This window comes from Xenopus laevis, chromosome 1L (assembly GCF_017654675.1).
Source record: "Xenopus laevis strain J_2021 chromosome 1L, Xenopus_laevis_v10.1, whole genome shotgun sequence".
Taxonomy (NCBI): domain Eukaryota; kingdom Metazoa; phylum Chordata; class Amphibia; order Anura; family Pipidae; genus Xenopus; species Xenopus laevis.
The window spans coordinates 75895399-76013231 of NC_054371.1; the positions used below are offsets into that span (position 1 = coordinate 75895399).

The 117833-nt window shown below is 39.1% G+C and overlaps 1 protein-coding gene across 2 annotated transcripts; it reads right to left on the bottom strand.

Annotated features, from left to right (window-relative positions):
* Window positions 1–20666: 20666 nt before the first annotated feature.
* Window positions 20667–61587, bottom strand: sgms2.L (sphingomyelin synthase 2 L homeolog). 2 transcript variants are annotated; one of them, XM_018251731.2, is made up of 6 exons: window positions 61304–61587; window positions 38039–38724; window positions 37362–37479; window positions 36449–36602; window positions 31032–31198; window positions 20667–23722 (listed from the first exon to the last, which is right to left on the bottom strand). In XM_018251731.2, exons 2-6 carry the CDS (start codon window positions 38491–38493, stop codon window positions 23519–23521), a joined length of 1098 nt encoding a protein of 365 aa, XP_018107220.1. In that variant the 5' UTR covers window positions 38494–38724; window positions 61304–61587; the 3' UTR covers window positions 20667–23518. The 2 variants fall into 2 exon arrangements, with proteins under 2 accessions (XP_018107220.1, XP_041446460.1); XM_041590526.1 differs by lacking the exon at window positions 61304–61587 and adding an exon at window positions 61009–61291.
* Window positions 61588–117833: the final 56246 nt, after the last annotated feature.

Here is a 117833-nt window from a genome sequence, read left to right on the forward strand (position 1 = left end):
ATGTTTCTACAATAAGGGGTAATCACCCAAGCTCAGAAATAACTTACAAACTCCTTTTCAGATAGTGCCCTGGCTGCAGTCGAAAGTAAATAAAGGATTATACAATATGGCCAGAGGCCTATTTATTTATAGGCACCCAAGGGCATGTGCGTAAACGGCAGCTTTTGGGAGGTGGCTCTTAGGTGCCTATATAGTTTAATAATTGTTGGCTTATTGGCTAAATCTGCTGGCAGAGCTAGGGGAGGGTGAGGGGTACAGGCCTCAACTCATTGTTGGCCAGAAGTAAAGTAGCCTAGAAGTGACATCATGCTCATACATTTGGCGTCTCTGTAAGGTCCGGTGCCTAGAGTAGCCCCAGAACTAAATACAGCCCTTCGGTATGGGACCTGTTATCCAGAATGCTTGGGACCTGAGGTTTTTCCAAATAAGTTAGACTACCCCAGTGAAAACTTCCCCAGCCCAGGGTTCTTCCAGCGAGCACTATGGAGCAATTCTCTTCCTCACTGCGATTGTGACTTTCCTTCTCCTTTAGAGCAGTGCTTTTAATAACTGTATTTTATAACGTTATTATTTGATATAATATTGTCATAGTTCAGAGTATGAATTAAATTGTAGGAGATTTTAAACAACAGATTTTGGGAAGAGACCAAATCCTCTGATGACAGTCAGACCTATTGGAAAGAGAGTGTTTCTCTGATGTTTCTAATATGCATTGTCCAGTTATTGGTCTCTGTAGCAAGGACGGCAGTAAGGAAAGGTGGGTGAAGTTGAGTGAGTGGGTATTTAGAGAGTTATATGAAGCATGTGACAAGGTCAGTATTTATTGATCTTTCAATAAAATGTAAAGGAATGCTTCATGCTCAACTCTACAGGAGGCCATTCTTCTTCTAAGATGAAAATGTAAAAAAGAAATGCACATCAAATGTAAAAGCACTTGAAGTCAGCTGGAAAATGTATTTACCCTTTTAAACATATTCTCGGATATCATCAGTGTGTCACCAAAAGCTCCTACCCATAATGCAGCTTTCCTATGGACATGACATTATAAGCACAAGCAATTGTTTAAACATGCAGAAGCCACTAATGTCAGTCAACAATCCAGCGCCAAGCCCAGTCTGTAATAAGTGCCATTGGGTAAATATATTGGAGAAAGTAGCTGACATTTCCAGATCCACTGTGTACCCTGTTTACATTACTGACACCATCACATTTACTAGATAAGAACGACCTCTCTGTGGTACAGTTATGGAAATGTTTGTTCTTGAATTTCAAAAGATTTTATGTTTCCTGATTTAATGTTTGAAATGCGTCATACAATAAATGTCACTTTTTTTGTATGGCTTACCATTATTTAAAGGAGAAGAAAATGTAATTTTAAGAAATAATATACAATACAAATATACAATATTTAAACACGTTGAAATGCTTTTGAGTCTGCATGTCCCGGACTATTCCCTCTTCTGACATTGTATTGGTAGTCAGTTCTCCTCTAGCCAAGACTCCAGTTCCCACAATGCCCTGCATGTTCTATGATTAGCAGAGAAGAAGAAGGCTATGGGGCCTATTTATAAACACTTAAATTTCTTCACGAATCTCTATATATTTATTTTTTCTATATTTCTTTAAAATTTAAAAATTTCAAGACTTATTAAGGGACAGATTTACTAAGGTTCGAATGGTGAATTCGGATAAAAAATTTCTGATTTTTTTTGTGGTTCAAAACTCACAATTTCGAATTTAAAACCACCAAGTCTAATTTGAATGGGAGATTTATCACACCTCAACCCTGGAAACCGTTCTAATTCGATACTTTGACGCTTAAAACCTGTCGAGGTCATGTAGAAGTTAATGGCAGAGGTCCCTTGAACCATTTGAAGATTAACCTTCCTGACATTCGAGTTTTTTTTTTTGGAGGAAAACTCGATTCAAATCTGATTCGATTTCGATTCGAATTTTCGGGTCTTTCCTAATTGATCGAATGTTAGACGTTCAAGTTTTTTCATAAATAACGTTCCATTTAAATTTTGAGTACATTCCAATTTATTAGAGTTACAAAAAATTCACGTAACATTGAAGTTCAACCTTTTGTAAATAACCCCCTTGGTGTAAAAACCATGAAAAGCTCTAATACAAAAATTTCCCAGGTAAAAGTATTTGAGGTCCTATAGAAGTCAGTGAGAGTTGCACTATTTGACCTTTTTAATCAATTCAGGCTTTTAAAGAGTTTTCTGATTTTTTTTTTTCCGCTTGGAATTGTCCTCAAAACATTTTAGATGTTGTAGAGGTATTCAGATTTTTTTTCAGATTATTCAACACTTTTTTTCATTTATGCTTTTTGTAATTCATGGAAACTGAGTTTATCCATGATTTTAAAAACCTCCAAATCCACTAAGATGCGACTTTTGATTAATAGGCCTCCACGGAAATATAGGAACTGGAGTTTTGGTTGATGGATCTGTCTCCTAATACATTGGGGAATATTTATTTAAGAGTGAAGTTCAAGATCGCCACAGTCAGCTAGATTGAAATCCCACCACTCTCAATTCATTTCTATGGGATTTAGGAAGGCGTAATTTATCAAAGGATGAACTTTCACTTTCACCCATTATGCAAAAAAAAATTATAAAAATATAATTAAAACAACCAAGCATTGGATCTGGATGCAAGCAAGGTAAGGGTCTGATTCCAGTGTAGGGGCCTGATCCCTGAGCAAGTTTCAGCCCTATTTGATAGTGATGGGTGAATTTATTAGCCAGGCATGGATTTGTGGTGTATTTCCACGGCGAAAATTCACTGCAACAGAAAAAATTGTTACACGTCAACATTGGCTTGAGCATAAAAAATTGTCGCCCATCAAAATTATTCAGACGCCAATTTACTTACAAAATAGTCGTGCATATAATAATTCTATTAACCTCAATGCATTTCGCAAATTTTTCGCTGTTTTGCAATTTTTTCAGCGAAACGGGACAGATTCGCCCATCACTACCATTTGACATTAGCCTAGGGATCTTTGGTGTTATCTGATCATGCGTTAGTACCACTCTATGTTTTACAGTACATACCATACAAATCTACATCATATTTTGAAAAGATATAATAACTCTGTTCCCACACAAAAAAGTAATTAGGTTAGAACAGATATTAATATTCACCATAACCATTATTGTAAAAATACTTTCATTTGATTTAGTCATAATGAAAAATAAAATACAATTTAAATTAAAATAATTTCAAGTGAAAAATGTAACTTTAATTGGGTCTGTATTTGTAATACTTCATGGTATTGATCTTTTTCTCATCATAATAGACAGAGGTGTACCAGGTGCAGTAATTGCCTTTTGTAGAACAGACAATATATGAAAGTCAATAATGTTACAATTGCGCATTTCTGAAATCCATGTTATTCAATGGTAATACCACTTGAGGTGTCTGCATAATTCACTTTGCACATGAATGTAAAATACAAAACATTTTATTTTCATATGATTATCATGAGCTGACATTCAGCTGGGAATTGTTTGTTGGTATTAAGATTTTCTGGTGTGGTGCACTAGTTCTCTGTTAGGTACTTTGGAGATAGTCATGCCTTTTAGCTCATATGGGTCCAATTTATTTAAGAATGAATAAAGAGAGATATTTCCATTAGTCCTGGTTACTACTTAAGGCTAGTGTTTACAAATGTAATGACTTACCTGTCAGTGAACTAACAAGGTGGAGTTTGGAGTGAAAATGCACACTTTTGTGATATCCACAGAAAACAGGAGACTGCATATTTACACTGGTAGAGAATCTGCACCCTGTGACACTAGCCTAAAGGTGGCCATAGACGTAACAATCATGATCTTTCTTGGAAAAGTTCTTTCCAAGAAAGATTGTTTGTTTCAATACACACGTGTAGAGCTGAATCGACAATTTACAGGTAGAAACAATATGATTCAGCAATGGCCGATGTTTGGGTGCCTTCAAAGGCACCCAATCTAAATTTTCCGTCCAGCCCGATCGTCGAGCCGACCGATATCCAAGTCTTCTGCCGATATTGGTTGGCTCATTTCCCATCATACGCCCACGTGTATCGTACGAAAATTTGTTTCGTATGATATTATCTTTGCATCGATACACATAAATGTCTAGCACCCTTTACAGGTTTCTGTTTTCTTTGTATACCGGGCTCCCCCAATGTAACTATTTACTCGGCCTCTGGGTCTCACCGTTTGATCCGCGTGGCCCTGGTGCATACGGCCCCGAGCCCTGCACAAATAATCCAAGGTTAATCCACACACACACTGGCCTTCTCATTATTTATTCTCTGATAGCATAAAATCTGATGGTTTACCCGGTATGTAGTTTGACCCGGATGCTGCTGCCCCGAGTCTGTCACTAAGGGAGTCAGTCAATCACAAAATCCACACACAAAAGTGTTGCAGTGCACTCCAAAAGTCAAGGATCGCTCAGTTCAACTTCAGTTTAAAAATATTCACTTTTATAACTACATTTTGATTAAAAACAACAGCATCCAAGGTCTAACCCGTTTTATAACAACCTACTTCCTAAGAGACCTCTCCCTCCTGGTGCAGGTGTCCTAGCATTGGCAAGGCCAATTTTTTTACCCCCAATTGGAGTGCCATTTAAGGACTGGAGCCCAAAACACAACTGCATAGTGAATATTAATATTAGCATGTGTCTCCTTTGTGTGTAATGTTGGGTTACCTTATCATTATTATTTATCTTTTTTATAAAGACTACTGCAAGACTACAAACTCTGCTCCAGTTCTAGTAACCCATTACAATCAACCAGCATGTAGCACTTGGATGTGAAAGCAATTATTTCATTGGTTGCTATCAGTCACTAATAATTACATAATGATTACTGCTGATTCTGTGCAGGGAAATCTGTATGAACATTTAGAAAGAAGTAATGTTTCAGGACTCATGTAACCCTTATTTTGTAGACTGGTGTTTCAAATGAGTGGGGCCAGGCTATGTTTAACCTGTGACAACTAGGTTAAAAACAAATAACTTTCGTTTTTAACTTTCTTCCCCTAAGACTATTTCTCACTTGGCATTTTTAATTGATTGCGATTCTTATACTCAGTCTGGTACCTTGCCTGAAAACAATATTTAGAAGTGTTGATTGAACAAACGCAGCAGCAAAAATGTGTAATTTCACACATAGTAAGAAGAGAAATACGAATCTCTGGGTACACAGGCCAGGAAAAATCAATATCACTATGCGGATAGAAGATGTTGGTTAATAAGCATGTAGTCGCTAACAGCAGAGTTATAAAAGTAATTGGAAAGCTGATTAAAGCCAGTCATGTTTACCACAACAGCACATAAATATATTGGATTGCATTTGGTTGACAATATTTAGTGTGTCGCCAAGTTTAACGTGCGGTATCCCAAATCCAGAACTAACACCAAGGTCCCAGTTACGGCTCACTCTTCTGCCTATAACAACCATCTTTTGCTTTGGAAAGAGCCCCCGATATTGAGAACAGTTCAGTGTAAAAATAAAAACTGGGTAAATAGATAGGCTGTGCAAAATAAAAAATGTTTCTAATATAGATAGTTAGCCATAAATGTAATGTATAAAGACTTGAGTGACTGGATGTCTAATATAATAGCCAGAACACTCCTTCCTGCTTTGCAGCTCTCTAACTCTGAGTTAGTCAGTGACTTTAAGGGGGGCCACATGGGACATAAATGTTCAGTGAGTTTGTAATTGATCCTCAGCATTCAGCTCAGATTCAAAAGCAACAGTTATGACCCATGTGCCCCCCCTCAAGTCTCTGGTTACTGCCTGGTAACCAATCAGTGGAAACGAAGAGAGCTGCAAAGTAGTGTTCTGGCAATTATGTTAAGACCTCCAGTCTTTATACATTACATTTTTGGCTAACTATATTGAAAAGATTTTCTATTTTGCCCTATCTATTTACCCAGTTTTTATCTTTACACTGAACAATTCCTTTAAGGTGAGAGAATCAAGGAGAGAGTTCCAGGCAGGCAAAGGAACTGAACATGTACAGAAGGGACAGAGAACAGGTTGTGTAGTTGTGGAACAAGCCGGGTCAATACCAAATCAGGAAGCAGAAGGGTTATCAAGGTCACAGGCCGTAGTCAACACCAAACAGTAGCATGGTACAAAATCAGGATCCAAAGAATGGTCAGAAAAAGGCAGGGGTCAGTACAGGCAGCACAACAGCAAGGTCAGGGACAGGCAGGGGTCAAGGACAAAGATAAGACACTATAAACACACCCAGGAATTATGGAAATAGACCTACGTTGGGCAAAGAACAATTGGCCACGAGCCCTTTAAATATTTGAATTTCTCGCAACAAAACCCAGAAGCTGCAAGATTGCATGTCTATTGCACATCAGCGTATGAAAGAAGAATCAGTGGGCCTCCCCACCGCCCCACTAGACCACCAGGTATTCTCACACCAAGTCTCATATTGTCTTAAACAGAGAACATAGAAAAAGAGGAAAGATCATGCCTTATCATCTAACGAGCAGCGGTTTGAGGAGCTGGAGAGATGCCATATTGTATGTGTTGGCAAATTTTTCAAACTGATTTCTTTTTTCTGTGTAATAATAAGGAAAACTGTGACAAATAAAACAAGGTACAGGTCGCATTCTTTATAACTTGTCTAAAGGAAACAGCCTTTTCCATAACGGATCCCATATGATGTAGCGACAATCCGATGTTTTCATTTTTTATTGTATCTGTTTTTTATTTTTTTTTATTTTGCTTCAACAGCTTCCCATTGTGTAATATCTGTAGCTACCTGATTGCTAGGGTGCAGTTTACACTAGCAACCAGTCAATGGTTTGAATTAGAGACTGGAATATGAATAGGAGCAGGTTCCATAGAAAGATACGTAATAAAAGGAACAATTATTCCTGCAAGAACATTACTGGAAGCTTTAGAAAAAGAAAATGTTAAAGTAGAATGGGAATGTGACATGCACCTAATTGTTAATGTAGCATACTGAAAGGTCAGTGTTAAAAATAAAATCTAAGATTGATTGCTACTTTCTTTCACGGAATTATTCTATTTAAAAATGAGAAACAGTGACAAATAAAAGATATTATTGATATTACTATATTTTAAACCACAGGCGACCGTCAATTTTACACCTGACATCCTTAATAGAGTGGCCTTCTGTTATCCATCTAAAGATGATTGTAAAATGATAAGCAAATGAACTGTACTACCATCAAAATGAATGACAGTATTATGGCCAAGGACTTGCTCCTATTAACAAAGTAAAGTCAAACGGATTAGTATCCTGAGCAAATACCATCTACTCACGAAATAAAAAAGATTCATTGTTATACTATAATCTTCCAATAAAGATGGAAATGCAGTTTGCAAATTGCCGGAGCAGGGTCAGCACGCCTGCTATCTTAAGACTTCCATTTTCTTCCTGTTGAAATAGTTTGTAATTGCAACATTTGATTACTCAGGGTGAATTTCCTACAGAAAATTTGTTATATCTTCCTTGTTTTTTTTTGGTTTTGTTTTTTACCTTTGTCCAGGGTCATATATGTTTCCGGCAAAAATGTAGCAGCAAATAAATAGTTTACCAGATCTGTTGGTTTTCATGAGCAAAAGCTCAGCATAGGCTGAGCCTGTTTTTAACTACTCTGAATACAGGTATGAGATACGTTATCAAGAAACCCCCGAATTATGGGAAAGTTGTCTCTTTATCCAAATTTTTAAAAATGATTTCCTTTTTCTCTGCAATAATAAAACAGTACATTGTACTTGATCCAAACTAAGCTATAATTAATCCTTATTGGAGACAAAACCAGTCTGTTTACATGATTTTCTAGTAGACTTAAGGTATGAAGATCCAAATTACTGATAGATTTGTTAGCCAGAAAACCCCAGGTACCGAGCATTCTGGATAACAGGTCCCATACTTGTATAGTATTGTACACAAAGAACATTTTGTCCTAACTAATTACATTTATTTTTATTTATAAATTTGCCTAATGTCAGGTTAGTTTTTGTGTTTTAAGTGAGCAGTACACTGTCCAGCACTGTCTTTGAGACTGCCAATATCATGATTGTGTTGCAGGAGTGACCTCTACTGTTCTATCTGAGAAGGGCTTGACAGAACAGCAAAAGCTTATTTTACAGAAGTTTCTGCTTAGGGCCAGAACTAGGGGTAGGAAGAGTAGGCATGTGCCTAGAGCGCAAAAAGAGTCCGGTCCTCTCTCTCTCTGACTGACGGTTCTAGTTGGCCATGTATCTGTGATACTGCGATTGCGTGCGTCGATTTAGATTTTAATTTTAGCAAATGAAATCAGTCCTCCAAAGGTATGTCAGCCCCCTAACATGGCCCTGTCAGATCACATATACTGTACCTCTTCTGATCAAGCTCCCACATAGTAAAGCTCATATGAGGGGCTTGAATTTGAACATTTGAATTTTTACCACATTTAGGGCAGAGACAGACGCAAAGATTCAGGGAGATTTAATCACCTCTTCTTCGGGAGACTAATCTCCCCGAAAAGCCTTCCCGCCGGCTAGAATCTAAATCGCCGTCGGGATGGCACTCGGAGTGCTTCATTTTTCGAGGTCGTCTTAAGTTGCCTCAAAAATTCTACTTTCTGGAAGCAATATTTCCTTAAAGGGATAGTGACCCGTCTCAGGTTTTAGCATACTTGAATTCTTCATCAAAATTTGCCCATATGTCCTTTAGACCATATTCCTCAATGTGACCTCTTTCTATGTAAATTTGACAGAGGTCACTTCTCTTTTAAGAGGGTGTCGGACACGTTCTTATGGTCCCTTGGGGCTTGACAATCAGAGCTGCAAGGCCGGAAGTTAAATGCTTGACTAACAGGAAGAATCTAGCAGCACAGTTAACGGCTTATAACCGCACCTACACTACACTACAAAACTCCTCTTCTGCACCGCTCTGTGCTGCTCATTTTTTTTAATGGTGCTTTTAACTTATTCTGCCTTACTTGATCTGTGCCAGTCCTGCTTGCAAGATCAACCTTTTAACCCCCAGAGCTGGAGTAGATCGTTAGTGCAGGAAAAGTCAAGCAGGCAGGAAAGGGACACGTGTATATACTGTAACCTAGTAAGGGGGAATGAGTCAAAAACACCATCTCAATCAGAAAGAGGAGGCATTTATTTTTTGCAGGAGTGGGTTGAGATAAAAGAGGCTGAAAGCAGTAGTACTCGCCCCCTACAGGAAGTAGTATCATTCTCCATACAAGGAAGTGGTGTTTTTTTTTAAACAATATATTTTACTAATTTGTGGGTTTACATCAATAATTTTGTGATTAATAGTTATTATTACCATCCAAGTAGAGATCGAAGCACAAAACTAGAGGTGTCACTATCACTTTAATTTTCCTGTCTTTCTATCAGATTTTGCAGGTAACGGAAACCCTCAAAAGAAAAGTTCATGTAGAGTGCTAGGGATGCTCTTCTGAACACTTTTTTCAATTGATATTCAGTTCTTTTCTAGTTTTCCAAGATATTATCAGTTTTTACACAGCTCGTATAATAAGTTTAATAGCATTGCGCCACCTGGGTTCATTTCAGCTGACACAGTACTAGGGATGCCTCAAATCCAGTTTTTGTGCATTTGGCAGAATCCTAACCTTTTGTGAATCAAAACCCTCATTTGCATATGTAAATAAGTGCAAGGAAGGGAGAAAAATGGTGCCATTTCCCTGCCCGTGTGACCTAAAGTCAATTGAGTTTTTGGGTTCTGATCTGGTTCAGCCAGCCACTTGGATACCTACTGAAAAAGGCTCGGATTCTGCAAAATCCAATACAGTTGACATGTTCACGATAATTGGGCTCTGTTAATGAATGATTTCAGAGATCAGGATGCACTGCATAAAATCACAAGCTTTATAAATATTCCGTTTATTGTACATCGCTTTCATAGAAAGAAAACACTTGGCTAATCTGTGTGGTTGTGGCTAGTAATACATAGGCGGTCAGATTTCCATAAAAATGAATACCATGGTTGTGTACAATTGTAGCTTCCCAGGATAAGCTATATGTGTATAAGTGTTATTTTACATAGAATCAGGTGAGTCGGCTCAAAACAAAATTATATTTATGTTAGGAAGTTCCAAAGTTTTCATGCAGCTTTTTTATATAACCCTAACTTAATGAGCTCATGTCAAATAGGGGGGTATAATTTTCCATAATTTGCCTCAGTAGGATAGGTAAAATAGACTCCTTATTGGGGGGGGGGGGTTCTAAATTACTACACAGTCAGGGTTAAAGACATCTTGGGACATAGCCAGTAGAGGAAAAACACCCTCTCCCAATAGACAGAGACAAGACCTTCTTTTCAGAGCGGGGCCCTAGTATTAGAGACCAAGGCAATAATATGAGGCCCAGAGCCCTGCCTGCACCAAGTCCATTGCTCAATACTGACCCTCCTGCTTCCCACTGCTGCTGCTCGCTCCAATCCTTGATTGTGGCCTTCGTTATAGACATTGTGTGATTATGTTTCTCTAACTTGCCCAATATCAAACTGGAATTGTTGCTGGGGATCTTGCACTCCCTGTGCCACGTAGTGGATGAGACAAAAGGCAGATCATTCAGCTTTCCATTCTGACACCTGGATACTGATAGAAATGATGGTCTTAAAATGCCCCCGGTCTGACACATGCATCTGCTGCCCAGGAGGCCATGTCAACTCCCCTTTACTTGAGGCTCAGTTAAATCATCCAACAATAAATTGTATGCGCTCCAGCTCTTCTTCCCCCCTTATGTGAACTAATTGAATTAAGCTTATTAACAATGCTGCTCACCCTGTAACTGAGTGGGTCCAGGTGCAGATTCCCCAGACCAGTCGCTTAGTTAATCACATTCACAAGCGTTCCAATATTTGCAGGTCACTCACCGCTTGAAATCTCTGGTCCAGGTGCAGCGCCCCGAACCCGCAAGCAACTACTTAACAAGCATTACAAGCCATATAATGGCTTGGATGTCGATAATGATACCTATAGGGGGCTCATGATACAGTGCACCACCAAAAGTAAAAAAAAGAATAATCACGCTCAGGTGTTAATGATTCCTAAACAGGGAAAAGATGTACCAACCCTACTACCAACATCTATCAAATAAAACCAGAGATCTGAGATCTCAGTTGATTTTTCACTCTAACAGACAAGGCAGCATACACCATGAATATGCCCCAAACAGTGCTTGTTAGAAAACGTTTTACTATGCCTCACTAATAAATACATGGCATGAGAGAATTCTCTGAAACCGAAAAAATGAATTAATGATAATTGATTTTGGACCAATTCAGTTTATCATGCGCTATTGTACACTGAAACCATTTTACACATTAAAGCATCATAACCTATGGTAGTATGGTAATAGTTTGCCAGCATTCTATAAAAATGGGACTGATTTATCAACACCGGCATAATTGCCTGCTGGCAGTAACCCATAGCAACCAATCAGTGGTTGGCTTATTTTCAGGCAGCTGCAGGTAGAACAATGAATGATTTGATTGGTTACCATGGGTTACTGCCCACAGGTACATTTCCACAGTGTTGATAAACAAGCCCCATTTACAAAAAAAAAAGCGCGAAATTATTTATGCTCCTGAATGAACGCAACCATTTAGGATTTGAAAAGTGATATTTAGAATCCAAAAAGAATGTCATAAAAATCATATGAAAAATACATAGTATACTGTATTAAAAACAATTTCATCCCTGCATATGCATACCCCCCAACTGTCCCGTTTTTAGAGGGTCAGTTCCTCTTTTGACAGCTCAACCGGCAGTCCCTCGTTTGTACTGGAAGGTCACGGTTTTCTCTGCACTGAACAGCCAGAAAAAGAAACAAAGTTTCTAACTTAATTGGCTTTTGGCAAAGAGCCCAGAACAGCCACAACAGAAGATAAGATACTTTTGTAACAATTTTGAGTTAAGCAAATGAGTAACAATAACTATATAAGATAACAGGTCCCTTGGGAAAAGTTAGGCTCACAGCTTTTAAAGGGCAATTCACCTTCATTAGAAAAACTGTAGTAACTGAAAAAAACCATAGAAATATGTTCAAACTTTCATAACCCTCCAAATTTTTTACAATTAACATGGTAATTAGGGGGTGTGGCCACAAAAATGGATGTGGCCAAAATTTTTAGAAAATGATCCGCACTCACAGGTCTTAAAAATTCAACACTGTTTATTTTTTAAAAATTATATGCATATATATAATGTTACAGCATTCCATCTCATGTGTCAACCCAGGTGCACGGAAAGAAAATCCATATGCAAAAAAGACCAGCAACACCGGGAATTTTCGTGACCAAATAATTATTATTATATGTATAACCGACGTGACATTTCGGTCCCCATTGGGACAAAAGAAAAAGGCAAAAGAAAGGTGCCTTGAGAAAGGTCCCAATGGGGACCTAAAAGTCGGTTATACATATAATAATAATTTCGTCACGAAAATTCCCATTGGTGCTGGTTAGTGATGGGTGAATTTGGGGCGTTTCACTTCGCCGAAAAATTCGCAAATTTCCCGCGAAATTCACAAAACAGCTACAAAATCGAAGCGGCGCCGGCATCTAATTTTTGACGCCGGCGCGAATTCGCTGGCAAAAATGCACCGGCATCCAAAAAAAAGGTACGCCGGCGTACATTTTGTTTTGACGCGAATTTGCACCTGGCGAATAAATTCGCCCATAAATCTTGCTGGTCTTTTAAATATAAATAAATATATATTCAGCTGTGTGGCACTCCACTCCTTACGTGATACCCAGGTGCACAGTAAAATTTCCAAATGACCAGCAACTCCAGGATTGTAGTACAAATCATTGGGGCCATGAGTTACTACTGCCCATGGGCAAATTTGCCCACTGCCCAGTGTTGATAAATGACCTCCATTGTGTTTAATAAATGCAGTTACAGCCTATGTATATCATGATTAGCTAGATAATTGAAGCTGCAGAAACAGTGGCAGGTTTTGAAAGTGATTAGAATTAGCTTTGTATGAGCTAAAATTCTTGAAAGTATGTAGACTGTATTAAGCTTGAGATTTTTAAAACATGCACAAGATGGCGGTATAGATCAACGCTGCTAATCCAGAGTCAAAGCAAAGAACTTAGATATGTTGCAATAAGATGCACACCATTCAGGGCAGCTGTCACGAGCCATGCAACCTAGTCAATTGATTTAATGAGCTTTATTACTAATTCTGACATGTTGATTTCTCCACTGATATTGTGTCTGCATGTGAGCTTACTGTGTCCTTTTTTTAATATTTTAGGGGATTTATAAATAATCAGCACTAGTGGGACTAGTAATACAGAATTCCAGATAAAAAATATGTAGAAGGGTTAGTACACCTTTACATTAAACAGTCCCTAGAAGAGTTACCCCAGCCTAGGATTGGACTTGCTCACAGTTAGGGTAGGACTCAACGAGAGATTTTGTCGTGATCCGACGCGCTGCGACAAACCGCATACGACAAAAATAAGGCTGCGTCTGCATCCGACAGTCGGATTGCGTTGTATCAGCGCTGCGACACCATGCGACAATTCTATCTCTTGCCTTATTTTTGTCGCATCGCGTCTGATCGCGACAAAATCGCTGGTGGAGTCCTACCCCTAGGAGGGAGAGCTGCTTCCCTTTCCAGGGTAAAGTTTTCATAATTGCTCTGTTGCCTGGGTTGCCAGGTGTTCCTAGTTTTTAAAAAAAGAGAGTCACCATGTGTTCTGTTTTATTAGGGTAGGACTCCACAGGCGACTTCCACGCAATCCGACGCGCTGCGCAAAAGCGCAGGCATCACGTTGGATGCAACAGAAATAAGGTAATAGCATTGTCGGATGGTGTCGCATCATTGATCCGACACAACGCGACTTTCGGATGCAGACACAGCATGTAACGTTTGCATCCGTCAGTCATGTCGCATCAGATCAACGCTTTGACACCATCCGACAATGCTATTACTTACCTTATTTCTGTCACATCCGATGTGACGCCTGCATTTTTGCGCAGCACGTCGGAACGCGTTGTATCGCCCGTGGAGTCCTACTCTACAACTTCCATTTTAGGAGGAAGTAGATGCTGACGGAGAGCAGGAAACACATGGCTCCGGAAGGAAGATCTGTGCCATAAGGGAAAGGAGGTCCCTTAGAGGAGTTGAGTCTGTGCTCCAACAAGTAGACCAAGGAGGTTATTTATTAAAGGTCAAGTTGTTTTCAGTTGAAACTCACATTTTTTCTGAATTTGAATTTATGTATTAATACCCCAACCCTAGATATAGCTTGAATCCTAAAATACACCATCTAAAACCTGTCAAGGTCATGTAGAAGTCAATGGTCCCTTGTAGAGAGGTCCCTTGAACCATTTGAGAATTTTGTGGCCTTTATGATGTTTGAGTTTTTTCGATGGGTTTTGCTCATAAAAAACAATGCATTCAATTCGAGTATTCGAGTTTTTTCTCCATGACTACACTGAGTTGTTTACATTCAAGTTTTTTCTTAAATTAAAAACCATTTGAGTTATGAGTTCATTTGAGGTCTAAAAAGCCCTTGACCCTTGATAAATAACCTTCCAAATATTGGGTAGTTCCTCAGGTGGTACTCACCAAGTAAAGGAACTCAAGTGTGTAGGGACTCCAGGAATTCTGTGTGTAATCTCTTGGAGCACCTTGAGTCAGTCTGGGACAGTGGGAGAAATACCTGAGGTGTGTGAGTAAACTGAACCTGATTTAGGGGTAAATTTACTAAGTGGTGAAAATTTGACAAGCGAAGGCTTCGCAGCCTTCGCAACAATTCGCCAGGCGAAAATTTGCTCAGACAATACTAATCTACTAGAATGCAAAGTTGCGTCCAGTGCGCCAAATGATGGCGAATTTTTGCTAGCGTTACTTTGGCAATCAAAGCGAAGATGATAGCATTCAATTATGCCTAGCGCAACTTCGTTAGAGGTCTTTGCTCAGGCTAATTTGCATACGGCGGGAAATTTAAAGTTGAATGGACGTATATGTTGCAGCAAATACATTACATTACACAGGTTCAGGGAACCTTAATAAAGAAAATAGAGTTGTTATAATGCCCTACACATGACCCCACTGTACAGTTTATGTTCCATATGCTAGAAAATGTATGGGAGGACCCGGTTATCCAAAAAAAAAATTTAAGGACTTTTGCAGGCTATCACTTTCAAAAAAGGAAAAGACGCCAGCGTTTTTTGGAACTTGGAAACTTTTTCCACTAAAAATGTGATGTAACAGAAGATTGAGGAAGATCCAATGCACTTCGCCTGGTCTGAGCTGGCGAAGGCAAGTCTGGTGAAAGACGTAACCAGGGTCAATCCACCAATGAGGCGAGTTGAGCAACTCGCTTCAGGCGGCAGAGCCAGGGGGAAGCAAAAAGCCGCTCCTGGTGCCTTTAAGAGCCGAATTTCCGGGAATTCGGCTTTACTAGTGCGAGAGAGCACAATTGCACTCTCCACACTAGCGTTGCTGCCTCCCCCCTGGAAAGGTAAGCGGGCAGGGGGTTTGGCATTACTGGAGCCTCAGGCGGCTCTTTCCTGAGAAACGTTGCTGGACGTAACGATGAGAAAAATCTGCACCTTAGTGAATTTGCAGAGCAACCTCCATTCTCCAGAGCGAAAATTCACCTGGAAATAGAGTGCAAATGACCGATGGCATCTGTCTCTTTCGCTAGCGAAACTACGTCTGCGCCTATTAGTAAATCGGTGAAGTGTCTGAAAGTGGTAAAGCTGGCAAAACATCCCCAGCATTAGTCACTTTGCCCTTTAGTAAATGTGCCCCATAGTGATCATACAGTACTGACAAGTATTTGCTGTTACCTGTTTATTAATTGGTTGTTTGGTTATACTTACCTTATTCTTCCTAGTGAGAGATGATATTGTTGCCAGAGGGTTTTAACAAAGCTCAGTCCATTGTGCCTACATTTTTATTCCTGTACCAATGGATAATGTTTAAAAGCTGGGGACCACATACTTGATGTGAGCATTCCATGTGGGAGCAACTGCAATAGAATATAATATACCACATATTTTTAGCAGCTTGGCAGATCTTGCAGGGTCTCCCTCTAAAGAGTTTAATAATGCTTGTTAGACTAACCTCTGAATAAATTATTGTTTCAATGGCTCATTTCTCATTCATGTTGTCTATGACAAGTTCGGTGGGAGGACAGCTGAAATTCTGTGTTAACTTTGTTACCTTGTTGCGTATTATACATTGAACCAGGTTTAAATGATTTTGTCTTTTCTCAGTATAATAACTACAAACAACCCAGAAGAAAGTACAAAGACAAAAGATACATCCTTCTGTATTTACACAACTGGATTGTTTGTACAATTTGTGCAATATATGGAATTGTATTTCTTCTAAGACGTCACCATTTTGCCATGCCTATTAAAGACTGAATATGAGCTTATTATATTGTAAATATTGTATGAAATGGGTTTGGAACATATTCTATATCTATGCCAAACCCGCAGTGGACAATTCAGGGTGTGTGTGTGTCTGTTGTATCATTGCTTCCTAACAACACAGCAGTATCAGCACAATACAACACATACCCAAGAAAATCAAACAACACTCAAAAAGACAGTTCCAGGTGCACCATAGCACCGTTTGCAATTTATTTGCTTTGGATATTTAAAAAAAAAAAGGAAACAGACAAGTATCCAGATCTGTACAGTTACCAAAATACAAGTCTTCAGATCAGGTACAAAAATAAATCTCATAGACTTTTAGCCCTTAGAGTTACAGGCTCAGTTTTATCGAATGAAAAAAAACTACAAGCCATGAATAGAAGGAAATACAGACGTCAGTTTATTGTTCCAATGTCTGCTTGGGGTCCCACAGAATGTATTAATATCGGAAGGGTGTTATCTGGAGATCTACCTTGTGCAAGAAGTTGCTCCATTTACAATACAAACTTGGTGCAAAGCTACATTTGTATAAGAAATTCTCAATATTAACATTTTCCATGGAGAAATAGATTATTTCAACCTTATTGCTTTGCAGCATTTGAAACACCAACAGGCTACATAATGCAAGTAGCAAATACACAAGAATGTCTAAAAGGTTGTGATCAAAACCAGATTTGATTTAACATGGAACAGGTTGCATGTTTGTGTGCTTTAAATCACAGCAATGATTTTGTGAGTGAAGGGAGACTGTTAGGGGCCGATTCACTAACTTCGAGTGAAGGATTCGAAGGTAAAAAACTTCGAATTTCGACGTTTTTTTTGGGCTACTTCGACCATCGAATGGGCTACTTCGACCTTCGACTACAACTACGACTTCGAATTGAACTATTCGAAGTAAAAATCGTTCGACTATTCGACCTTTCGATAGTCGAAGTACTGTCTCTTTAAAAAAAACTTCGACCCCCTAGTTCGCCATCTAAAAGCTACCGAAGTCAATGTTAGCCTATGGGGAAGGTCCCCATAGGCTTGGCTAACTTTTTTTGATCGAAGGATATTCCTTCGATCATTGGATTAAAATCCTTTGAATCGTTTGATTGGAAGGATTTTATTGTTCGATCGAAGGAATTATCTTTCGATCGTTCGATCGAACTATCTGCGCCAATTCCTTCGACTTCGATATTCGAAGTCGAAGGATTTTAATTCCTAGTCGAATATCGAGGGTTAATTAAACCTCGATATTCGACCCATAGTGAATCGGCCCCTTACAGTTCTAGAAAAACATTGCCTGGCCCTCACAAAGGGGCAGATGAGTTTAGAGCTTAATAAGTAAAACCTCACCCTCATTCTGTTCATTTCTATGAATTGTATTAATCAATGGATGAAAGTTAGAACTCAGCGTTTGATAAATACGGTTCTAAAAATCCCATAGGAATGAAAAGAACTTGGGTGAGCTTTTATTTATTAAGTTCTAAACTCATAGGTTAATAATTCTACCCCAAAATGAAAGGAATAGTGAAAAGGGATCCATTGTCAGAATAAGGCCTCATTTACAGAGGCTGAGGGTTGCTCTGACTGCTCTCTCACTTATCACTTAGCAGCATGACACAATTGTAGTGCAAGGACATGACTGCAATAGGAATCTGCTTCAAGACTAAAATGGACGTCTTTGGCCGATAAGCATCCAATCCCATATATGAACAGTTCTAATGCTATTGCAAAGAAAATGCATTAGAGATGATAAAGTGCATTTCACACACAAGCTCATCTTTGAGTGAAAGGATAGATTGAAGCCTCATTGCTTGCATTGCCGTTTCATATCTCTTCCCACAACTGACAGTTTGTCTTGAATACAAGCGCTGCTAAATGCCTCAAGGTGCTATGAGGCAAGGTTTTGTTTGTGGCTGCCAGGTAGCGGTACTTTTTTATGTTTACACAAGTTATGTGGCTAGGTATTTATTTTCAAAAAAATCCCATCAGTAGAGTTATGTTTTAGGACAGTAACTTGCTTTGTACTCCTGCTATTGTCTGATGAATGGCTTTTCTATGATGATTAATTGTCATAGCCAAGGTTTGTCAACAATACGAACAGGCAAACAAACCAATTCTAAATGAAAAACTAGACTGGGAACTTAGCTGCTTGCAAAATGCCAATCACCAGTCAGATCATGAACCTAATGTGGAAATCAGCAGGGATTTTCCAACTGGTATCAACAAAACAAGGGATGTGGGCTAAAAACACAATTACACAACAATTAAACACAAGCGGTTCAAAATGCCTGATTGTAACATGTACCAAAAAAGAGGCTCCAGATAAATGAATTTACCTTGCTCTGCACTATATCAGTCCTCAAGGGGAAAAAGTTGCAATAAGGCTAATGGGTACATCCATTAAATCTATAGAAGCCAGTTCAAATGGCAAATGTTTTTTTTTCAAGAACAATCTCTACATGAAGGGGCCAATTCATTAACTTCGAGTGAAGGATTCGAAGTTAAAAAACTTCGAATTTCGAAGTGTCTTTTTGGCTACTTCGACCATCGAATGGGCTACTTCGACCTTCGACTACGACTTCGAATCGAAGGATTCGAACTAAAAATCGTTTGACTATTCGACCATTCGATTGTCGAAGTACGGTCTCTTTAAGAAAAAACTTCGACCCCCTAGTTCGCCACCTAAAAGCTACCGAACCCAATGTTAGCCTATGGGGAAGGTCCCCATAGGCTTGCCTAACTTTTTTTGGTCGAAGGATAATCCTTCGATCGTTGGATTAAAATCCTTTGAATCGTTCGATTCGAAGGATTTAATCGTTCGATCGAACGATTATTCCTTTTTTTCGCAAAATCCTTCGACTTCGATATTCAAAGTCAAAGGATTTTCATTCCCCAGTCGAATATCGAGGGTTAATTAACCCTTGATGAATTTGCCCCGAAGTGTCTACAAAATGTGTATTTAATAGATACAAAAGCATTCTAATAAAAACTGGATTTTTAAAATTTCATTGTTTGCAAAATATACATTTGGCATAATTGATGGTGTCGTTACATACGTGGGAAGAAAGGGCTTAGAACAATGGTCCTACAACACTTAACCAAGGGGGAGCCTTCCTACTGCCCACCCACCTTTCATGACTAAAGGTTAAACTTAAATTTGACCCATTTTGGAGTATGACTGGAAGGCCTGAGCAGCGACTTAATGTTTTAATCATAAAGAAGCAAAGTTCAACTTTATCTATCTCCATTGCCAGAACTTATAATGAAGTAAGTCAGATATTTAGGGGGTTATTTACTTAAACTCAAATTTATCTCATATTTTTATTAAACAAAGCTCAACCAAAGTCACATCCACGATTTTATCGTATTTATCGATAAAATAACTCAAAAAAGTCGGGTCAGAAAAAATTAGATAAAAGTCGAGTGAAAACCCCTGATTTGATGTCCAAATTGCTCTATTTTTTAGGGTTATCGCCGTAAACCCCGACTTTTTTGGATTATCTGATGAAACCCATCACAGATCGCGATTATCTTCAAATTGTAAAAGGGACATTTGACTCCCATTGACTTCATGACTTCACTACATGACCTCAACAGACCTGAGATGCCCGATTTTTGGATTCTGACTTTTTTCAGATTCGGGGTATAATTAATCCGAGCTTTTGCCCAAAAAACCTTGACCAGAAAAAAAATTGAGTTTAGTAAATAACCCCCTTAATTCTTGGGGGTCAAGAGTTGCAGACCATATTCAACTTGTTTAGAGAGAAGATTTAACATATAAACCAGTTTCCCTTACAAACGTAGCAATGATGTAATGGTTTAACAGTATATACTGCTATGGGAATGTGCAGAATTATCTTTTAATTAAGCTTATCTATAGATGGTTATTTTCATTTTTTAAAAGGTAAAACAAAATAATAGACCTCCATTAAAAATATTTTAGCCCACACTGAAATCATCTCTTTGATCTCTATTTATCATTCATATTTTCTGCAGTAAATCTTGCAATTTACAGTGGCTATAGGAATTCCGATTTAGGAAATTCAAAGTATTATGAGTTGGTCAAGTGGAGGACAGTATACCAACTGAAAGAAACATCTGACAACCAGTGCTTTTATAATATTATACAACATATAATATTACAATAAGGAACATAATAACCAAAAATCTAAAGTTGCCAATGTTTACAGAGAAACACGCATTTTTTTGGGGGGGGGGGTTTGATTATCACTTGATTTTTTTTTTAGTTTGTCACTTGAAATTTCACAAACTTAAAAACACGCAGAAAAATTTCCTGCACTCAAACTTTAGGGTTAAATTGGAATTGACACTAAAACCAATTGAGTTTGACAACTCTGATGTTATAAAATGATTTGCATACAAAAATATGCCCCTTGGTGTGCATGGATCACAGCAGGTTTGTGCTCCTGAACATTTTAGTTGAGAAACTTGGAATATAAAATTTGCATGTCAACCTTTGATGAACTGGATGCTTAATCTGCAGAATTCTCAATTATTTTCATAAAGCACGGTAACCATTTAAAATTGCCTTTAATTTAATTTTGCAGGTGTTGGGTCCAAGACCTGATTATGAATTATCTACAGCTAAGGGCATCTTGGGCTGATGTGAATAAATGGTGTTAATTTACATTAACTAAACATGCCTCCAGATACCAGAAGAGGCAAGCAAACATATTACAACAAAAATTATATCTATTTTAAAGAAATTAGTGTTACATATAATGGAAATAATAGTTAGCATGCCAGAACAAGTGAATATATTTTGATTTCATGTGTTATTGGTACTTGAACACTGAAATACAAATGCCTGTGCATATAAATAGCAAAAGTGTAAAGAAATACTTCTGAAAATGTAAAACATACTGTACTTTAACTGCAGTGATATAATGAGAATTTGAATCTTGAATATAATTAATGAATTTTAGATCATATGACATTGGTACCTCGGCAGCTTTCAAGAGGTAAACATGTCAGTTGGAAAGAAATGAAAGTTACAATTTTCATGTTAATATAATTGTATTCAAGAACAGAAAATATATACAACATATGATGATCCCATATATGTATGCAAAAAAAATCTACATTTATTTCAAGAGGGTACCATTAAAATGACTGGAATATCCACAACAGTGTAGTAATTCAATGTTCCCATATTGCACTACCTTCTCAGGAAGGACAGATGTTGTCTGCAGTGTTTTATTCTCTTTCGTGTTATGTGACTTGTTCCATATGACACTTCATCTTAAAGGTAACCTCTACTCAAATGGCCTTTGGTACAATGAAATAAAATATAATGGTAAGCATCTTCCAATAAACATTAAACCTACTGAAATGTTTTAGATGGTATAGAGGGAAAGTTGCTTTCAAACCAGTCTGTGGGCAGAGTTCCTTTTTCAAAGAAGCCACAGTAGCATTTCTGAAAATACAGTATGTCAATTCATCAGCACAGCAATTGATGTAGCATAACAATGTAGGTGAGGTAGTCCACCACACGAAGACTACTGCAACAGAAGCAACCACTTTCAGTTCTGAATGTTTAGACCTGTCATTAGATGTTACCCCTGAAAAGTATTGTTGCAAGTATTGCCTGAATAGAAGCTGTTTTTACATACCAATTTTGGTATGTAGATAGGGTTGCCACCTGTCTGGTTTTGACCTGGACAGCCTGGTATTTTTCTATAACCGTGATTAATTTACAGCATTACCATTACCTTAGTGATGTATTTTCTCCCACTGAGCTTTAATAGAAAAGACACTTATTTTTTTGGTCATAATCTTTCCATGTGAGCCAATCCAAGGAATGTTATTTCTCCAAATGTGATCAGAAACCTAAGATGGCATAGATGAATATTAGGTCTGTCTTACCATACTACAGAATAACCAATATCACAGTTGGAGCTGCCTATAAAACATACATATATTGTCAGCAGACATATTTAAAATCCTGTGCTTAAGTTAAAAGTGTACCACAAACTGGGGCGACAGTCTGCTGCACAATATGCTTTTACATCATAGATCCAGGGTGGCATTTGGAGGGGCAACTTCTATGTACATTTTTGCTGTTCCTTATCTTGGCAATAAGTCGGTGACACACTAACCCTCTGTCATTCACACACTAATCTTCTCTGGCAAGTAGCAAATCTCCTTTTTTGTAACATTTGCAAACACAAATATTATCATAAATTATAAGAGCTTTAAATATATACAGTATAACTGCACTAAAGATAAAGCAAGTTTAACTTTATATCTTGTCTTCCAGAACATGAAGAAGCTCAAAGACTCAAGTTAAGGCAACTGTAATGCAGAACATTGCTCTGAGTGATCAGTATGAAATTAGTGCAATGAATCAGATAAAAGAGTTCAGGGATTCCAACTTCAGGTTCTGCAAAGACAAGGAAGCTTTTGAATAAAAGTTTTATAAAATAATCATTTACAAACTGTGCTTAAGCTATAGTCGTACATTAATGGACACATCACACGAGTTATTAAAACTGATATTAATATTGTAAAGAGCACTCCAAGGTGCTCTACTAAATGTCAAAGATGGCACTGGGATGTTCATTAGTGAGGCCAAGATTGAATAAAAGCTTTGGTTTACCATTCTGAGCAAAAGTATGATTAAAAGAGGCCACAGAAACTCCTATCTCCAACCTCCCAAATGTTTTTTTTTCAATAATGGATCAAATTTTCAATGCAGGGAAGTTATCATGAATTTCACGGTACCCTGTAAGAGATTTTGTGAGCTACAGGCTAATTCATTAGCAAAATATGCACCCGCAAACACAGAGTTAGGAATACTACTACCTTCTAAACAAATTGTTTTTACTATTCTTTTAAAATGCATTCATGGGGATGCAGTCTGGCCATAAGTTAATTTAGTGTTTGTTAAGATAAAGTTAGCAGGGATAAATGTTGTATTCCATTTCTAACTACCTTTGCAATTAAAAGAAATACAATGTTTGGTCCACTTCATTAAGTTATATTCTTTTGAACAAGAAAATATTTCTTTGGTTATAGCATTGAAAAAGTCTTCCATCTACTGCATGTTTGTTTTAAATGTGAAGTCTACTGACAGAATTCAGGTGGCCTTTTCAACATCCTCCGCTGTCTTCTGTACTCTTGAATAGGTTTTGCATGATGCTTTGAAGCAGCTGGGCGGCCAAGAGATGGGCCACGAATAACTGCATGGAATACAGGCCTGAACATTCTTCTCAAAGAATAAAAACACTGGAAACCACCAGGTTCTGGTAAGTAAATTTGTTGGAGAAGAGGTCTTTAAACACTGAAAAAAATCATAAAGTAACATTTTAATTTCATTGACTCTCAGTTTTAGTATAGTACAGGATTAAGCACCAAACAGATAAACAGTGAACCTAACATTTTCACACTTTAAGGGATTCTCTTTGGGATTAGTGATGAGTGGGTTGACCCAAAAACTATGAGTTTGAGGTTAAAATCTAGATGGCCATGGAGGGCGAGTGTTCAGTGTGGGTCAGGTTGGGGACGTGCACTCCTCTTCTGGTCCCAAAGATTCATTCTCTTGAAACCACAGGCACATGTAGAAGAAGTGTACAGAACAGCTAAGATTTGAGGTGGGTCCTTCAATGGCAACAGTTTGCATGTTTGGGTCGAGCACAGGTTTAGGTTTTGTGGGTAAGGCTTTGGTGTGTGGGTTGAGTTTTTCCTTACCAGCACATCACAATTACGGATTTAATTCTGAAAGCAAAAAATCATATTGTATAAAGTACTCTAATGAGGCAGAAAAGGTGTTACTTTATTGCTGGAAAGGTTATTGGCACTCTTTATGGTTGTAAGCAGCAATTCTTTTACTGTTTTTTGTTATTTCTTTTACAACAAAAAACTCAAAGCCCTTTCTTCTTTATGGCATTGATTCTAGATACAAACCCCAAATCAGAGCCACTTGTCCCTCAGGACAATGCAGGATCATATGCCTCTCAAAGGCTCATTAATAGTTACTACACTGCTGTTTGAAATGGCTCATTTAGCAATGACACTGAAAAAGATAAGGAGACAAAGAAAATGATTGCACTACAGTTTATGAAATCTGAACCTCACATGTGACAAAAAAAAACAACAGAACAGTATTAAAATATTTGGATTCTGTAGGACGCAATAGCTTTATAGCTTGTTCCCTCTGCCAAGGCACTGCAGCAATGATGTAATGGCATGAGATGTGCACATCAATCTGTCATTCTTTAATGATAGTTTGTGCTGTGAAATGTGCCTATGAATGTCATTTCTCTGAGATAACAATTACTGTAGGATGGCTACAAAAAATGTTTTCTGTCGCAGCGCATTAGAAGCCTATCTGAGGATGTGGGCCCCCAGGATATCAGAGTGTTCCTGCGCTCTCTCTTTTCAAGCAATAGCCCTGACCTTCCGGCTGAAGCTTGGCACTTTGACAGAGCGCATAGAGCTCTTGCACCTAGATTGCCAGGAGTGGCCAGGCCTAGAGATGTGGTGGTCTGTCTTCACTATTTTGAAAGCAAAGAGGCCATAACTAGCAAGATTGGCAACACTCCTCATATTGAGCATCAGGGGCATAAGCTTAAAATATTCAATGACATTTCCCCAATCACATTACGAAAGAGAAGGGAACTGCGCTCGGTCACTCAGGCACTGCGCGCCCACAAGATTATCTACAGATTGGGATTCCCCTTTAAGATGATCGTCACAAAAGGCAACAGACAATATCTACTTCAAGATCCAGAAGATAGCGCCCGGTTCCTTAAAGATCTCGGCATCTCCCTCAAAGACCATCTACCAGAGACCCCGACAAAAGATAGTAGACGCCAGGACAGACTTACTCCGGTTTGGACCAAGGTGGGGAGGTCACCACCAAAGACTATCCCATCTACATCGGCTTCTGTATAAACTCATGGATAAAGGAACACTCCCATTATGGATCCTACTCCACCACCACAGCAGCAATAGATCTCGGAGACCCCCTTCTTACATTTGAGTGCTCCGAAGGCCTCCAGGACGCAACCCCTCAAGGCTGTGATCTGCCTAATTTAACCCCACTGCCTATATTTGTAGGTTTTTTTGCTCTTGCAGAACTTTAGGGTTTGCTATATTTCTAAATTTTCTTGTCTTTTTTTTATGCAGATCTGTTTTGATGTTATGCATTTAATGTTGTACTGGTTATACTATATGAGACTATTTTCATGATGGAAGACCACTTATTTTTTTAAGTTATGCAGACAGCTCCCCAGTAAGTTCGGTAGAATTAGCTCTGGGTTACAGACCTGGGAAATAGTAACCTGCCAAAGTGATACCACTCTATACCTCAACATTGGTTAAGATTCTTACAATCAATGTAAACGGTAACTAACTATATGGGAAATCCATAGTCTTAAACCTAATATAGCATTGATCCAAGAGACGCACATTAAGCGGTCTGATACCCCCAGTCCAGCTTTGAAATTCAATCTCTATCCCAGAGTGTATCAAGCCTCGGCGGATACTAAAAAGGCAGGGCTAATAACCATGATACATAGAGATTGTCCCAATCAAATTACTAATACTAAGATTGACCCGGCAGGGAGGTATCTGATTCTCATGGGAACACTGGGAGGTAAGCCTCTAAATGTAAGGAATATCTATGCCCCAAAGAAACAGCAGTTGAAATTTCTCTGCTCCAGACTGACTAAAGTGAGGAGATTTTTCAACTCCCACTTTAATTGGCGGGGACTTTGACTTGGTGTGCTCAGAGTTGAGAGACCGCTCTTTTCCACCTACCAACAAGGATACTGCTGAGCATTCTAAAAGGTTCCGCCAATTAATACGCAGGTTGGATTTCAGGGATATCTGGAGGATACATCACCCCAACGAGAGAGAATACAATTTTATCTCAGCCAGGCATAGTCTTTCCATTGGAATAGACTATTTTCTAGTCTCTAGGGATATCCTAAGGTTCCCAGCTACCTCTACTATTCTGCCCATTTCATGGACAGATCACTCAGCAGTAATACTGGAAGTAGATATACTACATCCACCTAGATGGTCCACTCATTGGCGCTTGAATGAAACGCTTTTGAATGATCCTGCTATTAGGGAGAAGATCCTAGAAACTATGACTGATTATTTTGAAGTAAACAGTGGTTCGGTGGACAATGTGGCGGCATTGTGGGAAGCACATAAGGCAGTTCTTAGAGGCCACTTTATTTCCATCTCATCTAGATATAAGAAAACGAGACAGCTTCAAATTTCCAAGCTAGACAACCAATTGACACATTAGAACGGGTTATATGGTCGCACCCCATCTAGACTGATAAAGCAGAGAATCTCCCAAACTTGCAAGGAGCTTAAATCTCTACTCTTAGCCAACACTGAGAAAGATCTCCAATGGCTTAAGCAGAAATATTATAAAAGTGGAGATAAAGCTCACACTTTGTTGGCTAAGAAATTAAGAGAACAGATAGCTCAAACGGCTATTACATCTATAGATATGGGAAATGCCCAGATGGTGTATTCACCTGAGGAAATTGCCGAGGCCTTCAGTAACTATTATTCTACACTATACAATTTGAGCTCCCACAAGGTCCACAAGACAACAAAGGGAAACATTCCTTCGAGAAAATATCAAAACTCAGCTCACCCAGCCCGAACTAGAAGCCCTTAATGCTCCCATAACTGAAGGGGAAGTCGCAGCAACAATAAAATCCTTTCCTTCACTGAAAGCCCCAGGCCCTGATGGCTTATCATAGGCGTATTATAAGACATTTAATGCCACCCTTATACCTTACTTAACGCAGTTATTTAACTCTTTCTTAACTGGTTCCCCCATCCCGTCAACAATGTTAACATCATATATTACCTTGTTACATAAAGAGGGTAAAGACCCCAACCAATGTGGGAGTTACCGCCCCATTGCGTTGTTAAACTCAGACCTTAAATTATTTACAAAAATCTTAGCCAATAGATTAGCCCCCATAATGCCTAGACTTATTCACCCAGATCAGGTAGGGTTTATACATGGCAGGCAGGCGGGGAACAATACCCGGCGGGCCATAGATATAATAGATCTCATCAATAAAACACAGACCCCCAGCAGTCATACTCAGTCTAGATGCTGGAAAAGCATTTGACCGCTTGGACTGGAGTTTTATGTTCGATCTTTTACAGACTATGGGGTTTGACGGCCCATTTATGACAGGGATAAAAACATTATATTCTGCACCTAAAGCCACTCTTAAACTACCAGGAGCCTCCAGTACGCCCATATCAATTTCGAATGGGACCAGGCAAGGTTGCCCGTTGTCTCCCCTTCTATATGCTCTCAGTATAGAGCCCTTAGCTACTGCTATTAGAGAACATAAAGATATCATAGGACCAGGTTTGGGGAAGGAAGAATTTCGGATGGCTTTGTTTGAGGATGATGTCATATTGTCCATCACCAATCCTATGGTTTCGCTACCAAACCTACATAGACTACTTACGCAGTATGGCAGCCATTCGGGATATAAATTGAATCTTCAAAAGTCAGAGGCCTTAGCTTTAACTATTCCTTCCCATACACGAGATCTATTGAAGGCAAATTCTAACTGTAAGTGGAGAGACCACTCCATATGATATCTTGCCATACATCTGACAAAATCCTATTTCCAGCTATATAAATATAACTATATCCCACTGTTAAGGGCTATTGCTTCGCTTTTGGGGAAATGTGGAACCTATACCATATCCTGGTTAGGCAGGATAACAGCAGTGAAGATGTTGATTCTCCCTAAACTGCTCTACTTTTTTGAAACACTGCCTGTAACAGTACCGAATGCCACTTTACAGTCTTTCCAGAAAATGTTCTTTAAATTTATTTGGGCAAAGTCGAGACATCTATAAAGATAATGACTATGAGCAAATCCCAAGGAGGTTTAACGGTCCAAAACATTCACAGATATTACGAGGCAGCACAACTAAGCCAGGTGTTGTCATTTCCCGACAACCCAGTGGGCACTGATTGAATCGACTATTTTGGCCCCAATACATCTCAATGCCCTTCTTTGGCAAATGCCCAAACTAGTCAAACTACCATCCAATGCCTTACAGGCCACTAAATTTGCTTTTAAGGTTTGGGAACAATGCCGTAGTAAAGCACCGCTAATGTCCTCTCCATCCCCTATGCAATCAATCCTAACCAACCCGCAGTTTCCACCAGGCTTGGCTACCCCTTTCCAGGGTCATTGGAGCTCCAAAAACTGTTTTTGAGTATACGACTTTATCAATCCCCTAGAAAACAGAATTCGTATGTTTGCAGAACTGCAGGAGAAACATCAATTCCACAAAGTTGGTACTATGAATACATCCAAATTGTACATTTTATCAAGGGGATATTATAGGGACGCCTCCCATCTGGTTCGCTGACCTTCTTTGAGAAGAGGTGTATAGGAGGTTTACCCCAAAAAGCGTTGATATCGACCTCTATCTACTCTATTTTAAATACTCTAATGGAAGAACCCTTCCCTAAGCACACGTACATGTTGCAATGGGAGAGAGAGCTTTAACTTGCCCTCACGATAGAACAATGGGAAGATATCTAGGATAATGCCTGGAAAAGGGTTACCTGTGTAAGGCAGAAGGAAAGTATTGATAAGGCAATGTTCTACTGGTACTACACCCCACTAAAACTTAGCATACTTCAGCGCTATGCTGGAGGGGCTGTGGGCATGAGGGCTCTCTCTCCCATATATTGTGGTATTGTCCAAAATTGTCAATCTTTTGGAGAGACATTGGGTTTATGATCACTCAGATTTTTTTTTGTGAAATTCCTGTACAGGCTTCCAATGCTCTCCTGGGTTTGGCCCATGTAGATATTTTCCGTACCGAACAAAAACTCCTCAATTTCATCTACACGGCAGCTAGGCTGTCTATCACCTCTCAATGGAAAGCACCTAACGCTCCAACTTTAGGGGAAGTTATCTCTCGCATTCGGGGAATTAATGGAGGAGATGACAGCTAAACTCAAAGGGACGATTCCCTGTCAAGAGGCAGTATGGTCTAAATTGGACTATTACATCTCTCAAACTACCAGGTCCAGATAGGTGATACATTCTCTAGCTGAGGTACAGGCTCTTACAACATGCTTTTTGGTTGTTAATTTTAATTTTATCCTCTATACTTATGTATGCCATGTGTTTGACAAACGTTGTTTATAAATGTCTGCAACAGTAAGCTTGTTTTCATATACATGTATTTTGAGAAATACTGTGAATCTTGGAAACTTTAAATGCTGAAACTGAATAAAAATTTTAAGTTGGAAAAAAAAAAAAACTGTTTTTCTGCAACATTTACAGATCAACACAAACTAGACAGATCGATATACACACGAGGAAAAGGAAGCAGAGAAACAAAGAAGAGAAGTACACTTAAAAGGGGGGGGAGGTTAACTAGGGTAATTGAGTTGGTAGGATAGTTCTTTATTGTCAGAAGGCTGCTGCTCCTCCTGTTACATAAAGTGACTACATAACGCAACTTTGAAACAAGTTTATTCAGATAACGTAGCAACAAAGCTACCTGTGAGGTGCAAGCTGGCCCAACCTGTTCAAGGCATAACGATGATACCATGCATTATCACACTGAAGTTACAACAGTGATAAGCTTTATTTAAGAGGATGTGAAGCTTGTCTCAATCTAATCCAAGCCACAACTTTCTGATTTTCACAATAGCAAAATAAAAATGTGTAAAATATAAAGAATAGGCAGATCACATTCTCAGTGCAAGCCCAACTCAAACCCAACACGGATATATACTGCCCCTTTAATTTGTTAGTCAGTATTAAACATATTCTGCTATGTGATTTAAATAACTGAATAACTCATGGTAATACAGTATGTCAGCGCTTCACAAAATCAAATAATTGCAAATAAAACAAAATTAAAATAATTATTTTTGCTTGGAAATTGGCAAGTTAATGAAAGTGGCTGAGCAGCTGTTTTCCATCTCATTGTTTCACCTGCTGCAAGCAACTGATGCCAAAAATCTTTCTACTGGGAACAGCAGAAGCATAAACCTAATTTTTGTGAAAAACCTGGAGTCTTAGGGCTCTTACTGACGAGCGGTTGTAGCTGCGCTCCCCTGCGTTCCATTTTTCTGCGTTCAGCCACAGGGGAGCGCAGGAATAGACGCATTACGTTTTTTCCAATAGTGCGTGTAGAAAACGCAACATGCTACATTTTTCTTGCGTACAGCCCCATTGGAAAAAACGTAATGCGTCTATTCCCCTGCGGCTGAACGCAGAAAAACGGAACGCAGGGGAGCATAGCTACAACCGCTCCTCAGTAAGAGCCCTTAGGATCAATTTCTGAACTTCCAGAAATAGCACTCACCTAGTTAATACCTAATGGCAGCCAGGTGTAATTTTCTTAAAGGCGGATTTAGATTATAAAAATTGTTAGGTCTGACTAAATAATACATTTCATAATGCATGAGAAATATACAGTAAATAATGGTTGACATTTATGTATATGAAGCTATACAGTAGAATGCAAATGATACAGGCACCTTCACTTATGTAATTTATGATACACTAGCTCTGAGAGTTGAAATAGGTTAAAAAGATCCCATGACCTACCTTTTCATTAGCCATAGTATGATACCACCAAAAGAGTCTGGTAGTTACATAGTAGGCAACAACCACATCCACTGTATAGTGTTCGTGTGCCACTAGTATGCAGATGATGCCTGCAGCACTTAGTAGCCAGCAGATTAAATGATACCACCAAAAGTGTCGGGGAGAATCTAAAAAAAAAAGAAAGGGGGGGAGATACATTTTAATTTTTCAATGACAACAACATATTATATAAAGTAAAATCCAGAAGTCACCAGAATCTACACATGTACTTAAAGGAGAACTAAAGCTTAACTAAAGAAGTAGGCTAGAAAGGCAACCACTGCCCTTTAGCAGGGAAGATCTGTGTCTCCAAAGATGCCCCAGTAGCTCCCCAACTTCTTTTCTGCTGATTCACTGCACATGCTCTGTGCTGCTGTCACTTAATGAGCTTAGGGACCCACTCACAATATACAGTACACATAGAATATAAATGTCACAATATAAGACTGATTAGTAATTCATACAGATAATTACTACATGGCAGCACAGAAACCAGTGCAAATAGCATCAGAATGTAATTATCAGTCCTGTAACATCAGTTTATATTGCAACCTCGTTTTCTGCTGGATAATTTGTGACAACCCCTACGCTTAGCTTCTCAACAGCTGCTCAGAGTCCACTGAGCATGTGAGTGTCACAGACACTTTCCAAGATGGTGACCCCTGTGACAAGTTTGGAGTCCTGGATCATTGCTGCTATTGAAATGCTGAAACTTTAGGCTGGTGCAATAAGTTCAGTATATAAAATATGGCATTTCTAGCCATATTCAATTTTAGGGCGTTATAACACAATAAGGTTTATTACAGTTTACTTTATACGTTTACTACAGTTCTTATCACCAATAGCAAACAGGCAGAATTTACTGGTCTCACTGCTTGATATGGGTTAATGCACCTGGGCAAACTTACGGAGCCCACATCACATCCCTTCTTTGTATATTTATATTGAGACACTGAGCATGTGATTGATGCCCCAAATTGAAATGCCACTTTTAGGGGCAGATTTATCAAGGGTCGAATTTCGAAGTGGAAAATACTTCGAAATTCGACCATCGAATAGAATCCTCCAACATTCAAAGTCGGAGGATTTTATTCATCGTACGATCGTATTCCGAACGTAGTACGATCATACTCCGATTCGATACGAACGATTTTATCGTACGATTATCCTTCGAAACCCAAAAACGTAGAAATATGCTCTGGCAGGTCCCAAAATGTCTGTATAGAGGCATACACTATATCAGCTAATGTTGTTGGTGCCTTTCCAGATATTTTAAGTATGGGTCCCCTGTATCGGCTCCTCAAGTGCAAAGCTATGCAGTAGATTTGACACCTGGAAAATACGCACTGGTCTAAGTTCATTGGCTGCTCCTTGTTCCTGATCAGCAACATGCAACCTGTAACCAGAAGTGATGGACTGTGCTCTGGCTTTAATAGCTAAAGTTTGGATGGGGGGAGGGGTACGTTCTCCAAATGCACGTTGCATTTAGATATATTCATATTTATGTAAGCCACTATATCAATCAATGAAATAATAAAGACCTGTAAATGATAGGCATTTGTTACAACAATGGCCACACCAATATTTTGAATTCTGATCAAAATGTATGATCCTCTATTTGTATGGAAGTGGATGATGAAATATCTGGCCAAATGATCTATGTGTGTGGTCAAAGTGCACTAATATGGGACATGGGATGATCAGTTAGATGTCTTGTTAATTCACCAGCATGTGGCAGGAAAGCCTCTACAAGTTGCAGTGCAGAAATGTATAAATTCAGAAACTAGTAGAATTTACCAATGAATAGATGGATATGGTTGAGGCATTTTACACTGTTAGTATGTATGCAGAGTAGCAGAATAGAAGTCACATTTGTATAGATTCGGTCTGGTAAGTACAGTCGCTCGTTGGGACTCACCAAAGAGCCTTACGATACTTCACTATATGCGCCCTTAAATCCACAGCTACTACATCTCAAGTAAGAAACGTTGATGGAGCCTGCTACCTATATCGCATGCAGAAAATGCTCCCATACACCATACCACAAGCGATACACATCAAAGGAGCCGCTGCCTACACTATATGCCTGCAAAAGTGCTCCCTATGTGAGTAGTCTTTGATTTGAACTCAGCTGCAATTTAAAAGGTTAATACACCACATAGAGATCGGTGAATACGGCACTTACAAAGTCTATTTTTTAGCGCACTGAAACTTGAACATTTTTACACATTTGTATAAGGTTCTACTTCAAAGGGCAGCTACATACAAAGACAGACTTGTTCTCTAAGCTACCAACCTATTCCCAAACCTAATTACATTCTGTTTAGAAGATAAGCCACCCCCCAATCCATCATCTATTTCAGGTACATAATGACATAATGCGTGACAATGTTTAGGACAAGAGAATATCTCTCTGAGAAGAAAGTAGCTATAAAAAGAAACCATTACAGCCTTCTGCATCCTGAGCTTGTAGCAACGATAAGTGTCTTGGCTTACAAAGCTGTATAACCCAAATGATACAGGATGCTCACAATAAATGGAATTCTGGTTTTCAGAAAGAGCTTATGACAATATGGAGAAAATCAAGCACAGCTCTGCTGAGATAAATTCATAAAGTCATTATCATTAGCAGATGATGAAAGGAGTTAGGTTTCCTGCATATCCCCATGTTCTCAAAAACATGATAACATTGGATATTACAAAGTGCAATGAATCTGATACCACTGCAATCACACTCCAAGTCGTGATTATAAACACAGGCCAGGAGTAGCTATTTAGGTAATGTGTATATATATATATATATATATGTGTGTGTGTGTGTTGCGTTGCATAAACTGTATCAAAACCATAACATAAAATAGAAGATAATGTATAATTTAGTATTATTTATAAGGCGCTTAGATGTTACAGTGGAGTTCTGTACATAAAAAATTAGCTGTTTTCCTGCCAGTTTGTAGATATAAGGCATATCCATGGTTTATTTGATACTTTGAGAAAGGCCTTAGGGAGGCCGAAACATCAGTCTGTAGCTTTTATTAATAAAATATTTTTTTCTTTTAAGACCTGAGAGTTTGGACTCCTTTCGAAGTTTATGTAGCATTTGTTGTTTCTGCACCCAGGCACATTATTTAGTTTTTTCGAGAGTGCTGGCATCTTCTTGGATTATATATATATATATATATATATATATATATATATATATATATATATATATATATATATATATATATATAGTCAATATGTAGAAACCGCACTCAAATCCGGATACTTTCAGCTGAATTCGGGTGCAGGGTCCAAAGTATTGTGTACAGGATTATTGAGAAGACCCACACTCCATTTTGTGAAAAAATTCAAATGCCTTTTATTGTGTACATAAATCCGACATTTCTGGGGGGTATAAAGCACATTCTGTTTGTACACCATTATCCTTGAAAAAGGCCCCAATGGGGGCCGAAACGTCGGATTTATGTACACAATAAAAGGCATTTGAATTTTTTCACAAAATGGAGTGCGGGTCTTCTCAATAATCCTATATATATATATATATATATATATATATATATATATATATATATATATATATATATATATATATATATATATATATATTTATTTATTTATTTATTTAATGTGTTGCGGTGCATAAACTGTGTCAAAACCATAACATAAAATAGAAGATAATGTATAATTTTGTATTATTTATAAGGTGCTTAGATGTAAAAGTGGAGTTCTGTACAATATATAAGCACAGGGCTTTATAAAAGAGTCATGGATCTCTCTCTTCCACCAATGATGAGTTATTGTGTACCAGCTAAGCAGTATGAATATCACCACTACTATTTGCCTATTTCTAGTCAGCAAGCTCATAGTTACCTAGCCAACAGGGGCCCCTAGCTGCCCATCTAAGCCAGTTTCACTTAGTCTTTGAAATTAAGTAACTGTGTGCTGGCCTCCTACAGAACAGTCATTGCCTATTACCTCTGTTAGTGATGCTGGGCATTGGTATACATTTCAGGACATTAAACAGGAATATAAAATCTGGGCTCTATATATTTTAAACTTCAACCATCAGCAGAGAGCCAATAGTGGAATGAACTAAATACTTTTAGTAACAACATGCAATTGTGTTAGACCCACAAAGACCAATGCCAGATTTGGTTTAAAGCAAGGGTATTTACTAGATGTTTAGAGTAAGTTTCCATCAGGGCAAAAACTATTGGTAGAAAGGGCAGCTGCCTACAGTGCAGCTGTTTGGAGGGTGGCAGAATTTGAAAAACCCCAAAAAATATATATAATTTCTGGTAAAAGTGAGTGGGAGTGGTCGGGTGGTTTGCTGCCTCCACAGCTGGTAGGAAGGTTGTAGCTGCCGCCATGGTGAATACCTGGGTTGAGGGGTGTCGAGTGGAAGCTGGGACAAGATGTACTTGACTCGGGCATAAATCACCTCTTGACCAGGAACGGGTTTGCATGATCTCCTCTTGACATTTTGGTATACATCAGCGAAAAGACAATAACTCATTTCATACTAATTTTTGGGTTCCATAACTGAATTCTAAAGTTAACCTGGGCCTAAGTAGTCAATTAACTCGCCCCGTGTGTGTGAGAATAAGAGAATCAGCTATTAGGGCTTTATGACAAAAAGATTTCGTTTTTCCATAGTGCTATATTAAACTGCTGATTTAAGAGCACAATTAGAAATAGTCAGAAGCAGACCATTTTCACTTCTGTGATACAATATTACATTCAATAATGTTGTGGCTATAAATGATTATAGTATTGTCTGTGTAACCAGTATAAACATTTACAGAAGTAGGATCATCACATGCCTATAAATAAAAGTTTAAGTTCACTAGTGAGCTATCAGATGATAAAGGAGTGGGTGATGCCCATGATAAGCATGTGGCCTATGACACACATTGCTTTTTATCTACTGGCTTAAATACAGTGGAGAAGAAAACACAAATTTGGTCCCCTCCTTATTTTTCAGTGAGCCAATAGAGCTGGCCAGAAAATACTCACATGTGAGATTCTCTTCTGTTGATGCACACAGATACAGAGTGAACCAGTGTTTCTTTGCCAGCGCTTTTACTTTGGGCAGTAAAAGCACATTTATAAACACTGGGCATATTTGCACCTGGGCAGTAACCAATCAGTGATTGGAAAACAATAAAAGCAAACATCTGATTGGTTGCTGTGGGTAACTACTCAGGTGCAAATTTGCCCAGTGTTTATAAATGACCCCCAATGTGTGCCATAGGCCTTAGATTAGAGCACTGGTTTAAGGATATCTCTAATTACAGATTTTGCAACCTTCTTCCTGCAAAGGTTAACAAAAATTGATTTTAGAAGCACACAGAATAAGGTTGCTTTGAGCTTACATTCTTTAATAAACAGGTAGGTCAGCGTGAGAATAACTGTATGGCCACTGTACAGAAAATCTCCACACAATATGTGAGAGCCTGTAATGGATAAACCACCGCCAGATATTAATCGGAGGATCCTTTGCAATTGTGCGTAAGAATCGCCATGCAGCTGAAAACAAAAGAAAAACAAGGTTAAAGAACTGCTAAACTTTACATGGCTATCAACACACTTTATAACCTGAAATGAAAATACATATTCTACATTATGCCAAAAGATTTTATTTCCAGGCCATAGTACAAGGTTCTCTCCTGAGTAACAAATTTAAAGGTAAATAATTCCCCCCTTCCCTTTTGACGAGTCAATTCAGTTGGGCTTATGTAAAAAAAAGGTGCGAAAAATAAATATTTATAGACATATTTTTATATACAGACATAGGTTTTTGCTCAGACTGAGAGGAGACCATGACTCACACGATCCATTTCACCACACATTCTTTAGGCTTGCAGAGTCATTCAACCCCTTCCTCACCTTGTTCTTTGTGTAAGTGAGAGAGTCTGGTAAGTCCCACTGTTTATTAGAGAATATGTGAACTGCCCCCCCCCCCAAAAAAAGGGGCAAACAGACTGTGATCTTGTATTCATTTACGTCAATGTATATGCAATGCCATAATTGCTTTTTATTCAGCACAATAGCGTGATCACAGGAGTAAATGAAAAATATGCAAGCGTGGCCTATGATCATTTGCTCTGTTGTATAGCTGTAGCTTTACTACTGCCTAGCATGAATATGATATAATTTACAACCACAAACACTCATACATATCATTGCCCCTAACAGTGGTTATTTCTAATATTTCTGGCTGTATTGATTCTGGCTATTATTGGTCCGGGTAGGCAATGCAGAAAATGACGGTGTAAAAATGTTTACCTTTGGGGCACACTGAAAATGGACTCCAGGCACTGGCAGTGTAGTAACATACATAGTAAGACATCGATACAAGTATAATGTTCCAATTATAAAGAAAAATCGCCGTCCTATAATTGATCTGCAAAAAAAAAAGAAAGAAAAAAAAGGGGTTAAAATGTTCAGATTAGTTATTTATACTAGTCTTGCTCTCTGACCACCAAAAGTTGCCAGTGAAATTTGCATTTCAAGCAGTGTAATTAAAGAAGGAAAGGCTTGCTTACTTGGGGGTCCAAATTAATTAGGCACTCCCCTGTGATTATATTGTGAACAGGCCTTGGGCTGGTATAATAAAAGGGGATATATATTTATCTACATAAACCACTAAAAAATATACGGCATTGACTGCTAATAAACAGAACAAGCCACATATATAGATAGTAATGGCTATCTATAGATAGTAATATATAGATAGTAATGGCTATTGCTATTGTGTATTTCAGTGAAATTAAAATGGCTGTGTTCAAAATTAAAGTTGGGCACAGCTCGTTCTAGTCAATTCCGGATATACACATCCTCTCCATCAGGTGAAAGAAAAGTTCTCAGTATTGTTGTAGCAAATTTAACCCGCCCCACCCTGTACAATGGTGATGGTGTCATAATAGTGACATTACTGTTGTTTTATACTTATTTATACTTACTTGTATCTCAAGAAGACCCACTGGACTGTCCAAAGGGCAACTAAAATCATCCCAGTTATCTCTGAAACAGAAAAGGCCCAAGACACCCGGCTGATGTAGTCAAAAAACTTGTCTGGAAGCGGAGGGCTGACTTCCTTTGGAGGCACTCTCTCGTGTACCACTGTGATCATAACGGTGGTGAGAACCATGTTAAAGAAAGCATAAATAAAGGCAATGCCAGTTTTCCACCACTCCATTGGAAATTTGTTCCTAGAGTCCGCTGGCATAGTAATTTGGATATAGTCTGGATAATGCTTCAGTCCTTTTCGCAAGCCATTAGCCATGCTTTTAGGTTTGCTTTTAACATTTTTCTCATCATCACTGTTTGATGAAACGGATCTTGGAAAACCATTTAGTGCTTTGTTATGATGATTTAAGGAATGTTCGTCTGTTTTTGTGCTCTCAATATTATCCATTTGTGCAACAAATATTAGAAAAATAAGAATTCCTCTTGAAGAATTATGGATTGAACTACCACAGCATTAGTTTCTTCTACAAAATGTATCTGAAGTAATCCAGATCTCGAAAATAAATATATATATATATATATATATATATATAAATATGTATATATATAATAACCCTTGTGAGTGCTTCAGGTCCTGAGGTAAGCCATAAAAGAATAGTTTATCTTATTAAGCAGCCATCTGTGAAATAAAATAGATATAATTATATTAAAATACATTTTGAGAAATCTAAAGATGTAACTAGAATAATAAAATTCAAAGTAGCAATGGGCAGAAAACTATGACACAGGAACATTGAATATCCTGAAACTGATATCCTTATAAACATTGCTTAGCTATGTCACCAGATATAATCGGTGCTTAGTTATGTAATTTGTGGGACATGACCTGAAACTTGAGTATTATAAAAAATAATGTACCGCACTGTTGTAAATATGAGCCTATAAGAAGTCACCTCGAACATCCATGACCTATATAAAATCACTCAGTTTGTGGCCTTATGCCTTCACATGGTGTTCTAAGCTACTCATATTTTACAAGAAGAAAACACTATTGTGTATGTGTGTATATATATATATATATATATATATATATATATATATATATATATATATATATATATATATATAAATATATTTTTACAAGTTATTTCCTTTGTAATAATAAAACCGTACCTTGTACTCACTCTTATCTTCACTGCACATATTAGTGGTAAAACAATCTTATTAGCTTTAATTTAATATTTCAATTATTTTTAGCAGAAAAAGTATATACAAATTATGGAAAGACTCCTTATCTGACCCCTGGTCTAAAGCACTCTGAATAATAAGTCCTATAATTGCATTTTCTATTTTTATTTAGAACTCTAGTTCCAACAACACAGTAGAAATTAATATCCCCCCATTTTGCAAGAACTGTGCACTGAAAGGGTGTTAAGATTACCGTAAAGCGGGCCAGATATGATTCATATAGGGTGTGACTAGACATGCCCTGGGCTATCAGGGATATGGAATAACATATTCAGATTTCAAGACCAGGGAATTTTGGGCGGTATGCAAGTGTCAGCATTCAGATTATCTGTCAGTGGAGTCATATTAGTAATGAATAGTAATAAAATAGTTGATCTATGTCTGCAGTAGACCTACAGAAACCAATCAAATTTTTGCATATCAGTCAATTCCAACTGCTCATTGGTTGCTATTGGGAACTAGAACTGGAGCTAATTCCGCTCCTGTTATTACCTGTAGCATGTTTTCCCATGCAAGCCTAGTCTTACTGTTTAAAGGAATAAAAAAATGAAATGCTTGACAATACATTACAGAAAAGATTCATTTCTTAAATAATTTTGGCAAATAAAATGTCAGCTGATTCCTTATTAGGGATGCACCGAATCCACTATTTCAGAATAGGTCAAACCCCCGAATCCTTTGCGAAAGATTTGGCTGAATACCGAACCGAATCCTAATTTGCATATGCAAATTAGGAGTGGGAAGGGGTAAACATTTTTTACTTCCTTGTTTTGTGACAAAAAGTCACGCAATTTCCCTCCCCTAATTTGCATATGCAGATTAGGATTCGGTTCGGCCAGGCAGAAGGATTCGGCCGAATCTGAATACTGCTGAAAGTGGTCGAATCCTGGCCGAATCCCGACCGAATCCTGGATTCGGTGCATCCCTATTCCTTATCCATCTGAAAGTAATACTATCACTATATGGTCAAAGTATGTGGACACCTGTCTGTCCAAACTCTCATTCCAAAACCAAAGGTATTAATATATCAAGATGGTCTTCTCTTCGCTGCTATAAACAGCTTCTGCTCTTTTGGGAAGGCTTCCCTGAAACATTGTTAGTAAGATTTGCTCAATTTGGGTACTAATGTTGTGCATTAGGTTTGGCTTGCAGTTAACATTCAAATTAATTTCACTGGTATTTATTTGGATTGAGGTCAATGGGCTCTGCACAGGTTAGTCACATTCTCATCTTTGCAAAAATATTCTGCATGGACCTTACTTTATGCTTCTTATCCCTTTTTAAAATGCCTTTCTCAAGATTCAGAAGAAGAATGCAAATAATGCAAAAACTGTAAAAAATTAAAAAAATTAAATGAAGACAAATTGCTTAGAATTACCATAGCCATTCTCTAACATACTAAAATTAATTTAAAGTGGACCTGTCATCCAGACACAAAAATCTGTATAATAAAAGTCCTTTTCAAATTAAACATGAAATCCAATTTCTATTTTTTATTAAAGCATTTATAGCTGTTGTAAGCTCATTTAAAAATCTCAGCTGTCAATCAAATATTGTCTGCCCCTCCTCTATGCCAATGGCATAGAGGCGGGGCAGACAATTACTTTCACTTTCCATTCAGCACTTCCTAGATGTCACTGCTCTCCACACATTCCTCCGTTCTCTTTACTGTTTAATTGTGTAGCCAGGGCATGGGGATGGACATCAGGTCCCCCATTCTGCTGCACAAAAAAGATTCTGAGATGATGCAAGACTTGCCTTAATAAAACTGTCCACAAAATGGCTGCTTCCTGCTTGCTATAATTATGAATTCCCAGACTGAAGGAAACAAGATTCAAATAATTTTTATAGTGTAATTAAAGTTCATTTTGCTTGACTAATGTGATAAAATAGGATTTGGAATGCTTTTATTTGGGTGACGGGTCCCCTTTAAAGGTGAATCAGCCCCCTTTTTTTATACTAGTGCTCCTTTAAATTATATGTATCGGCACATTAGTCCTCTTAAGTAGACACATTAAAGTTTTTTGCCCAGGCAGTAGTGAAAATTATTAGCAAACGCATATTACGCATTAAATAAAAAAATTTGAAAAGCTTTCAAATTGTCAGTATTTTTTTTCTTGCATAGGGACAGGTAGTACATATTGCATATTGTCTGTTTCGTTACTGCACTTTTATGCCTCAAAAAGGATGAAATATTATGAAAATAGAATACAAACTAAAAAAAAAAAAAAAAGGGCTAAAGGTTATAGGGTCAGTTCAAGTGACGTTTCAATATGGCAATCTTAACTCATTCACCAGACTTACTGGTCCAACTGCTCAGATGCCTTCCAGTAACAAACCATTCACAAATTTGCCTGAGGTGTGACCACAGGGTCTGAAGATGTCACTACTGACAATATATCATTAAAATGCCAGTAAAGAGCAGGTATTTCAGAAAATCCAATACCTTCTGCCCTCTATCTGAACATAGGGAGGTAGGGGCATCAACTGGCCTGAAGTACGAAGGGCCTTCTTTAGTGATCTAGAGCAGTGCTTTCTAGCTTTTTTGTGTGGGTATATTATTTGAAACACAACATATATGAGTGAATTAAATTGATGATCCAAAACAAAAAAGTTAAGCAGGCTGGAGATCAAAAAATCGCCTTGGAAGCACCCAATGCAGGCAATTGTCCTTTCAGTGTTGCCAGGGCTGGATTTACATAGAAGGCGCCCCTAGGCCCACTGCCGTTTGTTGCCCCTGCCCCTCCCCTTTATTCATGCAAATTTTCATCATTGGGACCGGAGCAATGGGGATTAGTATTACTGATACTGATTTGTCAGGAAGTTCACAATAACTTTCTCTGTGGAATCGAAATGTGTACAGTGCTTGCTGAGCATTCCTGCCCATTGTTTAATGGCCAACGCCTGAGATCACAGTTCATAATAACAATCTGAGCAGCCTCAACTGTTGCCATGCCTACAATTCTTCAGATACATATCTAAAGGAAATACTACTGTTGCATCAAATGTATCACTTCAACTAAAGGCATACTATTCACCAAGCTCAGCAGAGTAATATAAAATGTTATTAAAGGTTGTCTTACATGGGCAGATTTTGTTGGTGCTCTGTGAGCAATCTTATAGTTTTAAGTATCGTTTTTACATACGATTCACACGTCCACGGTAAAGGATGAGGAGACGTTGGTTGTATCTTTGACATGTGGACAAAATTTTTTTGGATAAGCAGATAGTGAGAGTCTGTCTAACAGAACAGAAAATAACTTCCTGATTTTCAGCTCTCTAACTCAACGACTTTAAGGGGGCCACATGAGACGTAACTATTCAGTGAGATTGCAATTGATACTCAGTATACAGGTCAGATTAAAAAGCAAACAGGTATGACATATGTGTCCCCCCTTAAAGTCACTGATTGGTTATTGCCAGATAACCAATCAGTGGAAACCAAGAGAGCTGAAAAGCAGGAAGTAGTGTTCTGGCTATTACGTTACACATCCAGTCACTCCAGCCTTTATACATTACATTTTTTTTAACTATATTGAAAACATTTTTTATTTAGCACAGCCTATTTACCCAGTTTTAATTTTTATACTGAACAATTCCTTTAAGGCTTACACCATAATTACAAATGGAGTTTGTCTTATCGAAGAGAAATTTGTTGTTTCCAGCAGGAGCCTATGACTAAGGGATTGACTCCCGGTACGTGTTAGACATTGTCTTCTACAATAACCTTTTGTCCGGAAGTGCCATCCATCTGTGGAGTTTGTTACCTTTAACATATCTTTGTGACTGGGGGTAGGTGGAACCAGGGTCGGACTGGAAAAAACCTGGTGGCCCCCCCGGGCCAGACCCAACCCCATTGGCACTCCACCAGGCCGCTGATCTCCCTGGGGGGGAGGAGGCAGCACCTGTAGGGGGTTGCGGTGGGGCCCGTATGGCAGCAGCCGCGGTTGGCCCTGCACCCACCAGTCTGACCTTGGGTGGAACTACAAAATGCACATAGGGTGGAGCTACAGTGTTCCTAGGAGGCCAAGTAAATTCCTCAGATAGCTGCTCTTTACTAATGAATGCCAAATCATGCATACATTAGTGGGGAGATTTATTAAGGGTGGATCTGAAAATTCGAATTTTCAAATTATTTTTATGGTCAAAACTGTCAAATTTGACTAGGGAATTATCCAAACTCAATTTGAGTTTTTTTCAAAAATTCAAATTCATTTTTGAGAATTATCTTGCTCAGGCCCTGTAAGAAATCGAATTTGACTATTCGCCACCAAAAACCTGCCGAATTGCTGAATAAGTCAATGGGAGAGGTACAATTTGGAGATGTTTGCAGCTTTCCTGACATTTGAGTTTTTTTCAGAGAAAAAACTTGAATCGAATTCAATTCTAATTAAATTTGAGTTTTTGACTTGTCCAAGTTTAAGATATTCGATTTTTATAATAAATAATCGAATATACGAATTTGGCGTAAAATCAATTCATGTGAGTTAAAAAAAAACTCACATGAATTCGAATATTGATAAATGTGCATCTAGATGTCACATGATTAGGCGGAAAGGAACACAACGTACCAGATTTCTGTGTATAAATAAACAGAAAACCAGCCTAATCTAAATGACAACATACGTGCACCTAAAATTCCCTTTCATAAAAACTCAGTCTGGCTCAGACTTTTCCCACTAGAGTTTTAAGTGCATCAGCAAATGTTGTTAATGGAACATTATGCTAATGTAATGTTCACACGTAAACCACTGTTTTTATTCTGTTTCCGAGCATTTAATCCATGCATTTGGAGCTTGGGACTGTTAATGTTTTTTGTTGGAGTTGGCTGGATCATTCAACAGCATTTAGCAATGCTGAATTCACTTGTGAGACATTAAACCCAACGGTGTAGGAGAAATAGATGAGAAGGGTAAATGGAATTAGAGCTGAAAAAAAAAAGGGCTGGCCACTAAAGCAAAATCACTACACCATGTTGCCTGTACATATGAGCCAAAAGCAGAAATGGTTCCATTTAACTCCCTGCCTGCTTGTTTGCAGAGGTAAAATCAGTTCAGCAAGAGCAAATTTTTTCCTTAAATATAGCCATGTTTTGGTGTTCTGTTAGCTAACTGAAACAAGTATTACCTGGAGATGCAGAACTGCACAGGAGCCAGAGGAGATTGTGTTAGTTTTTGGATCAACAGATTGCATGCTACATGCCAGATGCAGTTAAAATAATGGAATGGACATAACAATCTGATGGGTTAACTACCAGTAAGTGCCACGGTCTGAAGTGAACACTGCATGCTACTTCTTTATTTGACAAGCTTAAGGGTAAGGCCAGACGAGGAGATTCGGGGAGATTTTGTCACCTGGCGACTTATCGCCACGTCTTTTTCGCGACTAACTCCCCGAACTGCCTAAGCGTTTTTTCCCCATAGGCTACAGCGCAAAATCGCCTGTAGCCTATGGGGGAAAAACGCTTTTTCATACACCATATCTCCCAACATATTGGAAATAGAAAAAAAAAAGAGTTGGCGCGAGGCGAAATTTTTTTTGTCATGCTCCTTTTTGTGGCCACACCCCCTAATTACCATGTTCATTTTAAAAAATTCAAAAATCTGAGTAACTAAAATCCAGAACATGCCACCTATTTATATCGTTTTGCACTCACTATCCACATTTCAGTTATAATATAGAGAAACGTGGGATAGGCAATGTCAAGGTAAACAAGGTCAATGTTCTGAAAACACAGCTTACACTTTGGTAGATATGGAAGGTGAAATGCGTATCTGTAAAACCTCCACAAAGACAAAGGGAATGCTTAGTTCATCATCTATTTGAATGTGGCGTCTTGTTCTATAAGAAGAGTATTAATTATTATAATGGAAGATAAACACGTTAGTAGTCTGAAGGAGAGATACAGGGCTATATTTAAGAACGTATTGCAGTGATACTATAATTAAAAGAGGCTTCCAAAGTATGAATTTAATAGGGTGGGTCTGTGCTTGACATGTGCCAGACCAGTGAAACCCCCCCCCACCCGGTGGCTTGAGAGCACTATGTTATTCACCAACCACTTGTATGTTGCTCTCAGTAACTTCTTTTGAATTCCTGACTTGGAGGCATTTTTGGGTTGCATAAAAACCAAGTGTACTGCCAAACAGAGCCTCCTGTAGACTGTCAGTCCACAGAAGAGCTACCGATAGTCAATCACAGCTCCTTTTTAAAGGGGTTGTTCACCTTTAAATTAGCTCTTAGTATGATCTAGAGAGTGGTATTCTGAGACAATTTGCAATTGGTTTTCATTTTTATAATTTGTGGTTTTATTTGTGGAGTTATTTAGCTTTAAATTCAGCAGCTCTCCAGCTTGCAATTTCAGAAATCTGATTGCTAGGGTCCAAATTAGCCTAGCAACCATCAATTTGAACAAGAGACTGGAATATGAATATGAGAAGGCCGGAATAAAAAGATAAATAACTAAAAGTAAAAATAACAATACACTGGTATACTTACAGAGCATTTGTTTTTTAGATGGGGTCAGTGACCCACATTTGAAAGCAGGAAAGAATCAGAAGAAAAGGGAAAATCATTGAAAAACTATAGAAAAATATATAATGAAAGATTGCTTAGAACTGTCCACGCTCTGACATACTAAAAGCCAACCACTAAAATCACCAACCCTTTAAAAAGTTAGAATTTTTCAAGTGTATAGCTAGGCTAAATGCACATTCCTACATAAAATAAAAATCGTTTTCAGTCCCCATGGGTTAAACTTAATGACAGAAAGGAGTCATGTACATTTAAGACCTGTATGGCTAAATTACGGGCTAGCCACAAGCCATAATGTAGTCTGAAAAAGAAGAAATAACAGCTAAAAAGCACTGAGTCACAATTACAACTGCTAAGGAAGATCCCTTCTTTACTGTTCTCCACACTTCCCAATCCATTTACTAATTGATTCTGGGAAATACACTTTTTCAAATAAAAAACTGTTTTTAGATTTTTTTTCATAACATCATAAAAAGTAAAATATGCTACATATGGGGAATGGCAAAACTTACATCATTGAGCAACTACTGTAACTGATGACATCACTAAGCACCATTTAGGATATCATTGGCAGGATATACAGTAGTGTATTATATACATTTTTACACATATACTATATTGTATTGTATTCTCTCTCTATGTTTAATGAAAAACAGTCACCTCCAAATAATTTCTTGCAGAGGGTCCCACAATTTATTTTACAACATTGATGAAAACATTAAAATTCATGTTTTTCAGTTGCCAATTTCCCCAAGCTTTTAAAAATGTGTAAATGAATTAGTGTGTCTGATATTCACAATTTTATTTTTCCTTATATTCTGTCATAACAAAAATAATAATATGGGGTATGGTCAACCAACACAAGGGCAACATGGCAAGTCATGAATTACCCTAGTGAGCTAAACTGGCTATATCTAGAGAAGCCATAGAAACCAGACAGGAGTTTAAAACATCTGTCTGAGATTTTTACAGAACAATAATTTTAAATGTATCACAAATAATTTAATTGCAAATTGCCTTAAAAATCCAATGTCAACAACGTACTAAAATTGAATTCTTTAATTAGTCCTTTAGCAAATAATCTGAGAATAATGCACAGTGGTCTTTGGCCCCACTGTAAACTGCAGCTTTGAAAACTACCAGTACTACTGAGAATTGAATGGCATGGTACTGGCAGTAAACATCATCATGATAAAGTAATTAAGAACAAGAGCAGTCATCTAAAACAAAAACTGTTTTGCTATACAACCATCTCCAGGATTCTTATCCTGCTCTATTCATGGACTTCAGTTTCAATGCCAAATGACTGCTTACAGCTGGCTAGTACATGAAAGAAGCCATTCTACAAGTGGTGAAACTCTCTTTCCAAGTTTAGTAATGATGCCATGCTAATCTATATTCAGAAAGACTGTACCTTGTCTTGTGATCATTTTTAACAACACAGACTGTTAGCTAGTACTGTCACCCAGAGCCACTAAAAGACCACCAAAACTAAGAAAATCAGAGGGTTTTATATGTATTTAAATGTACTATTACTCAGAACTGCTAAATATGGGGTGTTTGTTTCACAAACATTGCTTCTACAGTTTGTATTAATATGCTGCTTTGTAGCCACGGCTGAATTGAAGGCAAAAAAGCATATGTTACACACATTCTGTACACAGCACATAACAGATGAAAAACTTTGGGATGAAGGTGGCCAGACATGGGCAGATTTAAGTTCCTGATTTGGCCCTAGGGTTGCCATCTTTCCCCCTGACGAACTCCGGGGGGAGGCAAGGCCATGCTGCAGTGGGGGGGGGGGCATGATGTAGTGGGGCGGGATGGTGCTGTCGGGGCTGGGCTATGATGTGGTGATCGGCGATTGGCCAATCACCGCGTCAATCTCAGGAGAACCTTAGTTTTCCTAATTTGGAAAACCAGGCAGCCAGTTTTGACCCGAACAACCCTTCAAAAAACTGGGCTATCCAGTTCAAAAAAGTTGTCTGCAGGGATTCCACATCTGGTGCAGGTATCAACCTCTCTTTTGCCCATTGCTTTACATTTTAGAGGAGTTATATAGAGCTGTTGGAAGACTTTATACTGGATTAGTCTCAAACAGATATTAGACTACTATACAAGATCTCCATAGCCTCATCCTCGTAGTCTTGGGTAAAGTCAGGGATATTAAGTTGCCATCGAGCCGGCGGTAGCCAGTAGATTGTGACAGAGCCTGGACACCAATTTTGTAGGCTGTCCACAAGCAGAGTCTCTTCTACTGCCAGTGTGGTTAAGGTGGGAAAGAACATTGGGACCTGAATATGTGGCGGATCTGAAAATATCTAAATAGTGGTAGACTCTGGGAAGTACACTGAGATTGGAGATATGAGAGAAAAGTATTGTTTTGCAAGAGGTCCCCTAGGTGTTTAATTCCTTGCTTCGGCCAGTAGTGAAAGTTCTCTAAGTTAGAAATAGCTTTTTTCTAGTTCTGAATTAACCAAACCAAACAGAAAATAATCACTTTAGACAGGTTGGTTGTATGTGTATGTTACTATATCCTTTATACTTTATTAATCTCCAAATCCCATCACCCTCAGGTTCAATTACAATGGAACAAATATGTTGGTCCTGCAACTGCTGAATGGCAGCCACTTATTTAGTCTAAAGGAAAACATGGTATCCAGCTTTATAAATAATAGATCTCATACCTGCACATGTTTTTCTTTTGGACCAGCACTAAAATGCAATAAAAGCAAGTTACTGTTGCACCTAACATCATAAATGTACACAACATATCACATTACAATACACTGACACATATCAAATAGCACTGAAGTGCTCAGCTCACTAGAAAAGACAGTGATGTACATTTATTGAAGTTAGGTTAAAGAATAACTCACCTTATCTTCCATATTGTATGCAGATAATGTCATTTTTTTTCTCGATTATCTATTACCATGCATTAAGATACCACTCTCTTTTCACCATGGCATTGCATACCTTTCTTTATTGACTGTTTATAATTGCCATCATAACGATCATTCCCAGAGTCATAATTTAATGCATACCAGACGCCAATTCAGCTGATGCGTCAGGGAATCTATGGGCTTTTCCTGCTTCATAGCTGACGTGTTCATAAGGAAAAAAGCGAGCTGTGTTTTAAGGCATTGAACTTCAATAGCATTCGGGCATGCCAACCCTATACTGCTCCAAGGCTTTTAATATCCCACAGGCATGAATCGCAAAGAAAAATGATGACTGCAAAAATATAAAGTAGTTAAAAGCACAGGTATGGGGGATGATTCAGCTACCAACTCTGCTATAGCAACAGAATCAGATAATATCTATAGCATTAAACTACAAGTCATTGCAGAGAATTTGGTATGTATATAAGGAATATGGATATCTCTGTTCCCTATGGCATCCCCATAGCGGTTTTCAAAAAATACTTAATAAGCACCATCCCTCATATACACATTATGAAAGTAGTTTTCTGGTTGGTGGGGGTCACTGCTAGAGTAATCAAACCATACAACCTGATACTAGTTTATATTCCGATGCACAGAGCCGCTGAAATATTTTTTTAAAAATGAAGACCAAATGCAATTTGTCTCACAATACAGCTCTCCACATCATAATTAAAATAGACCTGTCATCCATACATAAAAAGTTGCATAATCAGAGTCCTTTACAAATTAAACATGAACCCAAATTCTTTTTTTCATTAAAACATCCCTACCTGTTATAAAGATGTTTAAATATCTGAGCAGGCAATTACTTTCACTTTCCATTCTGCGCTTCCTAGATGTCACTGTTCTCCTCACATTACCTGTTCCCTACTCACACTTTATAACTGTGTAGCGCATGGGTCTAAGGTCCCACATTCTGGCACATAAAGGAGATTTTGTGGTGATACACAACTTGCCTAAATTTGTCTTTTTACGTACAGTTTGGTCCAAAATCTAAGACTATGGGACCCTAACCCACTTTTAGTTTTCCCTTGCAAAATAATCAGGAAATAGCAGATCAACAAATGAGTTATTTAGGTATATTTATACATTTTCTTCAAACTGAAAAGCTGCATTTTTGTACATTCAGAAGGAAACACACACACTGAAGCAAAACAGTCTGCCTGGCAGCATGGACATTGCAAGGAAGATACAATGGTTATGCCAAAACCAAAATTTCTTCAGGCCACTTCCCTTAAAAAAAGAAGTTTATAGTAAAATACGATTCTGTTCAAAAGAATCAATTTGCAGGTGAAATGTATTGGTCGTCTTTGGATCTTCTTAGATCTCTTTAGTGCACAATATGGAGGCACAGTGATAAAGTATAATCAGAGACAGTGCAGTTGTTGCCATTTATAGCATTGTTCTGGCTCAACTTTAACTACAGCTCCACCACAAAAGGCAATACAAACACTGCATCCATTCTCTCTAACGAACCATGTATCCTTAGAAAATATCTCACTTCTATTTTTATTCTTCACAATATGAGAGCAACCACAAACAAAAACAATGATGGGCCAGATTCCATTCAATCAAAATGTAAAAAATAAAAAGAAGAGTTACACAGCAAGATCCAGTTTCTGGTTCTGGAACTACAACAATGGTTTCATTAGATATACAGGTATGGGATCCATTATTCAGAAACCCATTATCCAGAAAGCTCATAATTATGGAAAGGCCATCTCCCATAGACTCCATTTTATCCAATAATTCTGATTTGTAAAAATGATTCCATTTTTCTCTGTAATAATAAAACAGTACCTTGTACTTTATCCCAACTAAGATATAATTAATCCTTATTGGAAGCAAAACCAGCCTATTGGGTTTATGTTATGTTTACATGATTTTCTAGTAGACTTAATTTTATGATTCAAATTACTGAAAGATCCATTTTCCGAAAACCCCCAGGTTCCGAACATTCTGGATAATAGGTCCCATACCTGTATTTGTAAATGTAGCTATATGTGTAATATCTACAGGGCATTTTTGCTCATATGACTCCAGTTTTGAAATGTAATGCATTGGTACATGTTTATGTATAAAGTATCATAACAACTGGCAGAAAGAATAAGCACAGTATTTAGAAATATGAAGAATAGTAGATAAAAGGGCAACTTCGTAAGAGACATTTTCGACAAACTATTTTTTTCATCCTAAAACGTGGCATAAAACCACCTTTTAACAGCAGCGGTATGAAAAATACATGAAAACCCCAATATTGGCGATTCTTGACTAAAAACCAGACCTTGTGTGTTTTCAGTTGAGAACTGGGTGCCAACGCTGCTACTGCTATTTTCATGCCAGAGGGAGTTAATCAAGGACAACTTCAGGCATTTGGACAACACATCTGTATCGAGAACAAATTCAGCAAACAAAAGCTTTAAATTGCCCAGTGTTTCACAGCTCCAACAAAAAAAATTATGAAAAATGTAATTAAAGTGGCTGTTTACCTTTAAATTAACTTTTAGTATGCTGTAGAGCGTGATATTTGGAGACAATTTGCAATTGGTTTTCATTTTTTATTATTTGTAGTTTTTGAGTTATTTGGGTTTTCATTCAGCAGCTCTCCAGTTAGCACATCCAAGTGTACAAAACAAAAGCCTCATAGGAAACTACAAATATAAAACCATGCTTCAGACTTACCCACCAAAAGAGCCAATTATATGTGTCCTGGGTACAAATTACAAGGAACCTACTGGTATTTTTTTCTGATTGGGGGTGTGCAAGTGTATCATTCATTCTGATTAAAGCATACAGAGACCCATAGCTCAGAACATATTTAAAGTAGAGGAATTTAACCACATCAGGGCATTCCACAACCACAGGAAAATGGCAAGGGAATGTGTACTATACCACTTAAAAGCATCAGTACAGTTTATATTTATAGACCAACACAAAAAATAAATAGAGGGTGGACAACGACATGGTCAGAAATAGCCACCAAAGGTCTTTCATTTAAGAGACAAATAGACCATTTATATGGTTTGGGTAAAGACAAAACTCCCATGTAATTAATTGAAGGACTGAATAAATATATAAGTATTTGTATTTCCAGTCTATGTCATAAGGCTATTGCCATTCTCAGCTCCACAAAAAGGAAATAATGTGCTTTTATGTGACATTCTTGGCCAGCACAGAAAGAAAAAGGATTTCCTAGTTGCTGAAAAACAGCATGTCTGTTATTACTAATGTTAACTCCTTTCTATCTACAGGTCTAAACAGTAAATGCAGGCTAACACTTCTTTTAAAGGAGAAGCAAAGCTTAACGAAAGAAGTAGCTAGAAATGTTGTACATTATGTTTTGTGCTTCTGTACCTGCCCAAGGCAAACACAGCCCTTTAGCAGTGAACATCTGTGTCTTAAAAGATGCCCCAGTAGCTCCCCATCTTCTTTTCTGCTGATTCACTGCACATTCCATGTGCTGCTGTCACTTACTGAGCTTAGCAGCCCACTCAAAATACTGTATATAAATGTTACAGTAAAAGGCTGGTTTGTTTCACTGACACTCCTAATGGTGGCCTTAGACACACACACATATGTTTCGTACTATATTCAGGGTTTGTATGGCGGGAGACGAGCCGAATTTAAAGAATGAATTTAAAGGTGAACCACACCTTAAAAGAGCAGTTCCCCTTTAAGTTAACTTTATGTGGAGTAGCAAATGGTCTTAAATTATTACTGTGTTTATCATTTAAAAGTAACCTGCCCCTTTAAACACATGAAAATATAGAAGAAACTTACTACTTAAAAAAACAAAAAAAACCCCCAGTTCTTTAAAGGGAAAGATCACCACATCACAAAGTTTTATAACGATGCATGCAAGGTGCAATTGATGCTTATCCCTTGCGTTTCTTCGTTCATTTGTGTTCGAGTCATCCAGCTTTGCATTTGGCAATATGGATGTAACAGGCTACTAACTCTTGCAACGTGGAAGTGGTTTGGGTGACAGACTGGAAGATTAATACACCGAAAGATGAATAGAAGTCCCAGAACTGAACTAAAGATGATAATGAAAACCTGGTTTTAAACCATCCTTTTTTATGTTTCCTAGAATCACTGATACTAGCAACCAGGTGGAGTTTTAGATTGTAGGTTGGAGACAGCATACAAAGACAAATAATTAAAACAAGTAAAATACAGAGGTGTTAAGACAACCACAATTTTAAGGGGAATTTCCCATTTTTACAAAACATATATGCCATTTATAAAAAGGTCTTTTAAGCATTGAAGGTGCTCTGGTAAATGCAAAGGGTGAGAATACCCCATCTACAAACACCCCAAACACAGTGGCATAACTATCAGGGAGCAGGGGGTGCTATTGGGCAAGGGCCGGCACCCCCTCAGGGCCTCCGGCAGCTCGCGTGCCACGAATTCTGGCCGCCCCCTCTAGTTACTTTGCTGCCCAAACATCCCCCCCTGGGGGGGGGGGGAAGAATGAAGATTTCAGACCTGACCTCAATCAGAGGAGACTCTCAGTGGAAAATACACACTCTACAGCTTAAGCTCATGCGGAGAAAAGCCGATGCACTTCTATCTGCTTCTACACCGATGGGCATGAAGTTAGCATGTGAGCACACACACACACAAGCAGATTTTGGCATGAAAATACACACTATTGTTTTCACTCCGAAATCTGACACCAAACACTGTGCCTTAAGGTGGCCATACCACCCTAGGGCCCAACGATCGGATCCTAACGAACGAGAACGGGCTGTCGGATCATGGGACCGCATCAACGAATAGACGCGGCCGAGATCCGACGGGATTTTTAGTCGGGGGCCCCCATACACGGGCCAATAAGCTGTCGACTCGGTCTGTCGGCAGCTTTTATCGGCCCGTGTATGGCCACCTTTAGATGAAGGCAGAGAAAAGTCAATAAATTGCTCTGTGTGGCACTAAACTAACCCCTAAAAATGAATACGGCTAGAAATGCTTAATTTTGTGACAATTTAGCAGTAACACTGGCCAATGTTCGGGAGCCTTCAAAGTTGCCCAATCATAGAGACCAATATTGGTCAGCTTGTCTCCCACCATATACGCACGGAGTATTGTATGAAACTTATCTGTCCGTCTATAGCCACCTTTAGGATTGTCAATGAAGCTAACCAGCCTTTTACCATAACATTTATATTCTACATACACAGTATATTGTGAGTTGGTCTCAAAGCTCAGGTAACGGACAGCAGCACAGAGCATTTGTAGGGAATTAGCAGTAAAGAAGATGGGAAAGCTACTGTGGCATAAGCCATATCTTTACTGCTTAAAGGAACAGTTTAGTGTAAAACTAAAAACTGGGTAAATAGGCTGTGCAAAATAACAAATGTTTCTAATATAGTTAGTTAGCTAAAAATGCAATCTATAAAGAATGGAATGGCTGGATGTCCAACATAACAGAATACAACAGTGGCGAAACTACCGGGGGAGCAGGGGGTGCGAGCGGGTCAGGGCCTGCACCCCCTCAGGGCCCCCTGGCAGCCCGTGAGCCACTGAAAATGCGGCCGTACGGAGGGGGCGGGGCCCGGCTGCGCGTCACGCACCAGGGCCCGCCCCCCTCTAGTGACGCTACTGGAATATAACTTCCTGCTTTTCAGTTCTCTAACCCCGAGTTAGTCAGTGACTTTAAGGGGGGGCACGTGGAAAAAAAACTGTTTAGTGAGTTTGCAATTGATCCTCAGCATGCAGCTCAGATTCAAGAAAACAATTATGACCCATGTGCCCCCCTCAAGTCACTGATTGGATACTGCCTGGCAACCAATCAGTGGAAACCAAGACAGCGGAAAAGCAGGAAGTAGTGTTCTGGCTATAATGTTAGACATCCAGTCACTCCAGCCTTTATACATTACATTTTGGCTAACTAACTGTATTAGAAACATTTTTTATTTTGCACAGCCTATCTATTTATCCAGTTTTTATTTTTATACTGAACAATTCAGTGGTCACATTGGGCTGGTACAGAACCCCAAAACATAACAGGCAGCATTTCTATCCTACTTTTTTGTTAAGCTTTAGTTCTCCTTCAGTGTAAATAAATCACACTTCAACCCTAAAAGAACACCCCTGTTTCAATTGAATTTCCCAAGCTGTTTGTTCATAACTATTGGAAGAATATTTAACAAGGTCAAAACCAAAGCTTATTCTTTGCTGAACTATAAAATCCTTCACAAGTAAATATATGACTAGGTTCCTCTCTGGCGAAATGTGGCAAACTCTATTTTCATCCTTTGTTATATGCCCTTATATATGAAAGTTATCCACATGATCAGGCACCAGAAACACAGTGGAGAGTGTGGTATTGCGAGCCCTGCCCTGAACTACATGAGATACACTGTTACTGTGACGCATTCTGTTGATACAATATCATCCTACAAAATCTTCTGAGTAGTTTAGAACTTAGAACTTACATGTTACGCAACGTTGTGAAATTGGATGGATCATTTTTCCTATACTGACATTTTGCACCTGCACAAGAAGTAACATTTATTCTTCCATCAGCAAAGCTACAAAAGCTTGCACTATGCCCATAGCTTTATATACTTGATTTAAAGGGGATCTTCACCCAAAAATAATTTTGCAATATATGTTGATTGCATTTTTTGTTTTAAAGTTATATGTAAATGTAACTGCGATTGAAAGTAGTGTATGAGAAGGATCTAGGGGTTTTTGTAGATAACAAGTTGTCTAATTCTGGGCAGTGTCATTCTGTGGCTACTAAAGAAAATATTGAAATTCGATTGTCTTGCGTAAAAAAGGGCATCAGCTCAATTATGCCTCTTTATAGGTCTCTGGTAAGGCCTCATCTGGAGTATGCAGTGCAGTTTTGGGCTCCAGTCCTTAAGAGGGATATAAATGAGCTGGAGAGAGTACAGAGACATGCAATTAAACTGGTTAGAGGGATGGAAGACTTAAATAATGAGGGTAGACTGTCAAGGTTGGGTTGTTTTCTCTGGAAAAAAAGGCACTTGTGAGGGGACATGATTACACTTTACAAGTACATTAGAGGACATTATAGACAAATAGCAGGGGACCTTTTTACCCATAAAGTGGATCACCGTACCAGAGGCCACCCCTTTAGACGAAGAAAAGAACTTTCATTTGAAGCAACCTGGTGCATGTTGTGATGGCTGATTCAGTTAATGCCTTTAAGAATGGCTTGGATGATTTTTTGGACAGACATAATATAAAAGGCTATTGTGATACTAAACTCTATAGTTAGTATAGATATGGGTATATAGAATTTATGTGAAAGTAGGGAGGGGTGTGTGTATGGATGCTGGGTTTTCATTTGGAGGGGTTGAACTTGATGGACTTGATGGATCGATTTAACTATCCTTTTCTGTCTAAGATTCCGACTCTCCAAACAATTAAGCAGGTAAATTCACCTGCAGGTCTATTAATGAGCTGGCTTGCAACACTGTTTCAGGAGTAAGAACCTGTAGTTCAGAGAATGTAAAGAGCCAGATACTGCTTTCTACCTCAATTATATTCACCAATAACTTTTTAACCACTGTAGTTAATATTTTCAGTTAAAAGAAAAACCTTATTATGTCAGTCTGCAGTTCTTTTACATTACAAAATGGCAAGTTAAAGTTAAAGTTCCGGTACCTAACAGTGCTGTCTTTGGGCAGCCCTAGACCATGCACACAGGCTTTTTAGGCTTTTACTGCTTTGCTCCCCAGCTAACACAACTGGCATCAAAATACATTTTTTAAGGGTTGGTAGCCTTGTCAATAGGACCGGTCTCCCTTGCCAGGCCCAGCTGGTTGCTATGGGTTATTAGACCTGGTGCAACTCTTGCAACTTATATGATGCATGTAAAAAAAAAAGTACAAAATTTGCCCGTTTGTAGTAACCTATAGCAACCAATAAGGTATCATAATCAATATACGATATATCATAAACAAATATCCAGTGTATGCTTCCTGCCAAGTGGTGATAAGTGATAAAACTTGTAGCAAACTTGCATCTTTTATTACATAACCCCATTACAAATGAATCCCTTTACCACACTAACCTATGTGGGGAGAAGGAAGAAGCCAGTCAGTACAGGAAGACTAAACTTAGTGGGGCTCATTTATAAACAGTGGGCAAATTTGCACCGAGGCAGTAACCCACAGCAACCAATCAGTGATTAGCTTTTTTTTGCCAGCTGCAAGTTGGACACTCAAACAATCGTCTCATTGGTTGGATTGGTTACAGGGTTACTAATTCACTTTCCACTGTTATCAGTGGACAGCAACCCACATTGTTTACTACTACTTGTACAAGGTACAGGGTGAGATTAGTGGTGAATGCATCTCTGTTGCCCTATTGTGCATATGAATTCCACAATAAATGACAAATTCAAACCATATACCCACAGAAGGGTTGTCATAACCCAGTTCTCTAGACTGTTTCTAGGTCAGGACGTGTGAGGCAATAAGGATGCAATCATTTTGACTAACCTGTCCTTATATGAAGGCACACCCAACACCTGGGGGGTTTATTCACAAAACAGTTGCAGTTTTACTCTGGAGTAGGAATTTGTCCCTGCTCCCCAAGATGTTAATGCTTAGTAATGATATTGCCCAAAGACAGCATATGAAATGCAGCCATAGCATGCAGTTATATGGGGTTCTCTTTAACGACGCTTCATTTTCCAAAGTCGCCCGAAGTTTCCTCATGAGGCAACTTTGGACGAATTCGGAAAACGAAGCGCTGTGAGTGCTATGCCGCAGGCGGTTTTTCATTATAGCAGGCGGAAGCCGTTCGGGGAGATAAGTCGTCCCAAAGAAGATGCGATTAGTCACCGGGCGACTAAATCTCCCTGAATCTCCCTGAATCTCCAGGTGTGACCTTACCCTAAGAGCAAACAGGCCGACAGGTCAGGGGTTTAAAGGAGCGGTTTACCTTTAAGTTAACATTAAGTATGTTATGAATTGGCCAGTTCTAAGCAACTTTTCAGCTGGTCTTCATTATTTTATTTTTTTTATATAGTTTTTGAATTATTTGCCTTTTTCTTCTTAATCTCTTTGCTTTCAAATGGGGGTCACTGGCCCCATCTAAAAACTCTATAAAGCTAGAAATGTATTGTTATTTCTATTGTTTTATTACTCATATTTCTATTTAGGCCCTCTCCTATTCATATTCCAGTCTCTTATTCACATCAATACATGGTTGCTAGGGTAATTTGGATCCTTGCAACCAGATTGCTGAAATTTCATTTTGGAGAGCTGCTGAATAAAAAGCGAAATAACTCAACAACCACAAATAATAAAAAATTAAAACCAATTGCAAGATTATCACCCTCTACGTCATACTAAAAGTTAACTCAAAGGCGAGATCAGATATACCCCTTTCACATATCAAACAATAATATTTTCACAAAACCCACAAAATAGTATCCCAAAACAGTGACTTACATTTGGCTAGTAATTCCAACACAAGTGTTCCTTAGGAAGCTTGATTTTAAGGGGATGTTAACCCAAAAATAAAATTTTTCCTAATTAAATACATTTTAGTTTTAGGTAACTTTCAATAAACATTCATTAAAATGTTACGATATTTGTAAATGTAATTTGAAGTGAAAGCAGTGTTTTTCTGCCCAGCACTACTTTCTGCACAAGTCTCTTAATCAGTTGGCTTCTTCTACATTGTTTTAAAAGTCGGAACCTCCTGGGCAGAGAATAAACAGACTTTGAAAAACACCAAAAATGTGTAATTAATGTACAGGTATGGGACCTATTATTCAGAATTCTTGGGACCTGGAGTTTTCCAGATAACGGATCTTTCTGTAATTTGGATCTTCATGCCTTAAGTCTAATAAAAAAAATAATTTAAACGTTCCAACAAATAAACTCAAAAATGAACCCAACAGGCTTGTTTTGCATCTAATACGGATTAAAGGGGTTGTTCAACCTTTATTGAACTGTACTGTATGTTGTAGTAGAGAATGGTATTCAGAGACAATAAATTGGTTTTCATAATTTATTATTGGTGGTTTTTGAGTTATTTAGCTTTTTATTCAGCAGTTCTCCAGTTTGCAATTGCAGCAATACAGTTGCTAGGGTCCAAATGACCTTAGCAAACATTCATTGATTTGGATTAGAGATTGGAATATGAATAGGAGAGGCCTGATTAGTAAAATGAGTAATAAAAAGTAGCAATAACAATACATTTGTAGCTTACAGAGCATTTGTTTTTTTTGGACGGGGTCAGTGATTCCCATGTTAAAGCTGTAAAGAGTCAGAAGAAGAAATTCAAAAACTATAAAAAAAAAAAAAATTAAGGCCAATTGACAACTTGCTTAGAAGTCGACATTCTATAACACACTAAAAATAAAGTTAAAGATGAACCACCCCTTTAATTATATCATAGTTGGGATAATGCACATGGTATTGTTTTATTATTACAGAGAAAAAGGGAATAACATTTAAAAAATTCTGAAAAAAATGGAGTCTATGAGAGATGGCTTTTCTGGAATTTGGAGCTTTCAGGATAATTGGATTTTTGGTAATGGATCTCATAGCTGTATATCTGAATTACATCCCCTTTAAATACAAGAAAAAAAGAATGATCTGTTTCATATCCTTTAAAGTGACACAAAAAGGGCAATTGGTTCCCTGTGCTCTTTAGCACGTATAGTGTTAATTCAGTTGATAAATCCAACTCTAAAGCTTCTTCACTCCAGAGATCCTTTCATCTACATGTCGGTACTAAAAGCACAATCATTCCCACACACCACACATCTCAGCATTGATTATTGCACTCCTACAAGGCTGCTATAAAACCTATTTTAAGGTACACTGCGAAATGGAGGTAGTCTTGTTCTGCCACAATCCCAAACAGCACAAAACATTTCCGCACACACAGTCATTTTCCACCATGAAAGAGTTAACAATAATCCAGTGTGCTCCCTCTTTCCTGATAATGGGGAAACCGGTACATCCCTATTATATAATCACCCTCTTTACATTAACCAGGACAAGAAATTCACATTGACAGGAGTGGCAGCAGAAACACGTTGGGGTTGCACTGGTGATACCACTCCCAAGCTCCGCTCCGACACTCAGCCCTTATTTAAACACGAGGAGAACTGCTGCAGGGAAGATCCTGAAATTCACTCTTTGATAAATAGCGTCAGGACAACCATGCACATAATCAAGACCAGGTTAATTGTAATATCTCTGAACTACATTGCCAAACAAGGTGCAGTATTAAAGTGTTAAAGAAATATAAACGCTTGCAGCAGTTTGTTCACAGACCTACAAGAGCTGGATAGAAATAGCAGATAGATGAAGCAATATAGAAATATCTCACAAATGCCCCACCAGTGTCTGTCAGAGGAATGGGAGTTGTTGTTTAACGCCTGCTGCAGGGCCTCCAGCTAAACACACACCTCTCTCTCAGGATGTCCTGCATGGCTGCAAGGTGCAATATACTCCTTTATATCCTTTACTGCAGTAACCATAATTCAATGTGAGGAGTTTAGCTACAAAGCTATTGTCTGGTAAAACAAGTCATTTTTGGTTACCTGCTATTGGCTGAGCTGTTGGGCTTATTTTGAAAAGTATCAGGGGTGTAACTAGAGAGGAAGAAAAGCATGTGACTGTTGGGAAGGAAAGCAGTGTGGTAGTTTTATTTTAGCATAATATATTTATAAACAATGTCTAGTTAGACCCAAAGTTTAAAGGACCCAAAATTGGGGACCAATAAGTTCTAACAAAGTCACCGGTTATGTAAGAGCGAACGATATGGCAGCTCCCACTCACATGACTTGGCCATAGACTCAAAGATCCGATCGTACGAAATCATCATACGATCGGACTTTCCCATCTCCCTACCTGCCACTAACCATTCTGATCAAATAAAGTATTAAAAGAACAGATCAGCAATGTTCTGCCCCTGACAGCAATCGTACCAAAGTTATGTCCGACAAAAGCTGGTGACAGTCTCCCTCTGAAAATCGTACGATCGGCAATACATGCAGAGATATTATCGGCAGCCGACAGAAATCGTCCGATCGACCAAACGACCGATGTCCGCGGGATGAAAAATGCCGGGACTCTCCACACATGGTCCGATAATCAGACAAATCCTCGATTCGTACGATCAGATCTTTGCGTCTATGGCCAGCTTTATATTACAGAAATAAGCAGCTTAAAAGATCCTTTTGCAAATAACGTAAGCATCATCATGTAGTCATATAGGGAAACTACCTGTAGGTAATGGTTCCTTTTTTTCCTTGTGACAGACTTCTTGGATTTACAGACTTCTCTTATAATAAGTTAGTTCCAGGCAGTGTGTCAGTGACAAGGCAGACCATCTATACCATTTGGCGTTGGTTTTGTAAAAATTCAGATGAAAATAGCACTTTACACGCCACACCTGCCTGCTCACGCCCCCCCTCAAGTCCATCGCCGAATCCCACAAACTTTCTTGCCAAAGAGTTCCTGTCACTGCCGGGGAATCCCATTCATCGTCCCCCCCTCAGAATCACTTTAATGGACTCACCTGACAGAACTCGTGCTATGGATTCAAGGCGCTGGGATCCGGGCATTACTAAGCAGAAGGTGTGCCGCCGCTTGTTCTAACTGTGTTGCGCTGTCTCTGTGTTTACAGTTGTCTTCGTGGTCTCTGGCCGACCCCTTTTTCCCGTTCACTCTCCAGTCTCAGCGATCTCCTCCTACCACTGTCTGACATCACTGATCTCCCTTAGGCTCATAACATGCTCGCTACTTTCACCGCCCACACCATTGCCAAACACTGACTCACTACTTTGCCTTGCTGTCAGTCTGTAAAACCAGTCAAGCCTCCTGGAATGTAATGTCCCTAACTGAAAGCCACGGGGAGAGGGAGAGGCATATCAGTAAGAGGAGGGGTATATTCTGAATATATTTACTAATAATGTGGCCAAAAACTGGCCATGAAAGGCCGAGTGTTTTTATACAGGTCATGGAACTCCGAGATACGGTAACTTCTAATATCCTCATATTTTGCAACTGTTGGTACTCTCTTTATTATAATACACAAATTTCAGTGAGTCATGTCTGTGACAGAAATTACATCAGAACTCACCGTTTGTAACTGATGACATCAGAACTCACCGTTTATAAGGATATAATTTACAGGATATTCATGGCTTTTTTGTATTATATATATATATATATATATATATATATATATATATATATATATATATATATATATATATATATCTCCAGAAACAGGTCCGGACTGAGAATTAAAATTGGCCCTGGCATTACAGGCAGGCCCAATCAGCCCACACAGAGGCCCAAACAGCTCCCACCAACCCACTAAATACTGACTTTCTATGGCACCTTATAGCATTTGCCAGAACCCACAGATTGCCAGTCAGGGCCTGTCCAGAAAGCTCTGAACTATATATATATATATATATATATATATATATATATATATATATATATATATATATATATATATATATATATATATATTTATATATATATATATATACACACACACACACACACACACACACAGGTATGGGACCTGTTATCAGATAACTGTTATTTTTAGCTTCTCTGTACACCTGACTTACAATAAATAGGCTCTAGTTTTCTTTAGCCAAGTTTTCATTTTAACAATAATAATGAATCTATTAAGGGGAATGCGAGTAACGAGTGTTTTCATTTGATTGTCACCAGCCAACAAGGCTGCAAGCAAATCTGCTAGTAGATACTATAACATACACATATTTGTTTGATTAGTAATTCGTTCCCATGAATAGAAAGCAATACAACATGAAACCTGAACTTATAAGTCAGCCAGAGGTTTGGGATAGTGTAGCACTCCCTGTCCTTATGTAATTGTAAGAATGCTTTTTATTTAAAACTGTCAGCAAGCAGCCATTGTTTAAAGGGGTGGTTCACCTTTAAGTTAACTTTTAGTATGTTATAGAACTTTTAATTCTAAGCTACTTTTCAGTTGGCATTCATTTTTTTTATAGTTTTTGAATGAATTGGCTTCTTCTTTCCAGCTTTCAAATGGGGGTCATTGACCCCCATCTAAAAACACATGCTCTGTAAGGCTACACATTTATTGTTATTGCTACGTTTTATTACTCGTTGCAGATTGTCTCAGAATATCACTCTCAACATCATACTAAAAGTTAATTTAAAAGTGAACAACCCCTTTGAGTACAGACACTTGCCCTGCAAGACTGCTAGCATCCACATTTCACTTTTCCAGCGCATTTTTTGTTAATTTTCTCAATTTATTCCCTTAAGAAGTAAGTGAAGAAGCACCAAGATGGTTTAATATGGAAGTAAAGAAGTTAATAAGCCATTTAAACACTACAAATCTGTGGGGACAGAAGCTGCATTAAATGAATATAAACACTATATAAATACTATAATAAATGTTGCAAAACAGCAATCCGGAAGGCAAATATAGAAAATGAGGAGCATATTGTGGCAGTGGCTAAGACTAACCCCCAGATGTTTTTTAGTATATTTATAGTAAAAAGATGCGGGTTGAGAGTGTTGCTTCTTTAAATAATGATACCAGTATGGTTGTAACAGATACAGAAAGGGCAAATGTGCTAAATCGGTTCTTTTTTTCACATAGACAAATGTGAATATTGGAGGAGTCAGAGTTACCAAATTCACTTAGTTGCTGCACTGATGGCTCAGCTCAATCTAGTCAGTGGCTGACTCAGGATATGGTTCATAAAGCTTTAATATAAAATAAAAGTAAACAAGGCAGCAGGACCAGATGGAATACACCCCTGGGTACTAAGAGAGCTTAGTTCAGTTTTAGACTGGCCTCTATTTCTGATTTTCTCAGATTCGCTTTCATCTGGTATGGTGCCTATGGATTGGAGAAAAGCTGATGTCATTTCAATATTTAAAAAGGGATTACGTTCTCAGTCTGGCAATTATAGGCCAGTAAGATTGATATCCATGGTGCACAAATTATTTGAAGGCTTGCTAAGGGAACACATTCAAAAATTTGTCCTAGTGAATGGCAGTATGAGCAGCAATCAGCATGGCTTTATGAAGGATAGATCACACAGACAAATTTGATTGCTTTTTATGATGAGGTAAGTAAGATGCTGGACAGCAGGGGAGCAAAAATGTGATATATTTGGATTTTGCCAAAGCGTCACAAACAACTGCCTTCTAAACTAAGGGGTGTTTGCCTTAATGAAGTTGTTTGCACATGAATAGATAACTGTCTACAGGATCGGGTACAGAAGGTTGTTAACGATACATTCTCTACTTGGCTCGGTATTGGGTCCACTTTTATTTAATTTGTTCTTTAATGACTATGGGGAGGGTATTGTAAGTAATGTATCAGTGTTTGCAGATAAGAAGAAGTGACAGATGAGATTCAATGTTGATAAATGTAAAGCCATGCACCTGGGATGTAAAAATATGCAAGCCACTTATTGTCCTTGTGGATAATAATCTTGGCTGTAGCAAGTAATGCCAGTCAGCAGCTTCAATGGCAAATTAGGTCTTGAGCTGCATTAAAAGGTGCATAGATTTGCAGGAGGAGGGGGTTATTCTTACACTGTACAGAGTGTTGGTAAGGCTAGAATATGCTGTGCAGTTTTGGTCTCCAGCACTCAAACAGGACATTATTGAATTAGAGAGGGTCCAGAGAAGGGCAACTAAGCTGGTAAAAGGTATGGAAAATCTTAGCTATGAGGAAAGACCGGTGTCTTTCTAAAACTGGAGAAGAGGTGCTTAAGGGTTGATATAATAACTATGTATAAATGTATAAGGGGATCATATAATAATCTCTCTAATGCTTTATTTACCAGTAGGTCCTTCCAGCTAACAAAAGGCCACCCATTCCATTTAAATATTTATCTAAATAGTTTTTTTACATTGAGAGCTGTGAAGATGTGGAATTCTCTCCCTGAATCAAAGGTACAGGCTGGAACATTAGATAGCTTTAAAGGAGAACTAAACCCTAAAAATGAATATGGCTAAAAATGCCATATTTTATATAATGACCTTATTGCACCATCCTAAAGTTTCAGCTTCTCAATAGAAGCAATGATCCAGGACTTCAAACTTGTCACAGGGGGTCACCACCTTGGAAAGTGGGCTCATCATGCTCAGTGGGCTCTGAGCAGCTGTTGAGAAGCTAAGTTTAGGGGTCATCACAAATATTCAAGCAGAAAATGAGGTTAGCCTGTAATTTACACTGATGCTACAAAGTTGATTATTAAATTCTGATGCTAGTTGCACTGATGTCTGTGCTGCTATGTAGTAATTATCTGTATTAAGTGACAGCACCACAGAGCATGTGCAGTGAATCAGCAGAAAAGAATATGGGGAGCTACTAGGACATCTTTAGAGACACAGATCTTTACTGCTTAAAGGATGTGGTTGTCTTGGGCTCTTTGTGAATTCACCCACACAGGCTCATAGAAGTGAGTTTCTGAGACATCTCTACCTGACTGCACCTACTATAGCCCTTGTGTTTCCAATTCCAAAGGAAAGAGCTACAGGCAGGCAGGGAGTTATTCAGTTGTGGTTTACACACACAAGTAATGTTAACACACATCACCCCCTTCAATATCAGATGTACATTTTCAACACTGCAAAGTGGATTACCATTTAATTTAAATGTATTGTGCATTGCTGGCATTATTTTTTATTGTAGTATGTAGCTTGCATCTTAAATTACTGCTAATTAGCCCAAATTATAGGCAGGCCCACAAAGGCCCAGACCTGGGGGTTGAGCTGACAAAGTCAGGACTGTCCCACAAAAAAACGGGACAGTTTGGAGGTATGCAGTTTTGAAACAGAACTCCTATTGTCTTGAGCTTATGTGGTGGTAGCTAGAGCAAAAGATAGTAAATCTGAAGATAGAGACAAAAGGTTTGTTCAACTGTTATAGTCAGACACAGACACTGTTATGGTCACTGAATTTTATCAGTAATCATAGCACCAGTAATCATAGCAATACTAGTTAGTTATTAGTCCACTGCCTGCCTCCCCCCAGGCATAGGGCACAGCCAACTAAAAATGGGACATTACATATAAAGACAAAAACTGAACCTATATTCAGTATATATAGCCCATGGCACTACAGGAGTAAAAGAGGGCTTGAAGTTGATGAAAATGTAACTTTTATAGACCAAAATTTGACCAAATTTAACATATTGGATTACTCAAAATGAGGCCAATACACAGGCTTGTGTGCTTATTGGCTGACATGTTTTTAACCTTAATAAAACTGTTTAGATGAACAGATATTATTTTTGAAAACAGCTTTGGCACAACTAGACTAGTTAGTGGTCTGACAATTCATCAAACATTAATAAACTGGTAGATCATTTATGTATGACCAGATTTTGTAGACAGTAGTTTTATAGCAGACTCTGACAAGCAGGTGCCTGGATATAGTTTCCAAGTATAGATTCCATTCAGCACTGCTGGAACAGAGAGGGCTGCAATATGTCTTTGTCTGTCTGACAGCCTGTATACCTGTAAATGTAAGCAATAACTATGACTTAGATCTTGAAGATAGGGCTGGCTTCCTAATTGTCATGAAATCTGCATAAATTACACCCACACTTCAAGGCAACTGTATTTTATGAAGCATTAACATGCCAGAAAATGAATTACTCAACTTGTTGTCCTCTGAGAAAATAGCTCTCTTACTGTTGTTCTATGAATGGTAATGTTTTTAATCACACATAGTGGAGCTACAGATCAGCATGCTTTCCCAAGCTATTTATATTAGAGTTGCACAGAATCCACTATTTTGAATTTGGCTGAACCCCTGATTCCTTTGTGGAAGATTCTGCCAAATACTGAACCGAATCCTATTTTGCATATGCAAATCAGGAACGAGGAGGGGAAAAGAGAACCACATGCTACGTGTGCGGTTAAACATTTTTTTACATCATCCTTGTTTTGTGACAAGATTTAAGGATTTGTATTCAGTTCGGCCAGGCACAAGGATTCAGCCAAATCTGAATCCTGCTGAAAAACGTGCCCATGCTATATGAATAGGAGGCAAATAAACTGAGAGTGGCCAAACACCCCCAATGTGTTTCCACTGGTAGAGGAAAACTAAAACAAATATAAAGCTTTATATTAAGCAAATAGCAATTTATGTCAATCTGGCTGTGTATATGCGGATATAAACCTTACCCTAGGTAGGAGTACCCCTGAAGGTAAATGTAGTGAATAAATTCAAACAGTGTAGTGGATTGAGTGTATTGGGCAAAGTTCTGAGAAAGGAAAGCTATTTAGAAAGAGAAGCAGAGGTTATTCATGTGAAATGCGTGTGTAGAGCACTAGTGCTCTCTTATACATTAAGTCATTCACACCCTCTTGATTTTAAATTACCTTTAGTTAGTTTTATAATTTATATTAAATTATAATTATATTATAAAGCATACATTAACCAGCATTGGTGGATGTGTCTATCTACGCACTACTTATCAAAGGGATTTAAGCTGGCCATACAAAGAAAAATATCTGGCAAGTTTTCCAAACAAGCATATCTTTTCTTGATTTGGCCAGGCTAAATTAGGTCTCCAGTTTTCTTTGGCCCCTCTGACTGGGTTTGTTCACAATAAGTCCCTATGAAGACCTGTTCACATCCATTAATGGCCTAATGGTTTCCTCACCCTACGGGGATTTGAACCTACCTGATTTCTAAACAGATATTAGTCTGGCAGGCCTTTGTTTTTGCTCCATACATTATCAATGTCAGCTGGTGTATGACTAATTTTGGTCTACACTGTCCTTCCATGGGTCTGGGAACCTGCATTCCTGTACCTGTCCTCAGTCCAGATTCTACAGTAGGGAAGATTAGAGTAAATTCACAAAACAGGCAGAATTTTTTTTTTAGGTTGAATTTAGATTGAATTGACCATGGGTCCCCAGAATCATAAGGGATCTTTAAGAAACAAGCACAAAGGTCGTATTGTGTTGTTTAACGACAGTTAGATGGTTTTAGTACAGCAATGCCTGTTGACTAACTTACTGTCTTTCAGTTGTTGTTCATCTGTAAGTACCAGCGTCTAACTGCAGTCCTGATGTATTTATTGAGTATAACCTACAACAACCAATCAGAAGTTTCCTTTTAATATTATTGATACAGTTTGCATCCTCATCACTGGCTCCACATTAATACTGTTTTTAAATGTGTTGGGGAGATGAAACCTGGTAGCATTAATTGTAAGGATGTGGGTCATTCATAAAATAAATGTGTTCAACATTGGGTGCAAAGAGAGGTAGCAAGTCAATAATAGATAGAATTAAAAATCTCCATAGCACTCAGCTACCTGCCAGATCCTAAGTGATTTACATTTGTAAAAAGCAGCTGTAATGGTTGTCTGCACATTAAAATAAAAACCCACATTTAATAAATGCTGGTACCTTAAATGTCTATTTAGATTTAAAGGGACAAACATTGTCCTGATTTGACCACACTCTCGTCACACTGCTGAATTTATTATTACCCTTCAGCATCAATTGTATACCTATAATGACCCCTTATTAATGCAGAATATTATAAATATTATTCAGCTACATTATAACCTGTCAATAATAAACCAGCTGTAATCAAGCTATAACCTGTCTTATTATTATTATTATTATTAGCAATAATAATAATAATAATAACCTGTCTTTTGGTGCTGGGACATGTCATAGGCGCTGTATCACGAGTTGCATTGTATAGACAGGAACTGAAGAGGTATAATCTAGAGCAGTGCTGTCCAACTTCTATGGTACCAAGGGCTGGAATTTTTCTAATCAACATGGTGGAGGGCCGATAACAGAAGCCAGTGTTAGCCACTCCCTGTTTTAGACCACACCCACTTTAAACCACACCCATGTTACCGCAAGACCATGTCCACATTAATAGCACACCAAAAAACCAAATGGTTGGTGCTCACTGCAGGGATCAGGGCCGGAACTAGGGGTAGGCAGAGTAGGCGGCTGTCTAGGATGCCATCATTGAGGGGTGCACTTTTAAAGGGATTTATTTTCAAGCATTTATTTAATCATTTGTTTCAGTTATCATGGTCATCCAGTTGGGTGGAATCCATCTCCTTCACATTCTTCCTCTTGCCGGCAAGTAATAGCTCCTTCTGTGCAGTGCAGCGCAATATGCGTCAATGACATCACTGATGCGGTTGGGTGGCAGAGAAAGGCAGAGAGCTGGCTCGCTCTCGCTTCTCTCAGCCTTGCACAGTTGCACTGAACTCAAGACATTTTTTATATTACTGTAATGTGTGAAGCTTCCTGCTGGCACAGCCAGGTACATATTTGGGGGCCATATGTTTGCTGTTGCTGCTGGGCTGGGCGTTGGCACAGGTACATAAATACTTGGGGGCAATATGATGAGATTAGATTTATTTTTGTCTGCGGCTGGCACAGGTAGAGATTGAGGGCAATATGATGGCTGCTGGAGGGCTGTATGATGAATGGCTGCTGAGCTTGCTTGCACAGGTACGGGCTTACTGGTACAGGTACAGGGAGCAGTAATATAAATGAAAAAGTGTTGTACTTTTTCTTGCTTTCTTTATTTAAAAACCATCATGGTAAGGAGGGAAATGGTAATGCAGGACAGGGGGCACTGAGTGAAGCTCTTGCTTAGGGTGCCAAACTACCTTGTGCCTGCCCTGGCAAGGATGTCACTCATATGTGAAAAAAGCTAAGTCAAATAAGACATACCCATGAATACATATGCCTCCTCCTGCCCTGTGTATAATACAGTACCCCAGCATATGATTAAACACCTTAGGGGCCATAAACAATAATTTTCAAATGCTAACAAACCCCCAGAACAAATACCAAAGTATGACACACACAGGGAGAATAGGACAGACAGAGTATGGCACACACAGGGAGCATATGGAAGGCAGAACAGAGCAGGAGACAGGAAAGTCAGGACCAGTCCAATATGTACTACATACAGTGACACAGTGCTGGTGCCCCATTAGCATTTTGAATAAAGTGTGAACAGGTGAACAATGTGGGCAGTTTCAGTCTGGGTCTCAGGTATGAACAGTACAGGGCTTTAGTGGTGTGAACAATAGAGGTGTCACAGGTGCGAACAATACAGGGGGATCACAGGTGTGAACAATACAGGGGATTAAAGTGTGAATTTGAAGTTTAAACAATTCAGGGGCCAGTCAATCTCTGTATTGATACCTTTTAAAATTTACATATGGTAAACAAACACAGCAGGCAGAATTTGATGTGGAGGGCCACATAAAGGGGGTCGCGGGCCGCCAGTTGGACAGCCCTGATCTAGAGTATGAGTGCGTGTTTGGCTGTATAAAACTCACTTGCTTTGTTATATTGTAAAAGTCTGGATTGTTGATATGTTAATGTTTAATAGATATTTATGAGATACCATAATCATTGTATCAATCAAAGGTAAACATTAATAAGGTTTGTGTAAAGGTAACTCCATGCACCTTTTTTTTCTGTATACTAGGAGCGCAGTTCTCTGTGCTTCCCGACCCCTCTTCAACTGATCGCCCTTGCTCGTTATTCTGGGGGGGCTGTAGAGGATTCCTGCCTGAGTGTCACTGTATGCACGCGATCCTGAGGGGGGCGGGGTCACGGGTGTGGGTGTGTGGCGGTAAGTCAGTGGTGGCAGTTGATGATGCTGACCTCTGGGCACCCACACATGAAATTCGGCCCTGCAGAGACTTTGTTTTTTAAATGGGGTCAGTGACCCCCATCTGAAAGCTGGAAAGAATCAGGAGAAGAAGGAAAATCATTACAAAACAGATAACAATATGGAAAATCATTACAAAACATTACAAAATAGATAATGAAGGCCAATTTAAAAGTTGCTTAGAATTGGCCATTCTATAACATGCTAAAAGTTAATTTAAATGTGAACCACCCCTTTAATGGTGAATTGAGGACTAGAAGTGCATCCAGACCAATAAGCATAGCAATCATCAGCCTACCAGCTTGGGTGAAGGAATTGGAAAAGCAGAAGTTATGGGCACACGGAGCATTAGCTCTGCTGCTCTAAGTCTGCATTTTTTTAACAGGCTGAGAAGCGGATTTGCTCCCTTCCCCAGCTCCGTTGATATGCACTGAAAAATGTAGCTTCTACTTGCATGCAAGAACACACAGCCAGAAAACATGACAGTGGCTTGCATGCAAGTGGGAAACTGAGTTGGACAACAGAGCAAATGCACGTCTCAGCCTGCAAAAAAACTCGCAGCAGCGGAACCAACTCTCTGTGTGCCCTCAGCAAACCATAGAGATAGCAGGGGAGGCATAACAGATAGGTCACTTGTTGATCCAGAAAAGAAGACAGTCAGTCCATAATGAAGACAGATTGTAGAACAAGTAAATAACTGAACAGATCGCTGGTGTGAACAAACAGGCTAAATTATAGCCCAATTTGATATGGGGTCACTGGCTACCCTAGAAATTTACAGGATCTAGCTTCCATGTAGATAAGTTGGTTTAGTGCAATATAAACTAGGGATGCACCGAATCCACTATGTTGGATTTGGCCGAACTCCCGATTCCTTTGTGAAACATTCGGCCGAATACTGAACTGAATCCGAACCCTAATTTGTATATGCAAATTAGGGGTGGGAAGGGGAAAAACATTTTACTTCCTTGTGTCCAAAAATCACGCAATTTCTCTCCCCACCCCTAATTTGCATATGCAAATTAGGATTCAGATTCGGTTCGGCCAGGCAGAAGGATTTAGCCGAATCCGAATCCTGCTGAAAAAGGCCGAATCTTGGCCGAATCCCGAATCGAATCCTATATTCGGTGCATCCCTAATATAAACATCCATGCGTTATGACAAAAACAGTAGCACATCCATGTAACTGGTAACCACACAATAATTGGCTGGTCCCCATATATGGCCAGGAGTCAGTAGTATGACCACTACTGATAGCCTGATATCCAAAGGTATTGCTTGGATGGGCAGAATATTAGGAACAGTATTAAAAAACCTACAATGGTTTTAACTGGTACTGACTTGATTCCTGTCTTTGGCTATGTGTCATAAGCACCATAATACTATAATACATTCTTTTAAAATGGTACGTCCAGATAAGGTTTGCATGGTATATAAGGGATGGGAAAGTATCGGCGTATAAATAATTCATGGAAATCTGTATTACTAATGGACATATATATGTGTAAATAAGGCATTGCTGATGAATGAAGATGTGTTATTGCTGTATGTGTTGAGGAATTTATGATAATAAAACATTATATATCCATCACATGTCATTGTTTTGTGATGTGAAGTTTGCTCACTGGATAATGTAACCCTTGCTATCCTGCTCACTTACCTTTCCTCCTGTATCCTGGCACAGAGGTCCGACATTTCTATTACTTACTTTATTTTTGTTGCATCCGTCTCATCGCATCCGTTTCCTCTCATTGCGTCGGATCTCAAGAAGACGCATTGTGTACTTCCAGCCTTGAACTCGAAATTCAACCAATTGCAATATATTAAAAAATTTAAATTTTTGAAACTTGGAGTGAATGGGATCAACCCGCAAACTCGAATCAAATTTGATTCGAGTTTTTTCTCCGAAAAAAACTTGAATGCCAGGAAGGCAGCAAACAACTCCAAATTGATGCCAGGATGTTCCCCATAGGCGAAAACAGCAATTTGGCAGGTTTAAGTTGGCGAATAGTCAAATCTGAGTTCTTAAAGGGCCAGTGTATGATAAATTTCGAAAATCAAATTCGAATCTTTAAAAAAACTTGAATGTAATTTTAACAATTCCCTAGTCGAATTTCACAGTTTTGTTTTGCCATAAAAAAAATCGAAAATTCGAATTTGAAATTCACTTTTCACTTTGACCCTTGATAAATTTGCCCCTAATCATTTTCATGATAATATTATCATTATTATAATTTGCTGTGTATAATGGCATTCATCTAAAAAAGGCACATGCTGCGAAGTGCATTATTTCGGTTAGGCTGATAATGTCTATATAAACTTTCATAAGTGCAGTATATACAGTCATATGTATGTTTGCACAAGATACAGGTAATACAAATTCTTTCTTATAAGATAGATAACTTATCATTTTATAGCAAAGGCATGTATATGTGTCCCTTTTGAATTATACTGAAGGGTAAATGTGTGGTATTTTAGGTTTCTACTTTTCAATGATATTTAAACATTAACTACATAACTATAATAGATCAGGTGACCTTTGTATATTTAAGAAAACACTAAGTAAAAAAGTTACGTTTCTGCTGTTGAACAAATGCAGTTATGCAGTGATCCCAAGTAATGGAACCCCCAGTTGGCAGCTAAACTTGGCTAGTTTAATTATGTGACATTAACAAATGATGTTAAATATACATTTTCTGGTTCTCAAAAAGTCAGTTTTGATTGACTCTATATATTTAATGACATGACTACGATGAAATGATGAGTACCTCCCAAGCCCAATAATACCTGCTGTTGATATAGCTCAGCTAAATCACACCCAGGAGTGTTTGAAGCAAGGCAGTGCAGAAAGAAATCGGTTAAATTGATGTGGCATTAAAATAGAATGCTGATGGAGCAGTTTTTTATTTTAAGCTTTGTACATGTGAGGCTAAATTTAGCTTTCTCTCCCAGTATCTAATAATGACTGAAATGTGCTACAGATTTGGTTCCCACGACAATTATAGGACATTAGGCTTTTATTTGTTTGTAGTTGCAAGATATTCATAACTCAATATTTTGTATAGCGCAAGGGTAAACTAAATATAAGCTTCTATATATCTGCTGATCTATGAATGCCTCAGGCATCTTAAAGGGGATATCAACCTGTCATAAACTTCCCATATTGTGCATTAAATCAGTAATCTAACTGCTATATTCTGCTATATTGTCTTGTCAATATTAATTAATCATCAGAAGGGCAGTTTTTATGGTGTTTAGTTGTTTTGCTGTTAAAAAAATTGTCTTTAGAACCTTTAGCAATGATGTTTACATGAACTCTGGAGTACATACAGCAGGCAGAAATTAAATCAGAGAATTATATTGCATGTATTGGGTCACTTTCCCTGATGTTTCATCTTCTAGCATAAATTAACCTTTGAAAATATAGTGGTCCAGTAGTATTAGGGTATGACAGACAATCTAGTATGTTGTTCTACCCTGCGCATTATAAATTAAAACAGCAATCCCTGATGCTGGGAGTTGTAGGTCCATATTACCTGTCATATAGCACTACAAACATTTGCAATCCTCCAATGTAATGAATAATTCTCTTCAGTTTGCTTTCCATAATGGTACATAGCATAGCTTGGATTAATCTAGAAAATATCTTTCACCTTTGCATGTGAAACGGCCTGACATGAAAAGATGGCATTTTGGTCAACCTCATGATATTCTGGCTCCTCAGTAGAAGGAATAAATATCAGTAGTGCAGACATAGAAGGGAATGTGGCTCTGTGAATTGGGAGGGTCCAATGATGCAGTCAACTGAGAGAACGGGCGCCGGCGTCAAAAACGGGCGCCGGCGTCAAAAACGAGACGCCGGCGCCGTTTCGCGAGTTTTTCGCCGTTTCGCGAATTTCGCACGAAATTCGCGAATTTTTCGGCGAAGCGAAACGACGCAAATTCGCCCATCACTATTCTCCTATTAAAGCAGTATGATATCATCCTACTAAAGGTAACTCCTTTGAGTTAAACAATTAAAGTTTTGAACAAAATTTAACAAATAGTAGACCCCAATCTGGAAAAACACAAAAGTTACAGTTAGCCACACACAATCTCAACAGAGAGCTTGGACAGTCGCAAAAAGCACTGTACATATGTTTACCTTTGAAAGGTGGTTAGTACATGGCTCCTTTGCAACTAGTTTCGAGGAACTCCTGCCTTGCAAGTGCTGAATGCCATACAGGGTATGTGCATGCCAGGGGATGCCCTTGCCCATGTAAAATAATTCCCATATATTATGTAGTAGTGGCAAGCACAGGCGCAAATCACTCTGCTCCACTTTGAACACAATGCAAATAGTGGAGGACCTTGCCTTGGGCCGTAATGTTTTATTTGGCATCATATAATTGTGTAAAGTGGTACTGCAGGCAATACTTTAGATAGCAATGTTTCTTCTTTTTCACCAGAAAGAATGCTATATCTTATATACTGAGTAAAATTTCTGAACGCGCTTCATAGTTTGTGAGAAATACCATATAAGGCTTGTATTTTATACAGTATATTGCTTCACTTTACTAAGTCTAGCCGCCTTCTAAAATGTTGACCCATGCAATACTGCTTCATTTCTTAGATGCTTGCAAGACAAGGATTATTCTGACTCTCTCACAATAATGTACTTTCATCAACTAGTCACCTGAACAGGCCGGCCTTCTATTGCTAATTCCCTGTCCAGGAATCAACACCAGCCCTACTTCCTGCTGCTTTCTTAGCTATACCATTACTATGCAAGCTATAATTTCCAGACAAGCAACCTGACTAGCCACAACTGCTATTTTTAATTCCTGTCTCATGTAGCAATCTACATCAAATTCACCTCTTCTACTTCTTTTCCTAATCATTTACATCCTTAATATCATGTTGACTATTGCCTGCTATGCCACTTTCTCAGGTCCTTCACAACACTTTATACCTTCAGACAGCAAAGCATGATAGAGAACTCTGTCTCCTACTCTGAACCCCCCCCCCCCCCCAGGCATCTTAAAAGTGTATCAACAGCCCATTACTTTTTCTGCCAGTTTTTGGTGCCTTTTAAGAGGAGGGTCTATTAAATACACAAAACACTTCTGCTATGGCAATAACAGTTTGCCTATACCAGTGCAATACTATTCCAGCAATGTCTTTGAAATGTATGTTATACTCTATAAGGTGCCAGAAAACATGAAAGGATGCTGACACACTTTCAGGACTGGACTTGGATTTAAAATAGGCCCTGGCATTCCTAGTACACAGAGGCCCAAACAGCTCCCACCAGCACACTTAGTAGTCACTTTCTATGGCATCTTACAGCAGCCCCTCTGGCATTTGCCAGGAACAATAGATTGCCAGTCCTAGCCTGCACACTTTTATAGTGAAGCTTAGGACCATTTTAAGGTGCCAGTGGGCTCAGGGCAAATATTTAATTGGTGGGACCCCTGCACTTCCCGAAGAAATTTGGGGAATGTGTACTGTATATAATAATGGAGGAGATAAAGAAATAGTCTGTGTTTCCCAAAGTAGAAATAGCGATTAGCAAGCCATAATTACAAAATAAAAAGATCTTTAAAGGGATCCTGTCATCGGAAAACATGTTTTTTCAAAATGTATCAGTTAATAGTGCTACTCCAGCAGAATTCTGCACTGAAATCCATTTCTCAAAAGAGCGAGCATATTTTTTTATATTCAATTTTGAAATCTGACATGGGGCTAGACATTTTGTCAATTTCCCAGCTGCTCCAGGTCATGTGACTTGTGCCTGCACTCTAGGAGAGAAATGCTTTCTGGCAGGCTGCTGTTTTTCCTTCTCAATGTAACTGAATGTGTCTCAGTGAGACATGGGTTTTTACTATTGAGTGTTGTTCTTAGATCTACCAGGCAGCTCTTATCTTGTGTTAGGGAGCTGTTATCTGGTTACCTACCCATTGTTCTTTTGTTTGGCTACTGGGGGGGGGGGAGGGGGTGATATCACTCCAACTTGCAGGACAGCAGTAAAGAGTGATGGAAGTTTATCAGAGCACAAGTCACATGACTTGGGGCAGCTGGGAAATTGACAATATGTCTAGCCCCATGTCAGATTTCAAAATTTAATATAAAAAAATCTGTTTGCTCTTTTGAGAAATATAAAAAAATGTTTTCCCATGACAGTATCCCTTTAAAGAGGAATTAAAATGAGGGCTCTCCAATTTCTGACAGATGATTTGATAAAAAGTTTTAGCAGATGAAACGTCTGATTGTGGGCCCCCTTTTGCCCATTTATTAAAGGGGTTGTTCACCTTTTAATTCACTTTTAGCATAGAGCCCAAATTACTCTAGCAACCATGCATTACTTTGAATAAGAAACTGGAATATGAATAGCAGAGGGCCTGAATAGAAAGATGGGTAATAAAAAGTAGCAATAACTATAACTTTGTAGCCTCACAGAGCATATGTTTTTAGATGGGGTCAGTGACCCTCATTTGCTATAACCACCCCTTTAAAACTGCCCCTTATCAGTATTCCCATAACCTCCCCAATCATTTTCTCTGTTATTCTTCCTACTTAAAGGGGAACTCCGGCTTCCAAACCAAAATTTGATTAGAGGCCCACATAACGCAGAAACTCCTAATATATCCATCACAGTTACCTGTTTCTTCAAAAAGTATGAATAAATGGCATTTTCTATGCAGCAATCCAGCTGGTTAACAGTTCTTCTTTCTGCATCATTTGAAATCCTGGCAGGGAAGGAGGGACTAAAACACTGATGTTACAAATTGTAACAACTTCTCCACAGCTTACAGACAGCATACAGGAACTACATAACCCACAATGCATTGCACTGTGATGTTCCATTCCTTATTGAAATCACGTGTGCAGGGAATTGTGGGGTTTGGAGGATGTAGGCTGAAGACAGCTGGCTGTTGATACAAAGTAACAGTAGTCAGCCAGCTCAGCAAAGTAGTCAGCCAGCTTAGCAGGAGAGCAGGGGGCTAGGCTTAGGGAACTGTCAGCCATTAAAAATCATGAAAAGTCTGCATATTTTTTAATTGATGTATATTGCAAAATTGCTTGAAATTATGTTTACATTTCAAAAAGCTTGTTTAGTGGAGTTCCCCTTTAAATATCATATGAATTGTATTAATCTCCAAATGACTGCTTTGCTGGAATCAGTGTAAATATACAGAGTGCCTGTTTATATATTTATATATAGAGAGAGAGACTGTTGGCAAGCTTCTAAATTTTCATTTTTACAGTTCCTACATGACAAAACAATTTGGTAAATATGCGACTTAAAAGTTTTGCTCAAAACACAAGAAAAAACCCCACAAAAAAGTGCTGTCTTGGTTAAAAACTATGACTCTGTTGTTCTTTATGTCATTAATTCCTTTATTTGTATTATATTTTAAAACACCAAATACAAACCAGCATATATGGGAGAGAGGTGTTTCATCATAAGGCAGGAACTGTTGCCTGGAATTGACTCTTTATGAACCTTGCAGTGCACTGCAAATGAATATGTGTAATATCCCTAACACTGCCTTCATATCCTAGTGCTCTGACTGCATTGCTGGTGCACTTGAAGCTCACTGCTTACTTAAAACGTCATCTTCAGGTCAATTTACAGAAAATTTGCAAAGAAAGCTAAAGGTGAAGGATGATTGCGTTCCTGAGACTGGCCAGTGCTCCTGTTTGGCAAAATCTGCACCAGCCGGGGGTATTTGTGTAGGAGCACCATGTTGTCATCTTCTTCTTGGATCTTCTCTATGGCCTGAGCCAGGTGTACATGTGCAGTATAGTAAAAAGATGGGGGCCGGGCCAAGGTAGTTTGGCACCCTAGGCAAGGGCTCGAATCAGTGTCCTAACCCCCCCCCCCATCCTGCGTTATCATTTCCCACCTTACCATTACTTTTTTTAATAAAGAAAACACATTAATGAATGAAAATTTTCATTTATATAAATATAAATACTTATTGTTTACAAACAAAAATAAGGTACACTAAAAAATACAAAAGTTTTATCCTATTAAACAAACAAAGTGCAAATAAGGGGTTCACTTAACACCAAAACTGGAATGTTTTTGCTTTTAACACAACTCCTATGAGAAAAGTACCTGTGCGAGCAGCCATTGCTCATTAGCCATCAATATTGCCCCCAAGGCCCAAGCCCCCCATCTGTACATGTGCCAGTAACCATTGCCCAATAGCCATCAATATTGCCTCCAAGGCCCAAGCGCCCATCTGTACCTGTGCCAGTAGTATTTGCCCAATAGCCATCAATATTGCCCTCAAGGCTCAAACCCCTATCTGTACCTGCACCAGCAGCCATTGCAAATATTAGCCATCAATACTGCCCCCAAGCGGCCCAAGCCCCCCATCTGTGCCAGCAGCTATCACCCATAAGCCATCAATATTGTCCCAAGGCCCAAGCCCCCCATCTGTACTTGTGCCAGCAGTCTTTGCCCAATAACCGTCAATTTTGCCCCCAAGGCCTAAACTCCCCATCTGTACCTGTGCCAGCAGCATCACAAATCACATCAATAGAAAAGCCCAGCAGGTATTTTGTGTTTCTTCATAATGAGCCGGGAACTCCGTGAAGTACTCCAACACACAGGTTCTCTCTGCTGGCTAGATGTCTGATGCATGGACGCGCCACAGCCTACAGCGCATGTGCGCCAGCGTATTATCACGTAGTGTCAGAGTGTTATCACATAGCGTCAGAATGGAAGACTTCAAGTAAATGCCAGGGGACGGGTGGGGAGCACCTTCAAAACTCAAACACTCAGAAACAGAAACGAGAGTCATATCATTAAAGGCCAAGCATACCAATGCGTAATTTCCCCTTTGAATTGCACCCCCCCCCCTAATGACTGCGCCCTAGGCGGGTGCCTACTCTGCCTACCCCTTGTTCCGGCCCTGCTTAGAAGCATAACATCAACTCTACTATGCCCACCCAGACAAGGACTGCAAACGATCCAAGTATGTGAAGAAGATTGCAACTTGTTGTTTCTACAGTATTGAGTTTGAAGTAGATGGAGTAGTATATGGAGCTGATAACTTAGTCACATGATTGGGTGTGGGGTGGGGGAGATGGCCTTAAAAAGCCTTTTTTCACTCTGTGTTCTGTAAACTGCACCCCTGTGGTCCAAAACATGTAGTGTTACGCATTCCTGAATAAACTCACAAAGAAATTGAATTTATGGTCTGGTACAGTTTTCAGCAAACAGGAGCACCAACCTGTGGTTTAAAGTAAAGTAATTATAATAACTTCTCCTTTAAGGGCTGGCCAGACCAGGGATGACTTTGACATAGTTGGCCAGTTTGAATATATTGCATTATATATAGTCAAATTTTCAGTAGCTGAATGTCATTCTTAATAAATTGAAGTGGGTGCCTGCAGAAGGATTTCTTATTTTTGTGCTTACACAAAAAAAAAAAGCATTCCTATATCAAAATTCCACACCTCTTTCCTGGAATTACTGCACCACCCTAAGATATCAGAAGTAACATTGTAAAAAAAGTTACACAACAGGAACCACCTAGAGTTTAAAATGTAGCAACATAGGGCATGTCTTCTAATGCGTGTGAGAAAAAATGCTGCGTTTTATGCATATTTCTTTATGTAGTGACTTTTTTTTAGATACAGGTATGGGACCTGTTATACAGAATGCTCGGGACCTGGGGTTTTCCGGATAACGGATCTTTCCGTAATTTGGGTCTTCATGCCTTAAGTCTACTAGAAATTCATTTAAACATTAAATAAACCCAATAGGTTTTACTTACAATAAGGATTAATTATATATTAGTTGGGATCAAGTACAATATACTGTTTTATTATTACAGAGAAAAAGGAAATCATTTTAACAAAATTTGTATTATTTGGATAAAATGGAGCCTATGGGAGACAGTCATTCCGTAATTCGGGGGTTTCTAGATACCGGGTTTCCGGATAAGGGATCCTATACCTGTACTAAATAAGGATTTTGCATAACTGTTACCATTGCTTTTCTCAATTTTGCTTGCAGTAAGCTGTCACAAGCTTTGTATCTAATCTCTATTTATACTTAAAATAGTTGACTGGCAACAAACTGCAGATCTGTTGTCCCGAGCTGACCTAAATGGAATGTTGTTTTACCAACTTGTTGGCAGGTTACGTTGGTATAATGGTCAAATGAAAGGGAGCTAAATTGTAAGATTCATTTTGTTTTTACTAGCAGACTCCCTGGCATTGTAAGACTTTTAATCTTTTATCTCTAACATAGTCCCTGGCACTTTCTACCTCTCCTGTTCACTATGAAGACCCACAGTATACACAGCTCTGTCTCTAATACAACAGCCCACTGATTAACGACTTTTATTAATGGGTTATTAGTAGAAGTATTTCTGTGTTCTATGGTACTATTTCCTATACCCTACTTTATTTTATGCAAAATACTGTACTAGAATTGTTGTTGTGTCTGGCAAGGAATGTACAGCCACGTATAAGCTCATTCTGAAGAGGGATACGCATTACTATGCAAATGTTAGGAATGTAGTTACATATCATTAACATGAATTCAATAGGTACATAATGTCTACAGAAGAATGAAAATTACTAAAATGACATTAACTGTTAAATATCTGTATATCTGTTAAATAGAGCAAGAGCTAGCTACTAACAGTCCCATCTGCACACTATATGCAAACTGGCTTTATGGCATTGGACATCCACAGAAGTGCACATCTTTACTTTGGTAACATATGCTTAAAGGGACACTGTTATTGGAAAACATGTTTTTTCAAAATGCCTCAGTTAATACTGTTGCTTCAGCAGATTTATGCACTGAAATCCATTTTTCAAAAGAGCAAACTGATTTTTTTGAAATTTGACATGGTACTAGACATATTGCCCCATGTTTCCCAGGTGCCCCATGTCATGTGACTTGTACTCTGATACTCTTTATTGCTGCACTGCAAGGTGGAATGATATCAACCCTCCCCCCAGCAGCGCATCTACAGAACAATGGGAAGGTAACCAGATAACAGCTCTCTGGTAGATATAAGAACAGCACTCAATAATAAAACCCAGGTCCCACTGTGACCCATTCAGTTACATTGAGTAGGAGAAACAATAGCTTATCAGAAAGCAGTTTCAGCAATGGCTCTTTCTGAAAGCACGTGACCATGCAAAATGACCTGATATGGCTGCCTACACACCAATATTACATCTAAAAAAATACCCTTGTTGGATTAGTAATTACATTTTTATGGTTGAGTATTTGCAGTATAAACAGTGTAATTTAGGAATAAAAACTGCACCATAAAAATCATGACAGCATCCTGTCATGATTTCTATTGTACTACAAACCAAAAAATAAAACAATTTTTTGTGTGACCAAAGTTTCTGAAATATCCCCTTGTTTTCTGACCCAACAGTCCTCATTTCTCCTTGAGTAAAAAAAAAAACAGCAATCCAAAGTTCAAATAGGTCAGCGCTAATCAAAGCTTAGGGGAAAGAAATATGGAGAAAAAAGGAAAAAATAGATAATATAGTGTAGTATTTAGTTAGAGAGTTATAGTTCCACAACCTCATATGGTCTCAATTGACCTTTAGTGCAACTAACGCTTTACACTTCACCACATGTGTTTGCTTAAGGTGGGTACTTACAGACGTTTAGATTATTTTGTGCATATCAAAACTTGTAGAATACAAAGCTTTTGATTGAGCCTTCTTGCTAGGGGGAGGTTAGAAAGCGCAGATAGTGTAAAAACGTCTTTATTTTACAGTGATAAAAACCAATTGGTTATACTCACATTTAAATGGATTAAAACATGCAAAACATCTCTCTCCGTATCGTCCCAGTTATTGTAGATATCCTTAGTGATTTCTATTGTGTAGTTTTTATTCCTAAATTACACTGCAAATAATTCACTCTACCAAGGAGCTTTTATCAGGTTACTTTCCCATTGTTCTGCTAATGGGTTGTTGTGGGGGGCGGGAGGAGGAGGGTGTTATCACTCCAACTTGCAGTGCAGCAGTAAAGTGACTAAAGTTTATCAGAGCGCAAGTCACATGACTGGTGGCACCTGGAAAACCAACAATATGTCTAGCCCCATGCCAAATTTCAAAATTAAATACAAAAAAATCAGGTTGTGCTTTTGAAAAATGGATCTCAGTGCAGAAGTCTGCTGGAGCAGCACTATTAACTGATGCATTTTGAAAAAAAAAAATGTTTACCCATGACAGTATCCCTTTAGAGAAAATAAAAACATAAGGATTGCACACTCTTTTAGCATTTAAAAAGTCAAAATGTTTATTTAATCAAATACTTACATATTGGCAATTGGCCAGTGAATGGCCCTACGCGTTTCGACCACAAACGTGGTCTTCCTCAGGGGCAAAAATCCATATAATACAAAAAGGAATAAAAATGCCCTTTTATTCCTTTTTATATTATATGGATTTTTGCCCCTGTGGAGGTGGAGATCATCTACCCTATGTTAGTCCAGAATTTGAAATTGACTTTCTCTTTAAAAACTTGACTTCGACCATTCACCATCTAAAACCTGCCTAATTGCTGTTTTAGCCTATGGGGTACCTCCTAGAACCTATTTGGAGTCAAAACTTCTAACCGAATTCGATCGAATGTACCATTCCTTCGATTGGAACGATTCGAATTCTGCCGAATACGGACTGCTCTTTAGTTTTAGCATTAGGTGGTTGACCTCTGAGTCCTTGTAGCGCTTAAATAGGGTTGGGGAGGGGGTATTTCTATGCTCTTGCTCAAGTTTATTTATTTGCAGGAGTGAGTTTGTCTGCTTTTATATGATTCACGGGCTGCTAGGCTCATAAGTTGGCCCCTGATCACTGCTTTATGAGCACACCCAAGAGTAGTGTTGGTTACAGAGCTGTTGTTATTGATTGAAAATAAATTCCCAATGTCTGAGGTGATTTTACCTACAGCTTTAGGGTCTTGGAAAAGCTAATTATTCAGTCTCCAAGGTGGACGGGTATTGACCTGATACTTATGTTGAAGTGTAATCTTGACTGCCAAATGGTCAGTCCAAGTAGTGGTTAAAGGAAAACTATACCCCCAAAATAAATACTTAAGCAGCATTTCGTTTATATCACATTTAGTGGCATATTAAAGAATCTTACCAAACTGCAATATATATTTAAGTACATATTGCCCTTTTACACCTCTTGCCTTGAACCCCAATTTTGTAATGGTCTGTGTGCTGCCTCAGAGATCACCTGACCAGAAATACTACAACTCTAACTGTAACAGGAAGAAGTGTTGAAGCAAAAGACAAAACTGTGTCTGTTAATTGGCTCATGTGACCTAACAAGTATGGTTTGTTGGTATGTTTGTGTGCACAGTAAATTGTACGATCCCAGGGGGCGGCCCTTATTTTTTAAAATGGCAATTTTCTATTTATGATTACCCAATGGCACATACTACTAGAAAAGTATATTATTATGAAAATGGTTGGTTTACATGAAGCAAGGTTTTACATATGAGATGTTTTATGCACTATCTTTGTATAGAGACCTGCATTGTTTGGGGGGTATAGTTTTCCTTTAATGTTGAGCTATGTGTTACAGGGTGCAGTATATTGGTTGGACGGCGCACTCCAGGGCCCTCTTAGAACAGAATCGCTCTTTTTCAATTCACACATCTTGGTACACCAAATAACACAGTCTGACGAGTTTCGTCTCATTGCACTTCATCAGAGACTTGATGTTTGGGGGGGTATAGTTTTCCTTTAATGTTGAGCTATGTGTTACAGGGGCAAATTTACTAACCTCCGAAAATTCGACAGCAATAGCTTCGCTCACAGAGCAACACTTCGCCCGTTGTAGATTCGCCAGGACAACGCTAATTCAATAAAATTCTAAGTTGCGTCCAGGGTGCTGAATGCTGGAGAAGTTTCGCTAGCGTTACTGCGCCATACAAAGCACTTTTGCAAAATGTTTGGATTTGTTCCCCACTGCCTTTTTATATCTTATAATCTTTATCAAGATCTATCTCTAGTACATTTTTGAAATCTCCTCCTATAATTACTATTCCTTGTTGGAAAGGGGTTATTCTGTCAAGTACCGGGTCAGCTAGTTTGTTTTTTAGTGCTACTATCACCGAATTGTGTGAATTCTGCCATAATACTATGGACTGTAACTAGTTCAGCCATCTTGTTCTCAAAGTGATTCGTGAATTCAGATATGGCTTACAGCTCAGCCTTGTGGTTTTTGTGTCTGAGCGGATATCTTCCCTTAGTTGTTTAATTATGGCTTCTAGATTTGATTTTGTTAACGCTTGTGTTTGCTGAGATTGCTGGTTATACTTATCTATTTCTTGATCCATGTCTGGTTCACTGTGTGCAGACGAGGATGCGTTGGAGGAGGACTGGGAGCTATCCTGATCTGTCTCCAGGAGCTGAGCTTTTGCTTGCAAGCCATAGAATGCTGTGAATTGAAGTGACTGAGATTTCCCTCTTCGCACCATCATCTTGGTGGCTTGGAAGGAGTAGCAAGGTTGTGGGATGGTGTCCCTTGGACACGTTTGTTGACTGTTTTACCAGTAGTGGAGCAGGAGCTATGAGAAAGTGCATCTGACTCCATGCACATGCATGCCCAGTCCCGGAAAATTTCAATACTCATTGAAGATCCTTGTCACACACAAACACACACACTGATTCTGGTCAGTTATCAGTTTTTATATTGCTGATCTGATTGTGGTTTTATATTTACATAGCTATTATCGAATACCCCACTAGTCACAGAGCAGGAGTAAAAGTAACATTATAGTGCAACTTTTATCAGTCACTGGTGTAATCTTTAATTGTTGTCTTTAATTGTTGTGCATGATCTAAACAACAAAATGTTTTCAAAAATTAATTTAAAGGGATTCTGTCATGATTTTTATGGAATTGTTTTTATTTCTAAATTACACTTTTTACACTGCAAATAATTCACTACCATATAAATTTTATTCCTGAACCAACAAGTGTATTTTTTAGTTGTAAAATTGTTGTGCTTTCAGAACGAGACAGCACTTCACAGTGGAAATGCTTTCAGTTAGGCTATTGTTTCTCCTTCTCAATGTAACTGGAAGAGTTGCAGTGGGACTTGGATTGAGTGCTATTCTCATATACAGTATACAACGGAGCTGTTATCTTGTGTCAGGGAGCTATCTAGTTAACTTCCCATTATTCTGCTGAACGGCTCTTTGGGGGGGGAAGGGAGGGGTGATAACTCCAAATTGCAGTGCAGCATGACTGAGGGCACCTGGGAAACTAACAACATGTCTAGCCCCATGTCAGATTTCGAAACTGAATATCATAAAATCTGGTGCTGGAGGAGCACTATAAACTAATGTGTTTTGAAAAAAAACAGTTTTTTCTATGACAAAATCCCTTTTAAACCATAAGTAAGGCTCATTTACCATTGCCCCAGGCACAACTGCAACAGAACTAAGGGGGTGTTCCGGTGGATGTCAATGTGCCTTCCACCAAACATCCCTTATGAATGCAGCGCTGCTGATGGCAGACAGCATTATATTCAGAGAGAGTGTGCTTTGTTTTAGGAGTGCAAAGAGCAGTGGCTCAGAGCACAGCTGGCAGGGCAAGGTTCAAAGAAGTGAAACTACCACATTTTCACAGATCACTATCGATTACGGTTGCCACCTGACCGGATTTTACTCGGACAGACAGGCTTTCAAATAAGGAAAACCGGGCCGGCTCTCCATTGATTGACATGACAATTAGCCAATCTCTGATCGTCATATCATAGCCCCGCCCCATGGAGGCTCTCGCTCTGCTTGCAATGTCCACCCCTATGATACTATGGATCCACCCCCTGCCTGGATCGTGGACCATAGAACCTTACTAGCAAAATGTCTTCAAGAGAAATAATACAGCAAGTCCAGTTGATTTGACTACTATAGATAGTATAAGGATAGTAAAAAGATTAGCAGAGTATGGCTAGAATAAGGACATAAGCTAATGTTGGAGGAAAGAAATGTATTAGGTAAAATAATAAAGCAGAGCCTTAATGCATATTTGGAGTCAGAATGCACAAATGCAGGGGGCAATTAGTGGGCAGCTGGTTCTTTACTTGCATTATCTTGTATGTTTCTATATGACGTTTTCCCAATGTCACTGTTTCACAATTATATTCTAACTTATTTAACAGTTATGTTTACCATAGGGTGGATCCTGAAGATGTCTTATCCACTGTAATTTTCCTAACCATAGCTTTTTGTTGGCATTTTATATCAAAAGAGGAATGTAATTATACTGTTAAGCCTTATCTTATTTTAGTCTGACTTAAATATATACAGTACAAGGCTTGCATTAACTATTGTTTATTTTCTTTGACCGGAGAAACGTGGTGTTTAGCTTCACCACATAAGTGAGAATGAGCATGGATAATATACCCCTGGAAAACATATTGCCTTGTGTGTGCAGCAGAGAAGGTTCATGAGTCATAGACCCAACACAGTGATTCTATACCGATACCTTAACATTCTAATTTAATTTTAAAATGGAACATTTATTCACCCACTTCCATGTGGCACAACCCCCCCAAAAACTAATACCCTTTTGATATACATTTTGTGCCAATGACAAAAGGAATTTAGTTAGTCTACAAAAATATTCATTCAATATATGTATCAGTTGTTGGGCAGAAGCCAATAATGCCTTAGTCTGGCATATAACCTGAACCTACTTTTGTTTTTAAAACTACAAAAATATATATTTGGAGGAAATGGGAGCTATGGCCCTATCTATCTCCCCGCCTCTAAAGTGTTATGTCCACATAAGGCCTCTTTATAAAGATGCAACTAAAACTCAACTCTGTTCACTGTATAGCACCCTGTAAATGTTTGTATATTTTTAAAATGTACTATAGGCAAATAACAACAGAACTTTTTTTTAATTTCTGGTGTAAATTTATACTGGCATACTTTCCTGGGGAAACATTCCAAGCACTAAAGGTTAGGACTGATGCCTAAACTGAAGACCACCAGGCTTGGGCAATAATCTCTTCTGCAACCAGCACATAGCTTACTGTACATTTCCTCTGAGATTTTTACTACTTGTCAATTTTTCGCATTTCTTAGAACTTTGACCTGGCTGCTTTACATTGAAAAACTTTCAGAGACAAGAAAATGATTCAGACAAAATTCCCTATGTGCAACTTCTTCGAAGACCATGGGAAGTGCAACAGGGTCGGGAGTGCTGAGGGTAGCACCACAGGCCTTATTTTAGCATATATTTCAAAAACAACATATTTTTATCACCTTTAGATCATTCAGGTACTATACATTTTGAGGATATTGTAGCATCTTCTGCTGATGCTATTATGTATCAGGATCTCAGTATTCTGAAACATCCTCAGCCATCTGCTGGCAGGGGGCTTTTATTGACCAATAAGTGGTTTAGAAGTTATGTAATAAAAACTAGAATCTCTAGTTTTGTGGCATTGCATTTTATTCAAAGTGGAAGTGCTCCTTATGTACAATATCTGTTGGTGAATTCTTGGCATTGTGTACATGCCAGAGCACAAATTGTACATAATTGCAAGATTGTGTGATAGTTCATGCTTTCCACTGAATGTTCATGAACAGTTTAGTGACCTATGTGACTGTGATGGTCAGGTGGTTTCCAGCTAGGCTATTTATTTGTACTAATGCAGTCACTCTGCATCAAGAGATGCAGCCTAGCAAATGGCAGTGTACAGGATTTTTTGGAATATCTTTAGATATTACTAGGGATACGCTAAATCCATAACTTTTAGAAGCGTTCACATAGTGATTCCTCCACAAAATGATTTGCTCAATTACCAAAACAAGTCGGGAACCCTAATTTGCATATTAAAATATTGTAAAAAATACAAATACAGTACAAACACAACTGGTATGTACACATAATTTACCTTATTTCCCAGAATGCCATAATCATTGGAAACACTAGACTGAGTGGTTTAAAGATGGATGTGATACCTGTACCTGTGCAAGATTATTTAAATCATTATGTAACTACGACTATTCCACACAAGCTCTCTCTAAAAGCAATAGTCCCCTCTGCTAGGTGTATATCTGTGGAATACAAATGGCAGGCTGTATACCTAAGACCAGGGGTCCCCAACCTTTTTTACCCATAAGCTTCATTCAAATATAAACAGGGTTAGGTAGCAACACAGAAATGAAAACAATTCCTGGGGGTGCCATATAGTCATGGGCATCCACAAATAGGGGCAAAAGGAGCACTTGCCCCTTCCTGGAGTTGTTCTTCATAATAAAGGATATTCTCTTGCCATATGTATACATATTGTTTCGTTCTTTTTTATATGAACACATTTCTTAAAATTACCATTAAGATCCTGCAATAAGCTTGTAAAAGGCTTACATCTTGTGGTCAGCACCCCTTCAAGTAATGGACCGTCCCAATTCCTATTCCACTGCTTAGAGCAGCTGTCCGGTTTAGCTCCGCCCCTTCCCTCTGTGAGAAGCTTCCTGCTCCTCAACTGTGTGAGGAATGCTAGAATCAGATTAGATAATCTTCTCCTGGTGAAGCATCATTTTTTCCCAGGGCAGATGAGTGTGAATCTGCTGTGTTAAGCTTAGAGTGTGAATGCCAGTGTGTGTCTGTGTGTAAGTTAGCGTTAATGTGTGTAAGGGCAACTGTGTTTAAAAAAAGGTCTGACAAACCCCGTGTGAGTTATAGAGACTATAAATGAACCTGTGTATAGCTGTGTAACTATATTCATTATTGAATCTTATAGGTAGAGGTTGGCTGTGGGTTTTGACTACAACCATTCTATCAGTGCATTTGCCACAAAGCACATTAACCCATACAGTTCCTTGCCCTACTGCTCCATTGTATCCCCACCTATTCATGGCCTCACTCTATTCACTGTCCTCTTTTACCCTTTCCCTTTTCATTCTGCTGAGTTACCCCCACACTCACCTCTCTTTGCCTCACTCAGTATATCTGTATAGATAGAAATATCTATAATATTATATTATATATTTTTACACAAAAAATAGTATAACATGTGGAAAAACTGAAAATTAGGGTATGTAAAATGGAGACTTCACTGTATGTATCCAGCTGTAACTAGAACTGAAATAGATTAGGAATTGGGGAGCACCATCCGTCCAAAATAAAAGATGGTGTGCAAGGTCAGATAATGGTTAATAATACAAAGGAAGAAAAAGAAATGACCCTTCACATTGCACCTTCCCATCCATGTGTTGTAACAATACTATTGAAGTGATTAGTAAAACTTAACTTTTAATATGACCAGTAAAATTATGTCTAGATAGCAATATTAAAATATTGGTTAGGCAGGAGGCTGATTGACAAAAAAGCCAGGGGTAGGAGGGATAAAGTCACCTGGGAGTGACTGTTGGTTGGAGCAAAACAATCAATCTTTTTAATTTCTTGACGATTAGTTATATTATAAAGGTATCAGTGCACCACAAGCCACCCCTTCTCCCACCACAGGATCCCTCCCTTCCGGTCTACAATCCCCATGCAGGGTGATTGAGGTATCAAGGCCTAAAGAGCAGCCTGAGTGGCAAGCGGTTATGAGTTGACCAAAATTATCAAAGTGTTGTTAGCACGTTCTTAGCCCCACGGATCGTCCAATAACCAACCCCTTCACCCTCAAGAAGTGCCCTCCCGATCCGTTCACCCCAGCTAATTGCGTTGTCCCTATCCGACGCCTGCCTAACCAGAACTAAAATTGCGCCTGACGCGCGTTTCACCCGTTCAGTCACGGGCTTTGTCAAAGGCATAAAGGGAGAGCCGACATTGCACATCTATTTATAACCGCCAGGCAGCCGGTACAGATTCAAATGGGCCAATCGGAAAGCCCAGTGACGCAATCCGCATCACGTCCCAGCAACGGGTGAATCTGAGAGGCGTCACAGTGGAATTTAGCGTCACCTGGAAACAGTTGTCAGATACTGTCAGAAGCGGTTCAGCTCCTAATGACAGATCATCAGCTCCTTCCACAGGTGCCAGGCCAAGCGCAACAGTGTGCCCCATATGAATCAGACACAGAGAACAGAGACATCATATACTGTCAGAGACGATTCTGCCCATAATGACAGATCATCAATTCCTTCCACCAGCGCCGGGCTAAGCGCAACAATGTATCACATATAGTTTAAGTGACAAGATCAGAAACCTTGTATGCATCCTGTACAAGAATAAACTAGATACATTTAAGAGTTTAAGGAAGTTTGCTCTGAGTTTGTCACCTGATAGCCTTATTATCCCAGAAAATCCTATATTGACCAGTCCATGTGGGTACAGAATAATAGGCAAATATGATATGCTATTAGTATTGCACTAAAACCAAATTGTGATAGCAAGATAGTCTAATGGCTATAATGTATAGCCTGTATCTTAATATATAAACCCTATATTGCCGGGTAATAATTCCCAGATTTATTAGATAAATATATTCATTATGATACTCTCATTAAGGCCGTTGGGACTCAGGGCATTCATCAGAAATATCCACTCGCTCTCTCTAGATAAAAGAGCTGATTCGAGATCTCCACCTCTTATGCCCAGTGTCACTCTCGAGAGGCCCATCGCTCTCAGACCAGAGCTTGAGTGATTATGAGTCTCAAGGAAATGGCGACTTACTGGTGGTAATTTTTTATGGGCTTTCATCAAATCCAATGCATTATCAATGCTAAGGATATGCTCCATCAGTCTCTTTTTGAAAGCTCTATTGGTTTTGCCAATGTATATTTTATTGCAGGGGCAGGTCAGCATATAAACGATATTGTTAGTATTACATGTAAAATTATCAGTGATCTTATGGTACTTGCCAAATCTGTCAACCACCGGATTCTGATTATGCATATATTTGCAGACCTTGCATTTGCCACATATCGATGTTCCATTCGCCATTAACTTGGATTGTCTGGAGAAATGGCTTTTTACTAAACGGTCTCTGAGATTTGGTGCTCGTCTGCAGCAAGTCAGAGGTCGTGGTCCTACTATTGTTGAAAGGACCGGATCTGTGTGTAAGATATGCCAGTGTTTTTTTAAAAACTGAATCAATGGCAGGCCATTGTTTACAGAAAGTGCCTATGAATCTGATAGGTTGACTATTGTTTTGCGAATTACGTTTATGTGACCTCAATAGGGAGTTTCTGGGTGTCTTAACTGCTCTAGTATAGGCTTTATGTATAACATTCTTTGAGTATCCTCTATCTGTCAACCGTTCCGTTAATTCCCTTGCCCTTTGCCGAAAGAGACCAAAGTCAGAGCAATTCCGGCGTAGCCTAAGGAATTCACCCACCGGGATTCCTCTTTTTGTGGACATTGGGTGATGGCTCTGGAAGTGAAGGATGGAATTTGTCGCTGTGGCTTTGCGAAATAGGTCAGTACCAATTGTCCCATCCTCCTTAATCCTAATAGTAATATCAAGGAAGTCAATACTCTCTTTACTGATGATATGAGTAAGCTTGATATTAAGATGGTTATCATTTAGACATTGAAGGAATTTGCTCAGATCATCCCTGGTACCGGTCCATAGGAACATCAGATCATCGATGTACCGAAACCAATGAGAGATGTGTTGGGTGAACTGAGCCATCTGGTCCCCAAATACATTATTAGCCTCCCACCATCCCATAAATAAATTGGCGTATGTGGGGGCAAAAGCCGCACCCATGGCGACGCCCCTTATTTGTAAATAGAATTTTTCATTGAACACAAAGAAGTTATGGTTAAGGCAGAAATCGGTCAAGTCTGCCATGAAATCAATAAATTGACCATCCCAATCCGATTCTGTTTCCATGAAATATCGTATTGCTTGTAAGCCATGTTTATGAGAGATGGATGAATATAATGATTCCACGTCACAACTCACTATATATGTGTCATTATCGGCCCTCACTTCAACTAGCTTCTGTAGCAGATCCCCAGTGTCTCTAATATAAGAGGGAAGGGTGATCACAAATTGGCGTAGTTTAATATCTATGAATTGACTCGCCTTTTCACATATGTTTCCATTACCAGACACAATTGGGCGCCCAGGGGGTTTGGTTAAGCTTTTGTGTATTTTGGGGAGCATGTAGAAAGTCGGAGTCACAGATACAACATTATGTAATGCTTTGGATTCGCTTGCGGTAATAAGACCGGTCTGTACGCCATCTGAAACCAAATTGTTATATAGAGTTCTAAATCCCACAGTCGGGTCACCTGGTAGTTTGCGGTAACATGCCGTATCATTGAGCTGTTTCAGTGCTTCTGTCAAATACATTACTCGTGGCCATAAGACCACATTGCCACCCTTATCTGAAGGTTTGATGACTATATCTTGCCATGTAGATATTTGGTGTATAGCCAATCTTTCTTCCTGATTGAGGTTATCACGGCCCTGACTGGGTATATTCATAAAATCCCTCATGACCAATTCACCAAACGTGATAACTGCTGAACTTATATTTCTGGGGGGCATGTATTTGCTCTTTGGTTTCAAAGATCTCTGAGCATTACTCTGTTCAGCCAATAAATCAGTCAGCTCTGATACAGCTTGGTCAAAGGCTATATGTTCAGTCTCAATGTTAGATGCATGAAATGTCAAATCATGTGGATTAGCTGGATCAGGCATGGCCATTAGGGGGTTAAGTAACACTTGGTCATTGTGGGTAGACTCGCTGTGAAAGTGCTTTCTAAGCAGAAGTTTTCTACAGAACAAAAAGAGATCTTTATAAAGGGTAAAGGGTTTTGAATCATGGCTGGGGGAAAAAGATAATCCTCTCTTCAAAACAGAGCTTTGACTCTCTGAGAGAATATGGTCACTGAGATTGATGACATTTAATGTCTCTGGGCTCTCTTCCCCCTGTGCCATCCCCGTTCCCATTGATTCTGCCGCCGATAGGCCCATTTGTCTCTGTTTCTTAATTCTCTCCCCCCCCCTTCTGATTCTCTTGTGTTGTCTGTCCCTAAAAAAGGTGCAGCGGAGTTGGATTTGGTAGAGTTTAGACTGGTCTCATCATCTGATCTCTCTGATCTAGAAAGATCACTCTGTGACATATTGCGATTATTGATCTTACGCCCCCATTTATAAACTGTCCCCATGGCATAGTCAGTCGTGTCTCTAAAATATTTCTGTTTTTTTCTATCAATGATTTCATGTGCAACTCGGTCTATCTCCACATTAATTCTAGACATACGTGATATATACACTTCATTATGAGTATACTCTGACAACTGTTTTTCAATATCATTGATCTTGGTTGTAAGATCTGTTACCAAGTGCTGCTCGTGTTCCCGAGTCAGGGTAAGTAATTGCATAGAGCAATTGTGTAACACCTCCTCCCATCTCTTTTTGAAATTATCATCCCGAATGTCGAAGGTTGGGAGTGTCCTAATTCGCAAACCCCTGGGAATAATATTCCCTTCTATGTATTTATCATACGTGGACACTGACCACCACGCTTTGGTCAATCTGATCTGGTATTGCTGGTATTCAGATAACAGATGTTTCCAACTACCCTCTGATTGTGAACTCTGATTTCCAGTGTCCACTTGAAAAACATCAGATAATTGTGTAGACCATTTTTCAAGACGGGATTGCATATTGACAAAAGGTGCTGCCATGGTTTTTAACACATCCAATAAGATCAAAAGGACGTGTGCTACACCCAGATTTTCCAAAGAAGTTTGAGGAAAAAATTAAATATGAAATAGATTAGGAATTGGGGAGCACCATCCGTCCAAAATAAAAGATGGTGTGCAAGGTCAGATAATGGTTAATAATACAAAGGAAGAAAAAGAAATGACCCTTCACATTGCACCTTCCCATCCATGTGTTGTAACAATACTATTGAAGTGATTAGTAAAACTTAACTTTTAATATGACCAGTAAAATTATGTCTAGATAGCAATATTAAAATATTGGTTAGGCAGGAGGCTGATTGACAAAAAAGCCAGGGGTAGGAGGGATAAAGTCACCTGGGAGTGACTGTTGGTTGGAGCAAAACAATCAATCTTTTTAATTTCTTGACGATTAGTTATATTATAAAGGTATCAGTGCACCACAAGCCACCCCTTCTCCCACCACAGGATCCCTCCCTTCCGGTCTACAATCCCCATGCAGGGTGATTGAGGTATCAAGGCCTAAAGAGCAGCCTGAGTGGCAAGCGGTTATGAGTTGACCAAAATTATCAAAGTGTTGTTAGCACGTTCTTAGCCCCACGGATCGTCCAATAACCAACCCCTTCACCCTCAAGAAGTGCCCTCCCGATCCGTTCACCCCAGCTAATTGCGTTGTCCCTATCCGACGCCTGCCTAACCAGAACTAAAATTGCGCCTGACGCGCGTTTCACCCGTTCAGTCACGGGCTTTGTCAAAGGCATAAAGGGAGAGCCGACATTGCACATCTATTTATAACCGCCAGGCAGCCGGTACAGATTCAAATGGGCCAATCGGAAAGCCCAGTGACGCAATCCGCATCACGTCCCAGCAACGGGTGAATCTGAGAGGCGTCACAGTGGAATTTAGCGTCACCTGGAAACAGTTGTCAGATACTGTCAGAAGCGGTTCAGCTCCTAATGACAGATCATCAGCTCCTTCCACAGGTGCCAGGCCAAGCGCAACAGTGTGCCCCATATGAATCAGACACAGAGAACAGAGACATCATATACTGTCAGAGACGATTCTGCCCATAATGACAGATCATCAATTCCTTCCACCAGCGCCGGGCTAAGCGCAACAATGTATCACATATAGTTTAAGTGACAAGATCAGAAACCTTGTATGCATCCTGTACAAGAATAAACTAGATACATTTAAGAGTTTAAGGAAGTTTGCTCTGAGTTTGTCACCTGATAGCCTTATTATCCCAGAAAATCCTATATTGACCAGTCCATGTGGGTACAGAATAATAGGCAAATATGATATGCTATTAGTATTGCACTAAAACCAAATTGTGATAGCAAGATAGTCTAATGGCTATAATGTATAGCCTGTATCTTAATATATAAACCCTATATTGCCGGGTAATAATTCCCAGATTTATTAGATAAATATATTCATTATGATACTCTCATTAAGGCCGTTGGGACTCAGGGCATTCATCAGAAATATCCACTCGCTCTCTCTAGATAAAAGAGCTGATTCGAGATCTCCACCTCTTATGCCCAGTGTCACTCTCGAGAGGCCCATCGCTCTCAGACCAGAGCTTGAGTGATTATGAGTCTCAAGGAAATGGCGACTTACTGGTGGTAATTTTTTATGGGCTTTCATCAAATCCAATGCATTATCAATGCTAAGGATATGCTCCATCAGTCTCTTTTTGAAAGCTCTATTGGTTTTGCCAATGTATATTTTATTGCAGGGGCAGGTCAGCATATAAACGATATTGTTAGTATTACATGTAAAATTATCAGTGATCTTATGGTACTTGCCAAATCTGTCAACCACCGGATTCTGATTATGCATATATTTGCAGACCTTGCATTTGCCACATATCGATGTTCCATTCGCCATTAACTTGGATTGTCTGGAGAAATGGCTTTTTACTAAACGGTCTCTGAGATTTGGTGCTCGTCTGCAGCAAGTCAGAGGTCGTGGTCCTACTATTGTTGAAAGGACCGGATCTGTGTGTAAGATATGCCAGTGTTTTTTTAAAACTGAATCAATGGCAGGCCATTGTTTACAGAAAGTGCCTATGAATCTGATAGGTTGACTATTGTTTTGCGAATTACGTTTATGTGACCTCAATAGGGAGTTTCTGGGTGTCTTAACTGCTCTAGTATAGGCTTTATGTATAACATTCTTTGAGTATCCTCTATCTGTCAACCGTTCCGTTAATTCCCTTGCCCTTTGCCGAAAGAGACCAAAGTCAGAGCAATTCCGGCGTAGCCTAAGGAATTCACCCACCGGGATTCCTCTTTTTGTGGACATTGGGTGATGGCTCTGGAAGTGAAGGATGGAATTTGTCGCTGTGGCTTTGCGAAATAGGTCAGTACCAATTGTCCCATCCTCCTTAATCCTAATAGTAATATCAAGGAAGTCAATACTCTCTTTACTGATGATATGAGTAAGCTTGATATTAAGATGGTTATCATTTAGACATTGAAGGAATTTGCTCAGATCATCCCTGGTACCGGTCCATAGGAACATCAGATCATCGATGTACCGAAACCAATGAGAGATGTGTTGGGTGAACTGAGCCATCTGGTCCCCAAATACATTATTAGCCTCCCACCATCCCATAAATAAATTGGCGTATGTGGGGGCAAAAGCCGCACCCATGGCGACGCCCCTTATTTGTAAATAGAATTTTTCATTGAACACAAAGAAGTTATGGTTAAGGCAGAAATCGGTCAAGTCTGCCATGAAATCAATAAATTGACCATCCCAATCCGATTCTGTTTCCATGAAATATCGTATTGCTTGTAAGCCATGTTTATGAGAGATGGATGAATATAATGATTCCACGTCACAACTCACTATATATGTGTCATTATCGGCCCTCACTTCAACTAGCTTCTGTAGCAGATCCCCAGTGTCTCTAATATAAGAGGGAAGGGTGATCACAAATTGGCGTAGTTTAATATCTATGAATTGACTCGCCTTTTCACATATGTTTCCATTACCAGACACAATTGGGCGCCCAGGGGGTTTGGTTAAGCTTTTGTGTATTTTGGGGAGCATGTAGAAAGTCGGAGTCACAGATACAACATTATGTAATGCTTTGGATTCGCTTGCGGTAATAAGACCGGTCTGTACGCCATCTGAAACCAAATTGTTATATAGAGTTCTAAATCCCACAGTCGGGTCACCTGGTAGTTTGCGGTAACATGCCGTATCATTGAGCTGTTTCAGTGCTTCTGTCAAATACATTACTCGTGGCCATAAGACCACATTGCCACCCTTATCTGAAGGTTTGATGACTATATCTTGCCATGTAGATATTTGGTGTATAGCCAATCTTTCTTCCTGATTGAGGTTATCACGGCCCTGACTGGGTATATTCATAAAATCCCTCATGACCAATTCACCAAACGTGATAACTGCTGAACTTATATTTCTGGGGGGCATGTATTTGCTCTTTGGTTTCAAAGATCTCTGAGCATTACTCTGTTCAGCCAATAAATCAGTCAGCTCTGATACAGCTTGGTCAAAGGCTATATGTTCAGTCTCAATGTTAGATGCATGAAATGTCAAATCATGTGGATTAGCTGGATCAGGCATGGCCATTAGGGGGTTAAGTAACACTTGGTCATTGTGGGTAGACTCGCTGTGAAAGTGCTTTCTAAGCAGAAGTTTTCTACAGAACAAAAAGAGATCTTTATAAAGGGTAAAGGGTTTTGAATCATGGCTGGGGGAAAAAGATAATCCTCTCTTCAAAACAGAGCTTTGACTCTCTGAGAGAATATGGTCACTGAGATTGATGACATTTAATGTCTCTGGGCTCTCTTCCCCCTGTGCCATCCCCGTTCCCATTGATTCTGCCGCCGATAGGCCCATTTGTCTCTGTTTCTTAATTCTCTCCCCCCCCCTTCTGATTCTCTTGTGTTGTCTGTCCCTAAAAAAGGTGCAGCGGAGTTGGATTTGGTAGAGTTTAGACTGGTCTCATCATCTGATCTCTCTGATCTAGAAAGATCACTCTGTGACATATTGCGATTATTGATCTTACGCCCCCATTTATAAACTGTCCCCATGGCATAGTCAGTCGTGTCTCTAAAATATTTCTGTTTTTTTCTATCAATGATTTCATGTGCAACTCGGTCTATCTCCACATTAATTCTAGACATACGTGATATATACACTTCATTATGAGTATACTCTGACAACTGTTTTTCAATATCATTGATCTTGGTTGTAAGATCTGTTACCAAGTGCTGCTCGTGTTCCCGAGTCAGGGTAAGTAATTGCATAGAGCAATTGTGTAACACCTCCTCCCATCTCTTTTTGAAATTATCATCCCGAATGTCGAAGGTTGGGAGTGTCCTAATTCGCAAACCCCTGGGAATAATATTCCCTTCTATGTATTTATCATACGTGGACACTGACCACCACGCTTTGGTCAATCTGATCTGGTATTGCTGGTATTCAGATAACAGATGTTTCCAACTACCCTCTGATTGTGAACTCTGATTTCCAGTGTCCACTTGAAAAACATCAGATAATTGTGTAGACCATTTTTTCAAGACGGGATTGCATATTGACAAAAGGTGCTGCCATGGTTTTTAACACATCCAATAAGATCAAAAGGACGTGTGCTACACCCAGATTTTCCAAAGAAGTTTGAGGAAAAAATTAAATATGAAATAGATTAGGAATTGGGGAGCACCATCCGTCCAAAATAAAAGATGGTGTGCAAGGTCAGATAATGGTTAATAATACAAAGGAAGAAAAAGAAATGACCCTTCACATTGCACCTTCCCATCCATGTGTTGTAACAATACTATTGAAGTGATTAGTAAAACTTAACTTTTAATATGACCAGTAAAATTATGTCTAGATAGCAATATTAAAATATTGGTTAGGCAGGAGGCTGATTGACAAAAAAGCCAGGGGTAGGAGGGATAAAGTCACCTGGGAGTGACTGTTGGTTGGAGCAAAACAATCAATCTTTTTAATTTCTTGACGATTAGTTATATTATAAAGGTATCAGTGCACCACAAGCCACCCCTTCTCCCACCACAGGATCCCTCCCTTCCGGTCTACAATCCCCATGCAGGGTGATTGAGGTATCAAGGCCTAAAGAGCAGCCTGAGTGGCAAGCGGTTATGAGTTGACCAAAATTATCAAAGTGTTGTTAGCACGTTCTTAGCCCCACGGATCGTCCAATAACCAACCCCTTCACCCTCATGTGGAGATAGACCGAGTTGCACATGAAATCATTGATAGAAAAAAACAGAAATATTTTAGAGACACGACTGACTATGCCATGGGGACAGTTTATAAATGGGGGCGTAAGATCAATAATCGCAATATGTCACAGAGTGATCTTTCTAGATCAGAGAGATCAGATGATGAGACCAGTCTAAACTCTACCAAATCCAACTCCGCTGCACCTTTTTTAGGGACAGACAACACAAGAGAATCAGAAGGGGGGGGGAGAGAATTAAGAAACAGAGACAAATGGGCCTATCGGCGGCAGAATCAATGGGAACGGGGATGGCACAGGGGGAAGAGAGCCCAGAGACATTAAATGTCATCAATCTCAGTGACCATATTCTCTCAGAGAGTCAAAGCTCTGTTTTGAAGAGAGGATTATCTTTTTCCCCCAGCCATGATTCAAAACCCTTTACCCTTTATAAAGATCTCTTTTTGTTCTGTAGAAAACTTCTGCTTAGAAAGCACTTTCACAGCGAGTCTACCCACAATGACCAAGTGTTACTTAACCCCCTAATGGCCATGCCTGATCCAGCTAATCCACATGATTTGACATTTCATGCATCTAACATTGAGACTGAACATATAGCCTTTGACCAAGCTGTATCAGAGCTGACTGATTTATTGGCTGAACAGAGTAATGCTCAGAGATCTTTGAAACCAAAGAGCAAATACATGCCCCCCAGAAATATAAGTTCAGCAGTTATCACGTTTGGTGAATTGGTCATGAGGGATTTTATGAATATACCCAGTCAGGGCCGTGATAACCTCAATCAGGAAGAAAGATTGGCTATACACCAAATATCTACATGGCAAGATATAGTCATCAAACCTTCAGATAAGGGTGGCAATGTGGTCTTATGGCCACGAGTAATGTATTTGACAGAAGCACTGAAACAGCTCAATGATACGGCATGTTACCGCAAACTACCAGGTGACCCGACTGTGGGATTTAGAACTCTATATAACAATTTGGTTTCAGATGGCGTACAGACCGGTCTTATTACCGCAAGCGAATCCAAAGCATTACATAATGTTGTATCTGTGACTCCGACTTTCTACATGCTCCCCAAAATACACAAAAGCTTAACCAAACCCCCTGGGCGCCCAATTGTGTCTGGTAATGGAAACATATGTGAAAAGGCGAGTCAATTCATAGATATTAAACTACGCCAATTTGTGATCACCCTTCCCTCTTATATTAGAGACACTGGGGATCTGCTACAGAAGCTAGTTGAAGTGAGGGCCGATAATGACACATATATAGTGAGTTGTGACGTGGAATCATTATATTCATCCATCTCTCATAAACATGGCTTACAAGCAATACGATATTTCATGGAAACAGAATCGGATTGGGATGGTCAATTTATTGATTTCATGGCAGACTTGACCGATTTCTGCCTTAACCATAACTTCTTTGTGTTCAATGAAAAATTCTATTTACAAATAAGGGGCGTCGCCATGGGTGCGGCTTTTGCCCCCACATACGCCAATTTATTTATGGGATGGTGGGAGGCTAATAATGTATTTGGGGACCAGATGGCTCAGTTCACCCAACACATCTCTCATTGGTTTCGGTACATCGATGATCTGATGTTCCTATGGACCGGTACCAGGGATGATCTGAGCAAATTCCTTCAATGTCTAAATGATAACCATCTTAATATCAAGCTTACTCATATCATCAGTAAAGAGAGTATTGACTTCCTTGATATTACTATTAGGATTAAGGAGGATGGGACAATTGGTACTGACCTATTTCGCAAAGCCACAGCGACAAATTCCATCCTTCACTTCCAGAGCCATCACCCAATGTCCACAAAAAGAGGAATCCCGGTGGGTGAATTCCTTAGGCTACGCCGGAATTGCTCTGACTTTGGTCTCTTTCGGCAAAGGGCAAGGGAATTAACGGAACGGTTGACAGATAGAGGATACTCAAAGAATGTTATACATAAAGCCTATACTAGAGCAGTTAAGACACCCAGAAACTCCCTATTGAGGTCACATAAACGTAATTCGCAAAACAATAGTCAACCTATCAGATTCATAGGCACTTTCTGTAAACAATGGCCTGCCATTGATTCAGTTTTAAAAAAACACTGGCATATCTTACACACAGATCCGGTCCTTTCAACAATAGTAGGACCACGACCTCTGACTTGCTGCAGACGAGCACCAAATCTCAGAGACCGTTTAGTAAAAAGCCATTTCTCCAGACAATCCAAGTTAATGGCGAATGGAACATCGATATGTGGCAAATGCAAGGTCTGCAAATATATGCATAATCAGAATCCGGTGGTTGACAGATTTGGCAAGTACCATAAGATCACTGATAATTTTACATGTAATACTAACAATATCGTTTATATGCTGACCTGCCCCTGCAATAAAATATACATTGGCAAAACCAATAGAGCTTTCAAAAAGAGACTGATGGAGCATATCCTTAGCATTGATAATGCATTGGATTTGATGAAAGCCCATAAAAAATTACCACCAGTAAGTCGCCATTTCCTTGAGACTCATAATCACTCAAGCTCTGGTCTGAGAGCGATGGGCCTCTCGAGAGTGACACTGGGCATAAGAGGTGGAGATCTCGAATCAGCTCTTTTATCTAGAGAGAGCGAGTGGATATTTCTGATGAATGCCCTGAGTCCCAACGGCCTTAATGAGAGTATCATAATGAATATATTTATCTAATAAATCTGGGAATTATTACCCGGCAATATAGGGTTTATATATTAAGATACAGGCTATACATTATAGCCATTAGACTATCTTGCTATCACAATTTGGTTTTAGTGCAATACTAATAGCATATCATATTTGCCTATTATTCTGTACCCACATGGACTGGTCAATATAGGATTTTCTGGGATAATAAGGCTATCAGGTGACAAACTCAGAGCAAACTTCCTTAAACTCTTAAATGTATCTAGTTTATTCTTGTACAGGATGCATACAAGGTTTCTGATCTTGTCACTTAAACTATATGTGATACATTGTTGCGCTTAGCCCGGCGCTGGTGGAAGGAATTGATGATCTGTCATTATGGGCAGAATCGTCTCTGACAGTATATGATGTCTCTGTTCTCTGTGTCTGATTCATATGGGGCACACTGTTGCGCTTGGCCTGGCACCTGTGGAAGGAGCTGATGATCTGTCATTAGGAGCTGAACCGCTTCTGACAGTATCTGACAACTGTTTCCAGGTGACGCTAAATTCCACTGTGACGCCTCTCAGATTCACCCGTTGCTGGGACGTGATGCGGATTGCGTCACTGGGCTTTCCGATTGGCCCATTTGAATCTGTACCGGCTGCCTGGCGGTTATAAATAGATGTGCAATGTCGGCTCTCCCTTTATGCCTTTGACAAAGCCCGTGACTGAACGGGTGAAACGCGCGTCAGGCGCAATTTTAGTTCTGGTTAGGCAGGCGTCGGATAGGGACAACGCAATTAGCTGGGGTGAACGGATCGGGAGGGCACTTCTTGAGGGTGAAGGGGTTGGTTATTGGACGATCCGTGGGGCTAAGAACGTGCTAACAACACTTTGATAATTTTGGTCAACTCATAACCGCTTGCCACTCAGGCTGCTCTTTAGGCCTTGATACCTCAATCACCCTGCATGGGGATTGTAGACCGGAAGGGAGGGATCCTGTGGTGGGAGAAGGGGTGGCTTGTGGTGCACTGATACCTTTATAATATAACTAATCGTCAAGAAATTAAAAAGATTGATTGTTTTGCTCCAACCAACAGTCACTCCCAGGTGACTTTATCCCTCCTACCCCTGGCTTTTTTGTCAATCAGCCTCCTGCCTAACCAATATTTTAATATTGCTATCTAGACATAATTTTACTGGTCATATTAAAAGTTAAGTTTTACTAATCACTTCAATAGTATTGTTACAACACATGGATGGGAAGGTGCAATGTGAAGGGTCATTTCCTTTTCTTCCTTTGTATCTGTAACTAGAACTCTAGAGGGAATAACATTCTACAAACCACTGGCTAGTAATTGTGCTAAGAAAGTAGAAAAGACCAAGTGCTGTCCTGGCAAACGAGGAGTTTGTGTCAGTAATAGAATGACAATGATATACATGTGCAACATTTTTCATATCATGGCAATCGGTCTTTCAGTCGATCGGACAGGTTGAAAGATTTATATTGTCTACTGATAACATCTCTGCATGTATTGCCTATTTGACGATATCAGTGGGAGATTGTCACTACTATTTGTCTGACATAACTTTCGTACGATTGCTGTCTGTCAGTTATTGGCCAAAGAATTGTGTAATTGTTTTTACTTTATTTTAATCATCTGAATGGTTAGTTGCAGATAGGGTTGCCACCTTTTCTGGAAAACAATACCGGCCTTCCTATATATTTACCTTTTTCCCTATTAATAACATTGGGATCAACCATCATTTTTACCAGCCAGGTCGGTAAAATACTAGCCAGATGGCAACCCTAGTTGCTGGTCGGAAAAATTGGCACGGACTATTGTTCGTCCAATATAGGGTTATAATCTGCACATCTATGGCCAGCTTTAGAGTGGCCCGGATAGGTTTCCCTGTCTCTTACCCTGCTCTGCCTGTGCTTGCTCTGTCCAACTCTGCCTGTGTGTGCCATATTATGCCTGTCCAACTCTACCTGTGTGTGCCATACTCTGTCTGCCCTACTCTGCCAGTGTGCCATACTCTGCCTGCCCTATGCAACCCTGTGTGCGCCATACTCTGCCTGCCCTATACTCCCTGTGTGTGCCATCCTTTGCCTGTCCTATGCTCCCTGTGTGGTCCATACTCTGCCTGCCCTATGCTCCCTGTGTGTGTCATACTCTGCCTGCCCTATGCTCCCTGTGTGTGCCATACTCTACCTGCCCTATGCTCCAAACGCTGCCTGTGGGAGCTGAACCTGGTGGAGGGTTGTTAGCTTTTGGAAATACATGTTAGCATGCGCTGGGGGTTGTTGTGCTATCACAGGGGAGGAGGAGGCATATGGATTTAAGTGTATGTCTTAATATGACTTAATAAACTTTGTTCACATATGAGTGATGTGTAAAATCCCTGTAGTGAGCACCAACCATTTAGTTTTTGTGTGCTACCACCATTAATGTGGACATGGTGTTAACATTTTTTGTGATAACATGGGTGTGGTTTAACGTGGATGTGGTTTTAAAAGGGGGGTGGTCAACACTGGCTTCCATTATTAGCCCTCTACCAGGTAGACCAAAAAAATCTGGCCCTCGCTACCACAGTAGTTGGACAGCACTGCCATAGACTAATAGCACATGGGCATTTTGACTGGTATAGTCCTCTCTCTTCCTGTAGCATTTAATATTGTAAATAACATTTCTACTTTTGTAGGGCAATGCTGTTTAGACTTACCAGGGCCCTTTGTTGGTTGAACAAGGCTGCATTTGTTATCAGTGCCTGAGATGTTCAATTAATGGAGACAAACATATTCTATTACAAAATCCTGCAGTGTAATCCAATTTCATATTTTGCATAGTAAGGTTGGCATACAGGTCCACTAAATGCTGTCCAAGAAAACAAAGCATTCTTTTGGCAGTAAATATGCACCTAATCATTATTTTGATATAATTACTCTCTTTAAGTCTGTGCATTGATTGGTAACAATCTCTTGTAATATCTAAATTATGCATGGAATGCAGGAAGAAAATCTAATTTTGTGTTTAGTTAACCAGCAGAACAGCATTTGTATATTTGCATTAAAGAAAGGTAATAGTTATGGGTTTTTTAATGTAAAATTCTTAGGACATGGGGTTTTCTGGATAATAGACTTCGTACTTGTATATGTATGAAGTGAACTGTACTGCATGTAGATTTGCAATAGAAAGTGTTTATTCAGGGAACATAAGGGGTTATTTACAAATGCCCTAGAAGCAAATGCTTCTAGGCGCTCAAAATCATGCTACTTACCGTATATACTCGTGTATAAGCCGACCCGCGTATAAGCCGAGGTACCTAATTTTACCTATGAAAACCAGAAAAACTTATTGACTCGCGTATAAGCCTAGACACAACTTAGAAAAGTCTCAGAAATATCAAACAGTCGGTTTAATGTTAAAAATCAAGCCATGATGTGGGGAAGAGCGAGAGTTGTAGTTGAGGAGGAGCCACAGGTTGCAGACATGAGGCATGGCCTCCCCATACAAATACATTGTTCCTACACCCAGGCACCTTCCCCCTCTCTTACTTCCACCTCGGGCCCTGGGGATTAACAGTACGAACACCGGGACATACCGTACTCACAGCTCCAGAGCCGAGCCGCGAGCACGGACACTGGCGAGGGAAACGACGGCGACCTCCTCACTGCAGCCGCTACCTGAGCCTAGCGCGTATTCACTTCCTGCTCCTCCCCTCCCACTTATTGTTATAATTGAGATAAAATGTCACGGCCGGGAAGGAATGACGTTCAGGATATTGGCTGCTGGAAAGGGGGTTTCACCTGATTGGCCAGTGACCCTCACATGTGTGCGCGTCTCCCCGCAATTAGTAGCGACTCCCACCGGGCGTTCACTTTCTATAAACGTTGATGAGTTTGTGTCATTGAACGTACCTAGTATGCCAGATTCCATACGTGACCGACGTAACAACATTAAATAGCACTCCATGGCCAGAATGTATTCACCGCGCCGTATCGCTGCGAAAAGCGCAAGTAACGATCCCACTGACCAGATAGTTGCGCGCTGCGCTTAGACAGACTGCGACGCCTCCTAGCGCTGTTCTCTCCTCGCTGCTCTTCCTACTTCATGTGGGATTCATCAGCAGCTGACCCGCGTATAAGCCGAGGTAGGATTTTCAAGCACATTTTGGGTGCTGAAAATCTCGGCTTATACGCGAGTATATACGGTACTTCATTTACTTGGCAAAAGCATGGGTTTCTTTATCTGGAAACCCCTAATGCAGAAAGCTCCGAATTACGAGAAGGCCATCTCCCATAGACTCCACTTAATCAAATAATTAAACTTTATGAAAATAATTTCCTTTATCTCTGTAATAATAAAACATTAACTTGTACTTGGCCTCAGCGAAGATATAATTAATCCTTATTGGAAACAAAACAATACTATTTTAGTTTAGTTTAGAAAAAAAGCCATGTCTGCCTGTACTCAAGTGGAGGCAATGTTTTTGGGTGCAGGCAGAGCAGCAGCATAGGAGCAGAGTAGAAGTGGATTCTTGGCCTGCAGTTCTCCTCAGGGCAAGCCAAGATCTGCATTTGTGTCACTAGCCCAAGACCATGTGGCACTTACCTTTAACTCAAGTTAGCTCGAGTGAGAAGCAGGGAGCTTTTAAGCCCCAGCCGATTAACATATACCTGTACGGAATTCTTTGTTCTAAAGGCTAAATAGCAGCTAGAAGCAATATTAGGCTACAATTTGCACATCAAAGCAGTCACCAGCTCTTGGTCTAACCCATCTTGCAGTTCTGACCAGCTGCTAGAAACACCCTTGTGCCAGCGCTTGGTCTATCCTATAATCATAGACCAATACCCAATTTTAAACGCATAAAGCTACCATTAAATTTATGGGTGTGCTGCAACCACATGGTCGTTTGAACAATCTTGCTACAGAATAACTCAGCTTAAGTACAGAAATACATAAATACATAAAAAGCCAGTTGTGGGAACATCCCAAAGGCTAAGTCCTGATGAACAGAACTGTCCCGTTTCTGTCCCAAGGGAACCCGGGAATTAGTCCAGTATCTTTTGCTTGTAGCTAACTTACTGTAGATCAGTTGCACTTCCATCGTACCTATATATATATAAATATATAATTACTTAGCACTTGAGTGCTCCTGCATCCACCCTCTTTGTGATATTAAATGCCCCATGATGTGTGAAAAAGACTCCAGCAGCAATATACTATTTTGTGACAATTGCGCAATGCATTTGTGCCATTGTCTTAAGGCAAAAAAACAGATGACTTGAAAATATATAAGGAGGATGGAAGAAGTAGGTGGGAAAGAGTAAAAGGAGGAAGTAGTAGGGGGAATCCAGTATGAGAAAGAGGTAGGGTGAAATACTGTATAAAGTAGAGCAGGAAAAATGCTGTTGAATGTATTTTATTTACAGCATAAAATACATTTGCAGTAAAACATTTGGTGAAGAAATCAGAAAGCTATTAAAAACTTTATTGCATATTTGTCGGATGGAAACTAATTTGAAACTAATAAAGCATTGCTAAAGGACAAATATTTTCGAAAAAAATACATCAGCTTTTTTCACCTCATTTTTTTGCAGAACATTATATACATTATATTTTTTTTATCTAAAGTAACAGTGCTTAAAGGGCATGTAAAGGCAAAAAAATAAAATCCCATTTTTACTTTCTTTAATGAAAAAGAAACCTATCTCCTATATACTTTAATTAAAAAATGTGTACTGTTTTTATAAGAAACCTGACTGTATGCAGTGAAATTCTCCCTTCATTTACTGCTGTGGAAAGGAATTGTCAGATGGTCCCTAACTGCTGAGCAGGGAAATAATCATACTTATGAACTGCAGGGGGAGCCCCGCCTTACTTCCCAGCCATGCAGAACTCAAGCAGCTTTGTTTATGACGATCCCTAAGCAGCCCAGACCACACTGAGCATGTGCTCAGTCTTAGTCTTGCAAAGATGTTTAACAAAGTTACAAGATGGTGACCCCCTGTAGCCAACTTTGAAAGCATACATTTTTTGTTTGATTAGGCTTGTGGGGCAGTAAGTTCATATTTATATTTAGTATACAAAATACAGCATTTCTAACCTTATCTATTTTAGACTTTACATGCCCTTTAAGCTATAATAGTGCCCATCATCATTGAGAGATCATGTCATCATATAGTTCTTTAATTTCACCACGGACTACGAAAAAGGCAAAAGAGGACTATACGAGACATAAGACACAATTGGATGGCAAATTTTTACAGGATCAAGTCAAACTTCATATGGGCACCTGGAATAGAAAAAGGAAGACAGGAATAATTTAGAATAGTAAAAGACGACTGAAACCAGTTAGGACTGTACAAGTCAGGGCTTACTAGGAGTGAACAGAAATTACAGGACTGGACTCTTCTAGCAGCTATCTTCTAGAAACTATCACAGAGATTAATTTTGCTCAATGTTTGCTTGGCTGGGATCTTGTAAAATGCAGTACTCACAGAAAACACTGTCCTATTATGCTCTTTATGGTAATATTTATGGAACAGCAGTGATTCAGTTTCTATTTAGAAATCATCAATTTATACGCTCCACAACTGAGCAAATAGACTAGAATTGATCTGGGAAAAACACACAGGGGACGACTGTGGGAATCAAAATACCAGAGGTAATGGAAAAAGGAGGCAAGTTTGCACCAGGTATAGTAACCCACAGCAACCAATATGATATTTACTTTCAAACAGGTGACTAATAAATGCTACATACTGTCTGGTTTCTGTTGGTAATGCAGGGGATGTGAAGAATTAATATTTCTTACCTATTATTTTCTGAAGTATTTCATTGCACTTTTCATTTGCTGTAAACTCCCCAACATCCTTTTTAATTTTATGAGATAAATTATGCATTGGGTTTTTAATACAAGCAAAAGTCCACTGATTTGGGTTTTCCATCTACAAGTAGTTTTGAAGGAGAGAAGTGGCATAACAACCTTCTGCACACCATTTATGAAAATCCAAGCTGTCAGTGTTTCTAGGGAACCACTATCCTCCTTGTTGGTTCACATCCTACTTACCTAGGACTTTGACATGGGCCACCAGGAGCAAAAAACGTTCTCAGCTGAATATAGTTCTGCTTGTCGTTGATATAGTTCTTTGGGCAAGGCAAGGACTTTGAGAAAGACTGTCTTTGACTGATTGTCAAGTTCTCCAGCTACACATAGACCAGCGGACTGGTGGAGGGACTTAAGTTGTCTTAAAAAATTTGTACCATCAGCGTCATATTAGCCTAAGTTTTTTTTAATTATACAGGATTTTCTTGTAACGTTATCAATAAACAAACATAACACAAACAATGTATTTCTGTCTGTCTGCATGCCTGTCCCACTTGCTTTCAATGGGACATTGTATCAGTAAACGTATGATTGCTCCAAGAATTCTTGGTTTTCTAATCTTGTTGGTAGAATTCATGCTTTGCTGGGACTTGAATTTTACAAGCATTGACAAGTTAACAGAGTAAAAATGATGTTCATTAGGCCACTGGTGCATCAAAATTCCTCATCTGTGTATAGTTCTGTTTGTTCCTTCCTTAGTTTCTTTGAGACATCCGTGGAAAGGCATAATCTCTATCAGACTGAGACTGTCTGACTGATTGTCAAGTTCTTTGTCTGGGCATCTGGCCAATGGGCTGGGGGGGGAAACCATGGCTAACTTTAAAAAATGATACCAATGGCCAAAGTGGTGGCCTAAGTTTTTCTAATTATATTTTCTTAAGAAGTATTCAATAAAAGTAATAAAATGCCTGAACAGGAGAAGTGGTGAGAAATGGGAGGGAAGCAGTGAGATATTACTCAACGCTTCAGGTCTGCCAACTCTGGCTCCAGACCGACTAGCCTAGCTTCAGCTCCAGCCTGAAATCAGATACAAGACTGGCAATCAGCTCCAGCTCCAGCATTGTCAAAGAAACTAAAGCCAAAGTTCCCAGTATCTCCTTAACAAATGTGCCATCTTCTTTTTAAGCATAAGCTGATGGCCTGTCATTTTTCTAAAATAGCACAATCCAGCCATGCCATAGCAGCAACTCAAAAATGAAAAAGAAGAAGAACCCCAGATGCCCATAAATGCTACCTGCTGTAGTGTAACAACCACAAGACAGATTGGTAAACGTTCTCAACATATTATTTGTGTGTTCTTGGATAAACTTACTATTAACACACTAAAGAATATGTATATCTTATTTCTGTAAATATGTAGGTACCAAAAAAGACACAGTGGTAAAAATAAATGCCACTCCTATATCATTGTAGTTGAGGTCTAGTGTTGCCACCTATTCTGAAGCAAAATACCAGTCTTCCAATATATATGGTGTATCCTTTTTAACTATTACTAACAAAAGCATCAGTAAATTGGTAACATAGTAGCCAGGTGACAACCTTATTGAGGTCACTGATAAATATTTCTTAAGCTTTTTTTTGTTACTTTAGCCTCAGTATTGTGCTGTATATGCTGTAAGTTCAGTTTTTCGCTCTAATTCGCATGTGCAGTCGTTAGAAGAAAGAAGAAGCTGAAAGAGGATCGCTCCATGGTGCTCACTGGAATAACTCTGGTTCAGTTTTTCTACTGATAGGAGCAATTGCCTGGGGTTTCAGGTAAATAAATAAATTCACTTGGGGTGCCTGACATTTGGCACCCCAAGTGCCAAATGACTTTCCTTCTACTTTAATGGCTATGTAGAAATAGTAGCAAATATATCAGATTTATGCCACAATTTTTTTTACCTGACTGCAAAAACAACAACTTGCCTCTTCCATTTGATCTATTGGCTAAGAGCATAACATTCTTGTGTTTGGAACTTTATATTCAGGCAGAAAACGTGGTTTACGTCTAACACTCTATTTATGTGCAAGTCTGCTGCTCCCCCTCATGGCAAAATAAAAAACTGCATACATGTCACAGGTGGCTGTGATTATTATCTTTTAACTATATATACTAGCACCAACTCCTTTACACCTTGCTTTAAAGAGATTATTATATCATTCATGTCTGCCGCTGCCTCAGACAATCTAGAATATTTATTACATTCACACACAGTAGCTGTATTAGTAGCTGTGCTTTAACATTCACATGCTGAATTTATACCATGGCTTTTTTTAAGGAAAGTGGCGAAATACAAATAAATGAACTGTGAAATAAAAGGAATATGATCAATTAGCCCAGTGTCTCCACACATTTGTATTACTGATGTGCAGACAGTTCTTAGCCTACATAATTAGCCACAAATCCAAGGCCCAGGTTCAGTCCCTTCTCCAGAGAGCTAAACGTTTTCATTAATTTGTATTCCCATACTTTTCTTTCATTTTCTGTTTTAGAATTTCCCTTAAGAATGAAGATTCTTAAATAATCTATGGAGTGATGAGGGCTGCTGAAATTCTATCCTACTGGTGTGTCCAGTTTTTTTATAAGTTATAGTGAGGTGGTGTTGTGTATTTCTCTTTCTCAGGCTTTGATCAGTTTTTCCTATATACGGTCCTCCTGTTGAGCATTTAGTGCATTGTATTATATTTCACAACATGGAAGGAAGAACAGTTGTACTGACCATGTATGCTATGCAGAATCTGTATTTTGTCTAAAATCAAGATACAGTATGTGGGCAGATTTTAGATTTTTTTTTGCCACCGGGGTATGTTTAGTTTTTGGTGGGTTGTTATAAGACACTTCTTGTTATTAGTCTCTTTAGGTTAGGAGACTGTATAAATGCTAGACGTAGTGGGAATATGCTTTGTTTATCTATCCTTATGAAGTATGCACTGTAAATCCCTGGCTAATTGTCTTTAGTTGTGGATTGTATGTGGCCACCTGGTTTATTTACATTTTTTATATTCTGGGACTCCTGTGGCTTTATGAATGTACTGATCCACAATCCTTGGGTTGTAGCCCCTGTTAATGAAGTCTGCTTTGAGTGTTTTGAGGTGGTGATCCCTTTCAGTGGTGTCAGAACATATAAGATTATATTTTAAAACCTGGTTGTAGATGATGGAGTGTTTATTGTGGTCAGGATGGAAGCTGCCAACATTAGATGAAGGAGAGAAGTGGTTTGTCCATTGGCTTTGATATATGGAGGTTTGAATAGTATTTTCCCTGATATGAATGGCTGTGTCCAGAAAGTGAATGTGAGTGGAGGAATAGTTTAGTTTCAGATTGACAGTCAGATGAAAATTGTGAAATTATTTGTAAACTGAATGAGTTCTTGTTCAGTACATGTTCAGATTATGAATATGTCATCTATATAACTAAGGTACGTCAAAGTTTTGATGTTGCAATTGTTGACACTGTCTCACTTTTGTGACATTGTATGATCTCATTACTGCCCCTTTCCCACCACTACATGTTTTATGACAAGTTTGTATCTTGTTTTTCACTTTGACAAAGGCTACTGTGTTAGCAAAAACATTAGACACCACCGATAAAGACTGTGCTGCTATTTTCATCGCAGGTCCTGTGTGGACTTCTTGCTTGACATTTTATGTATTCTGACCCAGGCCACAATGATTCATATAACATGAGTGCCTGCTGTTTGGACTGTATTATATTAAATATATATATATATATATATCTCACTTGGCGAGGTCTCCATATGTATGGCCAGTGTTAGTCTCTTAAACTGTCCTTACACAATAAGACCCACTAGTGGGCCAATATGGCCACCTATGTGCTTGGCCATATTGGGCTGATTCAATCATTTGGCCCCCAAACCAAAGATTGGATAACAATAGGCATCTATGCTGGCCCGTTGGCCCCCATCCAACAGGATTTTTAATCCCGCTCGATATATACATTATCTAGCCAATTTTTAGCTATCTAGTGGATAGGCCACCAGAGGGGGCCTATACTAGGGCAGTCAAACTTGCCTCTTGACGTACTCCTTTGGACATTCCAAACACACGCCTTACCACAGCAATCCACTGTATATCTTTAAAGGATGTTTACACACATTGAAGGGAAGAAAAAAAGAGCCACATTTAGTTACATTGTTTGTACAAAGCATGCATAAAATAAAACACCCCATCAAGGAAGTGTCACTGCATCAAGCCTGTATTATCCTGTATGTATATATACGTGTGTGTGCGTGTGAACACCGCTCCATTGTGTTGTGGTATAATCAATATAACTGTGTATTGATGGTATTAATTAACAGTTCTTTTGTCCAAACACACTCCTCGCAGTTTCATATAGTTGTAGTAAGTGCCTTGCGTGCATCCTGTCAGTTGTAATACAACATGCTTCAGTGCAGCTACTGACGCAAGGGAACTCTGAAGCCACCACCACCTGCTGTTGTCTCTTGCTTTCCTTAACAATCCACCCTGTTCATTTGTTAATCCAAATACTCTTTTAGTAATCCAACAGGAGACATATAGGGTTAGTTCCTTTTTAATCATAGAATACAGGCTGGGACATGCTGGGGGTGGGACAATCATCTAGGGCAGGGCTGTCCAACTGGCGGCCCGCAACCCGCCCTTATGTGGCCCTCCATATCAAAATCTGCCTGCTGTGTCTGTAAAATTTAAAAGGTATCACTAAGGAGACTAACTGGCCCCTGCATTGTTTGATCAGATTCACACTGTAATCCCCTCTATTGTTCACACCTGTGATCCTCCTGCTTTTGTTCACACCTGTACTGTTCACACCTGAGAACCAGACTGAAACTGCCTACATTGTTCACCTGTTCACACTTTATTCTAAATGCTAATGGGGCACCAGCACTGTGTCACTGTATGTAGTACATATTAGACTAGTCCTGATTTTCCTGTCTCCTGCTCTGGTCTGTCTTCCCTATGCTCCCTGTATGTGTCATACTTTGCCTGCTCTTTGCACCCTGTGTTTGCCATACTCTGCCTAACCTATGATCCCAATGGAACATAAGCCTGGTATTTGTTCTGGGGGTTTGTTAACATTTGAAAATTGTTGTTAGGGGCCCCTAAGGTGTTTAATCATATGCTGGGGTACTGTATTATACACAGGGGAGGAGGAGGTATATGGATTTAAGGGTATGCCTTAATATGACTTTACTTTTTTCACATATGAGTGGCATCCCTGACAGTGCCGGGCCAAGGTAGTTTGGCACCCTAGGCAAGAGCTTCAATCAGCGCCCCCTGTCCTGCATTACCATTTCCCTCCTTACCATGATGTTTTTTAAATAAAGAAAGCAAGAACATGTACAACACTTTCATTTATATTACTGCCCCCTGTACCTGTACCAGCAAGCCCAGCAGCCATCCATAATACAGCCCCATGGGTGTGGGTGTGGTCTAAAACTAGAAAAATTCTGGCCCTCTGTACCATATAAATTGGACAGCACTGATCTAAGGGGAGGAAAAGTGATGTTAAGGGTGGGGCAAATATATGAATGGACGGACTGTGGGGCAGATTCTTGGGCAATGTGACAAAGCAGGTAAAGGAGCAGAAATTGGGGACGATCAGGGGCAGAACTAGAGGGTATAACAAACTTACCAGCAAGTACATTGACAGTAAATTTGTAATACCAGCCAAAGCCTTGGCTGCTCTTTTACTGACTAAGGTGGTGAAATAACGGCTGTGTGACAACCCTAGAGATATAAGCGGTCAATTACAAAAGGCTAGCATGCTAGCAAACTTACTGTCATAGGAATCTTTCTTTATTTAGACATAAAAAACAAACTCAAAGGTAATAAACACCAAATCAGATAACTAACATAGCAAAGTAATTTGATAATTGTAGTAGTAATAGTAATTGGATTTTGAAGCTGTCCAAAAAGAAAAACCCATCCATGTCCTCCCACCAGAAGAGCAATCTTTCCTCTATCCATGATGACTTTCATTCCCAACACCTTCCACAGCAAAACCCCACAAAACGCAATCCAGGTCTATGCATGTTCGCTTCGTTTTGCACACAACAGGAGCGGGGCACAAAGTGTTTGGAAGGGAAGACTTACTGTACAAGAGCACATTCTCTGCCAAGGGGCACTGCCTAAAAAAATGCTCTTGGGATTCCTCCACATCACATCCCCAAGGTAAATTACTGTCTACAACAGAAAGATGTTTCTGACTTCCACTGACAAAGTGTTTTCCCTGCAAAGACAGCCACGCCAGATCAAAAAACATAAGGGGGCAGTCGCTTGTTGTTTAAAGGGCATGTAAATGTAAAAAAATAAAATCCCATTTTATACTTTCTTTAATGAAAAAGAAACCTATCTCCAATATACTTTAATTAAAAAAATGTGTACCGTTTTTATAAGTAACTGTATGCAGTGAATATTCTCCCTTTATTTACTGCTGTGGATAAGAATTGTCAAGACGGTCCCTAACTGCTCTGCAGGGAAACAATCATACTTATGAACAGCAGCTGCAGTGCAGAACTCAAGCAGCTTTGTTTGTTTCCCTGTAGAGCAGTCGGTGACTGTGTAGAGATTTGTATTGGATTTTATTTTTGCCTTTACATCCCCTTTACTGTTTCCAACTCCAGCTGCAGGGACAAAGATCATGGAGCCAGATCTAAACAGATAAACTGGGGTTCTATTTGGAGGATTATGTTGCTGCAGCCACTGGTTCTGCAGAGTTTGACAAAGATTGTATTAAACAATACAAAAACTATAAAATCCACATTAGATTACATGACAACACAGGACACAGTGCAGTCTGCCTATTCTGAGTATTAATCAATATTGCTGTATTGGCTTCTAGCAGATATTATTTTATCTGATTATCAGATATTATTACTGCATATAAATATCCGTTATCCGGAAAACCCCAGATCCCATACCTGTATGCATCCCTAACAACCCTATATTGGTTGTTACTTAAGGTAAAGGATTTATTGGCACAGCGTGGGATTAGTGACTGTTGCAGAGCTACAAAGTGATTTCCTGCAATAGCTTTTCGTCACAATCAGATCTTATCAATGACTATTATGCTGCATGTGGCACAGATACTTGGATTATCCTAAACCTGTTATCTGTTCAGTGTATATTCCTTCTTCCAATAATTCTGCCTGTGCAAAGTCACTAAAAAAACAATTTCTGAGAGTAGTGACTGCGAGAGATACATGGGTAAAAATGAATTTTGATATAAAAAAAAGGTGTATACGAAGTTTTAGGGTAATGTGTTTGATACATTCACCACTAGCTTTTATTTTTACATACCAGATGCTATATGGTGATTAGGTGCTTTTTGATGCTACTTTCCAATGCAATAGGTATGTGAAACTTGCTTTAGAACTGTCACAGAGAAAAAAATGACAACAGATTAACTCATTTGACATTAACCTTAAATAGCATCCTTTCTCACTGCTCCAGGGATTTATCTGATTGCCTTTATCTGTATAGGAAGAAATGCTTGTTTGAGTTTGGCTAGCCTAGTCTGCAGTGAGAAAGTGTTCCCAGACATATGGTCGTTTACCTTCATCTGGATAAAGTTGAAACATTCTTGAAAGGCAACACTTTGGCTTTTTTAGCCATTCTTTGTAAATAAATCTGTAGTGTAAACACATTGCACCTTAAGTATTACAAACCCAGAAGTTAAAGGATTCCACAGCACAAACAAAAAAGTAACCAGGAGGAAGTTGCTCTTTTGTTGCTTAGTTATGCTGCCACATAACTGGTGATTCGTGCTTATGTGTATTCAGAAGGACAACACCTCTAGTATAAATAGGCCTAGATTAATAATGAGACAGAAGGAGCAGCAGCACCAAGCCCTTTTCAGAAATAGCCTCAGTAACAAGTGTTGGAAGCTTGATAAAGGGCTGGAAGGGCTCGAAACGTCGCTTAGCTTGAGGCACGAATAAAGTTCCAATTTTTTCACCATAATCGGAATGCTGCTGAAGTATTTTCTTGTAAGTGTTGGAAGCCCTAGACATATGGAAAGGAGTGATTTTTAGTGTCACTGTGTCTTTATGAAGCTGTATATGTGTGTATGTATATTAAATAGTTCAAAGGGTGCACACCATGTATAGCAACATGTGCTAGTTCATCCAGTTTTTTTTTCACTCCAGACGAAGGTCTCTATGTGAGACAGAAACATCGGGGCAAATTCATTAAAGGGTGAATTTTCGCCAGCGAAAGCTAACATACAGGATCTGATGTCACTGACATAAGATTGAGTAGGATGTAGCTACATTTTATCAGTTCGCCAGGTCTAAGGTGGTGAAGGAAATTGTGAAAGAGGTAACGTTCTGTAAAATTCGCACTTTAGTGAATCTGCGCAGTAACGATTGTTCTTCTGAGTGAAAATACGCCTGGCGATAGGGCATGAAACTTCGCAAGCAAATTGTCCTCCACACCGGTTAGTAAATTGGTGATGTCCACGCGGATGAGATTTTTGGTGAATTTTTGCAAGCACTTCGACCTTTAGTAAATCTACACCATTGAGTAATAAACCTTTCTTCTTTGTGCAATGTTTTTGTTTGACAATTATTTAAATCCTAGGAATGCTGTCCCTGGTCCTGTGTATGTGTATATATATATCTATATATATATATGTGTGTATTTGCAGATGCAGTTTTCTTCCATACAGATTGTAGAATATGTCAACAATACTACTGTGACATTGTGATGCCCAAAGTGATTCAGATGTTTTGAAACCTTATTTCATGTTATGATACAGGGTTGAGGAATTAGTCTTGACTAGGAACAGCAGCAGTTGGCACTCAGTCTGAAGTAGAAATCAAATTTACCAACACTCAAGGCATTTGTTTGCAGGGAACCCTTTATTTATTGTTTGTGTGGAAGTGTAATGTTTTGGGGCCTCGCCCCTTTTTCAAGCATGATATGTTTGATAAAGGGGCGTGGCACCGAAATGTTGTACTTTCACACAAACAATAAAGCACGGGTTCCCTGCAAAC

Excerpts from the sequence above, each read along its gene's own strand:
- sgms2.L (XM_018251731.2), bottom strand. The coding sequence starts at position 38,493 with ATGGATAATATTGAGAGCACAAAAACAGACGAACATTCCTTAAATCAT. Across the intron at positions 37,480-38,038 it reads TGGGTCTTCTTGAGATACAA|ATCAATTATAGGACGGCGAT; the intron begins GTAAGTATAAAT and ends TTTTTTTTGCAG. Across the intron at positions 36,603-37,361 it reads ATTTTCAGTGTGCCCCAAAG|CTGCATGGCGATTCTTACGC; the intron begins GTAAACATTTTT and ends TTTTGTTTTCAG.